The sequence below is a fragment of the Coregonus clupeaformis genome, chromosome 10 (genome assembly GCF_020615455.1).
Source record: "Coregonus clupeaformis isolate EN_2021a chromosome 10, ASM2061545v1, whole genome shotgun sequence".
NCBI lineage: Eukaryota > Metazoa > Chordata > Actinopteri > Salmoniformes > Salmonidae > Coregonus > Coregonus clupeaformis.
The window spans coordinates 25178345-25309816 of NC_059201.1; the positions used below are offsets into that span (position 1 = coordinate 25178345).

At 42.7% G+C, this 131472-nt stretch overlaps 4 protein-coding genes and 2 non-coding genes across 11 annotated transcripts; 5 read left to right on the plus strand and 1 right to left on the minus strand.

Annotated features, from left to right (window-relative positions):
- Positions 1-412: 412 nt before the first annotated feature.
- Positions 413-6355, plus strand: LOC121574936 (guanine nucleotide-binding protein-like 3). Its single transcript, XM_041887632.2, has 15 exons — positions 413-516; positions 720-778; positions 1127-1267; positions 1366-1482; positions 1567-1659; positions 1833-1968; positions 2079-2182; positions 2359-2509; positions 2916-3003; positions 3285-3462; positions 3571-3713; positions 3925-4061; positions 5057-5211; positions 5513-5582; positions 5861-6355. Exons 1-15 carry the CDS (start codon positions 504-506, stop codon positions 5962-5964), a joined length of 1689 nt encoding a protein of 562 aa, XP_041743566.2. The 5' UTR covers positions 413-503; the 3' UTR covers positions 5965-6355.
- Positions 3076-3151, plus strand: LOC121576102. Its single transcript, XR_006002452.1, has one exon. It is a non-coding gene; the product is annotated as a small nucleolar RNA SNORD69 (small nucleolar RNA).
- Positions 5652-5727, plus strand: LOC121576100. The gene has a single exon (XR_006002451.1). It is a non-coding gene; the product is annotated as a small nucleolar RNA SNORD19 (small nucleolar RNA).
- A 17423-nt stretch (positions 6356-23778) lies between the features above and the next one.
- LOC121574937 (serine/threonine-protein kinase Nek4) lies at positions 23779-34054 on the minus strand. 5 transcript variants are annotated; one of them, XM_045222918.1, is made up of 18 exons: positions 33574-34054; positions 32955-33221; positions 32593-32790; positions 32334-32441; positions 32092-32246; positions 31815-31953; positions 30990-31649; positions 30831-30878; positions 30567-30704; positions 30308-30472; positions 30050-30119; positions 29495-29613; positions 29308-29396; positions 28997-29205; positions 28452-28585; positions 28311-28364; positions 24405-24452; positions 23779-23871 (listed from the first exon to the last, which is right to left on the minus strand). In XM_045222918.1, exons 1-18 carry the CDS (start codon positions 33658-33660, stop codon positions 23863-23865), a joined length of 2697 nt encoding a protein of 898 aa, XP_045078853.1. In that variant the 5' UTR covers positions 33661-34054; the 3' UTR covers positions 23779-23862. The 5 variants fall into 5 exon arrangements, with proteins under 5 accessions (XP_045078853.1, XP_045078852.1, XP_045078851.1 ...); XM_045222917.1 differs by having other exon boundaries at positions 29308-29399; positions 30050-30116; positions 33574-34053; XM_045222916.1 differs by having other exon boundaries at positions 29308-29399; positions 33574-34053.
- LOC121574938 (signal peptidase complex subunit 1) lies at positions 25405-26830 on the plus strand. The gene is made up of 4 exons (XM_041887636.2): positions 25405-25532; positions 26136-26195; positions 26288-26374; positions 26611-26830. The coding sequence occupies exons 1-4, from the start codon at positions 25497-25499 to the stop codon at positions 26734-26736; spliced, it is 309 nt and encodes a 102-aa protein (XP_041743570.1). The 5' UTR covers positions 25405-25496; the 3' UTR covers positions 26737-26830.
- An 897-nt stretch (positions 34055-34951) lies between the features above and the next one.
- LOC121574939 (calcium/calmodulin-dependent protein kinase type 1-like) lies at positions 34952-96572 on the plus strand. Of its 2 annotated transcripts, XM_041887637.2 has the most exons (13): positions 34954-35045; positions 36874-36886; positions 45125-45238; positions 83381-83512; positions 90935-91009; positions 92081-92219; positions 92761-92887; positions 93063-93138; positions 93336-93448; positions 94012-94090; positions 94264-94351; positions 94531-94678; positions 95074-96572. In XM_041887637.2, the coding sequence occupies exons 2-13, from the start codon at positions 36876-36878 to the stop codon at positions 95175-95177; spliced, it is 1206 nt and encodes a 401-aa protein (XP_041743571.1). In that variant the 5' UTR covers positions 34954-35045; positions 36874-36875; the 3' UTR covers positions 95178-96572. The 2 variants fall into 2 exon arrangements, with proteins under 2 accessions (XP_041743572.1, XP_041743571.1); XM_041887638.2 differs by lacking the exon at positions 36874-36886 and having other exon boundaries at positions 34952-35045.
- Positions 96573-131472: the final 34900 nt, after the last annotated feature.

Sequence of the window (131472 nt, forward strand, 5' to 3'; positions counted from 1 at the left end):
TAGTTACAGGGAGTGTGAAGTTGGGGTAGAGAAAGCACTGTGTGTCAACTCTGGGGGCACCCATGCAGCTGGGGAGCCGAAGTGCCCTACTGCCCTGTGAGAGAGAGACAGGTTGAGTTCGAGTGGGGCAAAACGTTTCCTAGGCTGAGGCAGTGAAGAGTAAAGGAGAGTCCAAAGGTGAGTGATTTTGACTGGGAGACAGGGCCCCCCAGGGAGTAGGCTTGAAGAGCGAGAGAGAGTTTTAGTAAAGTATGACTTCTTGCGTTTATTGCTATGGTTATTAATTGTATTGCACTGATTGAACTTAAATCCTATGAAATAGATGTGATAGTGGCACCCACCTGGATGAAGTCAAAGTGAGTAAAATACTGCTTTGGCGCCATCTGCTGGGCACAGCTGCAGATGAGTAAAGATGACCAAATCGGAAGCGGAAACATGTAGGATAGCCTTTAGTTCCACGTGCAGCAGAATTTTTGCCACATTGCCATAACCACAGTCCTGCAATGAAGCGCCCAGGTAAGTGTAGCTGAAGTCTTTACATTTGGCTTCTACATTCGTTTTTCTTTATTAATCACAAATAATATTGTCTTCGTTGTGATTCTGTTGAATAAATTTACATTGCCAGTTAGCCTGCCAACACTTAGCTAGTGACCCATGCTGGCTAGCATTAGCTTGCTAGCTAGCCCTAGAATTTCATGCATGTGTTTCATGTTTTTCAGGGTTAAAGAAAGCAAGTAAACGTGTGTCTTGCTCCAAACGTTATAAAATACAGAAAAAGGTATTGTGACTTGCACTCTTTACTTTCAATACTTAACTATATTTAGGCTACTCCTAACGGTAGCTGTTGCTGATGTTGTCATGAAGTAGCTAGCTAACGTTAAGTTGGCTAGCTCATTGGTTTTAAAACCTCTCCTCCAGGGACCTCCAGACGTTTCACAATTGTGTTGTAGCCCTGAACTAGTTCACATGATTTATCTATTCAGGGGTATGATGAATAGTTGACTAACGTTAGTTGAATAAGGTATGCTAGCTAACTCAATATATTGTTCTAATCAGCTATGTACTGTTAACTATAGATATATGCGCAAACAAAGTCTTGTCGTGATTTATGTAATTTGTTTTTTAGGTCCGGGAACACAACAGAAAACTAAAAAAAGAAGCAAAAAAGAAAGGAGTAGGCAAAAAAGTGAAAAAGGATATTGGAGTTCCCAACAAAGCACCCTTCAAAGAGGATATTCTGAGGGAAGCAGAACAGAGGAGGTTAAAGGTAAGTTCATGAACTGTTTTGGGGTCGTGTCTTTCATATTTTAGGGGGCAAAATAATTACGCCTAAAATGAATGCGTTCTCATCTCTCTCCAACTCAGCTTGAAGAAGAAAAAGGGAAAAAGAAGCTTGCCAAGCAACAAGAACGGGCTCAGAAGAGGAAGAAGGAAAATGCTGCCAGTAGTGATGGAGACACCAAAGTGAAGAAAGCTAGAAAGGTAAAGGAAAATTGGAAAAAGGTGAAGGGCATCAAAAATCATGCACTCCATGTAGCTTGACAACTCCACATTTTAACTCCACAGGAGTTACCGTCACAGGAGGACCTTGTGAAACAGATGGTGAAACAGAGTGACCCAAGGAATTCAAAGAAGCACTTTTGTTCAGAATTAAACAAGGTAGCTAAAATGATTCAATCTAAATGTCTCAGTTGGTATTAGGTGCACGGGCAAGGAAAGTATAGCCCTTGTCTGGCAGTTGCTGTGAAAGACAGAAGCTTTAATAACGACATGCTCTACCGGAGTGTCCCTATGGATCGATATTCATTAGGCTACTCACATATTTTTTCCAGGTGATCGATGCCTCTGACGTCATAATTGAAGTCCTAGACGCCAGAGATCCCCTTGGCTGCAGATGTCCACAGCTAGAGGAAGCTGTACTGAAGAGGGGTGGAAACAAGAAGCTACTATTCCTGTTGAACAAAATAGGTAATAACCTTATGGATAAGTCTTTCATGTCAATTATATGTAGATTTTGTGTTATCTTTGTTCAAACGGTAATGCAACTTACCATAAACTAAATTTTCCAAATCCTACAGATCTTGTCCCTAAAGAGAATGTGGAGAAGTGGCTGCAGTGTCTTCAGCTTGAGTTCCCAGCTGTGGTGTTCAAGGCGTCCACACAACTACAGGATAAAACAGTGGTATGGACTATGTACATGCAGTGCCTAAGATTTTAATGGAATTAATTTCACTGACTATGTGGGGGGGAATCCATATTGATGACCAACTTCAGTCACACTTGCAGAATGTAGAATATTGGTAATTACTGTGTAGACTATTTGAATATTGATCATAAATGCTTATGTTTGTTAAACAGCAAGAGAAGAAGGCTAGGTTTGCAACTCTTAACGGAGTAGTAGACCAGACCAAAGGAGTGGCCTGTTATGGCAGCAGCTGTCTTCTCCAGCTCCTGGGAGACTATGCAAATGGAACAGGGAGAGAGGGCTCAGTAAAAGTGGGCTTAGTCGGTAAGGAAGCTACTCCCCTCACCATTATTTAGACATAAACTGCATCTCCTTCCTTAATTAGTATGGCTCTCATGTGGTGGTATTAAAGTGTTGTGGTTAAGAAATTATGATGATTTATGTGAACTACTGATGTCTGTGATGACTAATAATGCAACGCTGATCTCATCCATAGCGATCGCAGTGCCCTGTTGTGTACCCTATGTCATATTTTGTCTGATCCGTCTTATGTTCTTTCAGTTTATTTTATCAAATTATATTATCATACTGTATGCACACATTAGCCTGTCATGCATGTTATGTCTGTTATATGACAACAAGATGATTAATCTTTAAGGGTTTGTCCTGCATAGTATAAATACCTGTTGTCTATTACTTGAATCTCTCATGTCCTCCGCTGTCCCCTCAGGGTTCCCCAATGTGGGGAAGAGCAGTCTGATCAACAGCCTGAAAGGGATGAGGGCCTGTAATGCAGGAGTCCAGAGAGGGATCACCAGGTGAGTGAAGCTGAACCATTCAAGCATTCATGGTAGAGATGGGGTCCATTCTATTCGCAGATGGTAAGGAATTGTATGAAGCATGATGAAGTTGAAGATCTGACAAAACTATGGAGTCTATATTCAATCCAACACTGAGCTTCATACACCTCATCTGGGTCTTGCCAATTAGGGCAGAACAGTCCGAAACCCGTGGCTATGTCTGTTTACCTGAATTTGCTCAATGCATGAGTGCCATTTGTAGCTTACCACCTAACACACCTCATGTCTGACTCTTGCAGGTGCTTTCAAGATGTCCACATCTCTAAAAATGTCAAGATGATTGACAGCCCTGGGGTAGTGGCGGCCCAGTCTAACCCAAAAGCTGCCATGGCGCTGAGGAGTCTCCAGGTGGAGGACAAGCAGGAGACTGTTCTAGAGGCCGTCAGGACCCTGCTCAAACAGTGCAACAAGCAACAGGTGAGACTGGGGAGATCACTGGTGTGTGGAAATGTTACTGCCAAGTTTGAGATCAAGCCCTAGGTCTGCTGAGCCTACTAATAGTTAATCCTGGACTTTGTCTTTCAGGTAATGCTTCAGTACAATGTTCCAGACTTCAGAAACTCTTTGGAGTTTTTATCATTTTTTGCCAAGAAACGAGGATTTCTGCAGAAAGGTGGAGTCCCCAACACAGAGCTGGCTGCCTCTACCTTCCTCAATGATTGGACAGGGTGAGTGTTGTCATCGTCACAATTTGTCACCAATCAAATTAAAGTAGGGTCAGGCTAGCATGGAAATGAGGATAATTAACGCAATTCTTGAGTTAAAGTGAAGACTTCTAATCCAACTCTGATCCCTCTGCTGAGCCAGACTGAGTACTTCGCCTGGAAACTAGAATGAAATGTATTTTTTGTAAATACTTGTTGTTTTTTTTACCTACAGGGCAAAGCTGAGTTACCACTGCAAAGCCCCTGAGAAGCCAAGCCTTCCCACATACCTCTCTGAAGACATTGTAACAGAGATGCAGAAGGGCTGGGACTTGGACAAGCTGAGGAAGAGCAATGAGGAGACTTTAAGAAGTGTGTTAATTTAGTATTTTCTCTAATAGAAGAATTCTCATTATACATTTGTCATTTAGCAGGCGCTCTTATCCATAGCGACTTACCGGAGTAATTAGGCTTAGGTGCCTTGCTGAAGGGCATATTGGCATATTGTTCATGTAGTCGGCTCGAGGATTCAAACCAGCGACCTTACGGTTACTGGCCCAACACTCTTAACCACTAGGCTACCTGCTGCCCAGTAATGAATGAGTCTGTGTTGATGTACACCAGTGTTTCTCAACTCCGGTCCTTGAGTACCTCGTGCAGGACACATTTTTGTTGTAGCCCCGGATAAAAACACCTGATTCAACTTGTCAAGGGCTTGATGATTAGTTGACAAGTAGAATCGGGTGTGCTTGTCCAGGACGTCTGCTAAATGATGTAAATGTACTGTTGGGGGTACTGGAGGACCAGAGTTGGGAAACCCTGATGTACACTGAGTTTACAAAACATTAGGAACACTTAATGTTTCCATGAGACTGATCGGGTGAAAGCTATGATCCCTTATTGATATCACTTGCTAGATCCACTTCAATCATTGTAGATGAAGGGGAGGAGACAGGTTAAAGAAGGATGTTTATGCCTTGAGACAATTGAGACATGGATTGCCATTGAGGGTGAAGGGGCAAGACAAAATATTTAAATGCTTTTGAACGGGGTATGATAGTAGGTGCCAGGTGCACCGATTTGAGTGTTAACTGCAATGCTGCTGGGTTTTTCACGCTCAAGTTTCCCGTGTGTATCAAGAATGGTCCACCACCCAAAGGATATCCAACCAACTTGACACAATGGTGGGAAGCATTGGAGTCAACATGGGCCAGCATCCCTGTGGATCGCTTTCGACACCTTGTAGAGTCCATGCCCTGACAAATTGAAGCTGTTCTGAGGGCAAAGGGATTCAACTCATTATTAGGACGGTGTTCCTAATGTTTTGTGCACTCAGTGTATGTGATGACTGACCTACTCGCCCCTAGGTGTAAAGTTCCCAAACCAGGCCAGCAGCATTGTCCTTCTGTCTAAAGGCCCCACCGCCGGAGTGCTGAGTGACAGTGACGTGGTTGAGGACAAACCTGCTCAAGGGCCCACTGAGGAAGAAGAGGAGATGGAGGGTAGCTGTGCGAACCAAGAGGTAGCTGAAAATCTTTACGCTTCTTATTTATCACCTGATAAATCGGATAAAAGTAGGATCAGTCTGTGCTAGCATGGAAATGAAGACGAATAATGCAAGTCTTGAGTTAAAATGAAAACTTCTAATCCAACTCTGATCCCACTGCTGAGCCGAGTGCCTTGTCTGGAATTTACAATCAAATACACTTTTTTTTATTTTTTTAATAAAATGTCTAAACCACTTGTCTTTTTAGGGCAAATCTGAGCTATTACTCCAAAGAAATAAAGGCCTTTGTAATACAATATCTTCCTCTTAATTTCAGGCTGATGGGGTTGAAGAGGTGTCTGATGCAGATGAAACGGATGAACCACAGATAAAGACACCAGTCACAAGTAAATCACTATTAAAGAGACCAGCTTAATTCCTGTTATGTTCCTAATTAATATATAGGATCAGTCTGTGTGGAGATGAGGACAATAAAGCAAGTCTGAATTTAAGTGAAGACTTCTAATCCAACTCTGATCCCACTGCTGAGCCAGACTGAGAACCTTGCTTGGAATCTAGAATTAAATTGATATATATTTTTTCTTCAGGGAATAGCTTCATTCCTGTTACATTTGCAAACAAGTGTGTTGTCAACATCACTTAACAAATTATTTCTCCTCTGCAGAAGAACCAGCCAAAGTGAGGTTCCAGGTTCCTGTCCCAGTCAACATTGACCTCTCCTCAGTCCAGACAAATGATGCCTATGACTTCAACACAGATTTTAAATGAATGTCTGTCCTTCTGGCTGTCTTTAGACTGGCAGCCCAATTCTGATTTTGTTTTTCACTAATTGGTTTTCTGACCAATCAGATCAGCTCTGAAAAAATTTGATCAGTCAAAAGAACAATTGGTAGAAAAAAATATCAGAATTGGGCTGCCTGTGTAAACGCAGCCTTTGTTTCTCAACTCTCATCACATCTAAACCTTACTAGCTGTACTGACACCATCTGTAGTGACTGTTTTTAAGGCCTGTGTGTGGATGTAACCTGTAAAATGAGTTAACAATGTTTTGCCTTTTGAGTAAATGTCCAGCGGTAAATTGTTTAAGATCTGTCAATGTTCATTGTGAATTATTGTGTATATAGCCTGAACACATAAATTGATCCATATTTTGCCCCAAGTTGTGCTTTTTCATTCCAGTTAAAATGGTGATGAATACAACCGCTCAACCCCATGTAGGATGTTCCATTTTAGTTTGCCATGGTGTTGATATTAGGTTGACAGTGTTAAAGACTCAAGGTGGTTAACTTTGTTTTATTAAGCTTATTTTACAAAAGGATGACAATTTGAATATTAACATTCGTTAGATGAATCCTTTGTACAAAGTAAAGAAAAATGACATGTAACAATTTAACACCATATGAACTGTTATTAGGTGTGTAGTGTGTGATAATACTTCAAATGAAAACCATAGGATTGTGTAAATAAGCTATTTGACAATGTTATCCCATTCATAACCATTTCAGCTATTGCACATGTATTGATACTATAGTGGTTTGTGTGTTTAACATCCATCCTTAACGAAAAGGCATGTCACTGCAAAATGCAATCAAGAGAAAGGATAGTAGGCTATAGGCTTGTCTAACTAATTGTTGTGTGGTAGTGAATCTGATATGCAAAAGAGTTAAAAGTGCAAGACAATCGGCAGTAACAAAACATTGATCCTTGTTCTGACTGCATAATGCATCAAGGTGAAGGTCTAAGGAAAGAGGCGATCTTGGCAAATTGTCACGGGATAGTTCCTGAACACATAGGCACACAGAATGTATTCAGTATGGCACTACTTCATGTTATATATATATAAATTATCTTGTCTCATGTGAAGCTAAGCACAGAACCATTGATGCATCTCAGTCTTAAGTAGCTGCATCTGCATTGATGTGAAAATATAAGACAGAAGGAAGGCCACTTTAGAATTGAGATGAAGCCCAATAATGGACTAACGGAGTTTAACGTTAATCCTTATAGTCCAAGGACCTTACATCTTCTGTTTAGAAGCGAATTGGCTTGGCAGCCAAAACAACCAAATACTCCATCTAAACGTAAATAGGTTATAAATTGCGGTACGGTTATAGAAACATAAAGCCCTCTTTCTGATCAGGTCAAACTAATTTCACAAATGGTTTTAACCGGTTTTAACACAGTTGCAGCCGACAGTATCTTTCAGTGACAGTGTTAACACGTTTGTGGCATCCGTCTTCCGTTTACACAGGTGTTCGGAGACGCACAAAGCTAATTAGCACAGGTAGGTAGTAAAATCTGTCTTCAGTCTGTTTTCCGTAAACGCGCTGTAACATGGATATATGGCCGTGTGGGAACCCTAACCCTATAAAGGTGTGAAGTAATTAAACTTTTTATTTTCTAAAAATGTTTTATCGCTGATATGAAATATGTTCCTTATGTTTCCAAAACCGTACCGCAAGCGATGCGTGTTCAAGTTCAGACCGAGCGTCGGGACTCTTAAGAAAAGTACCCTGGCCAGAAGATACTATCGTCAATAGGTGCTGAAGGTAGCTAGTGTCTATGAATGGGATAATTTAAATGTATCCTATGTATGACATTCATTTCTCTCTGTAACATCCTGTTACATCCTATGGAACATGCCCTGTCTGCCTGAGATAAACAACAGACATATCACTCTGTTTGGAATGGTCTTGCATCAAGTTAGGGTTCCTGGGAAGTCACTGGAGGAGAGGCAGACTAGCTGTCATCTCGTCACATCCCTGCTTTAGTCTACTTGTCCCCTGTATGTTTCTGAACTGGGTGGAATATACCCGTGGGGTCCTGAATATACCACTTGTCCCAGACTTCTGTGAATGAAGAGGTCCTGGACCATGGTTTGGAATGTCCGTTCCAATGGAGGAGTTTGGCAGATTTCACAAACTGAGGAGAGTAGCGGTTTCCAGCACCAGTAGCCCCTGAAAATGGAGCAATACTGAATCTTTCTATGCAAACAAAGACCAACAACAGTTTGCTAGTTTCAAGGACAAACTGTACAGGGCAATGATGATACTCTAACAATAACCTTTATTTTTACTTTTCCATACAACATTACACCACTAAGTGTGCCAAGGCTGTCTGCAGCTCATCGTTAGGGAAACATGGAGACAGACAGACCATAGTAGTACAGTTCTTACCTAGGTGTCTGACGTGCCACATGGGGTCAATGCTGGAGTGGTGTTTGTAGAAGACAATGAGAAGGGGAGGTGTGGAGATACTCTCTGCCAATGTCTTACTGTACAGGTCCTCCCTGATAAAAAAAAAATACAATAAATGGAAATGAAAACTCAAAGGGAATGCTTTTCAATTGTCTACAATCTGTGGTGAGTGTCTATTTGGATTGATTTAATTCATGTACAGTTTAGATGTTTTATTTCAAAATAATCTCTGGAGTGCTGAGGGAATTCTGCCCCCGAGGCTGTCTGGCTCTCCTGGTGATTTACTGTGCGTTGAGCTCCATCCAGTGTTCCAGTTGGCTGGTGATGTTCTGATGCTTCCACTCCATCAGGTTGGCCACTATCATCACGGGGTTAAAGGAACACGTGTTGGCCCGCATGCCCAGCTTCTTGATGGCCTCCTTTTTAAAATCCAGGAAGCCAATATAGTTGTTCTAAAGGAATACATACTTGAGATAATTAAAACATTTACATTATTTGATATGGTACCAAGTACAAATATGAAGGGAAAAAATGCTTTCATACCAATATGTAAAATAAGACCCCCTCTGTTCATTCATTTATTATATGGAAGTTTTATTTCCTTAGTGTGTCTGTGTAGTCTACAGCTTGTGTTGTGTACTTGGTTCCCAGCCCCTCGAACGATGCCCTTTGTGGATGCACAATCAAAGTCATCTGAAAACGCAGCTGCATGCCCTGAAATTAGGCTTGTGTGAAAAAGCTCTTCGATGTCCCCTGCAAATATATCATATGTCTAGTATTCATTAGAATCAAAAGTTTATTGGTTGCATACACAGATTTGCAGGTGTTATAGCAGGTGCAGAGAAATGCTTATGTTACTAGGGCCAACAGTGCAGTAGAATGTCAAGCAAATATAATAGAAATAATTTAAAAAATCAACAGAAGAAAATGTATTCACTTTCAGGAAAGAGATCATCTTACTGTGACAAACATGATCATGTTCTGTAAAGAGCTACCTCGTACAATGATGTCATTATCCAAATAAATGGCCTTTTCTGCATCTGGTATGAATACCGGCATATATACCCTGTAGCTCAGTTGGTAGAGCATGGCGCTTGCAACGCCAGGGTTGTGGGTTTGTTTTCCACGGGGGGCCAGTATAAAAAATGTATGCACTAACTGTAAGTCGCTCTGGATAAGAGCATCTGCTAAATGACTAAAATGTAAATGTAATATAAAATCTGGCAAAGGTCAACTTACACAAACAAGAGTAGTATTAGTATTAATAGTAGTATGTGTACAGTATTTAGGAATATCAACATCTATAACACTGATAATACATGTGGTCTGTCTCACCGGTTTCACAGAGTCTAGCTTCTAGGGATCTTTGGTAATCTTCCCATTGAGAAGCTTGGGCTCAAATATGATGATCTTGTGCTTGACATTGTTAAGCTGAGTCTTACTCATCCACAACCTGGGGATTGACATGGGTGTTGTGTCTGACAACATGTTGCTAATCATGCTGTGGAGGACAAGGAGATCCGCTGACACTGTACTTTGATTATAAAGGTTTATTCATAACAAAGGATTTCAGCGTCGATTTACAGATACCTGCAAGCATCTGGAGAACAGTGGACCCAAAAGAATATGTTGTTCTGACCTCCTTTGTCTTCACCAAGTATTTATAATCTTTACCAAGATAGAGGTGGTTTCCCCTACAGACCAATCCCATCACTCCACACAACAGACTTCCTCTGTTTTAGGGTACTCCTATAGAACTGCTCTCCAGATGTCTCCCTAGGCCAAATCAACATTCTCTAAGCTACCATTTGCAAACACTAACAACGTCATAAATTCCTTAGATACCACACTACCATTTGCAAACGCCCACAAAGTAATACATTCCCCAGATACCACATTACCATTTGCAAAGCTAACAAAGTCATAAATTCCTTAGATACCACATTACCATTTGCAAAGCTAACAAAGTCATAAATTCCTTAGGTACCACATTACCATTTGCAAAGCTAACAAAGTCATAAATTCCTTAGATACCACATTTCCCCCCTTCGAGACTAACTAAGTCTCGAAAACAAAAAGATTAGGATTATGACAAATAACAATTTCTCTTATTGAGTATTTTTAACAATAAACCAAAAATACATTTTTCTATGGAGTGTAAATACATTTCTATGAAATATGAACAAATCTTTATGGAGTGTGAGAGCGAAAAACCTGTCTGGCAGCTTTCTTTCCAAATATCCATCAATCAATCAAGACAGTAAAATTCTCTCACGGCCCCTCTGCCCCAGGCAACCACCTAAGTACTCCAGATCAATTCATAAATCTTTACCAATGCATTTTAAACTATGATGCACTTTGAATACACATGAAAGCCTCAGCAAACAAAATACAAACAAAAATGTCCACATTCAGGCTGGTCAACCCATCGGACCCTCCTGTGGATTCTCTCTATCCCTGCCTAGACCCAATATCCCTAAGCATCCACGAAATAAACAAAAACATCTGAGATCCCCACATGTACCCAATAACAGCAAATATCATTCTACAAAAATTAATACAGAAAGAATATGACACAAATTATGTATTACACATGCAAATATGTCTATATATCATTGCAGACACTGGAATGTAGTCCACTACACTTCATCTCCTCAGCAGTGTCGACTTCCAATGCATCGTTGATGATGGACTCTGAACGTTTCCACACCTTCCTTGTTCCACTTCCTCCAGTCCATTCATATTGTCCTTTCATATTGTCCATGTTTGAGTATTTGAATCCCCTCTACACATTCCCCCATATGCTTCTGGAAGAAAAGAAAATACCAAACAGTATCTTTTGCAAAACAACACATTCAAATTAAAACATCAATATCAACTAAAAATATAAAAATGATATATAAAATGAATCACATACCATTTCCCCACTTTGATTCATAACAAAATACTAAAATCACAATAATATTTAAAAACATTTGAAAAATAATCGGATATTCAAAATGGATATCTATCCATCAATACTCCATCCAGTCCCACTTGTTCATCTTCATCTAGATCAGTAACAGTTAACAACGGCAGCTGAGTGTTTTCTCCAGGCATCACAACTCCAACCCATCTCAATATCATAGCCTTCGCAAAGGTCAATAACAAAGTACAAAAGCAAAACATCACACACAGCGCTATCAGAGCTGCTACTAAAATCTGAACTATCACTGCTCCCACTGGGCCTAACTGATCTTGCAACCAAGCCTTCGCTGACCATCCAGCTCCTTCAGATCTACCAAACGCATCCCTTATATTCTTCAATGCATCTATAACACTAGTGATATTATCGGAACTATCTGGGATCAAAGTATAACAATCATCCCCTGTCAAGTTCATAGCCAAGCATAAGCCACCTTGTTTTGCTAAAATATAGTCAAGAGCCATGTCATGTTTCAACAGCGTCAGTCTGTGACTTCTTTGAGTATTTGACAGAAGGTTAAACCCTCTTATCGTTTCATTTGCAAAACCCTGCAAAGTATAGGTAATATTATCAATGTGATCTGCCAAAAATGTTACACCATACCATGGAAAAAGTCCCAGTCCCCACTTCTCTCCTAGACTTATCCTCCAATGGTAGGCTTCCAGACTATGACATTTCGCCATGTCCCTTTTCACCCTATTTCCAAACCTAGACTCAGATTTATCTGTGTCCGGTACTTCCCCTCTTTTAATGGTAAAAACCTCATATGGAAGCTTCAACGTCGACATGTAACAACATCCTGTCCATCCATAGGGTAAGAATATATATGCTTTATCACCACAAACCCACCAAATATCTCTAAAATTCCCAATAGTCACATTACCAGGCAAAAGCTGATCTTTCACCATCAAAGTCCTGCTCTTCTTACTAACTGGAACATAAAAAGTTACATTATATTTCTCATTACTAACCTTATGTTCATGCTTACCCAAAGTCATCATATAATCATCACAATCTGATATTCCCATAAACATACCCTTTCCATCATATGTTTTATTTGAACAAAAACAGCTTTTAGCCCAAAGCACCTCCAATGCTTCAGGAATCGCTGTTAACTGATTTTCCTTCCCATCTAACAAATTCACATAGGGTAATTCATTTAACCAAGAACACTTAAACCTAGGCCTAAACAAATGTTTCGACAACGACATTATTGTATCTGTTAATGATTGTTGCTGATACAACAGCCATGATAAAGCATAAGATTGACACGTACTTGATAGAGGTTGAGCGACCGTCTCTAAGATGGAACCCCATGTGCCTGGTGCTGGAATTCTCAACAGACATCGACCCTCAAGATTCCTCACTGATCTTACAGAATGAGTTAACTGTTGGAACCAAAGATTCCTACCTGCCCATCCATCTTTAATTTTCAAAACAGAAGAATCAAATCCATATGCCTTCCATTTAGTTTCTCTCTTCCCTAACGAGCGGTATTGATCAGATATATCTTCTTGTCTTCCATTAAAATCAAAGAACTCATCCTGTACCTCCATGATAGTATTCTGCACTATTTCAGATGAATCTGCATCATTCTCTACTACCATCTGCTCTCCTATCTCAACACTATCCTTACTACCATTGACAGCACTCTCCATCCGTATCATAAACTCCTGAGTCACTCTTGCTACATCCTTTAGTTTCAGAAAAGTTGTTGTTGGTGTCTATGTCATATTTCCTAAATTTGTTATTGCCGTCGTACCATTAACCTCTTTCAAAGTTACTATTAAAATCGTTGCGTTAGTTGATGTATTAACACCCTTAACTATTTCCAGTGGGAAAGTTACCGATATCCTCTGTGTATTATTTACTGTTGGAGTGGCTACTTTAATATACTTCTCCTGAACTCCATTGGTGACTGTGGAAGCTTCAACAGACTTCAAATCCTCCATCATAAGCGTCACTTCACGAATTACATAGCCTTTTAACCAATCATTCTTAACCGGAACAAATTTTAATGCTTGCACTAGATAAGTACACATATATTCTCCCTGATCTTTCCATGTAACATTACGCAAAATAAGTGAACAATCACTCATAACCCTCTTCCACTTCATATCGTTGTACAAAATATACGTCCTTTGACTAGGGGGCACTGCTTCTACTTCCGGTCCTGATAACAACACTTCTTCTCCATAATTATCTCTCCATGTGGGAGGAACGTCACCACCCCCACTCCATCTCTCACATCTACAAGGAAGATGAGCTGTACCACCCATCCTAACCCTAATGACAGTCTTTTCCTCTAAAATTGGTGCTGGAGCGATTGGCTCCCTTGTAATCAAATGTGATATATTTATAGCTTTAATAACTGTCAATGTTGAAAGAGTTGAATTGCTTCTCACTGTTGTTATAATAGGCTGAAGTGTTGATGTCATTGTCGTTGTTTCATCTATTTTCCCCAAAGCTTTGAAGTCTTTACTTGTATTTCCATCTATCACCACAAGTGTCACTACATTAACTCTCAGTCCCAACTCTAATCCCTCACTTTCAAACTGTTGATTATAAAAAATACATTTATAATCACCTTGATCTTCCTGCTGGGAATTGTAAATATAGATACTGCAATCACCCTCAATCTTCATTCTTCTCTTATCATTCAGCAACGCATACTTTCTCAATGCAACTGCTCCTAACAGATCTAAACTCCTGCCATATCGATCTTCCCACTGAACTCTAAATTTCCCTTCACCACTGTTCTCTCTCGTGCACTTACATGGGAGCTGAGCTGACTGTCCCAGAGTTACTTCAACCCTAGTTTTCGTAACGTTTTGGTCGGACTTTTCTCCTAACTGGTCTGGGCCTACTTTGTCTAACCGAATCACCAGCTTCTCCTGTAACAGAGTTGCCCTTGGTGATCTCCGCTGCTTCACATTCCACTGAAATATTCCCTGTTGTTTCTGGGACGTATTGAAAATCAATTTCCCCAAATCTCCTTTCCTTTCCCTCCATTGCAGAGTCATCTCTGGCATCATCAGAAGTGTAAACATTATCATCCATGCTATCCATAACATTGACAATCTCTCCTTCTTCCTGTTCTCCCCTATCTCCCTCCTTCTCTCTTGAGCCTTCAACATCCTCTCTCTCTGCGCGTGGCACCTCTTCTCCAGGCGCTTTAACACAATGTGACAAATGATACCACGATGGAGATCCTTTAACCTGGACAGCTGTTCCAGTACTACGAACAACTTAAAACCCTGGGACTCATATGTTGAGCCAGGTCTGTTTCTTGGTGGGTGTTTGTTGGGTGACTCCAAAACACGAATGTCAGCTGTCGGCTGGTTGTTTTTGGAGCCAATTTAATTTCTGTTTGGTTACGTCAGGTTAAATAGTTCACTCGCAACGCTGCGCCTTGGTCTCCCTCATTAGACGATCGTGACACAAATGGTCCTTCACGACGTTCGTTATACCACTTCCTTCTAAATACCTTCACGAACACCTTGTCCCCAGGTTGCACTGTACTCCTTTTTTTCTCATCAAGCTCCTCCTCCACCTCTTATTTTCTTTGCCTGTCAGAAACATATGTGGACAACTTTTTATGAAAATTGGCCATATATGTAACGTACGCTCTCATTTCATCTTCCAAAAGAGCCAAGCTTGGACCCTTTCCACTTGTTCGCAAACAAGGCGTAGGCATCCTTCTTCCTGTTACCAATTCATGGGGTGTCATACGTAGATCACGCAACTCACTTGAGCGACACACCATTAATGCTAAAGGAAGCGCCGCTATCCAGTTTAGACCTGTATGCTGACAAATTTTGACAATGCGATTTTTCAAGACACCGTTAATTTTTTCACAAATCCCCTTGACTTTGTGGGTGATAAACTGCTCCAAGGCGTTGCTTAATTCCCAATTTTTGCAACATCAATTTCACTGATTTATTCACAAATTCCTTCCCATTAGCTGAGGATATTCGATCGGGTAATCCCCACCTGCTTATGACTTCTTTACACAAGAACTTGGCAACCGACTGAGCATCTTTTCGCTTGGTTGGACAGGCCTCCGGCCATCGTGAAAATCTATCTACAACCACCAACATGTATCTTTTCCCGTCAACTGGTTTTATCATATCAACAAAGTCAATAACCAACTCACGCATAGGACCTCTCGGTGTAGGAATGTAACCAGGAAGAACCGTCACACCCCTGCGAACATTATTTTTCAGACAGATTGTGCACCTTCCTATTATATAGTCAATCTGTTCAAGCAAATATGGTGCCCAAAAACCATACTCCTTTGTGATCTTTCTCCTAACCTCCCCCATTGCAACATGAGCTAACCCATGTGCTTCCTGAATCATCAGACCTAAGAGGTCTAGAGGCGCTACTATCAACCCCTCATGGTTTCTCCAAAGACCAGTAGCATCTTTCACTGCCCCTCGGTCTAGCCACAGCTGTTTGTCAATAATAGAAGCAGCTTCCTGCATCAAAATCACATCCTTAAGCGTAATTTTTTCTTCCAAGTCCACTCCATGAGTGACCAGAAAAACTTTTCCCAATTTGTCCGCTCCTGTGACGGCTTTTACAGCTTCATCAGCAGCTTTGTTCCCTTGTGTGACTTTTGACACATCTGTTTTATGAGCTGCACACTTAGCTATCGCTATCTCTTTAGGCTTCATCATAGCATGCAACAGTTTCATTATATGCGCATGATGTTGTATCGGAGAACCATCCATTTTCTTAAACCCTCGACCCTTCCATACTGCCCCAAACAAATGACATACACTATGTGCATATGCTGAATCAGTGTATATCGTCACTCGCTTTCCTTCTGCTAACAAACATGCTTCTGTTAGCCCCACAAGTTCAGCAAGTTGTGCAGACGCAGGCTGTGGTATTACTTCAGCCTTTTCAACAACAAATCCAGTTCCTTTGGCTTTAACTACTGCATAGCCAGCACACAATTTATCTCCCACACGATAACAAGACCCATCAGTCCAATACTCCAGGTCTACCTCACGTAATGGAAAGGCTTGCAAATCTGATCTAAGCCTCGAATATTTCTCTGCTTCTTGGACACAATCATGTGGCTCACCATCCTCTAAAGTTGGCAAATTCTCGGCTGGATTTACCGTATCACACCTCACTAGGGTGACATCTTCCTGCTCTAAGAGCCTATGATAGTCTCTGAGCCTAGGCATAGTCAATGTATATTTCCCATAGTTCAGAAGATTTCTGAGACTATGATGGGTAAGAATTGTTACCGGGTAACCCATCATAACCGATGATGCTTTGTCATACATTGAACATACTCCCACCATTGCTCTATAGCACAGTGGTAACCCTAATTCTACTTCTGAATAAGCAGTAGAGTAGTAGGAAATAGGCTGAGGATTCATCCCTGTGCCTGTCGGCTGACAAAGAACTGCACATGCATATCTACCTCCAATAGAAGTAGACACATATAGCAAAAAGTTCTTAGAGTAATCTGGTAGTGTAAGTGCAGGTGCCTCCTGCAACCTCTGTTTGATCGTTTCAAATGCCACATGGCCTTCCTGTGTCCAGGAAAGATTGCTATGGAGTTGACCACTTCCAGTATCCCTAACCATAGCTCTCAAAGGTGCCATCAAACTAGTAGCCCTCACCCAAGCTGAGGAATAACCAGCAATACCAAGAAATGTCATAATCTCTCTGACAGTTCTAGGCTTCGGAGCCTTACGAATAGCTTCCAATTGACTGTCCGAAATGTCTCTGTGGCCATGCGTTATTTTCTGACCCAAATAAACAACCTTCTCCTGGCAATATTGCAGCTTTTTCTGTGAAACCTTATGCCCCTTTTCTGCCAATACCCGCAGCAATTTAATTGAGTCTCTATGACATGTTTCCTTATTTTGTGAGCAAATAATTATATAATCTACGTACTGAATGACAGTGCTTTGCAATATCTGATCTATCCCTACCAAATCATCCTTCAGTACTTTATTGAAAATATGAGGACTATGCCTGTACCCCTGTGGCAAACGACTGTACTCATAGAATTGTCCCTTATATGTGAACCCAAATAAACCCTGACTTTCTACACTAAGTGGAACACTAAAAAATGCACCACATAAGTCTAACACCGTAAAATGTGTCGCATTAGGAGGAACTTGGGCTAACAAGGTATGCGGGTCTGGCACTTCTGCTGGAAAGTCAGTCACTACCTCATTCACTGCTCTCAAATCATGAACAACACGATAAGTTTCATCTGGTTTTTTCACAGGCCACAAAGGCGTGTTACTCCGAGGGTTTTTTGTTGTCCTTAAAACACCTGCTTTCGAAAGTTCTTCAATTTGTGGTTCAATCCCTTCGATTGCTTCATCTTTCAATGGATACTGATTCTTCCAAGGAGGTCTGGCTCCTGGTCGAAGTTCAACTTTCACAGGTTGGGCTGATTTCACAAGTCCAATATCGGTACTGTGTTGAGACCACAAACCTTCTGGAACTTGTTGCAACATCTCCTCTTTCATAGGGTCTGAATTCATCTGCACACTGCAAATAGATTCATGTGTCATCCTTACAGCTTGTGGCTCTCCTTGTCCTTGAGCCGAAATCATTATTTTGAGAAATCGCTGATCTTCACTCCTCCAAATCGCCAAATTCTCTTTCATCGGTACGAAAACAGCTTTCTCTGCTTCTGTCATAATTTCTCCTATTTGCTTCTGCTCATAGCCTTCCGAAACCAACAAGGTCACATGTGGCACACTCTTCTCAATCTCAAATTCTTTATTCAGATAATCGTCTGTGTTTATCTTCATAGCTGCTCCTTGTGGTCCTAAAATAATGCAACATGAGCTGAGTTGAACTTTCTTTGGTTGATGACTCAACCATTCCCCTGAGTTCGATTGGGCAGCATTATTCTCGCATCCGGCATATTTGCCACAATAAATGTCTCCCATATCTTAGCCTGATTCAAAAAATCTTCACTGAGATTTCCAATACAGAATACTGTAGACAAATCCATCTCTGTCATCATCAACAATTGGTAAACCTTTTCCTTTGGCACTTCTACCAGACAGCCGTCTGGTGTACATCTTATTGTACAGTTCAACTTACACAATGCATCTCTTCCCAACAATGCAATAGGTGTATGTTCTGATACCAGTATGGGTATTGTAATTTTTTGATTTTTATAGCAGAGCTCAATTGGTTCCGTAAGAGGAATCAGCTGTTTTACTCCCTCGAATCCGATTGTCCTAATGAGTTGATTGGACATAGGGAGATGTGTAGCATCTTCAGGTCGAACGCAGGTAAAAGCAGCTCCGCTATCCGCCATCAATTCCAATGGTCGGTTGTTTATTTTTACCTCAATTGTTGGATCTTTTTCCGGTCCTGATGCTACCAGCTGACACCCCCCTTTCGGATCTTCTGGGCACCCCTAGAATCCTTGCTCCGGGCCCCTATAGGGGTTCACCGGTCCTCCAGATGATCTTGACTGACCCCTGTATCTTCCTCTGAAATTCCCTCTGATGTTTCCTCCTGGCCCATTGCACTCACGGGCAAAGTGACCAACCTGTCCACAACTATAACACACTTCTGGAGATTGCTGGAAGTATGGCTTAAATCTTCCTCCTCTTCCTCTTTCTAAGCCTTCTCGTCCTCTTCCTCTCCAATTCTGTGTCTGTCCAGAAACTGGCTGTGGATATGAAACAACTGGTAACGCTATTGGTGGCTGGTACAATTGCGGTTGGAACTGGTCCGGTTGAAGCTGTGGCAGTGATTGTTGATTTGGTGCACACTGATTCTGCATAACCAAAGCTTGTTTCTTCTCCTTCTTATTCTCCACCAGTTGTATTTGATTGAGTTTTCTGAGAGTTTCTTGGTCCTGTTCTTTCTGGTTGTGTTCCTTTTTCCTGTACAGATCCACTTGATGGGCTATATGATCTGTATAAACGCCTTTTGTCATGCTTCCAAGTCCAACCACCTCTGCCAGTTTGCTCCTTACTGGTGAGGGCAGTCCCATCTGCAGTTTAGCTCTCAAAATTGACTGCTCAATTTGACTCACATCTGGATCATTTCCGGTAATATTTCTCCACACTTGATGGACTCTTGACACATAGGCTCTCGGATTTTCTTGTTGTCCTAGTGGATAAATCAGAATGTTGTCAGGATGCACATTTGTTGGAAACGTATCTTTCAGTGCTCTCCACAGACGATTCCTACTTGCAGCCAACAATTCAGGGTCGTTCACTGCAGTCCCCACATATCTATTGAGTCCAGCTCTCTGAAATATTTCTTCCATATCTGGAATCCCAAGGAGATTAGCCAAAAGTATCTTAATGTCTCCTATGGCTGACTGTGTTCCCACCGTAATTTCTTCCAATTTTGAAATCCAAGGATAGGCTCCATCTTGAAGAGTAGGCAGCTTCTCAAGTATATCTGACATATCGGTATTTTGCAAAGGCTTATATTCTAGGTTTTGTCCTCGAATGATCACTGGCATCATCTTCTTACTGGTGCCCTCTTTCCTTGGCCTTAATGTATACTTTTTCTCCAATTCTTGGGGTCCTTTTCTCAGCAGTTTTTTCTTCTGTATCTTCAGCTTCTCGAGTTGTTGTTCCAGTTCTCTTACTTCTTCTAAATTATTCGCTTTATCCAGGCATGATACGCATCGGTCTATATCTCTTTCTATTTCTTCTGTGCTAGTCATTGTAGGATAAAATACTCTTGAATATGAAGCACCTTTAATCTCAGAATCTTTATCGCTGTCTTCATCTTTGCTTTCATCAGAACTGGAATATCTTGTATTCTTCTTCTTCAAACATCCATCACCCCTTCTTTCCGCTCTGGCCAACCTCCGTCTGATCACAGGGTCATATCCACCCATGATCTCTTCTGAATCACTCTGATCATCATCATCATCATCATCTTCAAGTTCCATCCTCCTAAACCTCACTCCACCCTTAGTTTCCAGACATCTCGTTTTTTTCTTACTTTTGGAGTTTGGATTCATTTTTATGGTCGTTTCTGCTTGTCCTCTCTCTATTATTTGTTCATCTTCATCTCTGATGCAATAATCACCCTCCTGAATGATCACTGGAAGCTGAGGATAGACGTCCTTAAACTCTACTTCTTTCTCATAAGGTGGGGGTCTTTTTACTGAATCCGTATGTGAGAAAGGTGTACTGACTTCTGTCATTAGGTTTTCTGTCACCTTCACTGCTTTTACAATTTTCTTTATACCTTTGTTTCTTTTATCGTTGGTATCTTTCATCAGTTTTTGTCCTTCATTTTCAAACAGCTTAAGAACACCCAGCTCTCTTTGTCTCTTTTCTTTACGATGTTCCCTTTTTTTTCCCTTTCTTTTGATCTGCCTTATGAATTGACAGAAGCACTTTCATTATGTTGATGACGTCAGGGTTAAGAGTCCCTTCCACTGGCCATGGTTGTTCAATGTCAGGCCAACGTTTATTCCATTTTCCAGATAACCTTGCAATACCATTAACTAAAGGATTACTATTCAACAGGTGTAATTACTTTCATAGTTTTGATGTCCCTTTTCCCCATTGTAACAACTATTTTATATTCCTTTATTGTGAATTATTTTATAATTTTAGACTATATAGCTTATGGTTTCCTCCCAATTTTTTATATTTTTTTATATTTTTTTTATTAAACAATTAAATAAAAATTAATCAATTAAAAAATGTATAATGAATTAAAAAAACAAAAAAAAGTATTATTTTTATTGATTTTTATTTTACCAAGTTATTAATTAGTGGCAATCTTACCACATCCGATCAGGAAAAGTAAAGGAAAGTAGTCAACTTCAGAGCAATCCAAAAAAGAAAGACCTATAATCCAGCAACACTACAGCACTCACAAACCAATTGCTTAATAAGCACCCAATTACCTTAATTTACAGAATAATGTCAGTACTCGATTTCCAACACAACTCTAATCAAACCAACTTATTCACAAAAATTCCAATATGCAATTACATCAATTGATCAGTCTGTTGCCAAGTCCCTGTCAAATTGTCATAACATCAAATATGCTAGGCACACAAAATATCCTGTATGGGAAGGTAAGTTTTGTAAATAGAACAGTACTGGCCTTAGTTTGACTTGATCCTGTTGCAGCAGACTCTGTCGCGTGATGTACACGTCAGCAATTCCTCTCTGTCTCTCTCGCTCCTCCTTCTTATCGTCTCTCATATGACAGAATAACAAAGAAACAGACAATAATGTAATAGTTTATGCACTCACTGAGTTATTTCAACCATTCAACATTCCTCTAGTCACATTCGCGCTAAGAAATAAGCAAACTTAACTCAGGAATAGTATAAATAGCTCAATAACATTTATTTTTATTTTTTTATTTTTATTTTTAATCCGTCAACATATCTCTCATCTATCAATTCAATGGGTCTCAATCAAATAATTTCATCGTTAAACAGCCGATTTAACAAACAGAAAACTATTAGTGTCTAAATCTCCCCATTCGTCTCCGTCTGCTCTGTCCGCTCTGTCAGCCCTACGCAACTCTAAACTCATAAAATCACACGCATGCATAGTACATTCACCAATACGATTTCAGAGTGGATGGAGCTCTCTCCCAGCTCTCTCCAAGCTAGACAACAGAAAGTAGACAGTCCCGCTGTACTTCCTCTCTTTTACCCCCCATAGACAAACAGTAACACTTAACAGAGCTCACAAACCAACATAAAACATTGAACACAAATCCTACTTAGAAGTTTCTTAACTTCCCTTTATCCTAATCTGCGGATTTATAGTTATTTCCTTATCTATTACAAAACATCTCTATACACTATTAAAACCTCCTCCCTGTAGGCTCATGATATTCTAATAGTTAGTAAACATTCTCTTTTTATAGAGACTCATACGTTTTTTAACCTTAGCGTCCTTCCAGGGGGCTCATATATAGTTAACAACTATTAACGTTCTCACCAACGGAGACTCATAAGATTTTTTTACCTTAACTTACGTATTTCCTTATAAAAACAAAAACCCCTATCCTCAACCAAAACATATATATGTATATATCTCTAACATAAATCTTATCCTAATATGAGTCGACACACAGTTTAAACACAACAGAGACGTCTTTATTTTATTATTTTTCTCTCTCTCTCTCTTTCATACATACACAGTTTTAAGCGGCTTATTCCATTCCTATGGACCCCTAAGGTAGCATGTAGCATGTTACCTCCATTGCGCCGTATTTTCCATTGTTCCTAAATTTAGGCTACCACGAGTTTGCGGCTATTCAATGAGCGGTCACATCAAACATATACTTCGTCAACTATAAGATGAACGGTAACTTGCAATAGAATGTATATACCACAATCCCCAGTCCCCGGGACTGACCTAAACCCACCTAATGTGCTTTTAGGATTTTCGGCCCATCCTAATGATCGCCTCCTTAGAGGGCTTCCATAGATCCGCAATGTCCTAATTTGTATACATTTACCCTGGCCTTATTACTTCATTATATTATTCAATAGTTATCGACACTCCCCCCTGTTTGCGTTGCTTTCAGCGCAAACACATTTGAAATTTAGAACGGACTCCTATCCCACAGCAAAACAGCAAAATGCACACGAGTTTTTTAAACGGTACATCTCTCCAGCGAAACACCCACATAAGCCTACGAATTGACCCAGCGCACAAAATTGTGAGAAATCTCACCTTATGAGCCGGCGTCTTGAGCGGGAGTCACTTTTCTGCTCATGAATGGAACACTGGAGAGACGCAGACCGTCCCAAACGTTCCTCGTCGCCATTTTGTTGTGTCTGAAAACATGTTGCTAATCATGCTGTGGAGGACAAGGAGATCCGCTGACACTGTACTTTGATTATAAAGGTTTATTCATAACAAAGGATTTCAGCGTCGATTTACAGATACCTGCAAGCATCTGGAGAACAGTGGACCCAAAAGAATATGTTGTTCTGACCTCCTTTGTCTTCACCAAGTATTTATAATCTTTACCAAGATAGGGGTGGTTTCCCCTACAGACCAATCCCATCACTCCACACAACAGACTTCCTCTGTTTTAGGGTACTCCTATAGAACTGCTCTCCAGATGTCTCCCTAGGCCAAATCAACATTCTCTAAGCTACCATTTGCAAACACTAACAACGTCATAAATTCCTTAGATACCACATTACCATTTGCAAAGCTAACAAAGTCATTAATTCCTTAGATACCACATGGGCATTAAAAACGCTAAAATAATTCAGCCTCAAACAAACAAGTCTCTATTGTGCTTTTTATTAACACCATGGCAGAGTTAACACGTTAATCATTCACTTGAGGTGATCCACAATGTTGAACACGATGTTGGCTTTGCTGTTCTGGTAGCCACTGTTCATGGCAGCCACCACAGCTTCCAGTATCTCCTCTGCAGCAGTAATGATCACTGGGATCTCCTCTCCAGTTCTCACAGGGTCCGGTATGAGCTCAGGAGAGAACTCAGACTCAAAGGGCAGAATCATACCTGGCACTACTGCATCTGTGAGAAGAACATTCAGTTCAATTCACTTCAGTTTAGATCAGGGCGATCTGTAATGCAGTCACTGGTATAAAACAACACCCAATACAGAATGCAATGCATACAAAACACATTATCCATCAGCACCCTAAATGTTATTTGAAGAAAACAGTGTTGAAGAATAACCCCTCTTCCAGTACATAGGGGAACATTTACCTGAATTCTCTCTTCTAAGTAAGTCATTGAGATTTAATATATTCCATTGCACAATGATCAGAAATGCGACTGCCAGCAGCACAAGGATGACCTCATTTACTGAAAAATACACAGCAGGGAAAATAAATGATGAGAACATCTGAAGAGAAGTGTGGCAGTCGCAAAAAAATAAAATAAAAAGTGTGGCACCTGCAACTCATTCACGGATCCCCTTTCAGCCAACACTGAACATTCCAATTAGAGGACTATATCAACAAAAACAAAACAATAAACTCCTCGAATTGTTTTGAGTTGTAACATTATAAGAACACTGAATGTAACAAAGTAACACCACTGACCTCTCCGTAATGACATCGGGCAGTCATCTGTTGCTCTCCTTTGTTATCCTGCACAGAACGTACGAATGAAGCAAAATGTTATAATGATCCATACAGAAAACGTTTATTTATATAGTGATTTAACCACCGTCCCACAAATAAGCACATTAACAAATCCGATGGTTCCGCTATGATTTCTAAACCAAGCCAAATCGTTTCTTATTAAAACAATATAGACATGCAATCTGGAGTAAAGGAAAACGTGAGTATATGTTCTGTAACGTTAAGCAATGACAAAAAACACGCATGCTTTCTACTCACAGAACACAAAAGCAATTCACATCAAAAGCCAAAGTGCCAACTCAACACTGAAACTGGACAGTCTTATCTCCATCTCTTCATTCAAAAACTAAATCATGGACACTCTTACTGGCAGTTGTGGCTGCTTTGCGTGATGTATTGTTGTCTCTACCTTCTTGTGCTGCTACCATGTTGTTTTCATGTTGGGTTGCTACCTTGCTGTGTTGTCGTGTGTTGCTGCCAGGCTATGTTGTTGTCTTAGGTCTCTCTTTATGTAGTGTTGTCTCTCTTGTCGTGATGTGTGTTTGGTCCCTATATTTATATTACTTTTTTTTTTATCCCAGCCCCCTTCCCCGCAGGAGGCCTTTTGCTAGGCCGTCATTGTAAATAAGAATTTGTTCTTAACTAACTTGCCTAGTTAAATAAAACAAAATAAATAAACATCAACAAGTCTGTCGCCTGTTACCTTGAAGGGCCATAGTTGCCTACATATTTGCCTGTATTTAAATCGTAAAGTCTACCGTAGGATAATAATGAATTCCAATGGAGTTCACTATCACAACATCACTTTAACGTTGAATTCTATAAGTATTTAGATCTTTTTAAGTCGTCGAATGGGTGGGATTACTTGGTAAGAAGTCGAGAAGTAGTAACTGTGTGAACCTGCACAAGCCTCGCGCAGTTCTAATGCGCTTGAATGCATCAACAGTCTGGGGTCCTTCGAAATACTACGTATGCTTTTTGAAACCGGAAGTCTATCCATACAAATTATATGCATTTTTCTTCTTTCATCTGATTATACAACGTAGCAAGATGTTGTCAATATTCAACTCCATTCCAACACACATGGTAAGAGTTTGAATGATTTGTGAACTCGCCGACTGTTACAAATAGCTACCAATTTAAAAACATTAGCTAGCTGCTACAAATATCAAGCTAGACCGATTCAATAATCATATTGAACATGGTTAAGACTAACGTTATGATAATTAGCTAGCTATTCATCACAACCATAAATCCGTTTCATATTAATTGTTTGGATGCTAGTCCCCTGTAACTCAGTTGGTAGAGCATGGCGCTTGCAACGCCAGGGTTGTGGGTTCGTTTCCCACGGGGGGCCAGTATGAAAATGTATGCACTCACTAACTGTAAGTCGCTCTGGATAAGAGCGTCTGCTAAATTACTAAAATGTAAATGATAGCCAGTTAGATGCCCATATGGCACCTCTATGAACCTGTCCTAGTAGTTGTAACCAAATGTATATATGCATCCCCAATCACAAAGCTTAGCTATAATAATATTCACAACCCTCTTTAAGGCACCACTTCGGATGAACCTTCCTGATTTGTTATGATTATTGACACTTCAGATATTAGTTTTCCAGTTGTGATCAATCATCTACCAGTCCTTCCTCAAAAATAAAACTTTGCAAATGGCTTGGTGATGTTATAGGATTATAAAGGACAGAAACTGGCGGAGCAGATCTTTCAAGGAATCATACTTGTCTCAGCGGTGAGTGGCCTGTCAAACATACATAATATAAATTGACTTTTCAGTATGTGTTGAGTTTTTACACTAGGCTAACCCCTTGCATTACCCTCCAGGTGATTGGATTCGCGTATGGCCTCATCATTGAACAGTTTGGGTGGACTGTGTACATAGTGTTAGGAGGTTTCGCTTTGTCTTGTTTGGTGAGTTAAGTTTCATTCCATCCTCCCTGTATATGTGTATTTTACTTTGTTTCAGTTGTGCCAAGCAGAAAATGTTGCACTTGTGCAAAGAGTGCACCCACAAACCCACGTTGACTCCAATCTGCATTTACGGGACCCAAACTTTTAACTCTCTTCTGATTTACATTTTACATCTCCTCACCATCTCTCCCTCATCCTATGTCTCCTCTCCCTCACCACCACCTTCTCGGTCTCAGCTGACCCTGCCCCCCTGGCCCATGTACAGACAGAACCCCCTCTCCTGGCAGCCAGCCCTACCAGAGACTACGGGAGAAACCCAGCAAAAGCCTCAGGAGAGTCTGAAGAAGAAGAAGCACAAGTAGATCATGAATGTTTGTACCAGTTTACCCAAGACACGTTTTGTAACTGAAAGTAACCATAATTGTGTGTCTGTACAATAAATCCCTGTTGAAGGAAGTTTAAAGGGAGCCTTTGTTAACAGTGAATTGTGAATCAGTGGTGGAATGTCTCATGTCAAATAAGCTAATTTCTGCTACTACATTGTTAATGTTGTAAATGGCTATTGTAGCTGGAAATGGCTGATTTTTAATGGAATATCTACATAGGCGAACAGAGGCCCATTATCAGCAACCATCAGTCCTGTGTTCCAATGGCACTTTGTGTTTGCTAATCCAAGTTTATCATTTTAAAAGGCTAATTGATCATTAGAAAACCCTTTTGCAATTATGTTAGCACAGCTGAAAACTGTTGTGCTGATTAAAGAAGCAATAAAACTGGCCTTCTTGAGACTAGTTGAGTATCTGGAGCATCAGCAATTGTGGGTTCGATTACAGGCTCAAAATGGCCAGAAACAAATAACTTTCTTCTGAAACTCGTCAGTCTATTCTTGCTCTGAGAAATGAAGGCTATTCCATGCGAGAAATTGCCAAGAAACTGAAGATCTCGTACAACGCTGTGTATTACTCCCTTCACAGAACAGCGCAAACTGTCTCTAACCAGAATAGAAAGAGGAGTGGGAGGCCCCGGTGCACAACTGAACAAGAGGACAAATACATTAGTGTCTAGTTTGAGAAACAGACGCCTCACAGGTCCTCAACTGGCAGCTTAATTAAATAGTACGCGCAAAACACCAGTCTCAACATCAACAGTGAAGAGGCAACTCCGGGATGCTGACCTAGGCAGAGTTGCAAAGAAAAAGCCATATCTCAGACTGGCCAATAAAAAGAAAAGATTAAGATGGGCAAAAGAAGAGACACTGGACTTTTTCTTTGCAACTCTGCCTAGAAGGTCAGCGTCTCGGAGTCGCCTCTTCACTGTTGACATTGAAACTGATGTTTGCTGATAATGGGCCTCTGTACGCCTATGTAGATATTCCATAAAAAATCTGCCATTTCCAGCTACAATAGCCATTTACAACATTAACAATGTCTACACTGTATTTCTGATCAATTTGATGTTATTTTAATGGACAAAAAATTTGATTTTATTTTCGAAAAAACAAGGACATTTCTAAGTGACCCCAAACTTTTGAACGTAAGTGTATCTACACTACAGTACTTCTACATCCTGCAACTTATATTATACAATCAGCAAATTAAGGATTTCCTATGTAGTATTTATAGGTACACCTCTTGTTGCATTATAAATATTAACTAATTTTATTAGTATTTTACTACAATAATCCACCTATCTGACAGGTAGACACAGTAACAGAAGACTCACATTCATTGCATATTGTAACCTGTATGGAAAATTAGATGATGTGTTTTCTAAATTTGCATTTAAAGTGAGGTATAAAAATAGTCTACATGTACATAGAAATGGAGATATGATTGTCTATACAAAAAGTATTACATTGCTTGTGTGTACATGCATTGTTCATTAGCTGATCCTAACCCTTGAAAGAAACGTCCTCAAAGAATTTTAGCTGCCGCACCATCAAAGCATATGACTGGTACTTGTCCTCTCCCATCTGCTTCCGAAGACACAGCTGTGCGGAGAAAGACAAAAGAAAACAGATTACAGCCATGTCTAGCTAAAAGGACTCTGTATCATGGATGCCATTTTCAATCCTAACCTCTCGTTTGTCCTCATCGTCATCCTCCATTATGTCCAGGACTCTGTTCAACAGCTTCACCCCAAGTCCCTTCACCACATCTGTTTTCAGGTGCTCAATGGCTCTGCGGATCTTTGCCGGTCCAGATGTGGTGCCTTGTAAGAGGTGGATTGAATACAAAAAAAACATACGTTTCACAGATGTTCCATTTAAATCCATTTATTTCTTATGAAATAATAAATGGATTCCTCACTGATAAGCCAGTCACCAGATCATGTCGACAGAGCAATTTTGCATTGAAACATTCAAGTATGTAGACACCAGATAGAATCTGCTAGGGCAGGGTTTCCCAAACTCGGTCCTGGGCCTCCCCCTGGGTGTACGTTTTTCCCTAGCGCTACACATCTGATTTAAATAACCAACTCATCATCAAGCTTTGACTATTTGAATCAGCTGTGTTGTGCTAGGGCAAAAACCTAAATGTGCACCCAGGGGGGGCCCCAGGACCAAGTTTGGGAAACCCTGTGCTAGGGAAGCTCAGAGAGACTGTTTTGGCTAAGACTGACCGGTGGATAATTCACTGAAGTGGAACTCCTGCTCCTCTCTAGCTTTCCCATGCAGCACCAGGGTGTCCCTGTACTTCCTGTTCAGCTTAAACTCAGTCAGCGGAGTAGATCTCACACCATCCAGCTCACTAACAGTATCTTTGCCATCCATTCGCAATGTCTGGGTCATCATCTGAACCAGGTCCTGCATATCACTGGATTCACTCTTTCTGCAATGTAAAAAGAGAAGAAAATAACAATGTGGGGGGTAATGTGCTTCTATGGGTGTGGGGTGGTACTGCTCCCAAAGAGCCAGAATAAATTGGTTTTACCCCTCTTTGCAGTCCCCCTCTGAGTGATCGGTTGAGCTGGTGGAGGAGCTGCATTCGTCCTCGTCTGACAGGCGCCCCAAAAACCTGTCCTGCTACAGGAAAACACACCACTGTTATAGACTGAAGCCATATTTTGAACTTTTAGCTTACTGGAAGAGTAAGACAATGGGGATGAACCTATATTTACCTTGTTGGTTTCCTTGCCCATGTCAGACACAGAGCAAGTGACAGTGGAGTTCTGGAACTCTGGCTGCTTATTATGTAAAGAGGCAACATCATAAGACGCCCTTCTTACTGCATTGACAACTGTGGGAAAGAAGAATACTACAGTGAGCAATACTAAGCAGAACTACCGCTTTATTGTTCAAATAGGCAGACAATAGTAGACAAAATGTCCCTTGCTAATTCCTTCTGGTCCTATGGTCATATGAAATATTGACAACAGAGGTCGGAGGAGTAGCCTGGCGTACAACAGGGGTGTCAGGTAGCCTGGCGGTTAGGAGCATTGGGTCAGTAAACGAAAGGTTGCTGGATCGAATCCCCAAGCCGACAAGGTCGTTCTGCCCTCGAGCAAGGCAATTAACCCTAATTGCTCCAGGATTGACGTCAATAATGGCTGATCCCCTGGCTGTGACCATACTCTCCGAGGGTGTCTCAGGGGGAGTGGGATATGCAAAAAACACATTTCACACCTCACACTTGTGAAACAGGACTATATAAGTGCTCCCTAATTATTATTTACCTGGTTGGCTGGGGTTCTGCTGGGACTGCCTCAGTCTTCTCCTCTCCCTGGCTGACAGAAGGCGCTCCTGCTAGCAGTAGAGATGTTATTAACTTCACCTGCCTATGTAACTACTGTGTAAATACATAGTATTAGGGGCACTTATGAGTGGGACCAACACAATACACTTCTTTGCAATATACATTCCAGAACTCAAGGCGGTTTTTTCTAGCAGTAACACCAATCTACCTTGTTAATTGTTTAATCTATTGAGCTCACCTGTGGCAGTGGAGTGTTGCTGTCCTTGAAGGAGCTAACGGTTGTGGAGGAAGTTGTTATGGTGGCCCTCTTCTCTGTGTTTGTCCTGCTTCTCTTCTTCACCTCCACTACCAGTGCATTAACAGGAGGAGGAGGTAGAGGTCTAGGACCAGCTACTTTATTACACTGTAGAAGAACAAGCAAGGGATGAGGAGCCTTTGGTTCTAAAGTAGAGTTTGACAGCCCAAAGCCATGATAAAGTTCCTGACACTGTCCTCACCTTGTCCTGATCACTCTGTATCCGCACCCTGTCCCTTTGTCTATGTTGGTGAGAGACAGAGGTTTCAGAGGAGGGGGTACACAGAGGGGGCGTGTCCTGCTCTGGGACTGGGGGGAGGGGCTCCACGTGACAGGGTGCCTACATACACCGATAAAACATAAACCAGTGTCAATTACCTCTAAAATTATGTGATATGTCAATAATCTCTGGAGTCTGGTAGAGTAGACTATACATGATCAAACGCAGGCAAAACCATGTTCTTACCACAGGAGGAAGGGGCTCTAATAGCTTTTCTGTGGATTCCAAGCTCTCCTTTAAAGACAATAACGCAGAGGCTTACTTCTACAACTCTCATTCACCAAATGTATACCGTATGTGCAGCACATGATAGTATCATTCCCCATCCACAAGCCAGGCACTTACTCTGACAACGGCAGTATGTTTGTGTGCAGGAACCTCCTTGAGAAGATTCCTTGTGTCATCCTTGTTCTCTATATTTACTACAAAGGTCTGTCCAGTGGATTCCACTTTTAGTTGTCCTGCAGACCTTAACTCAGGCAAGCTGGTAGAAACACCCAGACATATACTACGTTCAGTAGCTGGGCTCTCAATGACCACATCCTTGAGTAGCTCCATTGTGTCATCTTTATCGTCCGTGTTCACAGTTTTCTCTACAGAGGTTCTGACTCTGTCTCTGGGCTTTGGGGCACCCTGCATTACAGGTCCATTGGCGGTCTTCCTCTCCTCTTCCCTGGTACTGACACCTGATAGCAGCCTGCGAGGAGGCAGAGGGGGGGAGGGATCCTGTTTCCCTCCCTTCCGCTCCTCCATGGGCCTCTCACACAGAGCGTCATTATCTGCCCTTGCGTTGGACACGGTCTGGGGAGGATCCCCTCTCTGGGCGTTTGTCTCCTCTTCCTGTGTCTGGAGATCAATGTCAATGTTACTGATGGTTGCCAAGGACGCACCAGTGGTGTTGAGAATGTCTGGTGTAGGGGATTTGGGTGTTAGATGTGTCTGGGGTGGGGTGTCCTCTGTGATTCCATTACGTCCTTTGTGGTCCTGTGTGTTGATCTCTTCCTTCTATGAATGATAACAAAAAATAGAATAAACACACCGCAATTTAAAAAATCAAGACACTTGTGGGACTTGATGAGCATTATTTTTACTTTATGGCTGCTCTCTATAAAAAAAGATATAGATCTTATCCACTGTATTTTAGTACTGTTCTGTTAGCTGTTAACTCACCCTTTTCCCTCTGGTGTTTGGGTCTGGCTGGGGACATTGAGTGGGGCGCTCAGGCCTTGGTTGAGACAAAACCACAGATGCTGCACTATTGGGTCTGCTACTGCCACCAACCACTTTCTTTCTGGACTTGGCAGTTTTCCTGGAGTGAATCAAACAAACAAGACATCCAAGATGAGATCAATCCAACACACTTCATTGACTAACTATTGGTTCAACATACATAGACGAGAGAGAGAGAGGGTATTAGCCAGGTGCTACAACAGATGATGCCACCTACTCTTTGGTGGCCTCTAAAAACATGGCGATTTGTTGTTTGATGTAGGGCTGACGTAGGATGAGTTTGACATCAGGTCTGTCCTCTGGTCTCTTACACAGCATGCTCTTTATCAGAGCTCCCAGCTGAGGGTCGTACTTACAAGGCATCTGAGGTAACTGGAAATACATAGATCCATGAATCTAGTAGCAGACAAATAATCTGTCATCATGACTAATCATTTGGCCAAGATGTAAGGGACTGACCTTTCCTTCTACAATGCGGTAAACGAGTGAGTTCATGTCCTTGGCATTGAAGGCATGTTTCAGGGTGGACATCTCGTACACACAGCAGCCCAGCGCCCACACGTCAGACTGGGAATAAAAGGAGGTTTGAGTTAGCCGAGTGCAAACAAATAGGCCTAGTGCACACAACAGCATCTACCTCAGATTCCTTCTGGCTCAACATAACTGGTGCTTCAACAATGATGATCTCAAGCATGGATCTACTGTATGCACACAGTACCTTGTGGTTGTAGGGTTTGTTGGAGAACAGCTCCGGGCTCATGTAGTACGGTGTTCCTATTAAGGTGCTGGCCATGTCATTCTGATTCTCCAGAACCCTGGCGATGCCAAGGTCTCCTACTTTAATTATGTTAGTCTTGGTCAGGAAGATATTCTGGGTCTTTAGGTCCCGGTGCAAGATACGCTTCTCATGTAGATACTACAATTCAACAGAGAACATGATGTTGTCACTGTAACTCTCCTGTAATTAAGCCTCGGCCTCTGCCAAAGGTAATGGCAGGAGGCAGAGTAGATGTTGCAGCATTTGAATCAATCGGTATACAATATCTCAGCTATGATTTGATTAAATGCACTTTAATGTACCTGGAGGGCCATAGCTATCTGGACGAACCACTCCACCACCTGCCTTTCAGGCAGGAGTTCCCCCTTCTGTTGCTTGAGTCTATGGTAGAGGTCGCCTCCCTCGCAGAAGCCCATGACAATGTAGAGCTGGCAGTCTTCTCCTTCCCACGACTCCCTGTAAGTCACGATGTTTGGGTGTCGTAGTTGCGAGAGAAGCTGAGCCTCTTGTTCCGCGGCTCGCCGCTCACGTTTCGAGGACGTGGTCAAGTTCAACTTCTTTATGACATACTAAGAAAAATAGAAGAAATGGGTTCGACACATGCGCCACATGTTGCACTCTGCGAACGTTCTGTCTAGATGCATTAGTGGCGAACATTCTGTCTTGACAGTTTTGTCACACATGCGTCTAGATAGAATGTTCACAACAAATGCAGCAGTTCTTTATTTCTAAATGGCTAACCTTATTTGTAGTTCCCTTAGAATAGGCACTTTCAAAGTTGGTTGTTTAGCTAGCTAACGTTACTTGCTAACTTGTAATATCTAAGATTCAGGAAAGGGAAGAAATGTATCAGAGTCGCCCAAACAACGCTATTATAACGTTATTGAAACCATGTTTTGAAGTGGATTGTTGTATTCTTACCTGTTTACGGTCTGTTTTGTGTTTCACCAGATTCACCTCTCCATAACTCCCCTTTCCAACAACTCTGATAAACATGTAATTATTCATGACTTCAAATCGTCCAATCTTTGTAAATGTTACCCCAAATTCAAAGGGTATAATCTAGCTACTTAATTGAAGAAAACCTGTGAATATCTCCCATTTTCTGCACATAATCGATCCAGATTTCTAACTTCCTTAGCGCAGGCTAATGTAACAACAAGCCGATTTTCAAAACAGGAAATCATCAGTAGCTTTTTCGTCACTAGGCAACTGGCACATCAACGTAGACGTTTGTTGGACGGGTGTACCGACCCGCAATATCCCCCCCACCCCCCTTATCCGACTAGGGCGAAAAAGAGAAACAACAATTTTCTGAATTCACATGCAAACAGCTGTTTCAGTCACATATGTTTTTACTGTTGTGGTATGGAAGTGTTCCCCGGATATTGCATAACGTTTTTTTGTGTGTGTGCCTTTCACACATCCTTTTAAAGCTCAATGGTGTCTGCCTTTCACACATCACGGATTTCTATTGCAATTGCATCGATATTCAGAAAATGCTTAATTACAAATAGTATTGTTTATAGTCATGCTCCCAACCTGTATTCAATAGCCTACATCGAGTCCCTATAATGTCATTGTTGGATGCATGCATGCAGTCTCATGAATGAATGGGGATTTGTATTTGAAAGAGGGATGGAAAAGAATGAGTCATCTATGAGGTAACGCCACTATCATATCATCCACTAGAGGGCAGTTGATACTAACAAAGTTGGTGGTGCAGTTTGTTTGATTGTCATCTTGCTTTAGTCATTGATAACTTATGTTGTCTATTCTTCTCACTCTGACATTGTGTATAGCCTATGGTGGCAATTCAGATTGGCCTACTGAATAAAATTCCAGTGGGAATGGATGTAGCCTACTTCTACGACATGTCATTATTGCAACACAGTAACACATGCCCCATCTAATGAAATATTAATTTGTTGGATGTCTTTAGTAGGCTTTATATAGCCTGTCTCTATCTATAACCTATTAACACTTTGACCAAACGATTTAGCTAATCATCTGGGACAATTTACCCGTCCAGGTAGCCTGGTGGATTGCTCCGTTCACCATTCTATTTAACTTAACATAATAACAAAAAATTGAATGGTGAAAGTAAAGATGAGTCCTTGGACGGAGAAGACACCTTTCATGGCAGAATGCCCAAAAAATAAAATCAACCAATTATGAAGCAGCATGCTTACCTGTGTGCTACAAACAGGTTGTTGATTGGTTGTTTGACAAGAATAGTCGGCCCCTTGTGTATTAGCCACTCCCTCCGCTCTATGCCCTGACGTCAGGAGAGTGCTGTGGGGTGTCGAATCCAGTTTTTCGGCGAGCGCGGTGAGTCCAAATTGGAGAAGCAGTGAAGAAAGAATCGACCTTTGAGATCGTGCAATTCACAGGTAAGAGTCTCTGTCGTGTTGACAGAGTGTGGACAAAATGAAAATGATTGACATAATCGAGATGTATTCGCAATATGGAAACATGCCTTAAACGCGAGAACAGTTTACTTTTCTGGTCTGTTTCAAATGTTAAACCATAGCCTAAATAGTTTATTATGTTTATAAATATAGTTTCCTAATAGTTGAAATTAATAATGTATGGAAAGTAATAGTTTAACGCAGCTGGTTGACATCCCAGACTGGAGCTAGGGTATAACTCGCCGGAGAGACAGACAGTGCCCCATCATATGGAGCGTTCATTCATAATATGCATGCTAATGTCTAACATTAATATTAATAATGCCCAAATACTGAAGAGTTGTGGGCACATTTGTTTATGGTACTCGAAGTGTATTTCTCAGTGGAGATCAGAGGGACTGATGGAGTGTGTGCAAACCAATATAATGAAGATAAACTGAAAGCAGTGTTTAATTTTCCATCAAAATTATTATTCACATTTGAGAGAGTAGGCCCCCATAATTGTATTATACTTATTGTACATTTTTTTCTCCCGTGTTTAGTGCCTACTGAAATGCTTGAGGTATTTTCTCTCTCTCTCTCTCTCTCTCTCTCTCTCTCTCTCTCTCTCTCTCTCTCTCTCTCTCTCTCTCTCTCTCTCTCTCTCTCTCTCACACATAATATTTTTTATAGAGTCTATGATATGGACACACACACACACACACACACACACACACACACACACACACACACACACCAGACACGACACGCACACATACACACCACACCATCGCTTTCTTTCCACATGCCAGCTCGGAAGGAGAAGGTGGCTTATCAACTAATAAGCTCATTTTGAAAGGGATTTGCTTAGTGTCCTGGACACCGGTGCCCCAGATGAGCTTGTGGTTCAGATCAGGATGTTATCATGACAAGGAGAATGTGATATCTGTGTGTGGACAGTGAGATGTTACTGTAACACAGATACACTAATGTGGCAGCTCTCAATGTGGATTTATCAGTAAGGATAGCCCACATGTTCTTGACTTCTTGTCATAGGGGGTAAAGCTATGTCAATAAACCAAACATATAAAGGTGTGTTAACTACAGTGGATAAAAGGTACTGGGGATACACCATGTATTTGCACAATGCTTGTCTGGAATTACCATGTTAGCCTTGAGCGATTTTGAAAACTAAAAAATAATAATGACTTTTATAATTGACCATGTTTGTAACCTGATTTGTTTTCTTTTCGTTACTGACTGTCGTACTTAGTTACCATTGTTCCTCTGTGCACCTCTGTCCCTGTTATCTGTTGGGGGCCAATGTCATGCAACCTCCTCGGATCCCCCCCCCCCCGCTAGGATAGTCCTGTCCAACTAGCTGTGTGTAATCAGGAAATGATCCCTATCGCTAAGTGAATGATGACATTGTACAATAAAGATAGATAAGCTGGAGGATCTTTATAGACAGATTGTACTCAGTATGAGCTTCAGAGAAATGGCCAGGATGTTTTTCGTTTGCATTGCATGTTACTGAGGGCTTATTAAGCAAGAGGGCTTGCCAATGGGTCTCCTCACTTCCTTTGTGTGTGTGTGTACGTGTGACTGTGTGTGTGTGTGGATGTGCGTGTGGCTGTGCGTGCGTGTGGCTGTCACTGTGTTTGTGTCTGTGTGTGTATGTGTGGTTCGAGCACATCTAAAAGGGGACTCCTTATCTCTTTTGCTGCAAGCCTGTGAGGTCACAGGTTTCAGAAAGTCCCAATTTGTCAAACTGCCTTCTCATACGTCAGCACTTCTCTGTATGTGTGTGTTTCTTCTGTCCACTGCGCAGCAATGGGAAACCAGTGAGTACAGTGTTTCTCTCAATAAGCTTAACAACGGTGAATGCTGCATGTCAAATAGCTCTTAGGAATGTGGTTATGGTTATATATTTCTATCCAAAAAGCCTGCACAATCCTGTTGCCTCCCGCATATATCGCTGGGCGTCTTGACGTTTCCTGATGAACGCAAACAATCTAATCAAACAAAAAAGCTTGTTCCTCTCTGAACCTTTTCGGGAGCTCTACCTGCATGTACTCCTCTTCAACTTCCCTTTATAACTTCTCCTATCTGCTCCTGTCTGCTCTAATGCAAGTCTCAGGCCCTACTGTTTTTATATGAAAGAATCCTTGCTTGTTTTAAGACACTTATCCCTTGCTCGTTTGGAACTTTTGTCTATTGTCTTTTGTCCCTTTGGAGAGCTCAACTTCAGCTTTTTAAGCCTGAGCTTGAATGGGTTAAGATGTACATTGTATTGTGGGTCTTGGTTAAATCTACAATTGTCTGTGTTCATTGGCCTGTCCTGTTCAACTGAGTTGCAGAAGTATCTCAAGCGTTTTGGAGCAATGCATATGCTGATACTGTATACTGTACCATAGCTGCAGGAAGTAGGGGTGCTGTAGGTGCTGCAGCACCCCCTGATTAATTGAAATAATGTTTTCAAAATTATATAATTACTCCTGTCTGAACACTGACTGAATTTGGGCAGCACACACACCAAATATCAAACAGCTTGTTGCCATGAGGCCATAGAAATATAATCCATAGAACCCAGCTAGCACATAACGTTCTGAGAACCATATGTTTCTTAGAGCTGGGTGAGAGCGTGGTTGTCCTATAGTTATTTTGCATACAACCTTCCCATATAGTTTTCTATAGGTTTCCTCATGGTTCTATTTAAGGTAATGTTCTCAAACTGTTCAGAGAACGTTAGGAAACAACGTTCTTCTATGGGAATTTCAGTACTGCATAACGTTTCCTCATGGTTCTATTTAAAGTCATGTTCTCAGAACGTTCAGAGAACGTTGAGAAACAACGTTCTTCTGTGGGAATTCCAGTACTTCATCATAACGTTTTCTGCAGGTTTCCCCATGGTTCAATTTATAGTCCTGTTCTCAGAACATTAAGAAAACGTTCTATAAAAGACATAAGAAAATATTAGTAACGTTCTTGAATGTTATTTAAAAACATATACATTCCGTTCTCAGCATCAACAAAACTCTCCCTATCCTCTATCTTGTTAAGTGTGTTCAGGTGTGTTGGCCGCACCCACTAATTGGCCACACCTGATTTTAATGAGTGCTAGTTTCCTTTGAAATAGGGTCTGTTTGAATAGACTAAAATTAACAGCTTTGTATGAGTACAAAAAACAAAAACATAGCATGCTAGCTCCATCCTGGTGGCGCAGTGGACTAATTCCATGGATAAAGAGCAGAAGATCATATGTTTGAATCTCACTGACGCCATGCCACAATAAAAAAAGAAATGTGTTTTGCATGATTAATGCCTAAGCAAATTAATTTCCATGTGTTCTATCTGTATTCAAAACAGTTAACCCAAACTAGCTAGCAGTGTTATTAAAAGTCTTATTTAAACATGTTCTCATAATGTTATTTAATTACCTGCAACTAACCTATAATTTCTGTTATCAGAATGTTAATAAAATCTCGCAGGAAAACTTTCAAGGAACCATAGAACATTTTTCTCAGAACCTCACTGCAAACTAAAAATTAACATTCCCAAAACAAGCAAAATGTTCACTTCTGTTCTCTGAACGTTTAAAAAAACGTTCAGTCTTCAGGAAACTTATGGCTTCGTTCCCAGAACCAATGGGAAACCAAAAACATACGTTCCCACAACTTCCAAGGAACCAAATATGCTAGCTGGGAAGGGTTTTGGAACCTCACCCTCATAATTTGACTGATAAACTCATGGGTATGCTCCAAATGGCTGTCAGTCCTGACTTGAATGGGCACTTTAGTTCTATAGATTCTATTTCTATGGATTCTATTTCTCTTCGCACTGTCAGTGAATAGCTAAAGGCCTTTTGCAAATTTCTAAATACAATCGCAGGAAATACGTTTGTAAAGCAAATGGCGTACTGCTAAAAAGATAACACTAATTTGTCAGTAGAAGCTACCATTTATTTTGTCAACAACTCGGACGAACAGCTATGTTTTCAAAGTAGCTCAGGCCTATCTTGAGACCATCACCGGTACGGTGAGAAGCCTAGGCTACCTGTATTCATGCTATCGTCATCATTGGGTGAGTCAGTGCCACTGGAAAGTTGATTTAGTAGCCTACTGTTGCCTATAATATTTATATATTTCCTCCTAATATTGTACAATCTGTGCGTCTCCCTTCTTTTTATTGGCCCTGGGTCAGGTCAAGACCAAGGCCCGGTTTGCCAAAAGCACCTTAAGGTTAAGTTAATCTTAGAACCATTGGATCCTATGGTTCTAACAATGAACTTAGCCTAAGATGCTTTTGGAAAACCGGGCCCAGGACGTTTTTATTTATCTGTTTGACTGTGTCAGAGTAGCCACTCATTTTAGTCATTTGTGTAGTATTAAACAATATTCTGATAATGTCTCCTAAATGACGTAGAATTGCCTGAAATGTGTTTATAAAAGGCCACATTTTTCTGGACCCTGCTAAGATTTCTCCCCCAACTCAATACATCTTCCTGAGGCTATGCTGTATACTGTATTGTATAAAACCCATCTATTTTGCCAGTACAGTGGAATAAACATATAATAAATTACATCGACACACTTAGACTTTGACAGTGTTTAAGGAAGAGGTACAGTATAAGAAGACAATACACCCTTTTATAGAAAAATTATATAATCCATGCCATTGCCAACTTTAGCAGCTTTGATCTTTCTGAACAACATTGCCCTTGGCCAGGATCTCTTTGCAGTGCACGTGTCAACTAAGGGCCCATAACACCGACACTCAGAGAGCATATAGGCTAGGGCTGCATCAATACTTTCCTCTCTGTTTACTTTCCTTCATCTGCTCTGATCTATAATAACTGGACAGGTTTTAAGCGAATACCCTTGTACATGTCCACCATGTTGCTCTCAGCTATCCCGTCTTCTCAGCTCAGTGCAGACTAGGGAGAGGAGAAGAGGAGAGCAGAGGAAGCCACTAGACTATTGAGATGCTGCACATGCTACCAGACCAGAAATGCCCAAAATACTTCCTGTGTTACTAATGAGAGTAACTGACATGGCTCTCTCTTTCTCTGTCACACATTTGACTAGACTTCCTCTTACTGCTTCCCTAAGCAGATTGCTTTCAATACTGGTCTATGATGTCTACTTCTAATTTCAGTTCCTTTTATTTGTATAACTTTCAGTAACCACGTTTTTTCCATCCACAGTTTTTATGCGAGTAAAGTAATACCATATAAAACAAAATCACGACAGCTATGATGGAAACAGGTAGTTTTGGTATAATTTTATAAATGCCGACAGATCATTTGTTCATTTGACATGGTGGGATCTTTTTGTATTGGTAAAATTAATTATGCAAGAAATGGTAGTGGAAACACCTTCATGCGCAAATATTGATATAATAATCAATCAATCAATCAAATGTATTTATAAAGCCCTTTTTACATCAGCAGATGTCACAAAGTGCTATACAGAAACCCAGCCTAAAACCAGCAAGCAATGCAGACGCAGGCCCCGTGTAGCTCAGTTGGTAGAGCATGGCACTTGCAAAGCCAGGGTTGTGGGTTCGATTCCCACGGGGGAAAGTATGAAAAACAAAAAAACATGTATGCACTCACTAACTGTAAGTCGCTCTGGATAAGAGCGTCTGCTAAATGACTAAAATGTAAAATGTAGAAGCATCATATCGAATAACCATCATATCAAAGTAAACTTGCAGTCACACAATGATATGGTGTGTGGTCCTCCCACTACGACTCGGGAAACCATGCAGTTTATTAGGCTATAGATTAAATAATTAATGATGAATTTACCAGGGTGATGAAAGTGCATGGTGATCTTGATGCTCCTTTCCAATAAATATCGAGGGTCTTATTCTGATGTTTGACAAATACAAATATTCTTGCTCTTATCCATAATAATCTCATCATGTAGACTAGCCTACCCACACAGCCTACCCCACACTGTATCTGCGAGCTGTTGGCTAGAGCACATGTGCCAAGACCAGAGTAGGCACATTTAATATTTAACGCAACAGTTTTTGTGACAAAACTATCGGTAGAGTTAAAAATGCGATGGAAACACTTAACTTTTGATTTTGATTCAGTTCATGAAAACGTAAGCGAAAAAGTACATTTTGTGTGCATAACGTCATCACGCACTGATCCACTAGTGGGAAAATGCGCATATTTTCTTTCTGCCAATTGGATGGAAACCTAGCTTGTGGCAGGCAAAATTGCAGTAAAGCAAATATAACATAATATCTGCCGATTAATAACCCTTTAAACCTTATTCAAACCACTTAAATTTACTTCTGTTATAAAACGTCTCAAGTTAAGGGGAATATTGATGTCCTTTAGGCAAGGATGTGATACCTTCCTTACTCTCACATCGTCACTTGAAGAATGACACACAGCTCCTCTGTAATCACTGGTCATGGTCTCACAAGTAACCAATAGAATTAGAGGATTACGTTACCAACATGGAGTTGGAATTTACAGTGAGGGAAAAAAGTATTTGATCCCCTGCTGATTTTGTACGTTTGCCCACTGACAAAGACATGATCAGTCTATAATTTTAATGGTAGGTTTATTTGAACAGTGAGAGACAGAATAACAACAAACAAATCCAGAAAAACGCATGTCAAAAATTGTATCAATTGATTTGCATTTTAATGAGGGAAATAAGTATTTGACCACTCTGCAAAACATGACTTAGTACTTGGTGGCAAAACCCTTGTTGGCAATCACAGAGGTCAGACGTTTCTTGTAGTTGGCCACCAGGTTTGCACACATCTCAGGAGGGATTTTGTTCCACTCCTCTTTGCAGATCTTCTCCAAGTCATTAAGGTTTCGAGGCTGACGTTTGGCAACTCGAACCTTCAGCTCCCTCCACAGATTTTCTATGGGATGAAGGTCTGGAGACTGGCTAGGCCACTTCTTCTTCTTGAGCCAGTCCTTTGTTGCCTTGGCCGTGTGTTTTGGGTTATTGTCATGCTGGAATAACCATCCACGACCCATTTTCAATGCCCTGGCTGAGGGAAGGAGGTTCTCACCCAAGATTTGACGGTACATGGCCCCGTCCATCGTCCCTTTGATGCGGTGAAGTTGTCCTGTCCCCTTAGCAGAAAAACACCCCCAAAGCATAATGTTTCCACCTCCATGTTTGACGGTGGGGATGGTGTTCTTGGGGTCATAGGCTGCATTCCTCCTCCTCCAAACACGGCGAGTTGAGTTGATGCCAAAGAGCTCGATTTTAGTCTCATCTGACCACAACACTTTCACCCAGTTCTCCTCTGAATCATTCAGATGTTCATTGGCAAACTTCAGACGGGCCTGTATATGTGCTTTCTTGAGCAGGGGGACCTGGGGGACTGAAGGATTTCAGTCCTTCACGGCGTAGTGTGTTACCAATTGTTTTCTTGGTGACTATGGTCCCAGCTGCCTTGAGATCATTGACAAGATCCTCCTGTGTAGTTCTGGGCTGATTCCTCACCGTTCTCATGATCATTGCAACTCCACAAGGTGAGATCTTGCATGGAGCCCCAGGCCGAGGGAGAGTTATTTTGTGTTTCTTCCATTTGCGAATAATCGCACCAACTGTTGTCACCTTCTCACCAAGCTGCTTGGCGATGGTCTTGTAGCCCATTCCAGCCTTGTGTAGGTCTACAATCTTGTCCCTGACATCCTTGGAGAGCTCTTTGGTCTTGGCCATGGTGGAGAGTTTGGAATCTGATTGATTGATTGCTTCTGTGGACAGGTGTCTTTTATACAGGTAACAAGCTGAGATTAGGAGCACTCCCTTTAAGAGTGTGCTCCTAATCTCAGCTCGTTACCTGTATAAAAGACACCTGGGAGCCAGAAATCTTTCTGATTGAGAGGGGGTCAAATACTACATGCATTTTTCTGGATTTTGTTGTTGTTATTCTGTCTCTCACTGTTCAAATAAACCTACCATTAAAATGATAGACTGATCATTTCTTTGTCAGTGGGCAAACGTACAAAACAGCAGGGGATCAAATACTTTTTTCCCTCACTGTAGGTGACCAGCCATTTCTTAGTGAGACTTTCCTGGCTGTCAGATTGGCCAGAGTTGTGACTAAAGGCTTGGCGCTTATTTGGGCCTATTCCTGTTACACCTCATCACCATCCCTATACCCCTAGGTGTATGTTGATGTGCGCACCTCTATGTGTGTGGGTTCACCACGCATCGACACCACACACCGACACCAATGTGACAGAAGAAAACAGTCTCAGCTGATATTAGCTATTAGCCATGGTGCTATTTGGTTTTGCAGATATCAAAACGCCCCTCTGGGGTTTCCATGGAGACATGCAAGGAGCCAAAGGATGGAAAGGCAGCAAATGGACTTCCGAGGGTGTGTGTGTGTGTGCGCTTATCACTAGCATCATATTGGTGGTGGTCATGGCAAGAAAGAGGAAGACAATACTTTTTTTAAGGGTGTCATGAGGTGGCACTGAAAACACAATGCAAAAGTCACCGTCTGTACCCCATCACATCAACGTGTGTTTAGCACATGCAGTGAGATAACAGCTGTGTTATCTTGCAAGAGCAATCAAATACAGTTCTAAAAACTCCCTCTGCAAAGAGTTAACCACCTGCTTCTTGATGTAACCATATCAGGCTACTGAAATGGCAGAGATACAAACCTAAACAGTGTATTATATCATCCTACATGGCATGCTCAGACTGAGACAGTGCCAACAGAACAGGCTGTAAGCAGGCTGTGGGGTTGCTGGCAGAGGGGTTTATCTGAGAATAGTGGAGTGAGGTCTGATATAAACTGAGCTATTTTAGTCATATAGGCTTGGGCCGGTGGGTTTTGGGATGTGATAACAGTAGCCCAAGTAACATTAGATTAAGTTAACTGAACACAAAATCTGGATTGGATTTAACTTAACATTTTAAGGCAGCAGGGAAACAAACTGTTTTAAGGTGGACTTAACACATTTTCTTTTACAGTGTTTTAGCTAAGTGCTTAATGCACTCTTGGCAATAAATCTGTGGCTAATTTCTTCCATTCGCACAGACCTGGTGGCGTAGCAGGAAATTCAAGTCACTGGCAACTACAAGGTTGTGAGCTCAAATCCCAAATGAGGTTGAGTCCCAAGTGTGCTCACACTGAAGAATTGTACAAAAAATTACTTTGGACTAAAAGTATCACGTTCACTCAACAAGTCATTATATTAAAATGTGTCAGGTTCACTTACTTTACTAAGTTGAAGTAACTTTAGATTAAGTTAACTAAACATGAAATTCAGATTGGACTTGACCTACCATTTTAAGGTAGCAACAAACTTTTTAAAGTTGACTCAACAAATATTGTTTTTACAGTGCACTTGCAGCTTGGAGAAATATTCTGTCTGTGAGGTCTAATTATAAGTAACACAGAAATTGTATAATGTTTGACCTGGTTGTGGTTGTTTTATTGGTTGAATCATAACTACATCTACTGTCCACAGTGTTTCGGTTTAAAAGTGCATTGCTATGGACCTGTAAAACTAGTCTGTTACTTCTCTTTGGGGTTCAGACTGGTAATGAATAGCAACACGAGATGTTGAAGGGAAGCTTAAATTGTGTTGATTCAGGATTATATGAGGGAAAGGAAGAACAGGACTGACAACACTTGTCACCTGAAGCAGTTTGTAGAAGTTTGTCTGTTCTGTGTGAAATTGTAATGGTTTTAAGTGTCTGACTCACTTTATCAAACTTAGTTTCCAGGTAAGTCTAACACAATTGTGTCAAACAAAAGATGTCCAAAAGATGTCCAGTCCAGTGACTTTGTCAGTCATCCCTTATCTCTTTGTCTTTAAAACCTTTTCAGTGTGACCCTGTAAAACAACACATTTTACTGCACCTATCCAGTGTATGTGACAATAAAACATTTTAAATGTTTATTATCTATCTTATCCTCAAACACAAAGAACCCTTATTGTTTCAATTACAACTCATACCTAGACAAATATTTGTGTATGCAACTATCCAGAAAGAGTGTGTCTTGTCTTAACAGTTTTTTCCTGTGGTTTAAACAATGAGTGATTACGTTTATCTTCTCTTCTCCAGTATTGTAGCCGACCGCCAGAAAAGAAAGATGCCTTTGGGTGACGATGGACATTCCTGGAAGAAGAAAACATCAGATGTGAAGGAAAACTATGACTTCAAGGAGATCCTGGGGACGTAAGTGCTGAAATCATAAATCATTTTGTTGTTGAGGATATGGTTCAAGAGTGTCTGAGCCTTTTACTATCTCTCTGCTCGTAATAAGAACACCCTGAAGAGTTCAGCAGTGTTTTTCAGATGGAGGCTACAGAACTATAACTACAGAGGGACATTTGCAAGTGTTTCCTGTACCTGTACTTATTGAATTTGCATGTTTGACATGGACTGACTTGACTTCCTCTTTAGGTAAATGGTCTTGTTTAATGCAGGCCACAGTGGACAGTGTGTGGGTAGAAAGTGGCTGTTAGAGTCTAAGTCGGAGAGATTGGGGGATATCCTCTTCGCTTAAAGCCCTTTGGCTCTGAATGCAGTGAACTCAGATCATGAATCTAGCTTGTTGACATGCCCATGGTTGGTCATTATTAATGCTGAGGTCTACTAGCCTATTGGGAAAATTGCCCATGGTTTTAGATTACATTGTTTATGTGTGAGTGTGTGCACAGGCATCCGTGCATTCGTGTGCGTGCATACATGCGTGCGTCCGTGCGTGGGTGGGTGTGTACGTGTGTGCGTGCACATGTGTGGGAATGTGTGTGTGTATTTTTGTCTGTCTAGGCTCTCATGTCTCTTTTGTACGAGTCTTCTGGTCCAGTTGATTGTCACGCCCTGGCTCTGGGGACTTTTATATGTTGAGCCAGGGTGTTAGTTTCTATGTGTTAGTTTCTGGGTGTTAGGTTCTATGTTTGGTTTTCTATGTTCTTGTTCTAGTTTGTGTTTCTATGTTGGCCGGGGTGGTTCCCAATTAGAGACAGCTGTGGCTCGTTGTCTCTGATTGGGAACCATACTTAGGCAGCCTGTTGTGCACTTGTCTTTTGTGGGATCTTGTTCCGGAGAGGTTTGTGTTTGTTAACCTTTGGGCTTCACGTATCGTTTGTTGTTTTGTTATTGTTATATAAGTACTCAATAAAAGATGTACGCATTTCACGCTGCGCCTTGGTCCACTCATTACGACGATCGTGACAGAAGATCCCACCATAACAGGACCAAGCAGCGTGTCCAGGAGCAGACAGCCTGGACTTGGGAGGAGATCTTGGACGGGCAGGGATCCTGGACTTGGGAGGAAATCCAGGCCGGAATGGATCGCTGTCCGTGGGAGGAGACGGTGGAGGCGCGCCATAGAGAGGAGCAGCGGCGCCAACCGTGCCGACGTCGGACACGCAAGAGGCAACCCCAATACATAATTTTGGGGGGCACACGGCATGGACGACGGGGCTGCTGGAGGCAGCTACAGGGCGAGTTTGTGGATTAGGAGAGGAGGCCACCGGGTTTGGGGGGCTGGAAGGGAGGTTGGCGGAGCCTAGAGGTAGAGCAGAGCCAACTCCCCGTACTCAGGCTAGGCAGCGTGAGACTGGGCAGGTTCCGAGGTATGCGGAGCTGTGTACTGTGCCGCGAGTGGTCCGGCACAGTCCTGTACGTCCTGTGCTAGCACCACGCACGTGTCGTGCTAAGGTGGGCATGCAGCCAGGACGGAGTGTGCCGGCTCAACGCTCGTGGCCTCCAGTACCCCTCCTCGGTCCCGGATATCCTGCGCCAGTGCCACGTGCTGTAGTGCCAGTACGAGTACACAGCCCTGTACGTCCTGTGCTGATGCCTCACACAGAGTGTGTAAAAATAGGGATTCAGCCAGGACGGGTTGTGTCAGCTCTTCGCTCCAGACCTCCAGTCCGTCTCCACAGCCCGGTCCGGCCTGTTCCTGTAACCCGCACCAAGCCTGTGGTGCGCGTCGCCAGCCCGGCCCGGCCTGTTCCTGCTCCCCGCACCAAGCCTGTGGTGTGCGTCGCCAGCCCGGCCCGGCCTGTTCCTGCCCCTCGCACCAAGCCTGTGGTGCGCGTCGCCAGCCCGGCCGGCCTGTTCCTGCCCCTCGCACCAAGCCTGTGGTGCGCGTCACCAGCCCGGCCCGGCCTGTTCCTGCCCCTCGCACCAAGCCTGTGGTGCGCGTCGCCAGCCCGGCCCGGCCTGTTCCTGCTCCCCGCACCAAGCCTGTGGTGCGCGTCGCCAGCCCGGCCCGGCCTGTTCCTGCCCCTCGCACCAAGCCTGTGGTGCGCGTCGCCAGACCGGCCCGGCCTGTTCCTGCTCCCCCGCACCAAGCCTGTAGTGCGCGTCGCCAGCCCGGTCCGGCCCGTTCTGCTCCCCGCACCAAGCCAGTGGTGCGCGTGCCGGTCGGCCCGTTCCTGCTGAGCCAGTGGTGCGCGTCGTCCCGGTCCGGCCCATTCCTGCTCCCCGCCCAAGCCTGTGGTGCGTGTCGTCAGTCCGGCACAGCCCGTTTCTGTTTCACCGGTGCCTGGTCAGGTACCGGTCAGCTGCTCCACACCGGAGCCTAAGCAATCCGCTCCACCGATGTCCAGTCCAGCTCCAGCCAGCGGGACCAGACCAGGGGGGCACACGGCATGGACGACGGGGCTGCTGGAGGCAGCTACAGGGCAAGTTTGTGGATAAGGAGAGGAGGCCACCGGGTTTGGGGGGCTGGAAGGGAGGTTGGCGGAGCCTAGAGGTAGAGCAGAGCCAACTCCCCGTACTCAGGCTAGGCAGCGTGAGACTGGGCAGGTTCCGAGGTATGCGGAGCTGTGTACTGTGCCGCGAGTGGTCCGGCATAGTCCTGTACGTCCTATGCTAGCACCACGCACGTGTCGTGCTAAGGTGGGCATGCAGCCAGGACGGAGTGTGCCGGCTCAACGCTCGTGGCCTCCAGTACCCCTCCTCGGTCCCGGATATCCTGCGCCAGTGCCACGTGCTGTAGTGCCAGTACGAGTACACAGCCCTGTACGTCCTGTGCTGATGCCTCACACAGAGTGTGTAAAAATAGGCATTCAGCCAGGACGGGGTTGTGTCAGCTCTTCGCTCCAGACCTCCAGTCCGTCTCCACAGCCCGGTCCGGCCTGTTCCTGTTCCCCGCACCAAGCCTGTGGTGCGCGTCGCCAGCCCGGCCCGGCCTGTTCCTGCTCCCGCACCAAGCCTGTGGTGCGCGTCGCCAGCCCGGCCCGGCCTGTTCCTGCCCCTCGCACCAAGCCTGTGGTGCGCGTCGCCAGCCCGGCCCGGCCTGTTCCTGCCCCCCGCACCAAGCCTGTGGTGCGCGTCGCCAGCCCGACCCGGCCTGTTCCTGCTCCCCGCACCAAGCCTGTGGTGCGCGTCGCCAGTCCGGTCCGGCCCGTTCCTGCTCCCCGCACCAAGCCAGTGGTGCGCGTCGCCAGCCCGGTCCGGCCCGTTCCTGCTCCCCGCACCAAGCCAGTGGTGCGCGTCGCCAGCCCGGCCCGGCCTGTCCCTCGCACCAAGCCTGTGGTGCGCGTCGCCAGCCCGACCCGGGCTGTTCCTGCTCCCCGCACCAAGCCTGTGGTGCGCGTCGCCAGCCCGACCCGGCCTGTTCCTGCTCCCCGCACCAAGCCTGTGGTGCGCGTCGCCAGTCCGGTCCGGCCCGTTCCTGCTCCCCGCACCAAGCCTGTGGTGCGCGTCATCAGTCCGGCACAGCCCGTGTCTGTTTCACCGGTGCCTGGTCAGGTACCGGTCAGCTGCTCCACACCGGAGCCTAAGCAATCCGCTCCACCGATGTCCAGCTCCAGCCAGCGGGACCAGACCAGGGGCACTACGGGGGGTTAGTTAGAGGGTGGTGGTCACGCCCGGAGCCGGATCCGCCTCTGAGGCGGAATGCCCACCCGGCCCCTCCCCTGTTGGGTTTAGTTGGCGCGGTCGCAGTCCGCGCCTTTGGGGGGGTACTGTCACGCCCTGGCTCTGGGGACTTTTATATGTTGAGCCAGGGTGTTAGTTTCTACATTTTACATTTACATTTTAGTCATTTAGCAGACATATTTTTTTATACTGGCCCCCCGTGGGAATCGAACCCACAACCCTGGCGTTGCAAACGCCATGCTCTATCAACTGAGCTACATCCCTGCCGGCCATTCCCTCCCCTACCCTAGACGACGCTGGGCCAATTGTGCGCCGCCCATGAGTCTCCCGGTCGCGGCCGGCTGCGACAGAGCCTGGATTTGAACCAGGATCTCTAGTGGCACAGTTAGCACTGCGATGCAGTGCCTTAGACCACTGCGCCACTCAGGAGTACACTGCGCCACTCAGGAGTTCTATGTGTTAGTTTCTGGGTGTTAGGTTCTATGTTTGGTTTTCTATGTTCTTGTTCTAGTTTGTGTTTCTATGTTGGCCGGGGTGGTTCCCAATTAGAGACAGCTGTGTCTCGTTGTCTCTGATTGGGACCATACTTAGGCAGCCTGTTGTGCACTTGTCTTTTGTGGGATCTTGTTCCGGAGAGGTTTGTGTTTTGTTAACCTTAAAACTTCACGTATCGTTTGTTGTTTTGTTATTGTTATATAAGTACTCAATAAAAGATGTACGCATTTCACGCTGCGCCTTGGTCCACTCATTACGACGATCGTGACATTGATAATGTATTGTGATGTACATTTTTATGTTTGTGCTTTTCTAATAACCAATTTCTGTGTTCTGTTTGTGCTTTTCTATAAACCAATTTCTGTGACTGATTGAACAAATCCTCACTATCAGTATATGCAATTTGGCAGTACGCCCAGAACCTTGTTTAGAGAAAGGGATATCTCAGTTTCAAGGTCTCAGCTTAGAGAGAAGAAGCCTCGTGGGGTATTGGTCTGTCACTTGCATGGCCCAGAATGATGAATAAGCTAAATCATGCAAATATAACTTGTCAGTATATAAGGGAACTAACGGGACTGACCCGTTAGAGCTCCTGACAGATGTTCACTATGGTGCATCAAGTTTGTTGGAACCTCTCCAGTGCGCTGATAATAAACAATTATTAATTTAATATTGACTTCGAGTGTCCCTGTGTAGTATTTCCACAGCAGTTTTCTAACAGCAGCTCACGGGTATATATGCTGTATAATAGAACATGCCTTGCTCCGAGCAGTGCTTTAATGCGTCACACATCTTTTCACTGAATTATAATGGCCCGGGGTGATTTTACACTTTTTAAATTTAGCTTTTTATGCAGTTTCCAGAGTGCGTTGTGTTTCATGTCTTTATGCGATTTTAGTGGAAATGACGTCAATGGTGTGCTAGATATTCTGGGCCACATCAAGTATGAAAGTGCAAGCTAAAATATCTTGACAGAGATGTAACATTTTTACAGAGCTGACATCAGCTGTTCTATTTTGACATACAGTGCCTTCAGAAAGTATTCACAGCCCTTGACTTTTTCCACATTTAGTTGTGTTACGTCCTGAATTTAAAATTGATTAAATTGAGATTTTGTGTCACTGGCCTACATATAATACCCCATAATTTCAAAGTGGGATTATGTTTTTAGAAATTAATACAAAATGAAAAGTTAACATTTCTTGAGTCAATAAGTATTCAAATCAGTTCAGGAGTAAAAATGTGCTTAACAAGTCACATAATCACTATGTGTGCAATGATAGTGTTTAACATGATTTTTGAATGAATACCTTATCTCTGTACCCCACACATACAATTATCTGTAAGTTGTCTTAGTCAAGCAATGAATTTCAAATACAGATTCAACCACAAAGACCAGGGAGGTTTTCCAATGCCTCGCAATGAAGGGCAGACATTGAATAGCCCTTTGAACATGGTGAAGTTATTCATTACACTTTGGATGGTGCATCAATACACCCAGTCACTACAAAGATGCAGGCCTCCCTCCTAACTCAGTTGCTGGAGAGGAAGGAAACCACTCAGGGATTTCACCATGAGGCCAATGGTGACTTTAAAACAGTTAAAGAGTTTAATGGCTGTGATAGGAGAAAACTGAGGATGGATCAACAACATTGTAGTTACTCCACAATACTAACCTAAATGAAAAGAAGGGAGCCTGTACAGAATAAAAATATTCCAAAACATGCATTCTGTTTGCAATAAGGCATTAAAGTATAACTGCAAAGAAATGTGGCAAAGAAATTAACTTTATGTCCTGAATACAAAGCGTTATGTTTGGGGCAAATTAAACACAACACGTAACTGAGTGCCGCTCTTCATATTTTCAAGCTTGGTGGTGGCTGCATCATGTTATGGGTATGCTTGTCGTCGGCAAGGACTTGGGAGTTTTTCTCTGATAAATCAAAACGGAATAGAGCTAAGCACAGGCAAAATCCTAGAGGAAAACCTGGTTCATTCTGCTTTCCAACAGATAAATTCACCTTTCAGCAGGACAATAACCTAAAACACAAGGCCAAATATACACTGGAGTTGCTTACCAAGACAACATTGAATGTTCCTGAGTGGCCTAGTAACAGTTTTGGCTTAAATTGGCTTGGAAATCTATGGCAAGACTTGAAAATGGCTGTCTAGCAATGATCAACAACCAACTTGACAGAGCTTGAAGAATAAAAAATAAAAATAATAATAATAATAATAATATGCCACTTAGCAGACACTTTTATCCAAAGCGACTTACAGTCACGCGTGCATACATTTTTGTGTATGGGTGGTCCCGGGGATCGAACCCACTACCCTGGCGTTACAAGCGCCGTGCTCTACCAGCTGAGCTACAGAGGACCACCATACTGTACAATCTAGGTGTGCAAAGCTCTTACAGATTTACCCAGAAAGACTCACAGCTGTAATCGCTGCCAAAGGTGATTCTAACATGTATTGACCCAGGGGTGTGAATACTATTTTCAATAAATTAGCAAAAATGTCAAAAAACATATTTTCACTTTGTCATTATGGGGTATTGTGTGTAGAAGAAAAAAACATTTAATCAATTTTGAATTCAGGCTGTAACAAAAAAAGATGGAATAAGTCAAGGGGTATGAATACTTTCTGAAGGCACTATAGTCCCTGGTGGATGAGAACATTCATCCTAATAATAATAGTAATAATAATACAAAAATATAATATACAGTTGAAGTCGGAAGTTTACATACACCTTAGCCAAATACATTTAAACTCAGTTTTTCACAATTCATGACATTTAATCCTAGTAAAAAGTCCCTCTCTTAGGTCAGTTAGGATCACCACTTTATTTTAAGAATGTGAAATGTCAGAATAATAGTAGAGAATTATTTATTTCAGCTTTTATTTCTTTCATCACATTCCCAGTGGGTCAGAAGTTTACATACACTCGATTAGTATTTGGTAGCATTGCCTTTAAATTGTTTAACTTGGGTCAAACGTTTCGGGTAGCCTTCCACAAGCTTCCCACAATAAGTTGGGTGAATTTTGGCCCATTCCTCCTGACAGAGCTGGTGTAACTGTGTCAGGTTTGTAGGCCTCCTTGCTCACACACACTTTTTCAGTTCTGCCCACAAATGTTCTATAGGATTGAGGTCAGGGCTTTGTAATGGCCACTCCAATACCTTGACTTTGTTGTCCTTAAGCCATTTTGCCACAACTTTGGAAGTATGCTTGGGGTCATTGTCCATTTGGAAGACCCATTTGCGATCAAGCTTTAACTTCCTGACTGATGTCTTGAGCTGTTGCTTCAATATATCCACATAATTTTCCTTCCTCATGATGCCATCTATTTTGTGAAGTGCACCAGTCCCTCCTGCAGCAATGCACCCCCATAGCATGATGCTGCCACCCCCGTACTTCACGGTTGGGATGGTGTTCCTCGGCTTGCAAGTGACCCCCTTTTTCCTCCAAACATAACGATGGTCATTATGGCCAAACAGTTCTATTTTTGTTTAATCAGACCAGAGGACATTTCTCCAAAAAGTACGATCTTTGTCCCCATGTGCAGTTGCAAACCGTAGTCTGGCTTTTTTATGGCTGTTTTGGAGCAGTGACTTCTTCCTTGCTGAGCGGACATTCAGGTTATGTCGATATAAGACTCGTTTTACTGTGGATATAGATACTTTTGTACCTGTTTCCTCCAGCATCTTCACAAGGTCCTTTGCTGTTGTTCTGGGATTGATTTGCACTTTTCACACCAAAGTACGTTTATCTCTAGGAGACAGAACGCGTCTCCTTCCTGAGCGGTATGACGGCTGCGTGGTCCCATGGTGTTTATACTTGCATACTATTGTTTGTACAGATGAACGTGGTATCTTCAGGCATTTGGAAATTGCTCCCAAGGATGAACCAGACTTGTGGAGGTCTACAAAATTGGCTTTTTTCTTGGCTGATTTATTTTGATTTTCCCATGATGTCAAGCAAAGTGGAACTGAGTTTGAAGGTAGGCCTTGAAATACATCCACAGGTACACCTCCAATTGACTCAAATTATGTCAATTAGCCTATCAGAAGCTTCTAAAGCCATGACATCATTTTCTGGAATTTTCCAAGCAGTTTAAAGGCACAGTCAACATAGTGTATGTAAACTTCTGACCCACTGGAATTGTGATACAGTGAATTATAAGTGAAATAATCTGTCTGTAAACAATTGTTGGAAAAATTACTTGTGTTATGCACAAAGTAGATGTCCTAACTGACTTGCCAAAACTATAGTTTGTTAACAAGAAATTTGTGGAGTGGTTGAAAAACAAGTTTTAATGACTCCAACCTAAGTGTATATAAACTTCCGACTTCAACTGTAAATATAATTATTTCATTTATTTGTATTTATTTATTTTTTATTCTTCAGTGATGTTTGTTGCCTGCTCAGTGTGTCGATGTGTGCGCTGACCCCTGACCCAGGAAGCAGTTAACAGAGGGGCTCTGGTGCCCTTTCCCTGACAGCATGGGAGAGAGAGACAGCAACCAGAAGTTACAGGAGAGACAATCTATATCCATGCAGGAGCCAGTTCTAGTGAGGAACTTTACATTAAGAAGGCATTGCAGTACAGTGTCAAGTGAGATAAAATGATAAATATTATATCCATATCTTTGTTTAGCTCAGGTCATTGGTAAAGAGTATTGAGAGGTTGAGAGAGACTAAATGTCTAGCATATACAAGAAACAAACAGAGAGAAGAGCCAGGAGTTTGCATGAGATACATGCAAGGGGCCAGCTGTAGCTCCATCAGGGCCGTGCCTGTGTCAGTGCCAGTTGTAGCTGTGTTTAGGTTCGAGGGGGTCTGCCTTCTACACTAAAGCGTTGACTAATCCAGTCGACAGGGCCTTTCAACAGGGTCTACTCTCTTCATTTAGCCCTGAGCAGTGGATAGGTGGCTCTGTTCCCCCCCACAATACCAATGATGAGAATATTGTTCCCAGTGTGCTTGTGTGTGTGTGTGTGTGTGTGTGTGTGTATCTGATGTAAGGAGGGTTTTTTGACCTGTAATGTTTTTTAAAAATCGAATTGACATAAATGAGTGGCTAACAGATACACACTCTAATGGTCAGAATCCGCTGGTTATTTATTTTGCATTTAGGTCAGGTGATTTCACGCTCAATTCCCCAGTAATGGCTTTGTAAGGAACTCTATTGTGATGCTCTTTGGTTCTCAGGTATTTGTCTCTGGCCTAGCCTGTCTTCAGACTGCTGACTACTCTGTGTTCTGATCTCTTCTTTGTGCCTAGATAATGGAATCAGGCTAAACCTATTATCCAGAGGAGGCGTTTAAAAGGTTTTTGTGTACCAAATAGTGCTATTCTCTCATCACCTATCCCAGAAGCCCTTAGGAATGCTCTCAAACTAACGCCTGTCTCCATGTGTCACCATGAATTTGAAGTACATTTACCTGGGATTATGTTGTCTCTATGCTGCTTGTCTCTTTAAATTTTTTACAATTCCTTTACATTCATAGTTTCTGTCAGTTCTGGCTTGAGCCTACTCTAGTTTGTGCGAAGAGTTTCATACTTTTAGTGAATCACAAGGAAACAAGGAGGTTATTAATTATTATGTAATAAAAATATATATATCTTTGCCATGCAGTTTCTATATAAATACCAGGTAAATGTATGTCAAATAAAGTATGTGTGCTCTTGTCTGGTGATAACAACTAATAACAACTAATAACAACAAGATAACTAATGTAAAACATACTGTGTCCATACTACGTATATAGGTTATAGGTTAAGAACTTTTGTGAAAGAGCACAGTTTGAAAGATATGGCATATAGAAGCAAACCGGATGGACATCATGAAAATGATTGGAGAGTTTGAGGGTAGAGGATGTTCAGGAGTAAAAACAAACAAAATATAACTATTGTAAAATTGACTGTGTCCATAAAATGTATATATAGTATGTATAAGCTGGAAGTAGAGGCTTAAGCGTTGTTGTTCACTAGTTTATTCCAATTAGGGGAGGGTGGTAGGGTTAGAAAGTAATAAAGGAAAATATATTTTAAAAAATGATATGTGTATATATATGTATTTATATGTATGTATGTATGTATGTATGTATGTATGTATGTATGTATGTATGTATGTATGTATATATATATATATATACACACAGTGGGGAGAACAAGTATTTGATACACTGCCGATTTTGCAGGTTTTCCTACTTACAAAGCATGTAGAGGTCTGTCATTTTTATCATAGGTACACTTCAACTGTGAGAGACGGAATCCAGAAAATCACATTGTATGATTTTTAAGTAATTAATTTGCATTTTATTGCATGACATAAGTATTTGATACATTATAAAAGCAGAACTTAATATTTGGTACAGAAACCTTTGTTTGCAATTACAGAGATCATATGTTTCCTGTAGGTCTTGACCAGGTTTGCAGACACTGCAGCAGGGATTTTGGCCCACTCCTCCATACAGACCTTCTCCAGGTCCTTCAGGTTTAGGGGCTGTCGCTTGGCAATACGGACTTTCAACTCCCTCCAAAGATTTTCTATTGGGTTCAGGTCTGGAGACTGGCTAGGCCACTCCAGGACCTTGAGATGCTTCTTACGGAGCCACTCCTTAGTTGCCCTGGCTGTGTGTTTCGGGTCATTGTCATACTGGAAGACCCAGCCACGACCCATCATCAATGCTCTTACTGAGGGAAGGAGGTTGTTGGCCAAGATCTCGCGATACATGGCCCATTCCAACCTCCCCTCAATACGGTGCAGTCGTCCTGTCCCCTCTGCAGAAAAGCATCCCCAAATAATGATGTTTCCACCTCCATGCTTCACGGTTGGGATGGTGTTCTTGGGGTTGTACTCATCCTTCTTCTTCCTCCAAACACGGCGAGTGGAGTTTAGTCCAAAAAGCTATATTTTTGTCTCATCAGAGCACATGACCTTCTCCCATTCCTCCTCTGGATCATCCAGATGGTCTTTGGCAAACTTCAGACGGGCCTGGACATGCGCTGGCTTGAGCAGGGGGACCTTGCGTGCGCTGCAGGATTTTAATTAACTAATTAACTTATTCTCTGGAGCAGAGGTAACTCTGGGTCTTCCATTCCTGTGGTGGTCCTCATGAGAGCCAGTTTCATCATAGCGCTTGATGGTTTTTGCGACTGCACTTGAAGAAATTTGAAAAGTTATTGAAATGTTCCGTATTGACTGACCTTCATGTCTTAAAGTAATGATGGACTGTCGTTTCTCTTTGCTTATTTGAGCTGTTCTTGCCATAATATGGACTTGGTCTTTTACCAAATAGTGCTCTCTACCTTGTCACAACACAACTGATTGGCTCAAACTTATTAAGAAGGAAATACATTTCACAAAATAGCTTTTAAGAAGACATACCTGTTAATTGAAATGCATTCCAGGTGACTACCTCATGAAGCTGGTTGAGAGAATGCCAAGAGTGTGTAAAGCTGTCAAGGCAAAGGGTGGCTATTTGTTTAACACTGTTTTGGTTACTACATGATTCCATATGTGTTATTTCATAGTTTTTATGTCTTCACTATTATTCTATAATGTCAAAAATAGTACAAATAAAGAAAAACCCTTGAATGAGTAAGTGTGTCCAAACTTTTGACTGGTAGTGTATATATTTGCAAAATATATATATGGGGGATTGGAAGTGATGCAGACAATTACATTGATAGAAGTTACAATCTATCTGCAATATTAAAGCTGATCTACCCCCTAGAAAAAATAAAATAAATAAAGAAATACAATAAAAACACTTAGCGATTAACTTTATCAATGAAACAGAATGTTTATCTAAGCTGCGCTTACATTAGACACACATACATCATATGAAGTGCCCATTAAGTACACACATGGATTATTGTTAGTGAGGATTTAAATATCATCCTTAACACACTTTACATACTGATACCTTGTGTTCCCCAGGGTCCTGTGTTGGTGCATGTATAAGCCAGTCTGTATTTGATTGTGATAAACCTACAGCAGTGCTTGTCTCATTCCTATCATCGTGATGTTTGTCAAAAATTTTAGGTAAACACCATTGACATGGTAAACCCCCTTTTCTCTCGGCTCCCTTAGGAATGTGATGGGTATGTTTCGTTTCCCCCATATCCCCTGGTCTGCCAGTTGGGTTGTCCACACCTGTTTATGGAAAGATCACCGGCTCACCACATCGCTCAGCTGCAAGTTCACCGTTGGCTGGTTGTCTTGGCAACAAGAGGAGACACTTTCCATATGGACTCTAACAGTCACTATGGAAACAAAGTTTTTATTTGCTATTAATAATCCTGGCCTGTGAATGTGTGAGCATTGTGAGTGGCGATTAAGTCCCCTCATTGTGTACACTGTTGAATGTGGGAGCAGAGGTATATTCCTAGAGCCTCCCTCTCTGACATTCTGTCACGAATAGGTCTTACGAGTGTGTGTGTGTGTGCGTGTGTGTGTGTGTGTGTCTGTTTATGTGTGGAGTTCACCATGTAGTCCCCTGTCCACACAACTACCCTCCACCCCCTCATGCCATCTCTTCGTAGCAGACATTCTCTGATCATAGCCTCAGTTTTTGTCCTCGCATGTGTTTTGATCTTATTCAGCTCTACTCCACAGCACAATAGCTGACCGATCAATCTGCCCCTAACAAGTACATTGAATTTATGTATCCATTATTTTCTCATTCATAGTAATGAAGCACTCTAATGACAAACCATTTCAATAATTGAAATTCTAATTCAGGCCCTTGTCTACCCAATGGTGTATTCTGTCACACAGAGAGAGGCTGATGAGGCATATTGGGGAGAACCTTTTTTCTACTCACTGTCTTGTCCCGTACTGACACAGGACAGATGTGCCTCAATTTGTTAAGGATGTAATGTGTCCCTTTAAGTAAATATTGTTTGACAGACTACAGAATGCACTCCTGGGAATGAATGTGTGACTTCATGTAGATAGTTTTTGAAGGTGACTTTTTCAGAGAGACTTTTAAGAAGACCTTTCCTTGGCTATGTGCCCTATGATAAACAACCCAGACTGTTGCTATCATTATGTGTGTGTCCTGCTGCTGCATGTGTTTCTGTAATTAAAACAGATCAGGATGAATGATGCACACACAGTCAACATCACTGCAATCAACTAATCTCTTCCTCTTTCTTTCATGCTCCTTATTATTTTAACCTTTATGTAACTAGGCAAGTCAGTTAAGATCAAATTCTTATTTACAATGACGGCCTACCCCGGACGACGCTGGGCCAATTGTGCGCCACCCTATGGGACTCCTAATCACAGCCAGATTGTGATACAGCCTGGAATTGAACCAGGGTCTGTAGTGACGCCTCTAGCACTGAGATGCAGTGCCTTAGACCGCTGCGCCATTCGGGAGCCCATTATATTAATAGTTATCTTTGCTGCTGTCTCTTTCTCTGTCCTTCCATCGATGTCTTCTCCTTCCCCAAACACAGCTTTATTTTAGCTCATATCCCTAGCTGCCTCTTAACTATCCTATCTGAAATTCAGTTCCATTTTGGCTCTCTTCTCCCCAAGTGCCTCATAATCAGTAGCTGTTTTCACACTGGAGTTTCTATGCCATTGGGCCCTGGAGTATGTTGTAAAGCTGAAATGGGAGCTCCAGTGTTGCACTGTGCAGGCTGATGGGAGCAGTGAAACATAAAAACATATATTGATCATTTCCATAGCTGACAGGCAGACTGTATGTAGGGTGAAATAGACAAGTAGGATAGACAAGAGTTCAATGGAAACAGAAGCACACTAACACACACACACACATACGCAAGTACACTAAAAATAACTGGGAATGTTTAGAGCCCCCTGGCAATTTTCCAAAGAGGAATATTTGACTAAGCCTTGAGCAAATTTGATTAGTTTATCGCCATTTTAATTTGTTGGCAGAATGTCTTGATTGATTCTTTTTTTGGCATGTGTTGATATTTTAATAGCTGTGTATCTTTCATTGTTTTTATTGCTTTACTGTTTATCAGTCTATTGCTCACACTAGGCCCACTGACTACATAGCAGTTCCTAACCAGCATCGCTCTCCTCACAGAGTGTACTGTGTAGTAGTGGTTCTCTTTAAAAAATCCATAGCTGTGTCCAGGGAACAGGGCAATCCTGGGTGTGTTCCCACACTCTCAGTGACCTCTGGGTAGACTCTGGTGTTTCTCAACAAACTGTTCATACTGTACAACCGCCTTTGCCAGTGCCATTTTGACTTCTAAATGGCCTAGTAATACATTGCAAGGATAGTCCGGGCACCGGCAGTAAGCACAGGCCTCTAGAGAAAAATACTTTACAGCCCTTCAATACAGTTATTATGTGCAATCCCAGAATATGTTGCAAAGCAGGGAAAGGGGGTGTGGGATGAGGAGAGGGGAAAGAGGAGAGGAGAGGGGGAGGTGGGGAAAGCACTGGAATAATCTAAAATCAATAGGACTAATGGATCAGCCTTCCCCAGTGTTGACGTTTAATGGTGGCCCAGTGTGCTCTGTCTCTCACTGGCTGCTATTTCTGGGATTGTTTCTGTGTGTGTGTGTGTATGTGTGTGTGTGTGTGTCTGTGTGTCTGTGTGTGTGTGAGAGAGCAAGGCTCTGAGAAAAGCCTGTAGGCTCTGAGAAAAGCCTGAAAAGCCTGAGAACACCAGCTCAGCATATTGTGCCTGTTATGGACACGGACAGACATGGGGACATTGTTTCCTCAATACCTTCATAATACAGTCTGCATGTTAAATCAATAAAATGTGTTTATTGTTTTGTTGCAGTATTTGATTGAAGTTGAATTAAGTCCATAGCTATTTTTCATTTCAAAATGAGAAATGTTGCCTCGACAGACTCCATTTGGTCCTAGTCAGGGCCAGTGATCTGCCTGTTCTCTTGGACACAGGGCAGCTGTCCCACTGGACCTCTTCAGCAGGCCACTTCAGAGCTCAGAGGCCTCAAAATGATGGATCACCCACCTCTTTGAAATAGGGAAACTCTGGGCTCCTCTCCTCCTCCTGTCTTTCTGAGATGTCCTACATTGTTCTTATCGCTTCATCTTCGGAACACACAACGAGGTGTGCTGTAAAGTATCCTAGCCTTTTCCCAGCTGAAAATCTTTTCAACTCCAGTGGATTTACTACAGGGAGGATGATCTGATATGTCTGACTCATTTTGCCCAATGGGTATCAATGATGGTTACAGTTCAGCGATGTGTAAATATTTTTCAAGGGGGCTCCAGTTTGGGGGAGTGAAGAGGCCCGCTGGTGTTGACCTGTCATAAGCTGTGTTGTGTCCAAGCATGCTTCAACAATACTCCATACTGAGAGGCCTCTTCCCTAGAGTGGACCGCTTTAATGGCTGGACAGACAGACAGACAGACAGACAGACAGACAGACAGACAGACAGACAGACAGACAGACAGACAGACAGACAGACAGACAGACAGAGAACGTGATTTCCTGTGTTTTATATACACTGAGTGTACAAAACATTAAGAACACCTTCCTAATATTGAGTTGCACCCCCCCTTTTGCCCTCAGAACAGCCTCAATTCATCAGGGCATGGACTCTACAAGGTGTCGAAAGCGTTCCACAGTTGTGTCAAGTTGGCTGGATGTCCTTTTGGTGGTGGACCATTCTTGATACACATGGGAAGCTGTTGAGCGTGAAAAAAACAGCAGCGTTGCAGTTCTTGACACAAACCGGTGCACCTACTACCATACCATATTCAAAGGCACTTAAATAGTTTGTCTTGCCCGTTCACCCTCTGAATGGCACACATACACAATCCATGTCTCAAATGTCTCAAGGCTTAAAAATCCCTCTTTAACCTGTCTCCTCCCCTTCATCTACACTGATTGAAGTGGATTTAACAAGTGACATCAATATGGGATCATAGCTTTCACCTGGATTCACCTGGTCAGTCTGTCGTGGAAAGAGCAGGTGTTCATAATGTTTTGTACACTCAGTGTATATATCCACACAATGAGGTTGGAATAATACTGTGAAATTATGAAAATGATTATAGTGCCCTTTTAGTGTAAAAGACTGCCTGAAATTTCAGCCTGTTTTGGTCTGAGGGAGTTTTGACCTTCCATAGTGAGATCACCATGCAGTAAATTAGTTAGCAGATCAATAAGAAAGAGTGAGCCAATAACAGCAAATGTTCCGTTTTCCCCTCCCCACTCAAACCACTCCCAGACAGTCCTAGCAAAATTATTGTTTGAGAAATTGCTTTTTCATTTAAAACAATCACAGTAGGGTACTTAATTGTTACCCAGATAAAAATGGCTGCATTGGAGTTTTAATATTAAGTCAACATACTTTTTTAACCTTAAAACTATCCTATTTACTATAGACCTTTCATAGGTACAGTAGTTGTAGTCTTTCTCCCTGGAGATAGTCTAGGCGAGTCTGGAGAGGCAAGGGAGCAGCTGTCTCTCCCAGCATGGGGAAAACACAGGGAGGTGTCCCACTCCATCAATTATTCAGCCTCCCCCTCGCTCCCCTCTACCCCGCCATACTCACTCCCTTAGCCTCCCTCCACAGATCTCCCCTGCATACCCCTCCATACTCAACCCCACAGTCCACCCACCCCCCATATTTCCATCTCTGCTTGGGAAAAAGTTCAATTTCCCACAATGAAAGTCACAGTACACTGGCCCTCTTTTGAGTGTGCCTATGTAGGCCCCTACCCATCTGTAGGTGTGTGCCCATTCTTTGTGACCACATTAGTCTTTCCCCTCTCCAGAGACACTCTCCAGAGGACAAACACAGACAAGCATGAGAGTCCATCTCCCTGTTCACGGCACCATGTCCTTAGCCCTCACTCTGTTCCACCACTCCACTGTCCCTCAGCTCTGCCCCATACATTTCTTCCATCTGTCCAGCTCTTTATCCCACCAGCTCCCCCATCTGTCTGACTCTCTGTTCTACCATATCCTGACTGATCTCTCATCCCTCCATCCCCCAGGTCTCCATGACTGTGTTCCCTCTGTCCTCTGTCCTCCATAGCTCAGGCTGTGGGTTCAGTGTGCTGACACGGCTCTCTGTGCTGCATGCCTGAGTTACTGGCCCAGCCAGGAGAACATAACCCCTATCTATCCTGAGCCAGCTCAGACAGCACTGTGATTTACTGTACCGGACCCTCCAGAGAGCTGGCCCAGCTCCTCTATCCTCTCTCCCTGCTCTCTCTGTCTTTTTCTCATTCCTCTTATCTTGTCTCTTCTCTCTCTTCTGCTCACTTTCTTAAACACACACACACACACACACACACACATGCATGTACGCATTCAAATGGAGTGTGACAGAAACAGAGGGAGAGAAACAGAAAGGGTGATAGAAATAGTAACTTGTGCACGTGAGAGAGGGATGTGCTAGAAAGTAGGAGAGAGTTGGATGAGTGAGAGAGAAGGAGAAAGGATGAGTGCAGATACCTTGGTTGTTTACTGTGGCCCTAGGCAGCTCCTCCTGTTAACAAAATGTTTTGGTAATACGAGGATTCTGAGGGAGAAACCTGCACATGCACACTGTAGTGACTGTATGGGCCCTGTTGTGGCTTCAGAGAATTACTAATGACACCATTGCATGCAAGCAGTGGGTCATGTTTAGGTTAAATAAAGAGGTCAAGTCAAGCACTCATCTGTCCTGTGAGAGGAAACTAGTAAACCCTATCTATCCTGAGCCAGCTCAGACAGCACTGTCATTTACTGTACCGGACCCTCCATAGTGCTGGCCCAGCTCCTCTATCCTCTCTCCCTGCTCTCTCTCTCTCCTTGTCTTCTCTTTCTGCTCTCACGCACACACACGTTTTGAAAAACCTGCTGTATGGGCCCTGTTGTTGTGGTTTGTGGCTTCAGAGAATCACTAATGATATAATTATTTATCTCAGCTAGCTCAATGCCATTTTTATTTGTTGTTGGAGGTTATACAGTGGGGAGAACAAGTATTTGATACACTGCCGATTTTGCAGGTTTTCCTACTTACAAAGCATGTAGAGGTCTGTAATTTTTATCATAGGTACACTTCAACTGTGCGAGACGGAATCTAAAACAAAAATCCAGAAAATCACATTGTATGATTTTTAAGTAATTAATTTGCATTTTATTGCATGACATAAGTATTTGATCACCTACCAACCAGTAAGAATTCCGGCTCTCACAGACCTGTTAGTTTTTCTTTAAGAAGCCCTCCTGTTCTCCACTCATTACCTGTATTAACTGCACCTGTTTGAACTTGTTACCTGTATAAAAGACACCTGTCCACAAACTCAATCAAACAGACTCCAACCTCTCCACAATGGCCAAGACCAGAGAGCTGTGTAAAGACATCAGGGATAAAATTGTAGACCTGCACAAGGCTGGGATGGGCTACAGGACAATAGGCAAGCAGCTTGGTGAGAAGGCAACAACTGTTGGCGCAATTATTAGAAAATGGAAGAAGTTCAAGATGACGGTCAATCACCCTCGGTCTGGGGCTCCATGCAAGATCTCACCTCGTGGGGCATCAATGATCATGAGGAAGGTGAGGGATCAACCCAGAACTACACGGCAGGACCTGGTCAATGACCTGAAGAGAGCTGGGACCACAGTTTCAAAGAAAACCATTAGTAACACACTATGCCGTCATGGATTAAAATCCTGCAGCGCACGCAAGGTCCCCCTGCTCAAGCCAGCGCATGTCCAGGCCCGTCTGAAGTTTGCCAATGACCATCTGGATGATCCAGAGGAGGAATGGGAGAAGGTCATGTGGTCTGATGAGACAAAAATAGAGCTTTTTGGTCTAAACTCCACTTGCCGTGTTTGGAGGAAGAAGAAGGATGAGTACAACCCCAAGAACCCCATCCCAACCGTGAAGCATGGAGGTGGAAACATCATTCTTTGGGGATGCTTTTCTGCAAAGGGGACAGGACGACTGCACCGTATTGAGGGGAGGATGGAATGGGCCATGTATCGCGAGATCTTGGCCAACAACCTCCTTCCCTCAGTAAGAGCATTGAAGATGGGTCGTGGCTGGGTCTTCCAGCATGACAACGACCCAAAACACACAGCCAGGGCAACTAAGGAGTGGCTCCGTAAGAAGCATCTCAAGGTCCTGGAGTGGCCTAGCCAGTCTCCAGACCTGAACCCAATAGAAAATCTTTGGAGGGAGCGGAAAGTCTGTATTGCCCAGCGACAGCCCCGAAACCTGAAGGATCTGGAGAAGGTCTGTATGGAGGAGTGGGCCAAAATACCTGCTGCAGTGTGTGCAAACCTGGTCAAGACCTACAGGAAACGTATGATCTCTGTAATTGCAAACAAAGGTTTCTGTACCAAATATTAAGTTGTGCTTTTCTGATGTATCAAATACTTATGTCATGCAATAAAATGCAAATGGATTACTTAAAAATCATACAATGTGATTTTCTGGATTTTTGTTTTAGATTCCGTCTCTCGCAGTTGAAGTGTACCTATGATAAAAATGACAGACCTCTACATGCTTTGTAAGTAGGAAAACCTGCAAAATCGGCAGTGTATCAAATACTTGTTCAAAAACCTGTACCTGTAGGCTGCCACTCAAAATAAAAATAATAATTAAGAAATACATACAAACTTGAATAATATTCAGTATAAACAACAAAAGAAAACAAAAAAGAAGTGGGCCTCCACCCCCAACCTCCTATCGCATTCCCCCAACATGTCTCCATCCAACACCCCCACCCCCAGAAACCATGTTTCCCACCCCCCCTAGAAACTAGGGTTGCTCGTCAGTCACCCACCTGAGGCCCATTGCTGTGCCGTTCATCCGCTGCCATCACCTCATGTTTCAGCGTGATAATGCACAGCCCCATGTCGCAAGGATCTGTACACAGTTGCTGGAAGTTGAAAATATCCCAGTTCTTCCATGGCCTGCATACTCACCAGTCACCCATTGAGCATGTTTGGGATGCTCTGGATCGACGTGTACAACAGCTTGTTCCAGTTCTCGCCAATATCCATCAACTTCGCACATCCATTGAAGAGGAGTGGGACAACATTCCACAGGCCACAACCAACAGCCTGATCAACTCTATGTGAAGGAAATGTATCGCACTGCATGAGGCAAATGGTGGTCACACCAGATACTGTAACGTAGACGCAGGGAGTCAGGAAGCAAGTGCAGTTAGTGAGTTTAATGACGAAGAACATTGACCAATACAAAACAAGAAAAGCGTCTAAATGTTGAAACATAAACAATATTGCCTGGTGGGTGATAACAACGGAGTGCTATATAAAGGGGAAGTAATTAGGGAGGTGATGAAGTCCAGGTGTTCCTACTGAGGTGTAGGTGTGCGTAATGAAGGTTGCCAGGTGTGCATAAGGATGGGTTGCCAGGACCGGTGGTTAGTAGACCAGCGACGTCGAGCGCCGGAGAGGGGGAGCGGGAGTGGACATGACAGATACGGACTGTTTTTCTGATCCATGCGCCTACCTTTTTTTTAAGGTATCTGTGAGCAATCCATAGATTAGGGCCTAATGAATATATGAACTGTAACTCGGTAAAATCTTTGAAATTGTTGCATGTTGAGTGCTATGATACATTTTTTATGTCACTTGTTAAATCCACTTCAATCAGGAGGAGACTGGTTAAAGAAGGATTTTAAAGTGGAACTGACAGCGTTTTAACTACTTTGCAGATATGAAGCAAACAGACAATCATAATATCAGTAAAAAATATCAAATTCCCAGTTTATGCTTCAAAACCAACTTTATAAGAGGTTTTAAAAATAGGTTATATTTGACTCAAAATTCCATGACGTACAGTAAGGCATTGTTTGCAGAATAGATGAATGCAGTTCAATGCATAATTAATATAATTCACAAATACATTTCTTGGTAGTCCAAAAAATATTACTGTCAGGTTGTAAATCACAGCTGGCCTGGTACATTGTTTGCTGCCGCCACCCATTCGGGATGCACCGTTTCAGTTTTAATGACTCAATATTTTGAACAAAAACAGATGACTGTAACTAAGACTGGGAATGTCAATACAATCAAACTAGCAAGGGCTTCATCACAAGTCAGTCATAATGTGACTAATAGACTAGCGCACTTGTGTTAAACACAAGGCCCGTGGGCCGAAAAGGACACACATGCGAGTATAAATGAGTCAACAGTTGAGTCATCTACTTTATGAAATTACAGCCTGATGTGCTTGCATCTGTGAATTCAACTTCAATTGCACTGCTTTCTTGTGCTCCGTTTACAGCGCGCAGCGGAGAGAAAGTGTACAGACAGATGCCACAGTCCTAGCTAGGCTACTAAAATGTTGCAGTCTGGCTGCTTTGGTTTTTAAAGCTGGACAATGAATAACCAAAAAACTAAAACTGCAACAAAACACCATGCAAAGGAGAAACATGTAGGCCTATTACAGCAACATTTAAGCAGTAGGCTAGTTGGCTACTCAACTACAATACATTTAGAGTGCACCATACAGCAATGCTGCATTCAGCTGCACCAGTGATACATTCAGTGCAAATAGTGCAAACATGTTTTTAGTTTAAATGTTACAACAACCTATAGCTTCGTTTTTGTTATTTGGAGTTATTAAATACTTTTTGATTAGGTCGCAGCATAGCAGTAAAGGCTAGACAAATATTATATATCTCTTCTTTTGTTTTAATATGTTAAAATTCTATATACAGCATCCTATCTATGTACATAAGTGGACATTTGAAAGGGCCATATTTTTTCAAATAAAACAATGGCAAGTTTGGGTCGCAGTTGCACGATTTTTTGTGAAAACAAATTGGCTATGTCTGGCCCTTGCGCTGATTGAGTTTGACACCCCTGGGCTAGCATATCTATTTATGTAAATATCTATTTATTTAGCAAGCTAAAAACACGGAGCCTAGCATTAGCTAGCTAGTCTGGGAGAATGTCATTGGAGGAGTGGGGGAGTGACCAACTTTTTCCCCTCATATAATTTTTCATTGGTTACAGCTATAGATGCTGCAGGTGTCATTTAGTTAGCTAGCAAGGAATGTGAATCACTTTGCTAGCTAGCTAGCTATGCTGAACTTGAAAGACTGTTATCAACAGTTAGCATATCTCTTAGTTGTCAATCAAATGTATTTGGCATCAATCAAATTGGCGGGCAAGCAGGCAAGTTCCAATTGAGTTGTCAAGCCGTGGGTTGGAACAAGCATGCATTGGCAGGCAAGCTGCAGGAGAACGAGCAGGCTACTATTCCCCATCATTTATTAGTGCAATTTTGACGGCCAACTAGCTGAAAAAGTTTCAGGGTTTATCTAATGTTCCCTTGTTAGATTTTAGCTCATCTCGCTCTGGCTAGCATTAATTGTTGATCTTGTTGTTGTTGATGTGCATAGGCAACTGAGGGAAAGATGTAAGAGGACTCCCGTGGTATTTACATACAGTACCAGTCAAACGTTTGGACACACCTACTCATTCCAGGGTTTTTCTTTATTTTTACTATTTTCTACATTGTAGAATAATAGTGAATACATCAAAACTATGAAATAACACATATGGAATCATGTAGTAACCAAAAAAGTGTTAAACAAATCAATATATATTTTATATTTGAGATTCTTCAAATAGCCACCCTTTGCCTTGATGACAGCTTTGCACACTCTTGGCATTCTCTCAACCAGCTTCACCTGGAATGCTTTTCCAACAGTCTTGAAGGAGTTCCCCCATATACTGAGCACTTGTTGGTTACTTCACTCTGCTGTCTGACTCATCCCAAACCATCTCAATTGGGTTGAGGTCAGGGGATTGTGGAGGCCGGGTCATCTGATGCAGCACTCCATCACTCTCCTTCTTGGTAAAATAGCCCTTACACAGCCTGGAGGAGTGTTGGGTCATTGTCCTGTTGAAAAACAAATGATTGTCCCACTAAGCCCAAACCTGATGGGATGGTGTATCGCTGCAGAATGCTGTGGTAGCCATGCTGGTTAAGTGTGCCTTGAATTCTAAATAAATGACAGACAGTGTCACCAGCAAAGCACCCCCACACCATAACACCTCCTCCTCCATGCTTTACGGTGGGAACTACACATGCGGAGATCATCTGTTCACCCACACCACGTCTCACAAAGACACGGCGGTTGGAACCATGAAGGCCTGATTCACACAGTCCCATCTGAACAGTTGATGTTGAGATGTGTCTGTGACTTGAACTCTGTGAAGCATTTATTTGGGCTGCAATTTCTGAGGCTGGTAACTCTAATGAACTTATCCTCTGCATCAGAAGTAACTCTGGGAGTTCCATTCCTGTGGCAGTCCTCATGAGAGCCAGTTTCATCATAGAGCTTGATGGTTTTTGCGACTGCACTTGAAACTTTCAAAGAGCTTGACATTTTCCATTTTGACTGACCTTCATGTCTTAAAGTAATGATGGACTGTCATTTCTCTTTGCTTATTTGAGCTGTTCTTGCCATAATATGGACTTGGTCTTTTACCAAATAGAGCTATCTTCTGTATACCACCCCTACCTTGTCACAACACAACTGATTGACTCAAACGCATTAAGAAGGAATGAAATTCCACAAATTAACTTTTAAGAAGGCACACCTGTTAATTGACATGCATTACAGGTGACTACCTCATGAAGCTGGTTGAGAGAATGCCAAGAGTGTGCAAAGCTGTCATCAAGGCAAAGGGTGGCTATTTGAAGAATCTCAAATATAAAATATATTTTGATTTGTTTAACACTTTTTGGCTTACTACATGATTCCATATGTGTTATTTCATAGATTTGATGTCTTCACTATTATTCCTATTATTCTACAATGTAAAAAATAGTAAAAATAAAGAAAAACCCTGGAATGAGTATGTGTGTCCAAACTTTTGACTGGTAGTGTATTTGCAGAAATCCATTCAGGCGTATTTTGTGGCTTTTGACAAATGCGCTCTAATGATCTAAAGTGCCTGTAAACACACAGTCCAGTTCAAAGTGCATTTGGCAAATGGCTTATTTGCATATAGGCCTACTGTAGCTCTGATTGGCTATGGCGCACCGCTCTGCGTAGACAGGACAGATGTTTTTATTCAGGTTTTTTTACTGCAGTGTCTATTAATTGTCCAAATGCACGGCCGCTTTCCCACTCTATATTGCTATAGAATTTTCCAAAATGGCTTAGTATACGGCATTCGCAAACATACTATGAATTTATGAAAACTTGAAAATGACCATATCTAAGTGCTCGCTTGTCAGAAAATGTAAAATAAAAGGTGTCATATTCTTCCTGGGGATGTATATGAACAGATGTTAATAGGATTTAATGTTGCTAAAATGCTGTCAGTTCCACTTTAAACCTTGAGACAATTGAGACATGGATTGTGTATGTGTGCCATTCATAGGGTGAATGGGCAAGACAAAAGATTTAAGAGCCTTTGAACAGGGTATGGTAGTAGGTGCCAGGTGCACCGGTTTGTGTCAAGAACTGCAACGCTTCTGGGTTTTTCACACTCAACAGTTTCCTGTGTATATCAAGAATGGTCCACCACCCTAAAGACATCCAGCCAACTTGACACAACTGTGGGAAGCATTGAAGTCAACATTGGCCAGCATCCCTGTGGAATGCTTTTGGCACCTTGTAGAGTCCATGCTCTGACAAATTGAGGTTGTTCTGAGGGCAAAAGGGGGGAAGGGGTGCAACTCCATATAAGGAAGGTGTTCCTAATGTTTGGTATACTTAGTGTAAGTCTTGAAACCTCACTATGGATTTTATCCCAATAGACAGAAGGGGGAGACAAGTGAAGCTCAATGTCATTTTGTCTCATTTCTTGATTTATGTATTACGCTTTCATGTCATTTTAATGTGCCTGTTTAAATACTACAGCTGGGGAATTCAATTCATAGTGCCTTTTAAGCCTTTGAACTTGATTCTCTGACACTGGTCCCCTAACACCATGCTAACAACTCCCAGGATGTAGTCTTTCTGTGGGCACATCAGTGGGCACATCAGTCGCTAATGGGCCTACCACCACCACCATAGATCTCTCTTTACTTTGATGTCCACTAGCGATAGCATGGGAAGGATCAGTCAGGAGAACACTTGAGGAATGCTTTGTGAGTTCTGACTAACTGCCCCCTGATACTCTTCATGCTAGCGGGAGGAAAGTGCTTTTTGGTATCAATTTACTCACAGGTTGTATGTCACTATTTACAAGAACGGTGATAAGCATGAATACTGTAACATGCAAAGCTTTTACAGATATCAGTTTTTGGATGTATCAGTTTGGACATATCAGTGTACTTCACATCTATGAAGGTTTTATAAAAAGCTGTAAAGTGCAACCCAAAGTAGAATGTCTCTCAGTGTTGTTGTGTCAGGAGAACAAATGGCTCACTAGAGACATGGACAGCAGTTCAGCAGCGTACATTAACCACCGGCAGCTCTGTCCTGACCCACTTCTATTAGTACCAACCCTGCATAATAGCAGTACAGCACAGCACAGGATAGCCCGCAGTGTCTGGGCCACACACACCTGGTGTTTGTCCCTCTTACATAATACCATCTGCTTTCAACCACTACTGCGACAGGGGTTCATGACTAATGGCCAAATATGCCAGAAACTCACTAACACACAAGGCACTTTGGACAGCTACTATAGGAAAGATGCTAACTGAGGGTTTATCAGACATTTTGTCAAATAGTCTGTTTAGGTTTCACCTGTATGTTGAACCTTTTGGGGGCTTGGTGGTAGTCTGGGACATGCACTATTCTACTAGGTTCTTACTCTCTCAGTGATACGGCTCCCTGGCTTTCAGTTGGGTCATGATGGTACTTTGGTTTTTCTACAGATTAGGATGACTCATGCTAAATAAATGGACATGAGGATGATTTTCCCACTTGCCAAAGAGGAAAAAAATAAATCCTCTGTATTTAGCTCAGTAAGAGTTAGTGAAAGTCTGCTTTATCACTTATCAGCACTAATTCCTTTGGCTGAACCTTTCTGTTCCAGTAGCTTCCACACTATATGTGACTACCTCTCCCAGCTGTGTTTGTGTGCTTGTCAGATCGTAGCAGATTCTTCTTCACAGAGCTTTTGAGGAAAAGTATCCTGCTTCTGAAGAAGGCTCATGCCTAAACTTGGTCAGCCTTTTCTCTAACCACACGTCTTTATTTTTAGCTCAGTTTCCTGTATGAAACCACTCAAGGCTGGCACAAATGTAAGAATTTCTGTCAGCCTGGGTTTACTTTCATCTTTGTTAAAGTGTTAAGTAGTCAAGCACATAAAATGTGAGTTTCCCATTCCTCTCCATTCCTCTGCCACCCTAGGCGTCCACCCCCTTATTATTTTGTCCTACTCTCTCCTCTGTCTCAGAGAACTAGTGGTGACTCCATCACAGCCTAGGCCCTAGAGCCACACAGCCTAAGCCAATCACACACAAGATGCACTGGGAATTGTGAAAAACACAAGCAGAACAAATTATTTGCTTTAGTCTCCCTTTGACATCAAGTCATGAATTACATGGACGTTCCAGTTACAGTGGGGAAAAAAAGTATTTAGTCAGCCACCAATTGTGCAAGTTCTCCCACTTAAAAAGATGAGAGAGGCCTGTAATTTTCATCATAGGTACACGTCAACTATGACAGACAAATTGAGAAGAAAAAAAATCCAGAAAATCACATTGTAGGATTTTTAATGAATTTATTTGCCAAAATATGGTGGAAAATAAGTATTTGGTCACCTACAAACAAGCAAGATTTCTGGCTCTCACAGACCTGTAACTTCTTCTTTAAGAGGCTCCTCTGTCCTCCACTCGTTACCTGTATTAATGGCACCTGTTTGAACTTGTTATCAGTATAAAAGACACCTGTCCACAACCTCAAACAGTCACACTCCAAACTCCACTATGGCCAAGACCAAAGAGCTGTCAAAGGACACCAGAAACAAAATTGTAGACCTGCACCAGGCTGGGAAGACTGAATCTGCAATAGGTAAGCAGCTTGGTTTGAAGAAATCAACTGTGGGAGCAATTATTAGGAAATGGAAGACATACAAGACCACTGATAATCTCCCTCGATCTGGGGCTCCACGCAAGATCTCACCCCGTGGGGTCAAAATGATCACAAGAACGGTGAGCAAAAATCCCAGAACCACAGGGGGGGACCTAGTGAATGACCTGCAGAGAGCTGGGACCAAAGTAACAAAGCCTACCATCAGTAACACACTGCGCCGCCAGGGACTCAAATCCTGCAGTGCCAGACGTGTCCCCTGCTTAAGCCAGTACATGTCCAGGCCCGTCTGAAGTTTGCTAGAGTGCATTTGGATGATCCAGAAGAGGATTGGGAGAATGTCATATGGTCAGATGAAACCAAAATAGAACTTTTTTGGTAAAAACTCAACTCGTCGTGTTTGGTGGACAAAGAATGCTGAGTTGCATCCAAAGAACACCATACCTACTGTGAAGCATGGGGGTGGAAACATCATGCTTTGGGGCTGTTTTTCTGCAAAGGGACCAGGACGACTGATCCGTGTAAAGGAAAGAATGAATGGGGCCATGTATCGTGAGATTTTGAGTGAAAACCTCCTTCCATCAGCAAGGGCATTGAAGATGAAACGTGGCTGGGTCTTTCAGCATGACAATGATCCCAAACACACCGCCCGGGCAACGAAGGAGTGGCCTCGTAAGAAGCATTTCAAGGTCCTGGAGTGGCCTAGCCAGTCTCCAGATCTCAACCCCATAGAAAATCTTTGGAGGGAGTTGAAAGTCTGTGTTGCCCAGCGACAGCCCCAAAACATCACTGCTCTAGAGGAGATCTGCATGGAGGAATGGGCCAAAATACCAGCAACAGTGTGTGAAAACCTTGTGAAGACTTACAGAAAACGTTTGACCTGTGTCATTGCCAACAAAGGGTATATAACAAGTATGATAAAACTTTTGTTATTGACCAAATACTTATTTTCCACCATAATTTGCAAATAAATTCATAAAAATCCTACAATGTGATTTTCTGGATTTTTTTTCTCATTTTGTCTGTCATAGTTGACGTGTACCTATGATGAAAATTACAGGCCTCTCTCATCTTTTTAAGTGGGAGAACTTGCACAATTGGTGGCTGACTAAATACTTTTTTCCCCCACTGTAAGTGTGCTTATTGGCTCTTATTGTCCTCATATTACTGTGTGCACTACCCAGTGTGTCCTGAGAGGAGTATGAGAGAAGTAATAGTAGGAAAGAGGGGAGAGGGGAATAGTAGTGGACATGGAAACACTATCATAAGGGGATAGGGAATAAAAATTGAGAATGAGGGGTGGAGGGGGATTCAGAGAAAAGAAGCGAGGGATATGAGGGGTCATCCTCCCATCTCTTCTGGCCAGGCCTGCTGTTGTCACAGTAATACCCGTCTGTAATCAGGCATCATAGATGATGCTGGCCCAATGGAGAAAAGGAGGAGGATAGGATGGAGGGAAGAAAAAATTGTGAAAATGAATGTGAGAGCGAAAGAGAGGGAAGAAAGAGATCAGGAGAGAGAAAGAAGATTGAGATGTCAAGGGGAGAGAGAGTGTGAGAGAGAGCAGGGGAGGAGAAGCAGCCCCTTTGATCAGTCTGGCAGAGGGGTGGAGGATAGGATTGAGGGATGAGAGGATCAGAGGGAGGAGAGAAAGCAGGGGAATGAGAGTGGTCTCTTTAATGAGCTCACCGGGGCCATTGTTTCCATCAGGCAGGTTTGCATGTTATCGAATGGTGCTGAGGGAAGTTCCACCTCAGTAGGGCTATAGCAGGGGTGCCAGACAGTGGGTTCCTGCTCTGTCGTCACTGGCTTATGTAGGAATAGACTGGCTCCCCGGGCTAGCTGAGAGCCATCTGAGTGACCCTGAGGGGGATTAGCACTACACAGAGAAAACTATCATTCACACTATATGCTGTTACTCATACTGTTAAACACAGCTCTATCAGGGTTCTCTTATAGAAGCTTTTGTAGTCACGGCTGTCATTTTGCATGCAAATGGTCCAACATTTTTCCAGTGTGCTCTTTGAGTTGTTTTTTGACACATGCGGGCTTTTAGGCAACATCTCAAACTGTCATATCATAGCATTGTTAAGGGTGTTGAAAAGAGGAATAAAGGATTTCATCACTCGTTTTCTTCAAAGTAGAGCTGACTACAGCTGAATTATGTGGGGATTTTTTAAAGTTAAAAACGATTGCTGAATGGCACAGAGGAGAGGGTGTGGTCAGCCAGGTGGTGTTGTCTTGGACATGGAGGTCCTGAGTGGTCCACTCCCTGTGTGGTACCTCTGGACCAGATGGCTCTCTGTGGGCCTGGCTGACCTTTCCTTCGCCTTGCTTCATTTGGCTCATATGTTCTTGTTTCCTACCTGCTTGACCAATAGTCTTAGTGGTAGAGATGGCTCAGTTGTTGCATGGTCCAGAAAACACCAGGCCCATGTTCAGCAGGCAGGAAATAAGAGCAAATGCCCAAGATGGTGTATTCCTATCCCAGTTGCCCTCACTATGGGGGAGCTCTGTGTTTGCTTCCCAGAATCTTACACACCAGCAGAGTTTGCTTTCATTTTAGCCTGGTACTGCTTCATATGACCTTTATTTCTGCCACACGACAACACTCATTAGAATGTGTGTGGATGGGTGTTTGCCTGTGTGTGTGTGTGTTTTGTATGAGTGTGTACACCTTTTTTGTGTGCTTGTGTGTGGGAGAGTGTGTTAAGCTTTGAATTCCTTTGATGCACAGCAAAGTCATTAAACTCTGAGGCAGAGAGAGAGAGCAAATCACACTCACAGGGGGTTGCTATTAGCAACGGAAGCTTAGCAATACCAAGTCTTTATTTTAAGCGCTATTAGCAGATGGGGAAAATGTTCTAACAAGATTCCACTGCCAGCCACATAGAGATTCAATTGCTCGATTATTCCAATGTTTGTTTTTTGTTTCATATAGAGCAGATATCCTTTGCTTGTCTGCGTTAATGTGTCGTAAGATCAGATAGGACAAGTGTTTGAACTTCCCCGGTTTGGCAGTGACAAAGCTCTGTGCACTTTCTGGCCAGTACATAGTGTTTTAGTGTATGTCTGCTTGATTGACCTTGTTTTATTGGTGCATAATAAAGTTGTATTGGTGCATAATAAAGTTTTATTGGTGGATAATAAGGTCTTGTATGACATTATGACTGTGTGATGACTTGTGAACAACATACTCTGCAACTCTCTGATAACACTTGTTAGTCCTCCTGAACCTGTAGTTTGCATACAGACTATAGCCTTTACACACAGTAGGCTACAGTTTGCATGTAGCTTATATACAGTTTGCATAAGGACTGTAAAGCGATTCATTATACATGCACTGTACCATGGCTGTATATGGTAGGCTACACTGTGTCCATTAGAGCTGGTGGCGTGTATGTGGTGTAGACCTATGTGTGGATAGGTGCTAGCTCCATTCATTATCCCCCTTCTGATAACCAGGTGGCGAATCGCATCTCTGCATGTCTGGCAGACATATCAGTATGGATGACGGATCACCACCTCAAGCTGAACCTCGGCAAGACGGAGCTGCTCTTCCTCCCGGGGAAGGACTGCCCGTTCCATGATCTCGCCATCACGGTTGACAACTCCGTTGTGTCCTCCTCCCAGAGTGCGAAGAGCCTTGGCGTGACCCTGGACAACACCCTGTCGTTCTCACGCTAACATCAAGGCGGTGACCCGATCCTGTAGGTTCATGCTCTACAACATTCGGAGAGTACGACCCTGCCTTACACAGGAAGCGGCACAGGTCCTAATCCAGGCACTTGTCATCTCCCGTCTGGATTACTGCAACTCGCTGTTGGCTGGGCTCCCTGCCTGTGCCATTAAACCCCTACAACTCATCCAGAATGCCGCAGCCCGTCTGGTGTTCAACCTTCCCAAGTTCTCTCACGTCACCCCGCTCCTCCGCACACTCCACTGGCTTCCAGTTGAAGCTCGCATCTGCTACAAGACCATGGTGCTTGCCTACGGAGCTGTGAGGGGAACGGCACCTCCGTACCTTCAGGCTCTGATCAGTCCCTACACCCAAACGAGGGCACTGCGTTCATCCACCTCTGGCCTGCTGGCTCCCCTATCTCTGTGGAAGCATAGTTCCCGCTCAGCCCAGTCAAAACTGTTCGCTGCTCTGGCACCCCAATGGTGGAACAAGCTCCCTCACGACGCCAGTACAGCGGAGTCACTCACCACCTTCCGGAGACATTTGAAACCCCACCTCTTTAAGGAATACCTGGGATAGGATAAAGTAATCCTTCTACATAGGGTGCTAGCCCTATGCATACAGCAGGATGTATGTCAGTGTCCTGTGGCTACCCTCATCCAGGTCTGCCAGCCCGGTGTAGTTGGAGAGCTGATTGGATTTCTACTGTAATTGTGTCTCTGAGGTGCCTGAACAGCGAGGCCTGAAGCATGAGGCAGCAGTATGGTCACTGTGGCTGCAGCTAGCCTACATGATGTTCTCTGGAAGTCATATCCTGGGTGCTGCCTGCCTGGGACTAATGTATACAGTAACTACTCTCCAGGTCTATGCGTTAGATTTAGTATGCTTAGATTTATAGAGAAAAGCTTGAACTTTGTCCTCTGTGTCTACGAGACAAAGACGATCAACCTGTATTGAGTCAACTTGTTTTAGAGGAAATCCAATTGTAAAAGTTATTTGTAATCCAATTGTAAAAGTTTCAGAGGACAATCATACACACTTTTCACTGGGACTAAAGCTTCAGTAAAACTGGCCCTTAGTGTATTTTTAACTCTCTCCCTCAGGGACCCTGCCTGGCTACAGAATGAATTCGGCATTGCTTATGAAAGCCTTTGATTCAAACAGTGAGGATCTTAAGGATCCGTTGGGACACTAGACTGTCAGCATAGTGACAGACTGTCTTAAGAAGCTCTGAAGCAAAATGTTGATTTTAGAGATGTACTGTTTAGGGACAGTTGGCTGTTAAAATATATTTATTCTAGGATGCTTGACTATGTGAACAGTTGGCTGTTTTAACTGTTGATTGACTTAAATACTAAACTTTTTGGTATTATTATTAGTATAGTTGACTGTTTGGACTACACTCTTAGAAAAAAGGGTTCCAAAAGGGTTATTCGGCTGTCCCCATACGAGAACCATTTCTGGTTCCAGGTAGAACCATTTTTGGTTCCAGGTAGAATTATTTTGGGTTCCATGTAGAACCCTCTGTGGAAAGGGTTTTACATGGAACCCAAAAGGGTTCTACCTGGAACCAAAAACGGTTCTTCAAAGGGTTCTCCTATGGGTTCTCCTACACAAGAGTGTAGTATCGTAGTCTGTATAGAAGAGCACAAAGTTGTGTACTGTTGCGATAGGTGTGTGTTTGGATAGTGTCTAAGCTGTGTACTGTTGCGATAGGTGTGTGTTTGGATAGTGTCTAAGCTGTGTACTGTTGCGATAGGTGTGTGTTTGAAAAAAGTATTAAAATAAATAAATGTATGCACTCACTAACTGTAAGTTGCTCTGGATAAGAGCGTCTGCTAAATGACTAAAATGTAAATGTAAATGTTTGGATAGTGTCTAAGCTGTGTACTGTTGCGATAGGTGTGTGTTTGGATAGTGTGTATGTGAGTGTATCTTAGAGGATGCTCTGTCTGCTGATATTAGTAGTATGTTGGGACTGTTTGGTGTTGGATAGCGTCAGGGCCAGGCGTCTTCTCGGACCTGTGTCTCTTGGTGATGATAAGAACATCCTGTTAGGATCAGCTCAGTAAACACCCCCACACCCTCCTGCTCTGCTCCATCTCAGCCAAAACCCACAGCATGTCACTGAACCAAAACCACTCGCCCTGTTCCTAATAAATGTTAATAAAACTGCATAGTATATTTTCTTAACATCCCACAAGATGTCAAGGGGATTTTTTTCAGCATTAGTCAGAAGGATCGATGTTGTTATGAAAAAAACCTGTAGGTGATTAAAGGCTCCGAGATGTTTTATAAGGCATCATTATCAGTCATACTGTCTAGAGCATGTTTACTGTCTGTTATTATGTATATTCTGTGTAAATACAGTAGGTCTGTGAAAACAGGACACATTGGCACGTGAGAGGATGTGGCACTATCATGTTTGATTATACCCTGACAATAGAGCAAGCTAATCCTGAAACAGACTTGCAAGATCACAAGATCATCATTATCTCCATCATCATCATCATCATCATCATTATCATCATCCATCATTGTCATTGTCATGGGTCTTTTTTGGGAGAATGATTGCACTCTCTGCCATTTCTAGTCTGGTCTTTCTGGAGGCGGCTTCAGAGTTCAGAATTGCAATTGCTCCAGATTCTAGTGTGGAATTTGAACTGGTGACCTCCCCACCACCTGCTCCAGGGCTGGATTTGGGCCCAGAGTCAAAATGACCAGTATAGAGCCATGCTTCCTAATGGTGGAATGTGGCCAGCTGTGGCGTGTATTCATGGATGCCAAGGGAAGCCAGGGTTCCCCAAAAAATGTATCAAGAAAAAAAAGTAAATAATAATTTCTTTTGTCTCTCTGTGTTTCACAATTGTCCTTTAATTCTCAAGAGGCTGAATGTATCTCACCAGAGAAAGCATCCAAGCGAAACAGTGCCCCTCTGTCTCAGAATGTGTAGGCCATCTATCTGATGCTGTCTGGTCAAAAAGAGTATGACATTGTTGCTGCTCGTAGCGTTGAATGCAAGGGAAGCCAGCAAGCATTTGGCTTCCTTTGATAATAATCAAAAGAATAATAGCCAATCAGTGTTGAGCTAAACTGAGTGAGCTCAACTGTGAATGGTCCTGGCGCACCAAAAACAAAGTGTCAAGGGAAGCCAGTTTGGATTTGGCTTCACACCAATCACAAGCCAAACGTCATTTACAGAAAAAACTTGAATTGTAGCATCTCACTGTGTCGTTGTCCTCCGGTGGCTAGCTAGCTAGCTAAAATCATCCCTTTCCTAAATTAGCCATGGATGGAGATAGGGAATTGGACTTGTGGTTTTATTTAATTCTACTTACTGGCCAATGATTACAACGGTGATTCTGATCTAACCATAAATTCATACACTGTGCCCCTGACCTGAGAGGATGGAAGTTCAATATGTAGCTAAATGTGGTATGATAATGTTTACTAGCTGGCCAGGTGCATCGTTGCCCCATGAAAGGAAGTTAGGCTAGTGAGCAAGCATTTTAGCCTGGTAGCCTAGGACAACAAAAACTTAAAGTGTGTATTGTATGACAGAGTCATGAAAGAGAGGAGGATGGCATTGGTGTTTCTGGGTGAGACAACTTTTTTTTTACTTGCACACACACACACACACACACACACACACACACACACACACACACACACACACACACACACACACACACACACACAGAGAGATCAGTACCATGGAAAGCCATATCATATTTAGCTTACGTTGATTAGTCTAAATTGTTTTTGGTATCTTAGTTCTCACTGTATTAGACTAAGCATAGGTGATTTTATTATGTTGAATAATTGAAGTTGAATTGGTGCTGGAATAGTGAAGGCAGCTCCTGTTTTCTTTGCGACTTGCGGTAAGTCTCTGTGGTTCTAAATCAATAGTTTAGTAGTCTGAAAATGTCGGAAACATTAACTTGCTTGACCATGCTGTAGGTCAGGGTTACCCAACTGGCGGCCGAATTTGGCCCGCGGGTGGTCTCATTTGGCCCCCCAAGTTTTCTGACCAAAAATAAATAAATAATAATAGCAATTTATTTGTATTTTTTTTTATTGTTTGACATAAAAGACTGTAAAAACAACAGGAAATCAGCTCCAAGTGATTTAATTTAAGAAATCTGTCCCCAAGTATTCCCACACATAATAGAGAGACACGTGATCGTATACAAATGTAAGCAAGGTTTGAAATTATTACGTTTTAGTCAAGCATTATATCTGTTTGGGCTTTTTGCGGTCAATTTGCAGTCTACAAATTATTTGTAATTATATTCCGGCCACCCGACCATCCACTCAACAAAAAATCAGCCTGCGGCTGAATCTATATGTTTGATGATCCCTGCTCTAGGTCATGTAACTGTTTGTTTATGTGGACTTCACCGGACAGATGTTGCTCTTCAGTTTTGTGATGAAACAAAGGTGTGGTTGAATTTATTCTGCCACTGTGTCGTCTTATTGTCTCAGCCTTAGGCCTATATATGACGCTGGCAAGGGATATTAAGTAACAGGTTATAGCGCAAACAACGCAATTATCACAACACATAGGTTGTAATATGGCTTTTTTTCCTGGCTTCCTCAGTGATTTTACCCAGACACCGCTATTGGTGGCCAGTCCCCTTGGGTCGTGGCTGGGTTGAGACAATATAATAACAATAATAATAATAATAATAATATGCCATTTAGCAGACGCTTTTATCCAAAGCGACTTACAGTCATGCGTGCATAAATATTTTGTGTATGGGTGGTCCCGGGGATCAAACCCAGTACCTTGGCGTTACAAGTGCTATGCTCTACCAGCTGAGCTACAGAGGACCAATAAACATGGTTTTGAGTCTTGTGAGTCACAAGAATACTAAAACGTTCCGTTTCCACAGTGATTTAGATTAGATCAAATGTTTACACTGTGTCTTAGCAAGAGCATGAAGAACACTCAACAACAACAACCATATGCCCGATTCAAGACTCTGTACGACATTGAGGAAAGACCAGTTTCGTCCAATTGACAATTTATAGAAGAGTTGTCTCTTGTTCTCCTCCTTGTTGTTGGTGTGTTTCTACTGAAATAACCCAGTGAGCACAATCATTCCCATTGTGGCTTAAGGTCAGTGATTGTGTGATGAGGTGATTTTGAAGAAGTCAGGCGCAGGAGGGTAAATCACAGAATAACAGGATTTATTCTCAACCACATAGTTACGCAGTAATGCATAAAAACACTCCAGTGTGCAAAACAGGCGCTCTGGAAAATACAAGGCACACGGGGAATATTCCCGGCGATACAAAATACACGGAGCTCCACCAAGCTTCTCTCTCCTCCACAATAAACAATCACACACAAAGACAAGGTGGCAGAGGGAACACTTATACAGGTACTGATGAGGGGATATGAACCAGGTGTGTGTAATAAACAAGACAGAACAAATGGAATGATGAGATGAGGAGCGGCAGTGGCTAGAAGGCCGGTGACGACGAACGTCGAAGCCTGCCCGAACAAGGAGAGGAGGTAGCTTCGGAGGAAGTCGTGACAGATTGGCTTGACTCCTGAATGTTAAGCGTTTGATGCTGTTTTGCAGGGTTATAAATAGCATACCAAACGGTTTGTTTTCTGTCCCTTCAAATGAAGGAACCAGTCCTGAGGGTCAAAACACAAATGAAACACATCCTTTGTTGTCGTTACGTGTAACACCTGTGCCCATGTGTACCAAACACACAAACAATAACACGTGTTGTCCAAAAGCCATTATGTCCTACTTGAATTCCAGGAAGTTAGAATCAGTTGGAGCAGGCTGACCACAATAACCCCTCAGTTCCATCTCAGGTGTGCCTGAGAGCATGCATCATCATTATCCACAGCCAAACATAAGGCTGGCCTTTAGGATTTGATCACCTGTATTGGAAAAGTCAAATTTCATGTCATTTTTGTAAGACATTTATATTCTCTGACTGTGTATTGCACCTACGGTTTGCCATTAGTGAAGCAGAGGCTTCCACCATTTTATTGCGTAGCGTCTTCTCTGAGACCCTGGCATGGTGCCATCGTGCCATACATTGTCTTACTGTAGATTATGTTTGTATAAAACCTGCCCTCTGAGGCTTAAGGCTCAGCCATGTCCATGTCCTGCACACAGCTATCAGCAGCCTAGAGAGAGATAAGACTGAGAGAGGCTGGGGACTGTTACCACTGCATAACACACACATATATACACACACACACACAAACCACGCACATGCACACACACGTCCTCAGACATGTACGCAAGTTACAACACTTGAGGAAATAAGAGGGTGTCCATCGGTGCAGACTTCCCCATAACAATGCATCAGCATTTTTAAAAAGATAACAGAACTATTTCTCTCTCTCTCTCTCTCTCTCTCTCTCTCTCTCTCTCTCTCTCTCTCTCGCTCTCTTCTCTTCTCTTCTTCTCTTCTCTTCTCTTCTCTTCTCTTCTCTTCTCTTCTCTTCTCTTCTCTTCTCTTCTCTTCTCTTCTCTTCTCTTCTCTTCTCTGATAAAACAACACCTCACGGCAGAACACGGACTGTGAACACACACACATTGTAATATTGTACTATTATTTTGCCAATTTGTAATGGTGGAGCAGTGTGAATTTGAATAGTGCACAATGTCTTGTGTGATGTATTGTTTAATTTATTATGTAGATTATTGTTTTGTTTTGTTCCTGTTTGGACTCCAGGAAGAGTAGCGGCTGCCTTGGTAGCAGCTAATGGGGATCCTAATAAAATACTAAATACTAAACCTATGGTGTTTCCCAGATGATGCATCATCACCCGCTGTTAGGTAATGGCAAAAGCCTCCTGGGTCACGGCCAACTGTGGGATTGGGATTTGGCCAGAAATATCGTCTTGTTTATCTAGTGAGAAAATTGTTTTATGTTGGTCAAAATACAAAAAAGGTTTGGGAACCATTTCCTTCTAGGAACCTGTGTGTTGCTTTAGCATGACATGTTGAGACATGTTGATAGAGGTTTGATAGATCTTGCTCCACTGGCTTCTGACTGGGTACTGGATCCCTGATAATATGCTAATGCCAACCCATATCCTCCCAGTCCAAAGTCCAGTTTCCTCAGTATTCGTTCAGAGGAGAAATAAAGAGAACTAAAAGTGAAACTTGTTTGATGTAGGCCACTCATCAAACAAGTTCTGGTTCATAAACTTTAATAAGCAGTTTTTCCTTGCCATTGTTACTGTACCTCTGCTTGCTCTTTTGGTGTTTGGCCTGGGTTACTAATAAAAATGGTTGCAGAAGAAAATACGTGATTGGCAGTCTGTGTTGTCTTTGGCTGACCTATCTTGTTTTTGTTTCAGGGGGGCTTTCTCCGAGGTGGTCCTAGCAGAAGAGAAGAGGACCCAGAAACTGGTGGCCATCAAATGCATCCCTAAGAAAGCCCTGGAGGGCAAAGAGAACAGCATCGAGAACGAGATTGCTGTCCTACACAAGTGAGTGACACAACACACACACATTGCTCATTGATTTTAGCAGAGGAGGAGATTTAACTCTGAGACAGATAGTGACTACAATTACAGTAATGACAGTCTGGTTAAAATACCTCCCTTTAAAACAGTGGAATTACGTACCAAGCCGGAAACAACGGAACTAGAGGGGCCTAAGCTATTTATAGTGCTCTTGTTGCCTGGGTTACAGGAGACACATAGGCCTAGTGAATTTACAGGGGATCCTTCTAGAGGTGAGGATGGGGGTGCGAGAGAGAGAGAGAGAGAGAAAGAGAGAGACAGAAAGAGAAAGAAAGAGACCGTAGTTTAATCTACTAAAAGTAAAAATAAGCCAACATTTCTTTGAGTAGTGATTATATCAGTCTGTACCTCAGGTCAGGGTCCTTAGCTAGGAGACAAGGAGGAAAAAAAGGGAGAAGAAACTGTAGAAAACGCCATAGCAGCCTCTCTCAAACCAGGTGGCCCAGAGAAACCTGGATTGAGACGCTGAACTCTGTCTGTCTGTTTATCCAATTACTCAAGGCAAGATGGCTGCCTCTTAATGACAGCGTAAAACATCTGTTAGAGGATGTCACTACTGCACCCATTAAACAGTCCCCCAGGGCTGCTTAGTCACCCAGAATTGCATCAGATAGGAAGAAGGTAGTTAGAAGACATCATCAGTGATCAAGATTGTGGATGTAGTTAACATCATTGTAGAAGTCTAACTGTGCCACTAGAGATCCACTAGAGATCCTGGTTCGAATCCAGGCTCTGTCGCAGCGGGAGAGATCATGGGCGACAATTGCCCAGCGTGTCTAGGGTAGGAGAGAGAAGGGAGGGATGTAGCTCAGTTGATAGAGCAGCGTTTGCAACGCCAGGGTTGTGGCGATTCCCACGGGAGCCAGTATAAAAAAATATGTAATCACTAACTGTAAGTCGCTCGGATAGAGAGCGTCTGCTAGAGACTAAAAAAATTAGATAGAGAAATTAAAAAATTAAAATTTAACACAGAGAGAGTCAGCGAGTAGTACAGTGTGAAGGGTTGTGGATACAGTTATCTGTTAACAGTCTGATATGAAACCTCTTCATGGTCCCTCGTAGATCTGAAACCATCACGTAGAGAGAGAGAGAGAGAGAGAGAGAAGGATAACCCTTTATAGCTGTTAAAGGGGCTGTGCCACTAACCGTCCTTACTGTACTGTAGCCTACTGTACTGTATTGTACTGTACTGTATCCCCCAGAGCAATTCATTACCTCCGCTCACTCTCTCCACTCAATAAAACACACTTTACTGAGACCATAATGAAATCAAAGGGCTTTTATAATCTCCCTCTTGTCTCAGTTGGATCACTGCCAATGACAAAGTGTTGTGTTTTCCCCCAGGCAACAGTGTTTCAGACAGGGCATAGGAACACATGTGATACTAGATTGATACTGCGGTGCGGTTCCATGTTTGATCTGGCCTCTCTCTGAGCAGTGTCAGTGTGACAAGTGTCTGTCATCAATGGGGTGCTGTTTGTCTCTATGATTGTCTGGCTATCTGTTGGTCAGTCTCAATATGACTCCTATTCACTGAGTATACATAACATTAGGAATCAGTGTAGATGAAGGGGAGGAGGCAGGTTAAAGAAATATTTTTAAGCCTTGAGACATTTGAGACATGAATTGTGTATGTGTGCCATTCAGAGGGTGAATGGGCAAGACAAAATATTTAAGTGCCTTTGAGCAGGGTATGGTAGTAGATACCAAATGTAACGGTTTGTGTCAAGAACTGCCATGCTGCTGGGTTTATCACGCTCCACAACTCAATATTAGTAAGGTGTTCACGGAACAGTAGTTACCCGTCTGCTTAAATTCCATGGGAAGAATGTTGGCTCTCCCTATGAGTGTCAGTTGCTGCTATACTGAAGACTTGGGCCACTTCACCTAATATCATTCTTTATGGGCAGGTCTTCTCAAAATGTAGTGACACAGATGGATGAATTATCAGTAGTTGAAGGGGAAAGCCATGTATTCTACCTGTGCTGTGCCATGATACTTTGGTGTAGAGAGAGAGAGACACCTAGAGATAGAGTATGAGCTACTCTGTTGCAGTCATAGGAGGACTCAGCCTTGTGTTAGAGCATTGTTAGCTTTCTACCCAATGAATGGTTCCTACACTCTTGCAGAGCTAAAACCAAAGATAGAAAAATGGCAGTAAAGAAGAGTGTCAGTGTTCTGTAAGGTGAGGAGTGTCTAAGAGAGATCGAGTGTGTGTGTGTTTTTGTGTGTGTTTGTAGGCGAGCATGGGGCTGATGGTAGAAAACCGCCTCCAGAGCAGTGGATCACCTGCTCAGTGTTCTGTGCTGCTGCCACGCCAACGACTCTCAGGGGCGTCGGAATACACTGCTCATCCAATTACAGAGCTGTGTGCCACCACACAGAGTCTGACCACTGTAGATAAAACTCTAGCTCCAGATAAAACTAATATTACCTTTTTAATATATACTTTTATATTTTTTCATATAGTGCTCCCTATGAAGTTAATTTAGATACAAAAATTATCTGAATGATCTAAGAGAAAATCACACAATGCTATTTTTAACAATCACACTTTGTCAAGAAAAAGACTGTTCCGTATTTCTCATGGTAACGTACACTGAGTATACAAAACATTAGGAACACCTTTGTCACATTCATTCATTGACAGGACGGACCAAGGCGCAGCGTGATATGCGTACATGTTTATTATAATGAATAAACAACCGACAAAACAATAAACAAACAAAACGTGATGTCCAAGGTAGAACAGAAAACATACCTACACGGAACAAGATCCCACATCCCACTAGTGCCAATAGGCTGCCTAAGTATGGTCCCCAATCAGAGACAACGAGCGACAGCTGCCTCTGATTGGGAACCACACCGGCCAACAGAGATCTAGAACATACTAGATCCAAACATAGAAAATACAACATAGAAAATCACACCCTGACTCAACAAATAAGAGTCCCCAGAGTCAGGGCGTGACAGTACCCCCCCCCCAAAGGTGCGCACAACATAAACATAACAGGGTAGGGGACGGGTGGGCATTCCGCCTCGGAGGCGGATCCGGCTCAGGGCGTGACGACCTCTCACTCTTCGCCTCCCTGTTGCGCCCCTGGTCTGGTCTAGACCTCGGCGCGTTGCTTCCCCTCTCCTTCCTCCCACTATACTCCAAGCCCTGTCTGGACCCTGGTGTGGGAGACCCCGAACCTGGAGAGGGGCTGACGTCTGGGTCTGGACTGAAGCCGCTGACCGGAGCTGGACCGGGCACCGGTGGAGCGGACTGCTCAGGCTCCGGACTGGAGCCACTGACCGGAGCTGGACTAGGCACCGGTGGAGCGGACTGCTCTGGCGACGCGCACCACTGGCTTGGTGCGAGGGGCAGGAACAGGCCGGACTGGGCTGGCGACGTGCACCACTGGCTTGGTGCAAGGAGCAGGAACAGGCCGGACCGGGCTGGCGACGCGCACCACTGGCTTGGTGCGAGGAGCAGGAACAGGCCGGGCCGGGCTGGCGACGCGCACCACTGGCTTGGTGCGAGGGGCAGGAACTGGCCGGGCTGGCGACGCGCACCACTGGCTGGGTGCGAGGGGCTGGAACAGGCCGGACCGGGTTGGCGACGCGCACCACTGGCTTGGTGCGAGGGACAGGAACAGGCCGGACCGGGCTGGCGACGCGCACCACTGGCTTGGTGCGAGGAGCAGGAACAGGCCGGGCCGGGCTGGCGACGCGCACCACTGGCTTGGTGCGAGGGGCAGGAACAGGCCGGGCTGGCGACGCGCACCACTGGCTTGGTGCGAGGGACAGGAACAGGCCGGGCCGGGCTGGCGACGCGCACCACTGCCTTGGTGCGAGGGGCAGGAACAGGCCGGACCGGGCTGGCGACGCGCACCACTGGCTTGGTGCGAGGGACAGGAACGGGTCGGGCCGTACTGGGAACACGCACCACTGGCTTAGTGCGGAAAGCAGGAACGGGCCGGACCGGACTGGCGACATGCACCACTTGCTTGGTGCGAGGAGCGGGACTGGGTTCCTTTATTAACCCCCGCTCCTTCTGCTGCCTAACCAGCTCCTCTCGCCGTGCCTCTACACTTTCCTTCTCCCTTTTAGCCTCCTGTAGCACCTCCCTCTGACCGAATAACTCCTGCTCCCTCTGAACCAATAGCCCCCGTAACATGGTGGTCCAAGGTAGAACACAAAACATACCTACACGGAACAAGATCCCACATCCCACTAGTGCCAATAGGCTGCCTAAGTATGGTCCCCAATCAGAGACAACGAGCGACAGCTGCCTCTGATTGGGAACCACACCGGCCAACATAGATCTAGAACATACTAGATCCAAACATAGAAAATACAACATAGAAAATCACACCCTGACTCAACAAATAAGAGTCCCCAGAGTCAGGGCGTGACAACCTTCCTAATATTGAGTTGCACCGCCCACTTTTGCCCTCAGAACCACCTCAATTTGTCGGGGCATGGACTCTACAAGGTGTCGAAAGCGTTCCACAGGGATGCTGGCCCATGTCAATTCCAATTCTTCCCACAGTTTTGTCAAGTTGGTTGGATGTCCTTTGGGTGGCGGACCTAGGGCTGTTGCGGTGACCGTATTACCGCCACACCGGCCACCACGAGTCATGAAGGTAGTCAAATTCCACGTGACCGTTTAGTCACGGTAATTAGGCTTCTCCAAGCTCTGATGATGCTGCTGCTCATTAGTAGCCTACCAAACTTGCTAACTGCCTGGTACTCAGCAATCTATTGTCCCTCTAATCACTCTGACATCAATGCAAATGTCTTCGAAAATCTAATCAAACACTTAATGAGAGCCCATGAGCTCATGTTGCGCAACATTTCTATAGGCTATGCAATTGTGCGAGAAAACAGAGTGATGGCCTCTACTAAAAAGAGGAGGATCCCATCAGCTTTCTATAGACTAGGCCTACTATATTTATTTCTCAACTAATATTAAGCACATTGTTTATCTTTAGAACAGGAGTGGCCTCCTGTAGCTCAGTTGGTAGAGCATGGCGCTTGCAACGCCAGGGTTGTGGGTTCGTTTTCCACGGGGGGCCAGTATGAAAAATGTATGCACTCACTAACTGTAAGTCGCTCTGGATAAGAGCGTCTGCTAAATGACTAAAATGTAAATGTAAAATGAGAATAGCCTACCTGGCTGGCGTGAAAATGAACCACAGGAAATGTGTCCTCCATTCACTATTTAAGTGCATAGATGACATGTATTTTTTTCCCGCTGCCCCTGTTTCGATACAGGTGCATGATAATGGTCCATTCTAAATCAAAACAAATGTCACACATATATTATTTAGTATATGTAAAGACAAGATTAAATCAAGAATAGTCTGATGGGTGACAATATTAGCCTATCGCTTGTGAATTATATATATTTCACTTGTGAATGATGCCCAGCATAAGAAACAGCCTTTTTTTTGCGACTTTTTCGAATCATATATGGCCTATATGTTTTGATAAGGTTTGTATCACAACTAAAGTGGCCAAAAAACTTCTTAAAATTAAGCACATTAATCCGCTTTACAATGGGTTTGGAGCCTAACTGGCATACATAAGCAGCGCGTGAGTTTCAAGTTTGGGGAAGATAATGTTCACCTTAAAAATGCACCTTTATAATAAAAGCATTACATGCATAATCGCATTTGCAGTCACTTTTGATAAAGGTGTTTTCCCGCTAATGGAACATTTGCACTTATAGCCTACTGCCATGTGCGCATTGCTGCGCTTATAATGTGAAGAAATAGCCCAATAGTTTATCAACATTTTAAGCTAAACGTTCTGATCTGTTGCGTCAGTCACATTGTGTAAAAAATGTTTTTTTGATGCTAGTGGTTGTATTAATTTGGGATCTATTGCACCCCCAACTGTCCCAGACTATGTTTGGAATATTTATTTATTGCACAGAATAGAATAGGTTGACTTTTGTACTATGGGGATAGTAGATTGACATAGGCTAGTGCTTTTGCTGTTCGTTAGGCCTACTCATCTTGTTGGCTGACGAAAAGTAAATGTGGACAGTTCTTCCAATATCTTCAATATGCACCTCAGAATTGGATAAGGACACTCGCAGTTGCGTCCCCGATGTGTCTGTCTTCACCTGTAGCCTGTGAGAAAGACCTGATCATGTGATGGAGAGCCATGTGAGTAAGATGCGCTTCGGATTGCACAGCACTCAGGGAGAAGGGCACAATGCAGCACTCCAGGCCGCAAAAGGCATGGATTTTTTTAGGGTGCGTTACGGCCACAAAGGGGATGCCGCTGTGAAATTTGAGGCTTGTCAAATTGTGAATGAGAGACTATTGAAGTGTGTACAGCCTGCACAAAAAACTAAGTAAAGCTCATACCTTTCAAGCAACTTTTTTTTAATCATCATTAGTCTCATCATGCAGCCTTACAATGTATTAAAAATGAATATATATAGCCCAACGTTTGTAGAACAAATAAAGTTACATTAAAACTCTAAATTAAGTATATAGGAGTACCTATTTCTTTGTTAACCGCTCAACACAGAAGAGCTGCATGTGCGCACTCCCTCAAATCGTTTGGAGAAAATATTTCTATTTAATTCAGCTTTGTTCAATTGTATTCTTCATACTATAAAATTATATAAAATAATGTCACGGAATTCTAAGAAAATCTTGTCTGCTAAGTGAACTAGTGTAGCCCACAGCCATTTGGCATAGCCTCATCAGGACCTAACATAAGGACAACACAGAGTATGCTATTCTTTTTTTCTTTAGACCTGTCTAAATTAAATAATGGATTTATTGTGAAGGTGTAGGCTATATTACATGGATTTGTTAGACCTTTTAAAATGTAGATGTTCCAAAGGTCTGCATCAGTGGCTTGTAGGCTATGTGTGTAAGCCAGGAGATGCTAAATATGTTTGTGTTAATTAACGGTCAATTACCGTGAGACCGACAGTTATTTGCTTGACAATCACTGGCTGACGAGATTTCGTGACCGCCACAGCCCTAGGTGGACCATTCTTGATACGCACGGGAAACTGTTGAGCGTGAAAAACCCAGCAGCGTTCTTGACACAAACCGGCACCTACAACCATACCACGTTCAAATGAACTTAAATCTTTTGTCACACTCTGAATGGCACACATACACAATCCATGTCTCAATTGTCTCAAGGCTTAAAAATCCTTATTTAACCTGTCTCCTCCCCTTCATCTACACTGATTGAAGTGGATTTAACAAGTGACATCAATAAGGGATCATAGCTTTCACCTGGATTCACCTGGTCAGTCTATGTCATGGTAAGAACAGGTGTTCTTAATGTTTTGTATACTCAGTGTACAATGTTTGTGACTCTGACTCTAAAGTTCTCTCCCTCTCTCTCTCCCTCTCTCTCTAGGTTAAAACATGCCAACATTGTCTCCCTTGAGGACATCTTTGAGAGTAAAACCCACCTCTACTTGATTATGCAGCTGTGAGTGATCATCCTGTCTTTATTCTGTCCCTCTATCTGCTATCTCTCTCTATTCTCCACTTCTACCCACGTAAACACTTTATGTCCCAATATCAACTCACTCTCTGCAGCCTTCAGTTTAAAAACGTTCATGATTATGCCTCTGCAATGTGTGTGTTTCAGACTCCCTGCCTGCGCTGTCTCCCACGCACAGTGTCATTCTCCATGAATTACTCTCTGAGCTCAGGGGCCTTTCTGTTGACTGATCTCTGTCTCTAACTCGCCCCACACACACACATACAGACATACAGTCGCAGCATCGTGCCTGCTGACAACCACTGGGGAATATGCCCTCACACCGGTAACCTTGCTGCCTACCACCCATCTCTCCTCCTGAAATGTCAGAAGGTGTGGAGTGAGTTAGAGACAGAGAGAAAGGGGGGAGTGAGGGAGAAAGAGAGAGTTTTTTTTGCTGTTGAAAACAGTGGGTGGTGAGATGACGGAGGGGTGTCGTGTTCACTTTAGCAACACTGCCGTAAGGGGTTTGCACACATAAAAATCCCCTCTATCTCTCTCTAACTCTTTCTCCCTCTCTCTCTGGGAGGAAGCTTGACAGGGCTTTAGCTTGTTGTTAGCGCTGAATCACAGAGCGCAGTGGTGGGTACATCTAGGAAGAAGCAATGCCTCCACCTAGTGGTGATGTAGGCTTATAGCAGGTTGAAGTTAGAATATATATATATATATATATATTTTTTTACCTTTATTTAACTAGGCAAGTCAGTTAAGAACAAATTCTTATTTACAATGACGGCCTAGACCAGCCAACGCTGGGCCAATTGTGCGCTGCCCTATGGGACTCCCAATCACAGCCGGTTGTGATACAGCCTGGAATCGAACCAGGGGGTCTGTAGTGACGCCTCAAGCACTGAGATGCAGTGCCTTAGACCGCTGCACCACTCAGGAGCGATTACCATATGTAGCAGTTAGATGGCCATATGTAGCAGTTAGATGGCCATATCTAGCAGTTAGCTGGCCATATGTAGCAGTTAGATGGCCATATGTACATCACAATCGTTCCTCTTTTCTGTCCAGGGTGTCTGGTGGGGAGCTGTTTGACAGGATTGTGGAGAAGGGCTTCTACACAGAGAAAGATGCCAGCAAGCTCATTCAGCAGATCCTGGATGCTGTCAAATACCTCCATGACATGGGCATCGTACACCGCGACCTGAAGGTGAGCCTGGGTCAAGGGTCAGGTGGTGAGGACGACATTTAGGTTGGCATTGTAAGGGAAGGTCAAATGGCATGAAAGAGGAGATTTCAGAGTCTTTAACAATGGAGTCCTTTACCTTCTCGTTTCTGTTCAATGACTGAATAGTCACAAGACTGGATGAGTGATAGGTATCCCCACTATGAAAACTGCAACGTTGAATTTTCACAATTTTACCTTTTAGCAATTAGTATATTACTAATTACGAGAGGTTATGTCGCTCTGGATAAGAGCGTCTGCTAAATGACTAAAATGTAATGTAAAATGTTAAAGGGTGACCTTGTAGTATGGAAAATGTTTGTTGCCTACGCTAGTATTTGTCCCAAGCAAATGAGATTATTTGCTTTTACTCCTCTAATGAGCTAATTTGTTTACAGGCAGTTCAGCAGAGTGTAAACTGATTGATCATTAGTTTGGATAACTAATTATTTCCCCAGTGTGTGTGTGTGTGTGTTAAATGTTTGTTGACAATAAAGTTGATTGAATTCTGTGTCTTCTTGCCCAGCCGGAGAACCTTCTGTACGACAGTATGGAGGAGGACTCTAAGATCATGATCAGTGACTTTGGTCTGTCCAAGATCGAGGGATCTGGAAGTGTCATGTCCACAGCCTGCGGAACACCAGGATACGTGGGTAAGGAGGACTGGCACTGATCAGTGCATGCCTGTGTGTGTCTGTCTTTATCTATGTGTCAAGAGCATGTGTTTTCTATGATTTAGTCTGTTTTGAGAGCAAGCACACACCCAGTGATCATGTCAGGCTACATGTGTAATGATGCTGATGAAAACACTGCTCTGATATCTTGCAGCCCCTGAAGTGTTGGCCCAGAAACCCTACAGCAAGGCGGTGGACTGCTGGTCTATCGGTGTCATCGCCTACATCCTGTGAGTCATGCGCTTGGACTTACTTTTTCACTTTAGTCTTTAGTCTTAAAACAGAATTGCTGTGTTACATTTCTTTCCACTACATTGTTTTTAACAATCAACTCATACCAGATCATGGATGTATTTTCAAGTATAAAAGCATTACAACAGGTCCCCTAACTCTCCCGTGATGCCTTTACACTCTTATTCTGACACAGTTTGTGTGGATACCCTCCGTTCTATGACGAGAATGACGCCAAGCTCTTTGAGCAGATCCTGAAGGCTGAATATGAGTTTGACTCTCCGTACTGGGACGATATCTCTGATTCAGGTACAGTATACCTCTCCTCTCTTTTCTCTGCTGCCTGGAGAGAGAAACTAAACCTGGACACTACAGCATAGTGCAATACAGTATGTATAACATTATGGTGCCATTATTAGTTCCCCTTGTCAGCAGTTTCATATTAATGGAAATTACTCCCTAGGTCTAGGGTTTGTTATGCTTTGAGTGTCTGCCAAGCTTTCAGTGTCTACCAAGTCGTCAGTGTGTATGGGATTAACCATAATACACTCACTGGCCATAGAACAATCACTGAGGCCCTGTGAGATCACAATTTCTTAGAGCCCCCACATTTCTTAGTCCTGTAGGGAGTTTCTGAAGTCAGGTCAAAGGCATGTGGACATTTTGTTTTTTACTGTCAGTCTGGACAGTGTTTCTGCTGCAGTGAAGCCTATTTTACTGTAGTAGCCGGGGAGCTAGTCTATTTCTACTTCAGCTACCTTTTTGTCATCTGTAAGTAGCATTATTAGATACTGTAAATTAAGAAAAAAGGCATTGTCTTTGGGTGAAATATGTGAGTTGTAAATGTGTGTCTGTTCATGTGTTGTTTTCAGCCAAAGACTTCATAGTTCACTTGATGGAGAAGGACCCCAGGATACGCTACACATGTAACCAGGCTCTGCAGCACCCCTGGTAGTGTACACCATATTCTCCTTCACAATACACACACACACACACAGGCATGCACATAACACAACTTTATTATGTCGAGCATCATCTACTCAATTTGTGCTTTTGCCAAGTTTTCACCTGTTCTTGTGACAACCAGCTGAACTTGTCCCCTCATGTCTTTCTCTGTCCCTCAGGATCGCTGGTGACACAGCTCTAGATAAGAACATCCATGAGTCTGTCAGTGCCCAGATCAAGAAGAACTTTGCCAAGAGCAAGTGGAGGGTGAGTTGCCTTTTCTGTGAATCTGGCCCTCTTCAAAATGCAAAGACATTTTTGCTGTGTTTAGTATATAAGTAGAATCCTGCAGCATTCAGCTGTCTTTCATTGTCAGTACAGTTATCTTTTGCATTTATTATGTATCACTATTAAACATTCTGATTTGAATGTGTTCCCTCCTGCAGCAAGCGTTTAATGCAACGGCAGTGGTGCGCCACATGAGGCGTCTGCAGCTGGGCACCAGTCAGGAGGGCCCTAGCCAGACCACCTTGCCCTGCCCCCACCGAGCCCACCTGCTGCTGCCCGAGGCCACAGAGACAGAGCACACCACCGGTCAGTGGGGCAAAGCACCGCCACACCACACAAGTTGGGACTAATTGTAGCAAAACGTAATTGAATAATTGGAGACACGACATGATATTGTGAATGCCACCCATCCCCCCCCAAAAAAAGACTTAATTTAGCTGTTTTGTTCAACCCCAGTGGGTCTTGTTGCTATGTACAGTATGTTGTCAGTACCTTTCACGGTGTATTAGGCTCAGTCTTACGTACACAATCAGTCACACTGTCTCACTCAGTAACACTTTGATATGTAATCCTTGTCTAATGCCCAATAGGGGACTGTTTGAAATAAGCTAATATGAGGCAGATTTATAGTGTAGATAGAAGCATCTTGAGTTTTCAGATCTCTGTGTGGTGATCATCCACTCTCTCTCTATGTGTTCCAGAGTCTCATTGCGAGGGGTGCTGCTCACAGAGTGCTGATGGGGGGGCTGAGCGCGACCCCCTCTCCAACTGCACCTACCGCTGCCATCCAACCAGTCGGGTCTGATCCCTGCCCACCAATGGCTTTCCCATTTACCTCTGGAGACCAGAGAACTCCCCAGTCTGGCCAGGAATACAGAGTTGTTCCAGTGCCCTGCCACCAGGGGGGGCAGGCGGGTTATGAATTCCAGGGTGGGGAGGAGGGAGGAGGGACTCGATGCCAACAGAGGAGGTCATTTGAACAGATTGGGGGAGAGGAAAGGAGAGGAGGAGAACAAAGAGGAGGAGAGGTGTGGTGCCCAGAGTAATCCTGGGTATTATTTTTTTTGGGGTGCTGGACAAACTGTTTTCTCATCCTTTTAAAATGTGTGTCTGCTTTTTGCATTTATGTACATGCTGTTTTCTATCTTAATTATCCTTCCCCTTTGACAACTTCTAGAAAGCAAATCCACTAATGATATCTGCATGGTCAGAAGACAGGTCCCCTGCCTATTGGCAACATGTGTTTTATAGCATGAAGAGTCTATTGCACAATCATGTATGGTGGTAACCATTGTGTTATAGTTCCTGTTCTTCAGATACACATCTTTATGATGATAATAAGTTTAGCCCCTCAGAATTAAATTTGTATGGCATAAAGCCATACAATGCACAGATTCATTCACCTAATACCACTTCTGGAGAATCCATGTGAGAATACTCCATCCATTGGAGTATATATTTTTTCTTCTTTTTTTTCTCAGCATGGTTGTGTTTCACAACTGTAAGTTTGTGGTTGTGCTCCCCAGGCTTGTAACAGAATAAGGCTTTCTGATTTGAAATAATTCAGCACAGGGACCTCTTCTCTATGGTGCCTTTAGGACAATGTCAAAGGTTTCTTTTTTGGTAGCTTTTACAAATCGAAAGATATATCTCTGTACAGTTAATGCAACATTAGAGGTTATTTCATTTCTATCATTGTATTTTTTTATATATTTCATTGTGGTAATTTAATCATTAAAATACAGACTTACTTCTGTCTAGATCTCTTTCCCAGTTGAGAAGTGTAATACCTCATGGGAGATAGACTTACATACACAGCCATTCCTCTTAGTACTAAGAATAGGTCTCAGTTAACCCACAGTTTTTACTCCTTGATGTTTCTTAAAAGCCACACTCTTCCCCTTGGGGGGAATATGATCCCGTTGATAACGCTGCTCAAGACTTAATCCATTAAAGATATTACTGTAAGACCATGGAGAATGAAATGAGGTCCGCCCTTTCCTCAACCCAAAGCAGGGTGTGGATGATTTTAACTGAAGACACATTTGTAAGTGTAGATACTTCTCTCACCATGTAGATACTACTAACGTTCCCACTTTGACTACTCTTCCATGGCTCTTACCTCCATTCATATGTTGGTTGTTTTCCGAGCCATTGTATCTGTACAGAGAGAATTTGAATTAAAGAATGTAAATATACATCTCATTGTCTCACCTCATCATTTCTTCGATCTCACTCATCTTAAGGTCATTTAGAACAGATACTTTTGGTTACCTAAAAGAGAAAGACAGATTTCTTTTATTAGAGGACTTTACTCTACTAATTTGTTCATGTTCCTTTTTTTTCCACAGTTCAGTTCACGTTCTTTCCATCATCTTCATACATTTACTGTACACAGCACTAGCTGACGATAGAACAGATTTGTGCCATATTATACTCACACTTTGATTAATGAACACATACTCACTTAATTTAATTATCTGATTAGAAGGGTACAATGTGTTTCCATCACCAGGACAGTCCAGTCCAGTGGGTTGTAGCTCATACGTAAGTACGATTTAGGGCTTTCTTACTTTTGTTTCAATAGCCAAGTGAACAAGACTTGGAAGTGTGGCAACGCGAGACTAGAGGGAAGAGGGACATGATCTCCTGATCCTATCCTCTCTGTCTCAGAAGAGGCTAGTGGGAGGAGCTATAGGAGGACTGGCACATTGTACTGGCTGGAATGGAATAAATGGAATGGTATCAAACATGGAAACACATGTTTGACTTCATTCAATTAATTCCATTCCAGCCCTTACAATGAGCCTGTCCTCCTATAGCTCCTCCTACCAGCCTCCTATGCGTCCTTACTCCCTCTAGCTAGTCCCACGCACAGGTATTGACTCTACAGACCTTCTTGCCATAGCCTGCATTGCATTTAAAGCTAATTGATTGACAAAGATTTGCCTTGGCGTTTCCTGTTTCAGTGGGTTTTGTGTACTGTGCTGGTGTAAATGCTGATCATTGATTGTGCTGTTCTGCTTATTGATATTGAGCTGTGATTGATTGTTTCTTACAGTCAAAATATAGACCTTTTGATTCAGTGTTTCTGTCAATGTTGTGTATTCAGCGGTCTACTCTACACAATTCCCATCGGTTATCTTTCAAAGAGCCATTCATTAAACTGAGAGTAGAGCCATTTTCATAACCAAGGAATGACTTCAAATCAAATGAGTACGGTGTTAGCGGCTTATCACTAAAAAGGAGGCAACGTTTGGTTTCCTGAGATTTTCAATGCTGTAAGTCAATGAGATAGACTACATGTTGAGGTCTTCCAGATAAAGTGGAGGTGAACCAGGACAGGGACTAATGACTGCGTCTCTTTCTGCTCAGTGATGATATAGTATGTGTAAATTAAAAGAGGCTAACTCTTCTCCAACCCTGGCTTTCCCCCTGAATGTATCTTTTGATTCTGTTGTACATTTATTTTTCCTTTCTTAAACTACAGTAGTAGTGAGTGGCACATATGGGGGATTGGAAGTGATGCAGACAATTACATTGATGGAAGCTACGATCTATCTGCAATATTAAAGCTGATCTACCCCCTACATTTTTTTTATAACAAAAAGTAAAAAAAAAAAAAAATAGTGAGTGGCATTTGTGAAAGACATTTAACATGTTTAAGTGTAGCCTGTCCAATGATTGCATGGTGTGATTCAAAATGTGTGAGAGAGGATGACACATGTATTGTATAAACACAGCACTAATTGTAAGCTACACACAGAAAATATCAGACTCCTTTATTCTGTCATCTTCATACCAACAGTTTTATTTTAGGTAAGTTATATTCACCAAATCAGACACTTGACATGTGGACAGGGACAAGGGCAGCGCAAGTTGTCATATCTGTTCAAGTCTGAGTAACAGTAACAATTGATTATTGGCTTTATCTTGTATCTGATTTCCACTCATCTGTTTGGATAGTGAAGTAGTTTATGATGCAGTGAAAATGTCCCTAGATTGTGTGAACATAGAGTGTCCAAACAAGGGTGGGCAGGTTGGAGCTGGCAGGTAACCCTGTATGTCCCCGGCCCAGGGCTTTAACCCATTCATTCTGATTAGATAGTAAGAAAGAGAGAGATGAGAAGGAGGGATAGAGAGAGAGGAAGTAATAGAAGCACAGGCAGTTCTAGACGATAGCTTTAGGCACGGTTTAGTAGTTTCGTGTAGCTGAACAGTAGATGAACACTAGTGATCTTTTAGAGAGGATTCTATCTACATATCATAAGAAGACATCCCACCTTACCTCAAGTGGTAAACATTCTATATGCAAAATGTATGTGAAGTGCTTACACTGTATCTGAAAAGCTGATGATTGTTTGATAGCTGATGGATTTTGATGAGCTTACACATTGACGTTTGCTTACTCCAATTTAACAATCTGAACAAATCATTTGATAAGAAAAGTAGATTCAGTTGTATTTTCTGTTCTTTATGGTTTTTGTTGAAGTAAATTGTATAAATGAATATTTGTATGCATATACACTACCGGTCAAAAGTTTTAGAACACCTACTTATTCAAGAGTTTTTCTTTATTTTTACTATTTTCTACATTAAATAATAGTGAAGACATCAAAACTATAAAATAACACACAAGGACTCATGTAGTAACCAGAATAGTGTTAAACCAATCAAAATATATTTGATACTTGATATTCTTCAAATAGCCACCCTTTGCCTTGATGACAGCATTGCACACTCTTGGCATTCTCTCAACCAGCTTCACCTGGAATGCTTTTCCAACTGTCTTGAAGGAGTTCCCACATATGCTGAGCACTTTTGGCTGCTTTTCCTTCACTCTGCGGTCTGACTCATCCCAAACCATCTCAATTTGGTTGAGGTCGGGGGATTGTGGAGGCCAGGTCATCTGATGTAGCACTCCATCACTCTCCTTCTTGGTAAAATAGCCCTTACTCAGGCTGGAGGTGTGTTGGGTCATTGCCCTGTTGAAAAACAAATGATAGTCCCACTAAGCCCAACCAAATGGGATGGCATATCGCTGCAGAATGCTGTGGTAGCCATGCTGGTTAACTGTGCCTTGAATTCTAAATAAATCACAGACAGTGTCACCAGCAAATCACCCCCCACACCATAACACCTCCTCCTCCATGCTTCACGGTGGGAACCACACATGCGGAGATCATCCATTCACCTACACCGCGTCTCACAAAGACACGGCAGTTGCAACCAAAAATCTCCAATTTGGACTCCAGACCAAAGGACAAATTTCCACCAGTCTAATGTCCATTGCTCGTGTTTCTTGGCCCAATCAGGTCTCTTCTTCTTATTGGTGTCCTTTAGTAGTGGTTTCTTTGCAGCAATTCGACCATGAAGGCCTGATTCACACAGTCTCCTCTGAACAGTTGATGTTGAGATGTGTCTGTTACTGTTTTTGCGACTGCACTTGAAGAAATGTTCAAAGTTCTTGAAATGTTCCCTATTGACTGACCTTCATGTCTTAAAGTAATGATGGACTGTCGTTTCTCTTTGCTTATTTGAGCTGTTCTTGCCATAATATGGACTTGATCTTTTACCAAATAGGGCTATCTTCTGTATACCCCCCCACACCCACCTTGTCACAACACAGCTGATTGGTTCAAACGCATTAAGAAGGAAATACATTCCACAAATTAACTTTTAAGAAGGTACACCTGTTAATTGAAATGCATTCCAGGTGACTACCTCATGAAGCTGGTTGAGAGAATGCCAAGAGTGTGCAAAGCTGTCATCAAGGCAAAGGGTGGCTATTTGAAGAATCTCAAATATAAAATATATTTTGATTGGTTTAACAATTTTTTGGTTACTGCATGATTCCATATGTGTTATTTCATAGTTCTGATGTCTTCACTATTATTCTACAATGTAGAAAATTGTAAAAATAAAGAAAAACCCTTGAATGAGTAGGTGTTCTGAAACTTTTGACCGTTGGTGTGTATATATTTTTTGCAATATAACCGGTAGTGTACAAAGCTACAGTACTAATGTATGGATGCAATGCATCATGAGTTATTGAGTATTAACTATGGAGTATTGTTAAGTATCAAAGCCAATGATTTGTACTTTGAACACATTTATAAATTGATGGTATATTAAAACTTCTCTGTCTATGCATTATGTGTCTGACTGTCTTGCCTTATAGCCTCTTGAGCCCTTCAAGCCCAGCTTGAAACTCACACTGTCCTAAGAGTCTGATATGATGCTTTCGTTGCAGGCAAACTACACCAGGATACTGAATTCATACATGAAAACATGAAAAGTTCCACTCACTCTGGTGATGAGTAGGGCTTAGTGGTTTGGATGTCTGGATTTCCTGCATAACCAGCCATGTAACTTTCCCTAAGATGTTAGTGGTTTATACCCCACTAACCCCAGCCTTCTGAAACTCGTCTCTCCTCCCTTTAGAAGGGATGGAGAGACTTAGTGGTTTGGATGAAAACCCTAGATAAATGTCAGCAATGTGATAAGTGTCTGGGGCCGGGCTGGGAAGCTGAGTCAGAAGGACAGAGGGATGACGCGAGTAAGGAGAGAAGAAGGAAGGAAAGTGAGAGGCAATGAGGTGTGGTAACTAAAAAGCAAAATCAAATGACCATTCAACAAATCAATTTCAGATAATGCAAAGTGCTCAATGGCAACCCTGCAAAGATAAACTTTGGATAGAACCAAAAAGTGGGACCCCATCCTCTTCTGGCCCATCCACTTTCTGTGTGGTCTCACACTAACCATCCAGCTCTGCCTACCATAATTCCTTCTCTGCATCTTTCCACACTCTCTCCTTCATCATCCACATAGTCCCTCTCTATATTTTCAATCAGTCTAATTTTCCTGGTAATACCACATAATTCCTACCCTGTGTGTTCTCTCCTGAGTGAGGGAGACCGCTAGACTCCTGCTTTCTATCTGCAGTAGTTTCCCCCTGCCTCAGTTCACCACAGCCTCATTTACCCAGCATTCCTCTTGTCTGGGGGAGAGAGATTGACATTGAGAGAGACTGAGAGGAAGAGAAAAAACAGAGGCCACCCACCCAATAGTATGCAGCTGCAGCCCTGCAGCAGCCTGTGACTAAAACTAGCCTGTCACTAAAACCAATACTATCGCCATCTACTGGCTGTGGTTAATCCTACCACATACAGTGAGGGAAAAAAGTATTTGATCCCCTGCTGATTTTGTACGTTTGCCCACTGACAAAGAAATGATCAGTCTATAATTTAGGTTTATTTGAACAGTGAGAGACAGAATAACAACAACAAAAATCCAGAAAAACGCATGTCAAAAATGTTATAAATTGACTTGCATTTTAATGAGGGAAATAAGTATTTGACCCCCTCTCAATCAGAAAGATTTCTGGCTCCCAGGTGTCTTTTATACAGGTAACGAGCTGAGATTAGGAGCACACTCATAAAGGGAGTGCTCCTAATCTCAGCTCGTTACCTGTATAAAAGACACCTGTCCACAGAAGCAATCAATCAATCAGATTCCAAATTCTCCACCATGGCCAAGACCAAAGAGCTCTCCAAGGATGTCAAGGACAAGATTGTAGACCTACACAAGGCTGGAATGGGCTACAAGACCATCGCCAAGCAGCTTGGTGAGAAGGTGACAACAGTTGGTGCGATTATTCGCAAATGGAAGAAACACAAAAGAACTGTCAATCTCCCTCGGCCTGGGGCTCCATGCAAGATCTCACCTCGTGGAGTTGCAATGATCATGAAAACAGTGAGGAATCAGCCCAGAACTACACGGGAGGATCTTGTCAATGATCTCAAGGCAGCTGGGACCATACTCACCAAGAAAACAATTGGTAACACACTACGCTGTGAAGGACTGAAATCCGCAAGGTCCCCCTGCTCAAGAAAGCACATATACAGGCCCGTCTGAAGTTTGCCAATGAACATCTGAATGATTCAGAGGAGAACTGGGTGAAAGTGTTGTGGTCAGATGAGACCAAAATCGAGCTCTTTGGCATCAACTCAACTCGCTGTGTTTGGAGGCGGATGAATGCTGCCTATGACCCCAAGAACACCATCCCCACCGCCAAACATGGAGGTGGAAACATTATGCTTTGGGGGTGTTTTTCTGCTAAGGGGACAGGACAACTTCACCGCATCAAAGGGACGATGGACGGGGCCATGTACCTTCAAATCTTGGGTTTTGAAGGTACAAATCTTGGGTTTTGAAGGGTGAGAACCTCCTTCCCTCAGCCAGGGCATTGAAAATGGGTCGTGGATGGGTATTCCAGCATGACAATGACCCAAAACACATGGCCAAGGCAACAAAGGAGTGGCTCAAGAAGCAGCACATTAAGGTCCTGGAGTGGCCTAGCCAGTCTCCAGACCTTAATCCCATAGAAAATCTGTGGAGGGAGCTGAAGGTTCTAGTTGCCAAACGTCAGCCTTGAAACCTTAATGACTTGGAGAAGATCTGCAAAGAGGAGTGGGACAAAATCCCTCCTGAGATGTGTGCAAACCTGGTGGCCAACTACAAGAAACGTCTGACCTCTGTGATTGCCAACAAGGGTTTTGCCACCAAGTAGTAAGTCATGTTTTGCAGTGGGGTCAAATACTTATTTCCCTCATTAAAATGCAAATCAATTTATAACATTTTTGACATGCGCTTTTCTGGATTTTTTTGTTTTTATTCTGTCTCTCACTGTTCAAATAAACCTACCATTAAAATTATAGACTGTCAGTGGGCAAACGTACAAAATCAGCAGGGGATCAAATACTTTTTTCCTCACTGTACATGTGAACTTTTCCTTTTCTTTCCCAGATTCCTTTCTTTGCTTCCTTTCCTTTCCTCCTTTCCTAGCGTCCTTAACTTTCCTCATTTTTTAGATCCCTTTCCTAGCTTCCTTTCCTTCTTCCTTTCCTTTCCACTCTACTATCCATGGTTCTTTCCCTACCACATACATGTGAACTCTTCCTTTTCTTTCCTAGGTTCCTTTCCACCTTTCCTCTCCCCCGTTTCCTTCCTCCTTTCCTAGATCCCTTTATTTTCCTCCTTTCCTAGCTTCCTTTCCTCCTTTCTTAGCTCCCTTTTTCTAGCTTCCTTTCCTTCTACATTTCCTTTCCTCATTTTATTTCCTAGATTCCTTTCCTCATTTCCTCACTCCTTTTTCTTTCCTCCTTTCTCCTTTCCTAGCACCTTCTCTTTTCCTCTTTTCCTTTCCTAGCTTCCTTTCCTCCTTTCCTTGCTTCCTTTCCTTCTTCCTTTCATTCCTCCTTTTCTTTCCTTGATTCCTTTCTTTTCCTGCTTCCTTTCCTCCTTTCCTTTCTTCTTTCCCTTCTTCCTTTCATTTCCTTCTTTTCTTTCCTAGATTCCTTTCTTTTCCTCCTTTCTTAGCTCACTTTTCCTAGATTCCTCTCCTTATCTCCTTCCCTTCCCAAAGGCAGATTTTGGGCTGAGTAAAACCTCTCCCTTCGCCTCTTGGACAACTGGAAACGGAGGGCCAAGCACACCCCCATTTACATAGACAGGGCTGTAGTGGAGCGGGTCGAGAGCTTCAAGTTCCTCGGCATCTTCTTCTACCCCCAAGCCATCACTGGCTCCTAATGGGAAATCCACAAACATGGAACTGTGCCTAGTATTGTTTTCATCGCGCACAGAATCAAGCATTAACTTGCACAGGAAACCCTGCTCTTTGCTGGCTCTTTCACACACACACACACACACACACACACACACACACACGCGCGCACACACGCACGCACGCATAGACACACTTTCACACTCTTTCACAATCTTTACATACACTGCTGCTACTCTGTTTATTATCTATCCTGATTGCCTAGTCACTTTTACCCCTCTGTAAATATTACCTCACTTACCTCAACTATGTCGTACCCTGCACATTGACTTGGTACCGCTACTCCTTGTACATAGTCTCGTTATTGTTATTTTATTGTGTTACTATCTGATATTTTTTTGGGTGCAATTTTTTTCTTACTTTTTAACTGCATTGTTGGGAAAAAGATCATAAGTAAGCATTTCACAGTAAAGTCTACACCTGTTGTATTCGGTGCATGTGACAAATCCAATTTGATTTACTTTGAACTATGTTAGAGCTATCAAATCCACAAGTGTCTCCCGGCATTATACCTAAAGTAGACATTAAGAGAAATCCCATGCAGCCTTGTTTACAAGTTCGAGCACTGGAATTTGAGATGTAATTTACACCTCGATTAGGTTGATAGAAATCCTCATTATTTCATTTGAGTGTCATTATTATAAAAATAAAAATAAATACAAATTATTTCCTAGCCTACACTTTCTCGTTCTGAACTTCTAATGCGAGTGGGACGGGTGTGGCAGCTGCTCATCGATTTTACAGCTACAATGCAGTTCCACCTCAGACACTGCCAAAACATCAGCTATGCAGGTGTCGGCTGTTGGCTATCGCCAGTTAACGCTTGATCTGATTGAATCTAGGCCTAAGACTCTCTGATCTCTCAATTTTTCTTTAATACATTGTACAGCAGTAACCCTAGCTGTAAGTAACCCTAACCCTAGCTTCATGTCCACATCCCGGTTCAACCCTAACCCTAGCCTCAACTCTGACCCCCCAAGTATGGCTCCCCCACCTCTGAATTCCCAATTTAACCTGTGGATATCCAGTTATGACTTCCTCTTGAATCTTCTTCTCTCCAGACAGAAACTTGAGGTTGGGGTTTTGGAGTGACAGGATCAATTTTTAATGCCCTCAGCTCCCTCTCTTGGTCTTTGGTTAGTAGAGTCCTAGGACCTCGTCTAACAGGGAAGGCTTTATCACCTGTGTGTGAGCCAAGTCCTCCGGGAAAGTTGACTTTAATAGCTTGTTTGGTTTCAACTGCTGACCTGATGGACTGAGGATTTGACACTTGGACTCTCCAACATCTGTAAGTCTGATATAAACTCTGACCAATGACTCAACACTCAAGCACAAGGTCCTGGGGATATGAGTATGTATTACAAGGTCATTTTAGTGGATTTGGAACATTATATTATGTGGGGAAATGAGCCTAGGTACCAGTCTCAAAACAACCCTTATCTATTACTTGCCTCATTCAAATTTTATAATTAAAAACTGTTACTGTTCAATATCTAAGGTTATCTTGCTCAGTGTACATATGTCAAAGTGCTGAGTCTGGAGTGTATTGGACTAAATTAAATATTTGGTGCAAACACACACACACACACATATACACACACACTCTGTCATTCTCACGTCCCATACGGCTGTCATCAGGACCACATTGTGTCCGTGTCTGTCAACGTTGCCGGGAGTTACTTGTGCACGCTGTGTCCATCAGCACCTTCCCCATTCTGTTTCTTTTCACTTGTTCTACCTCTACGACTACCATATTAACTGACCTTAACTGTAACTGTAAATTACCCTAAATACCCAAATGTGTTGTTACTTCACTGACCCACCAATCAAATATATTATGTTTATTTTCAATAGAAAGGTTATAAAGACACATAGCAGAAGTCACAGGGTTAGAGCTGTGTCATCGTGCAGTCATGTCACCTCAGATCCCCAGGTACTATAAGTCACCACGAAGTCCAATGTGTGTTCACAGGGGTGTCGAACTGGACAGGGTCATGTTTTGGCTTAATTTGTAAATCACTAACACACACATTCAGATATCTGAGCCTAGGTCTTTCACAATAAGATCACACACAATAAGATCACTGACGTGAGACCACTGACTCAAAGACATGCCTACTCATCTCAGAAATCCTAATAGTTTCTATTTTGATGAGGTTGTTGAGGTTGACTCCATAGAGATTGATGGTTTATTATTTTCTATGCTTGAAATGTTAGACCACAGAGTTTAAAACCTTGTTATATTAGCTTTGTTATATTAGCAAACACTGAAGCAGGTGCAATCAGTTTGGTTTCACTATATTGTGCTCTACACTCACAAAAGCTCATGTTTAACAAGGTCTAGAAATGTAATGTTCAAACCATGTATTATCAATGATCCTGACCAGGGCCCGGTTTCCCGATAGCATTTAGAATATAGGCCTACAAGTGTTTTAACGATGCATCGTTCCTACAACGGTCAAAGATGTAACATGAGTTTCCCAAAACACCACGCAGAAAGATTTGTTTAAGTGTGTCATTAGACCATGTGTCGATACTGATAGGATCGAAAGAAAGTCAGCTCTGCTCTCGGATCAGCTTTCTCCATTGAAATCTTACCTTAACATTAGAGTTATACCACAATGCTGACGACGGATCAGCTCCTAGAGAGATATTACCACCTACGGCTGCAAATATTGAGGCGGCTTATTCTAATGCTTACTCAATAAATATACATAATTGCGCACATGTTAAGCTACACATTATGAAATATATTGCAACAAATTACAGACAGTAGCCTACAAGTATCAAAATAGAACTCGATTGAACATGAAATGTATTTCAAAATGATTGAAATAGGCCTATAGCCTAGGCTTACTGTATTTATATTGTAATACAGTCATCTCGGTTTTCATTTTAAGCATTTTATTATACGTTGCTTGTTTGTATCAATTGCAAAGACATTGGCAACTTTGTATTTGTAGTCAACTTTGTTCTGAAGTTATCAGTGGTCACAAAGAGACAGATAAACCATGTGATTATATGTAAAGTGACGCGGGAGGGCAAAAAAGCATCTAACGACACCCTTAGCTGTTCTACGAGTGGTCTGAAGCAGGCGTTAGATTACAAGCTTTTTGAAGTGCAATGTTAATAACGATTGTTTGTAGAAACAGTTCAGAGATTTAACGATGCCCCTACGAAGGTTCTAACAATGAACTTAGCCTTAAGATGCATTTGGGAAACCGGCCCAGACCCTTACACTAGAGAAACAGTGTATGAAGAGCATGCCATGCTGTAATAATGATTATAGTAGTAGAGCTGAATGAAGTCTTCTCGTTACACTCCAGGTCCCCTCACCTCCACGGGGCATCTGATTCCAGATTGTCACACCCTGACCTATGGAACTCTTGTTTGTTGAGTCAGGGTGTAAATGTCTATTTCTATGTTGCAGATCTAGGTTGTATTTCTATGTTTGGCCGGGTGTGATTCCCAATCAGAGACAGCTGTCGCTCGTTGTCTCTGATTGGGGATCATACTTAGGTAGCCATGTTGCCTAACTTAGTTGTGGGATCTTGTTCAGTTTAGGCGTGTATGTGTATAGCCTGAGGACTTCACGTTACGTTGTTTCTTGTTTTGTTGTATGTTTATTGAGTAAATAAACATGTACGCTTTTCACGCTGCACCTTAGTCTGACCCGTCTCTCAACGATCGTGACAGAAGATCCCACCACAAACGGACCAAGCAGCATGCCGAGGAGGAGCGAATAGCTTTGTCACAGGTGGGCAAATGGTGGTCATAGGAGGAGATATTCGCTGGGAAAGGACCCTGGGCGAAGGTACAAGCCCGGGTAGGAGAGGATCAACGACGACGCCAACGGGACCAACCGCTGAGGAAGCCCGAGAGGCAACCCCAAGATTTTGTTTTGGCGGGGCTAGAAGGGTGGTCGGGGATCGAGAGAGAAGAGCCCCGATCACTGCACCCGGTGGGGTTCCAGTTGGAGTCCCTACGACCATGGGAACATGAATGGGAACAGTTTTACACGGAGGAGTCGGAGGATGACGACGACGATGAGGTTCTGTTCCCTAACTTGTGGGGGCTCCCGGAGTAGTCCACACTGGAGGAGGATTGGCGAGAGAGAGAGAGAGAAGGACTGAAGCAGTCTGAGAGAGGAGGCCACCACGTTTCGGGGGCTGTTAGCTCAGAGGGAGCAGGAGTTATCCGTTCAGAGGGAGGTGCTACAGGCGGCTAAAAGGGAGAAGGAAGTAGTGGAGGCATGGAGAGAGGAGCTGGTCAGGCAACAGAAGGAGCGTGTGTTCATTGAGGAACCTAGGTATGCAGAGATACGCACTGTGTCGCCAGTGCGCATTCACAGCCCAGTGCGTCCTGTGCCAGCGCCCCGCACGTGTCGTGCGAAAGTGGGCATCCAGCCAGGACGGGTTGTGCCAGCTCAACGCTCCTGGTCTCCAGCAGTCCGCTCCACCGGGGTCGGGGCCTCCCACACCAGGGTCCAGACAGGGCTTGGTGCATCGCGGGAGGATTGCCGATCCAGGCCCAGACGTCAGCCCCTCTCCAGGTTCGGGGTCTCCCACACCAGGGTCCAGACAGGGCTTGGTGCATCGTGGGAGGAAGGAGAGGGGAAGCATCGCGCCGAGGTCCAGACCAGACCAGGGGCGCAACGGGGAGGCAGCGAGGGAGAGGTCGTCACGCCCGGAGCCGGATCCGCCTCCGAGGCTGAAAGCCCACCTGGACCCTCCCCTGTTAGGTCAGGTTTGTACGGCCGAAGTCTGCACCTTTGGGGTTGGGGTACTGTCACGCCCTGACCTATGGAACTCTTGTTTGTTGAGTCAGAGTGTGAATGTCTATTTGAGATCTATTTGAGATCTATGTTAGTCTATTTCTAGGTTGTATTTCTATGTTTGGCCGGGTGTGATTCCCAATCAGAGACAGCTGTCGCTCGTTGTCTCTGATTGGGGATCATACTTAGGTAGCCATGTTGCCTACCTTAGTTGTGGGCTCTTGTTCTGTTTAGGCGTGTATGTGTATAGCCTGAGGACTTCACGTTACGTTGTTTCGTTGTATGTTTATTGAGTAAATAAACATGTACGCTTTTCACGCTGCACCTTGGTCTGACCCGTCTCTCAACGATCGTGACACAGATCTTGTAATGAAGGGTGTTTGAGTTCCTGGTCCGAAACCTGGAATGTTGTGCTCCTCAAGGTGCCAGAGGAACAGTGAACGGAAAATCTTGCTCATTAATAAATGTGCCTCCAGACAAAAAAACGTTTGGCCTAGATGTTCTCAGACGTCCAATGTTGGATCGAAAAATACATCCAGAACTTTTACAAGTGGGTTTCTAAAATGAGAATAGTAGGGGAAATGTGTGAACAGCCTGTCTGCTTGCCTGCATGTCTGTATGTCTGTCTGCCTGCATGTCTGTCTGCCTGTCTGCCTGCCTGCCTGCCTGTCTGCCTGCCTGTCTGCATGTCTGTCTGCCTGCCTGTCTGCCTGTCTGCCTGTCTGTCTGCCTGTCTGCCTGTCTGCTTGTCTGTTATGATGAGTATGTCTGTCTCTCAGTCTACACATTTCACTTTCAGCCTGCTTGCATTCTAGTCTGTCTGCCTGTCTGTCTGTCTGTCTGTCTGCAGGCTGTTTGTTTGTAAATCTAACAGCAACCATCTATCAGTTTACCTGTTGCTTTCGAAATATATGGATGTGACACTGGTGGGAGAGAGAGAGAGACTGTGAGAAGTGAGACAGCACAGGATAATGGGTTATTTTTCCATTTTCAGGGGTCTGTGTCCCATCAGAGTGGATCAAACCCTGCCAGACACTTGACATACATGCTATTTGTATTACCGACAGGTTTGATACCATACTCTTTATGAAAACCGTTAGGAATTATTACAAAACTCTCCCATACACAGGCAGGCAGACAGCCCAGAGCGCCCAAGTGAGTCTGTCAGAAATGGAGGGAAAAAAGAGAGGTTATGAAGAGAGCATGGAAAGAGAGTGATAGAAAGAGAATTATGAATGAGTGGTTTTTCCACACCCGTAGTCTTGCCTCTTTAGAATGTGATTCTTCTCAGAATGCTTCCACCGAAACAATGGATCAAAGGGCCAGAGAGAGAGAATGGAATTTCAGGGCCATGGGTTGTTGGAGTTCATCAGGGCACTGTGTACACAACAGGGACACCTCCTCATTGACTGGACAAGTTGGGTTATACACACTGTATACAGTACCCACACATGCAAACACAAACACATTTAGCTATCACAAATATAATTACTTATAACACTTTAGTCTTGACATTATATTTTATCTGAGACCAACACACTCAAACACATTAACAAACAGTCTGTCGTTTACAGTCACATCCATCTTCATTTACGATATCTGTGTTTAAATAACCCTAGCCCAAACAGAATCCTTCCTTTACCTTGTCTTCACATTGTTCTGTATCTATAGGCCATTCAGACCTTTTTCATGGGGAGCTTTTACTGGTGATGTAGAGAGGGGAAAGGGAGAGTTTCCCAGACCCTAACCGATCAGCATTCACAAAGGCAGGTGAGACAGACGTCCCGCTGTTTGTGAGAGTGTGTATGTGTGTGTGCGTGAGTGTGTGTGTGAGGTGCTCTGGGTTTTATGTTGGGATGGGAAAAGAGAGGTGCTGCTGCCAACCATCCTGTGAAAGAGCATTTATGTGGCGTTCAGGACTCATTAATGCCGAGAAATTCTGGGAGAGCTACAGAGGAGCTGCATAAAAGAGCACATTGTGTGTGTGTGTGTGTGTGTTTGTGTGTGTGTGTGTCTGGGTTCATGTTTGTGTGTGTGTTTAGAATATGCAGTAGGTTTCTCAATGTTTCTCTAGGACATTTCCACATTATGTAATCAAAATAGATCAGTGATGAAGTGGTTGTTTCCTGTTGTCTAATGTGCCAGTTGACCAGGTCTTTATAAAAAATTACAAACCTGTTATTGACAATGGTCTGAAGAAAAAGTTGAATAGGCATTGTTGATTAATATATTTAATTGATGGACCAATACAAACTTGAATGAATAAATAAGGCAGAATATCCCTGAGCAGGGCGGACGAGGTTCCTATAGCTCAGACTGGACATGACAACATTGGACAGATGCTGATGTCAATGTACCCTGCCCAAACTCTGGGGTGTGCCCCACCCAGAATCCTGAATTCCGCTCCACTTATCCCACTTTTCCGGGGTCCCATCCAGAATGACTCATGCTTATCCCAATAGCAACAGGGCGATAACACATTTGTGTGTACACATTGATGCTTCATGGCAGACAACAAGGCCGCTTTAAAGGATTGCTTCCTCTCCTTGTCCGGACAGTTACAAGAAGAATGGGACATCAAACCAAAACAAGATTCCAGTTCTGGAAATGTCTGGTCCTCCCAAAAGTCTGTCCAGAGAGCAGTGTGTCAAATATACTGGCCATCTCTTCCTGGCATCCATGATATACTGCTATGGTTTCACTCTGAGAGAGAAGGAAGGAGGGAGGTTGGAGGAAGGGGAGCGAGGGAGGGTTGGGAAAGAGCACATGGTCAGGAGTTCAGTGTGTCCGGTCAGAGTCCCATGTCTCCTCTCTGGCTCTCTGGATGAAGCTCTGCTCTGGCCTTCCGGGTCCACAGTCCAGCAGACAGGGAGATCTGATTGCCATTACCTCACCAGCCTGGCCAGGGTGAATGACAGTTGGCTGACATTGGTCTGAGAAACAGAGATCAACATGTGAACCCTTCACCCTTCCACCTCCCCACAGATGTGTTTGAAGCCCTGCATGAATGATATTATCACGAAAGAGGCCGATCATTTTCCCCCTATGCAGCGATATTCCAACAGCAGTTGGGGAATGGAAACTATAAATAGCCACATTCTGAATTTGACCCTCGGATTCCAAGGAAGTGTGGCCTCATCGAAGGTCATTTGAGAATGTGGCGTAGAGACATCAGAGCAATGCTACTCACTGCTAATCCTTACTTAAGCATTTCACTGTAAGGTCTACACCTGTTGTATTTGGCGCATGTGGCAAATAAAATGTGATTTGATTTGATTCTAATCTTTCATGTCACAGCCATGATGGAATAATCAAAGTTATGACTGAAGCTGAAATTGTGGACCCATGAGCAATCGTAGCCTGGATAGATTACCTGACTGTTTCTGCATTTAACTACTTAATTGCCTTGGCAAGACAGCGCCAAACATAATGGCACCCACAACTACAATCATGGTAACATTAAGAATTCTCCACTTTGTTATTATTTTGCCACCAGGCGTGATACGCAACTCTAAACATTATTGAGGGATAAGAGCATGTAGGACTTGAACTTCTGTTCTGTTTGATTACGCTCTTGATCAGGCATAGAGTCCTCTGCACATTGTGTGATGATTGGTAAGATACTGTAACAGCAACAGTGAGTTTGTTTTGATTTTTGTTGCTGGCATTCACACCAGGCCTGAGATATATACGCCATTAGTGGTTGATGAGGTGTCGAGGAAGGCCAACAGGAAAAGAAGGATTGGGCATCGAGTTGAACATTAATAATCAGGAATGACACTGTCCAAAATCCATCAACGAAGGCTTTCTGGTCTGTGCTGTGAAAACATTAGCAGCACAATCTCTCACGAGCTCTATTAACAACTAGGGCGGATGATATGGGAACGTAAACATAATTTGTCCCTAGTCAGGGAATAGATTTAAAACACAATTATGCACTGTTAATAACAAACACATGAAGTCATGTTTCTCTGCCAGTGGCCCAGATGAGAATAGAAAACAGAAGAGAGCAGTAAAAGCGAGGGAGGGAGGGAGGGTGGGAGGGAGGGTGGGAGGGAGGGAGGGGGCTGGATGGAAGGTGGTCAATGAAGTGTTGGGAGTTAATCATGGGACTGTTCGAAAATTGGCCAAATGGTCGAAATCAGAGACTGAAAAGGGGTAACTTCTGCACTCTCACAGTACACTAACTCTTACACATAGATGAATGTGTACACATGTAAACAAAACAGTACATAACTATATTTGAAGCAATTGCTACAATACAGACTATGCTTTAGAAGTAAGTACTATCTCTATCAAAGCCTTAACCCATCGCAATCGAGTTCTCTCCATCATTGTACATAAACTACTCCACAGCAGCCAGTAGCTTTGTTTGGATATCTCCCACAGACAACACTCCTCATCATGAGGGATGGCTGCTGCGGAACAGAGAACCTCTTGTGTAATCTTCTGCGTCAGTTTAAGAGTTTAAACGGAGATCCAACAAAAGGAAAATGGATGACCTCTGCAAAATCTTATGGCTCAAGTTACTGTTAGGGATCCTTTTGAGCAAGTGACCAATACTAACAAAAAAAACAATACCAAAAACTAACTTGAATTTAAAGTACAGAGAAAGAGAGAGAGACAGAGAGAGATAGGGAGAGGGAGAGAAAGAGAGAGAGACAAGATGGCGTATTGCATAGAAAGCGGTACAAACCACCCCAAGATAAAAACATATTGTTCAAAATCAGTAAGTTAGACTAAATATTAGCATTTCATATATTCGCAGTAAATAAAATTCAATCTGGATAATAACACAAAACAAATCATAAGGCTAGAGAAATATATCGACAAATATTACAACAACACGCAACACCCAAACATGGCGGAAGATAAACGAGGAGAACCAATCCCCAAGAGAAAACGCGACTCGTCGACTGATACAGATGATATATGCTTTTCACCACTGGGTCTGGTAAGTGTGGAAAGCGACCTGTTGAAGTCGATAAATGACAAATTGGGCATACTAGAATTGGTCAGTAAGGACGTAAAAGAGTTGAAAGCGAGTCTTGAAATGAGTGACGAAAAAGCAGCGATAATGGAAACATAAACCAAAAAATTAAAAGTGACAGTAACTAAGATGGAAACGGACGTTAGGGAACTTTAAAAGGAGAACAACCTTCTGAGAGAAGCCTTACTAGATATCCAAACTAGATTGATGTGAGAAAATCTAGTACTTACGGGTATTCAGGAAAAGGAGGGAGAAATAACCGAGAATATTATGAAGGATTTCCTGCATACAGCGCTTCAGATCCCACTCGAGGCTGTCGATAAAATCCAACTCGAATGTGTACACCGTTTCGGACAAAGAGGACAGAAATATGATCGCCCAATCGTTGCCAAATTTGCATATTTTAAGGATAAAGCAATGGTTCAAAGACTAGGAAAAATACTTGCTGTCATGAAAATAGGCATGAATGATCAGTTCCTGAGAGAGATTGCAGAAAGGCGCAAAGTTCTGTATCCAATCTTCAAGGAAAATAGATTAAAAGGGAAACGTGTGGCACTTGTGGTCGATAAACTATATATTGACAACCAATGATAGGGATTGGAATATTAAATAACATTTATAGTAAGTATTGTATTTAAAAAAGGATAAAACGATAATACATCTTCAAATACAACTAATTAGAACATGGCTTTTTTGGCGGGCAGTTGTTGTTTTGGCGGACGGTTGTTGGGGTTGGTCCTGTGTTCTCAATGGCGTCCTTTCCCCCTTGCGGCAGGTGTGGGATGTGGATGCGATTGCACGCTCGGCCCATTTCCTCCGCAGTAAACCATGTGGTGTGCATTCTTGTGTTTGGAAAGGTGCAGTGTTAATTGAGTGAGAGGGGAAATGGTTGCATATCCTAGAGCCGACGGGTGTCTATGAGCAGGGGTAGTGAGAGAGAGCTTTCAATTTTGTGTAGATGAGGGATATACATTTTTAAATATAGTATACATCTAATCTAATTTTTTATTGTCCTATCATGATGGAAAGATCCCCAACCCTATATCCTGGACACCCACCTGAGTGACCCATACACCAAAGAGAAGTTCCCATCTCTTTTATGGACCTGCTGTGAGTATGCAGCCTAAACAGAGAAATAAATGCGGTCAGAGACCTACTTGAGCAGCACTGCCCCCTCAAGATTCTGAGCCTGCCTGCCTGGCAGGGTTGGTCCTACAAAGCCAGAGCCCCCTGATGGGAGAGCATTATATACAAGGAAATTCTCAAAGCTGCTAATGAGAACCTTTACAACCTTTTACCTAGCCGGTGGGGATTCCGGTGGGGTACCCCCACCCAGGTAGTGGCAGTGCTGGCAACACTGGCTGCAGTAACCCATGGGGAGGGGGTCACACTCGGACAATCAGAGAGGGGGTTTATCATTGTGGCCCAGGTTGCACAAAATAATCAAAGGTCTGACTGCACGGAGATGCTTGAGAAAAATGGTTACAACGGGGGACCAGAGTGTTTGTGTCTCAGGTGAAGAGGGTGGATCTGATCTCCATCACCTAGGACTTGACATAGATTAAATAGATTAATTAAATCTCACATTGTTGTCAATTTCTGCTCAATCTTGCATGCTTTCTCAATCAGCTGTAACTGTATGTGCACTCGTAAATCAGGTCCTTTCTTGAGTTGGGCTCTGGGATATAAAGACCGTTGAGTATCTGATTTTATGGTGGATTGTGGAGGAGGGGGGTTGAGTGTGATGGAGTATGTGAGTATGTGCGTGTGTGTTTGTCCGGCATCTGTTGTGGGGGGGGTTATATAGAGGTGACAGCATTGGAAATGCTTTTGGCGGTTAATCTGCTTCTGTTTTGTGCGTGGCACTGTGAGCTGTTTTCGATGGATGGGTCCTGGCCTCTCAGGGCCTTAGGGATCCGGAGGGATGTGGGTGGGATGCCGATCACTGGGATGACGGCTCAACTTGGGATGGGGTTTAGCGGGGTAATTAGTGGAGAACAATTTAAGGGATACTTAGTAGCAATGCAAATATCATGGTACAGCTATATGGACACTCAATCATTACGGTATTTTTTATTGGTAAATTTACAAACATATATAATGATAAATAGACTTGAAACTTGTATCTCATTATGGTGTATGGTGAAATAAGTATAGCCAGTTATAATTGTAATGGCTTAGCTGATAATAACAAAAGAAGAACAATATTTACATGGCTCAAAGAGAAGGAATATAATATCTATTGTTTTACAGGAAACTCATTCAACAATTCTAGATGAAGTTGCGTGGAAAAAGGAATTGGGGGGCGAAATATACTTTTCCCATGGGCAAAGAAATTCAAAAGGGGTGATGATATTAATTAATAGTAAATTGTCCAAATAGATACGCAAGGTAGATGGATTATTTTAAATATGTTATTGGACAATAAACAGATATTGCTCATTAACATTTACGGACCAAATAATGATGATCCACACTTCTTTGACAATATGTATAATACATTATCAACCCTGCAAGCAATTCAAGACAATATTATTATGGTGGGGGATTATAATACTGTTTTAAATAGCTCAATGGACCGTAAAGGAAATCACACCACAAACAATCACCCACATGCTCTTAAGGAAATCGTGAATGTCATGGATACATTAGAACTAGTAGATATATGGAGGCTTAAATATCCTGATTTAGTGAGATATACATGGCGGAGACTCAATCAAGCTAGTCGTCTTGACTTCTTTCTTATCTCATTCTCGTTGGCACCTAAAGTTAAAAAAGTGTTGATAGGGGACAGAATGCGGTCGGACCATCATATAATTGGCATATACATTACTCTTACTGAATTTCCACGTGGGCGAGGATATTGGAAATTTAATCAAAGCCTATTGGATGATAATACATTTTTTACTAGGACAAAGGAATTTATAACTGACTTTTTCCGACATAACATAGGTACAGCAAATCCCCTTATTGTATGGGACACCTTTAAATGTGCCTTTAGAGGCCATGCAATTCAGTACTCATCTCGGAAACAAAAGCAATTTAGGTCAAAAGAGTTTATACTAACAAAGGAAATAGAAAGTCTAACAGAACAGATAGATGGCAATAAAAACTGTCACATAGAGGCTCAGAATAAATTAGAGGAAAAGCAAAAAGAAATGGAGAAACTCATTCAAGAAAGATCAAGTGTAATATATTATAAAAAATAAAGCAAACTGGATGGAATAAGGGGAAAAATGCACCAAATTCTTTTTTCATCTTCAACATAGGAATGCTACCAAAAATAATTTAATGAAACTGGTTACAATTGACGGAGTAACCCATGATTCACCAAATTATATTTTGAAGGAGGAAACAAGGTACTTTAAGCATATTTTTTCGTTTCAGTCGCCTCCATCTCCTCTAAATGAAGCTAATTGTAGAGATTTTTTTTCTATTGATAATGTAAAATTAACAGCCAAACAGAAAGACTCATGTGAAGGTGAAATTACAGAGGAGGAACTTCTGAATGCAATTAAAGACTTTAAGTCTGGGAAAACTCCAGGGTTGGATGGCATACCAGTCGAAATATACCAAACCTTTTTTGATATACTAAGAGGACCGTTATTACCATGTTTTAACCACTCCTATGTAAATGGTAGATTATCTGACATTCAAGAAGAAGGTCTGATCTCATTATTACTTAAACAGGATACAAGTGGAAAATATAAAGATCCAGTCCATTTAAAAAAATGGAGGCCCCTTACACTTCAGTGTTGTGATGCAAAAATTCTAGCAAAATGTATAGCGCATAGAATTAAAAAGGTATTGTCGGATATTAATCATTCTAATCAGACAGGTTTTTTACATGGAAGATACATTGGAGATAATATAAGGCAAGTATTGGAAACAATAGAACATTATAGAAAATCTGAGAAACCAGGCCTGCTATTCATAGCAGACTTCGAAAAGGCATTTGATAAAGTACGACTGGGGTTTATATATAAATGCCTGGAGCATTTCAATTTTGGTGAATCTCTTATAAAATGGGTCAAAATCATGTATAGTAACCCTAGGTGTATTTCTCAGAAAGTTTTAAACTGTCAAGAGGAGTGAAACAAGGTTGTCCACTATCGGCATATCTATTTATTGTGGCCATCGAGATGTTAGCTATTAAAATCAGATCCAACAATAATATCAGGGGATTAGAAATCCAGGGCTTAAAAACAAAGGTGTCATTGTACGCTGATGATTCATGTTTTCTTTTAAATCCACAACTAGAATCACTCCACAGCCTCATAGAGGATCTAGATACATTTTCTAACCTCTCTGGATTACAACCAAATTATGACAAATGTACTATATTACGTATTAGATTAATAAAAAATGTACATTGCCATGTAGTTTACCAATAAAATGGTCTGATGGTGATGTGGATACACTCGGAATACATATCCCAAAGGAAATAAATGATCTCACTTCAATAAATTATAATAGAAAGTTAGCAAAAATAGATAAGATCTTGCTACCATGGAAAGGTGGGTGCCTGTCAATTTGTGGACAAATCCCCCTGATTAACTCTTTAGTATTATCCCAGATTACCTATTTGCTTATGGTCTTGCCTACGCCTAGCGAACAGTTTTTTAAATTATATGAGAAAAAAATATTCCATTTTATTTGGAACGGCAAGCCAGACAAAATTAAACAGGCCTATTTATATAATGAATATGAATGCGGAGGACAGAAATGATTAAATATTAAAGCATTAGACCTATCACTAAAAGCTTCAGTCATACAAAAGTTATACTTAAATCCGAACTGGTTCTCTAGCAAATTAGTAAGATTGTCTCACCAAATGTTCAAGAATGGCCTTTTTCCCTTTATTCAGATTACAAGCACTCACTTTCAGTTATTTGAAAAGGAAATCATCTCCCAGACATCACTATTTCTAAAACAAGCCATAGAAAGTTGGTTGCAATTTCAATTTAATCCTCCAGAAATGACAGAACAAATAATGCAACCAATATTGTGGTTAAACTCAAATATACTAATTGACAAAAAACCTTTTTTTTTTGACAAAATGTTTAAAAAATGTATAATCTTTGTAAATTATATCATCGGTAGGACTAGTGGAGTTATGTCGCACATGCAGCTAACAAAAACATATGGAAATGTCTGCTCTACCCAAAATTACAACCAAATAATTGCAGCCTAACCACAAAAATGGAAGAGGAAAGTGGAAGGAGGAAAAAGTAAGGAACTTGTCTGTCGGCCTTGCATTAAAGAACATAATTGGTTAAAGAAAACTGTGATAAATAAAAAAGTATATCATTTTCATTTAAGGACCAAAGGATTGACAGCCGTCCCATATAGATTGCAAAATAGTTGGGAAGAGATTTTTGACGTACTGGTGCACAAAATCAAATACTAAGGAAGTCTCGAGGTTTTGCTCGCCTGAGGTAGAATATCTTATGATAAGCTGTAGACCACACTATTTACCAAGAGAGTTTTCATCTATATTTTTCATAGCTGTCTATTTACCACCACAAACCAATGCTGGCATTAAGATTGCACTGAATGAGCTGTATAAGGCCATAAGTCAACAGGAAAACGCTCATCCAGATGCAGCGCTCCTAGTGGCCGGGGACTTTAATGCAGGGAAACTTAAATCCATTCTCCCTAATTTCTACCAGCATGTTAAATGTGCAACCAGAGGAAAAAAAACTCTAGACCACCTTGACTCCACACACAGAGACGCATACAAAGCTCTCCCACGCCCTCCATTTGGCAAATCTGACCATAACTCTATCCTCCTGATTCCTGCTTATAAGCAAAAACTAAAGCAGTAAGCACCAGTGACTCGGTTAATAAAAAAGTGGTCAGATGACGCAGATGCTAAGCTACAGGACTGTTTTGCTAGCACAGACTGGAACATGTTCTGGGATTCTTCAGATAGCATTGAGGAGTACACTACATCATTCACTGGCTTCATCAATAAGTGCATCGATGTTGTCGTCCCCACAGTGACCGTACGTACATACCCCAACCAGAAGCCATGGATTACAGGAAACATCCGCACTGAGCTAAAGGGTAGAGCTGCCGCTTTCAAGGAGCGGCAACTCTTATAAGAAATCCAGCTATGCCCTCCGACGAACCATCAAACAGGCAAATAGTCAATACAGGACTAAGATTGCATCGTACTACACTGGCTCTGACGCTCGTCGGATGTGGCAGGGCTTGAAAACTATTACAGACTACAAAGGGAAGCACAGCTGCGAGCTGCCCAGTGACACAATACTTCCAGACGAGCTAAACCACTTCTATGCTTGCTTCGAGGCAAGCAACACTGAAGCATGCATGAGAGCACCAGCTGTTCCGGATGACTATGTGATCACGCTCTCCGTAGCCGATGTGAGTAAGACTTTTAAGCAGGTCAACATTCACAAGGCCCCAGGGCCAGACGGATTACCAGGACAAGTACTCCGAGCATGTGCTGACCAACTGGTAAGTGTCTTCACTGACATTTTCAACATGTCCCTGACTGAGTCTGTAATACCAACATGTTTCAAGCAGACCACCATAGTCCCCGTGCCCAAGGACTCTAAGATAACCTGCCTAAATGACTACTGACCCGTAGCACTGACGTCTGTAGCCATGAAGTGCTTTGAAAGGCTGGTCATGGCTCACATCAAAAGCATTATCCCAGAAACCCTAGACCCACTACAATTTGCATACCGCCCCAACAGATCCACAGATGATGCAATCTCTATTGCACTCCACACTGCCCTTTCCCACCTGGACAAGAGGAACACCTACGTGAGAATGCTATTCATTGACTACAGCTCAGCATTCAACACCATAGTGCCCTCAAAGCTCATCACTAAGCTAAGGATCCTGGGACTAAACACCTCCCTCTGCAACTGGATCCTGGACTTCCTGACGGGCCGCCCCCAGGTGGTAAGGGTAGGTAACAACACATCTGCCACACTGATCCTCAACACGGGGGCCCCTCAGGGGTGCGTGCTCAGTCCCCTCCTGTACTCCCTGTTCACCCATGACTGCATGGCCAGGCACGACTCCAACACCATCGTTAAGTTAGCCGACGACACAACAGTGGTCTGCCTGATCACCGACAATGATGAGACAGCCTATAGGGAGGAGGTCAGAGACCTGGCCGTGTGGTCATAGGATAACAACCTCTCCCTCAACGTCACCAAGACAAAGGAGATGATTGTGGACTACAGGAAAAAAAGAGGACTGAGCACGCCCCCATTCTCATCGACGGGCTGTAGTGGAACAGGTTGAGAGCTTCAAGTTCCTTGGTGTCCACATCACCAACGAACTATCATGGTCCAAACACACCAAGACAGTCGTGAAGAGGGCACGACAAAGCCTATTCCCCCTCAGGAGACTGAAAAGATTTGGCATGGGTCCTCAGATCCTAAAAAAATTCTACAGCTGCACCATCGAGAGCATCCTGACTGGTTGTATCACCGACTGGTGTGGCAACTGCTTGGCCTCTGACCGCAAGGCACTACAGAGGGTAGTGCGTACGGCCCAGTACATCACTGGGGCCAAGCTTCCTGCCATCCAGGGACCTCTATACCAGGCGGTGTCAGAGGAAGGCCCTCAAAATTGTCAAAGACTCCAGCCACCCTAGTCATAGACTGTCTCTCTCTGCTACCGCACGGCAAGCTGGTACCGGAGTGCCAAGTCTAGGTCCAAAAGACTTCTCAACAGCTTCTACCCCCAAGCCATAAGACTCCTGAACAGCTAATCATGGCTACCCGGACTATTTGCACTAACCCCCCACCCCATCCTTTTACGCTGCTGCTACTCTGTTAATTATTTATGCATAGTCACTTTAACTCTACCCACATGTACATATTACTTCAACTACCTCAACTAACCGGTGCCCCCGCACATTGACTCTGCACCGGTACCCCCCTGTATATATACCCTCCCTACATTTATTTTATTTTACTTCTGCTCTTTTTTTCTCAACACGTACTTTTTTGTTAAAAATAAATGCACTGTTGGTTAAGGGCTGTAAGTAAGCATTTCACTGTAATGTCTGCACCTGTTGTATTCGGTGCATGTGGCCAATAAAATTTGATTTGATGAACTGATACGCAAAACGACACCGGATTCAAAACTTAGAATCTTTCAATTTAAATTATTATATACAATTCCTCCTACCAATAGAATGTTATTTATATGGGGGATACAATCTTCCCAGCTCTGCAGATTTTGCTGCGAAGAGACAGAATCATTAGATCATTTGTTTTGGTACTGTCCATTTGTAGCTTGTTTTTGGACACAGGTCCAGGAATGGCTAAAGGATTGCAATATTTACCTGGAGCTAACCCTGCAGATAGCACTACTGGGTGATCTGAATAGTCATAGTCAATCGATCAATAACATAATGATAAAAATGTTTATTTTCAATCCACAATCTGTAGAAACAATGAGAATAGAAAGGTTCAGAACTTTTGTAAGACATCACAGTACAGTTGAAATATATATGGCAAATAGAAATCCTATATGGATGGTGTTAAAAGATAGATGGGAGGTGTTGAATGGAATTGAAGGATGGGACTAATATCAACTAACAACAAACAATAACAAGATAACTAATAATGTAGGCACGCTGTGTCCATAATAAGTGTATGGGTTGTAGGTTGGGAGCTTTTGTGAAGGCGCACAGTTAGAAAGATATGGCATATAGAAGCAAACCGGATGGATATCATGAAAATGATCGGAGAGGTTGAGATTAGAAGATATATATATATATATATATATACAGTGAGGAAAAAAAGTATTTAGTCAGCCACCAATTGTGCAAGTTCTCCCACTTAAAAAGATGAGAGAGGCCTGCAATTTTCATCATAGGTACACGTCAACTATGACAGACAAAATGAGCAAAAAAAATCCAGAAAATCACATTGTAGGATTTTTTATGAATTTATTTGCAAATTATGGTGGAAAATAAGTATTTGGTCAATAACAAAAGTTTCTCAATACTTTGTTATATACCCTTTGTTGGCAATGACACAGGTCAAACGTTTTCTGTAAGTCTTCACAAGGTTTTCACACACTGTTGCTGGTATTTTGGCCCATTCCTCCATGCAGATCTCCTCTAGAGCAGTGATGTTTTGGGGCTGTCGCTGGGCAACACAGACTTTCTCCCTCCAAAGATTTTCTATGGGGTTGAGATCTGGAGACTGGCTAGGCCACTCCAGGACCTTGAAATGCTTCTTACGAAGCCACTCCTTCGTTGCCCGGGCGTTGTGTTTGGGATCATTGTCATGCTGAAAGACCCAGCCACGTTTCATCTTCAATGCCCTTGCTGATGGAAGGAGGTTTTCACTCAAAATCTCACGATACATGGCCCCATTCATTCTTTCCTTTACACGGATCAGTCGTCCTGGTCCCTTTGCAGAAAAACAGCCCCAAAGCATGATGTTTCCACCCCCATGCTTCACAGTAGGTATGTTGTTCTTTGGATGCAACTCAGCATTCTTTGTCCTCCAAACACGACGAGTTGAGTTTTTACCAAAAAGTTCTATTTTGGTTTCATCTGACCATATGACATTCTCCCAATCCTCTTCTGGATCATCCAAATGCACTCTAGCAAACTTCAGACGGGCCTGGACATGTACTGGCTTAAGCAGGGGGACACGTCTGGCACTGCAGGATTTGAGTCCCTGGCGGCGTAGTGTGTTACTGATGGTAGGCTTTGTTACTTTGGTCCCAGCTCTCTGCAGGTCATTCACTAGGTCCCCCGTGTGGTTCTGGGATTTTTGCTCACCGTTCTTGTGATCATTTTGACCCCACGGGGTGAGATCTTGCGTGGAGCCCCAGATCGAGGGAGATTATCAGTGGTCTTGTATGTCTTCCATTTCCTAATAATTGCTCCCACAGTTGATTTCTTCAAACCAAGCTGCTTACCTATTGCAGATTCAGTCTTCCCAGCCTGGTGCAGGTCTACAATTTTGTTTCTGGTGTCCTTTGACAGCTCTTTGGTCTTGGCCATAGTGGAGTTTGGAGTGTGACTGTTTGAGGTTGTGGACAGGTGTCTTTTATACTGATAACAAGTTCAAACAGGTGCCATTAATACAGGTAACGAGTGGAGGACAGAGGAGCCTCTTAAAGAAGAAGTTACAGGTCTGTGAGAGCCAGATATCTTGCTTGTTTGTAGGTGACCAAATCCTTATTTTCCACCATAATTTGCAAATAAATTCATAAAAAATCCTACAATGTGATTTTCGGGATTATTTTTTCTCAATTTGTCTGTCATAGTTGACGTGTACCTATGATGAAAATTACAGGCCTCTCTCATCTTTTTAAGTGGGAGAACTTGCACAATTGGTGGCTGACTAAATACTTTTTTCCCCCACTGTATATAAAAACATGGGGGATTGGAAGTGATGCAGACAATTACATTGATGGAAGTTACAATCTATCTGCAATATTAAGCTGATCTACCCCCAAAATAAAAAATAAAAAAATAAATAAATGCACCCGACCAATACCTCTCAATATTTTCAACATCCAATAATGTGCTGAGATGTGAAACAACATTCACATCACAGACCAGTCATCTGTATAAAAGACATGACTCTCTCTCTCTCCTCCTCCTGACAGAAGGCTGTTGTGGCCTGGCACTGGACCATCCCTTCATTAGGACCTTCATTAGTAGAGTGTGTTGTCCTTAACTCTGCCTGCAGCTCACCATTTAACATGCAGCCAGCTTAGCTTTCCTTGGGAGTGCACTGTTTTTATTGTCTATAGGAGAGAGGACTGGTAGCCTGAAGGTGTACTGTTTAGTCAAAGTCCAAAGAACACACACATATTTTTACATTTTACGTTTTAGTCCTTGAGAGTTAGTTAAGATACTCTTCAAAGAGATAGGGTTTCAGACGTTTTTGAAAGATGGGCATGGACTTTGCTGTCCTGACTTTAGGGGGAAGCTTGTTCCACCATTGGGGTGCCAGGACAAAGAAGTGCTTTGACTGGGCTGAGCGGGAGCTGACCTCCCCCTAGGGGTGGGAGGGCCAAGAGACCACATGTGGCTCGGGTTGGGTTGTAGGGTTTGAGCATAGCCTGAAGGTAAGGAGGTGCAGTTCCTCTTGCTGCTCCGTAGACAAGCACCAGGGCTTTGAAGATGATATGAGCTTCGACTGGAAGCCAGTGGAGTGTGCGGAGGCGCGGTGTGACATGGGAGAATTTAGGATGGTTGAACACCAGGCGGGCTGCGGCATTCTAGATAAATTGCAGGGGTTTGGTAGCACAGCCAATAGAGAGTTGGTTTATTCTAGACGGGAGATGACAAGTGCCTGGATTAGGACCTGCGCTGCTTCCTGTGTGAGGAAAGGTCGTACTCTACAGATGTTGTAGAGCATGAACCTGCAGGAGCGAGTCACTGCTTTGATGTTTGCAGAGAATGACAGGGTGTTGTCCAGGGTCATGCCAAGGTTCTTTGCACTCTGGGAGGGGGACACCGTGGAGTTGTCAACCGTGATGAAGAAGTCTTGGAGCGGGCAAGCCTTTCCCGGGAGGAAGAGCAGCTCCGTTTTGTCGAGGTTGAGCTTGAGGTGGTGGGCCGACATCCATGTTGAGATGTCTGGCAGGCATGCAAAGATACGTGTCACCACCTGGGTGTCAGAAGGGGGAGAAGGAGAAGAGTAGTTGAGTGTCATCCACATAGCAATGATAGAAGAGACCATGTGAGGATATGACAGAGCTGAGTGACTTTGTGTAAAGAGAAAAGAGGAGAGAGCCTAGAACCGTGCCCTGGGGACACCAGTAGTGAGAGCATGTGGTACAGACGCAGATCCTGTCCACGCCACCTAATAGAAGCGACCTGCCAGGTAGGATGAAATCAGGAGTGTGCAGAGATGCCCATCCCTGAGAGGGTGGAGAGGAGGAAATGATGGTTCACGGTGTTGAAGACAGACACATACATACACACACACACATGCACTCATGCACATATGGTGGACAAAAGCCTCACACGTGCATCATAACCTCCCATTTGTTATATCCTGTTTCTGAACAACTACACTGAACAAAAATATAAATGCAACATGTAAAGTGTTGGTCTCATGTTTCATGAGCTGAAATAAAAGATCCCGGAAATGTCCATACACACAAAAAGCTTATTTCTCTCAAGTTTTTTGCACAAATGTCTTGTTAGTGAGCATTTCTCCTTTGCCAAGATAATCCATCCACCTGACAGGTGTGGCATATCAAAAAGCTGATTAAACAGCATGATCATTACACAGGTGCACCTTGTGCTGGGGACAATAAAAGGCCACTCTAAAATGTGCAGTTTTGTCACACAGCACAATGCCACAGATTTGAAGGAGCGTGCAATTGGCATGCTGACTGCAGGAATGTCCACCAGAGCTGTTGCCAGAGATTTTAATGCTAATTTCTTTACCATAAGCTGCCTCCAATGTTGTTTTAGATAATTTTGCAGTACGTCCAAACAGCCTCACAACCGCAGACCACATGTAACCACGCCAACCCAGGACCTCCACATCTGGTTTCTTCACCTGCGGGATCGTCTGAGACCAGCCACCCGGACAGCTGATGAAACTGAGGAGTATTTCTGTCTTTAATAAAAATAAATAAAAACTCATTCTGATTGGCTGGGCCTGGATCCCCAGTAGGTCCCAGGCCCACCCATGGCTGCGCCCCTGCCCAGTCATGTGAAATCCATAGATTAGGGCCTAATTTATTTCAATTTACTGATTTCCTTATAAGAACTGTAACTTGGTAAAATTGTTGAAATTGTTGCATGTTGTGTTTATATTTTTGTTCAGTATAGCTACATTGCTCAGTAGAGCATCCACTGAATGTAACGCTGAAGTCTGCTTCTTGTCTCTTTGTCTGGTAAAAATGCCCATGAATCCCTCTGTTTATACAGCTTGATGTCAGAGCCAATGAAAATATTGCACTCATAGCTCCAATTGTGGTGCCCCTCAGTAGTTTAGCATACATTAATTACAGCTGTTCTCGATTGCTTGAGCACATTTGTCCAAACACAATAAACTTTTTCAAAACAATTAACAAGCAGCCCCAAACTGAAACACGTTGGCCAAAATGACACATTTAATTTGAAAAATGCATTAATACTCTCAAAACATTAAATACATGACACAAAATCAACTACCTCCATCAAAACAGAAAACTTGTTATCTAATGAAAAGTTTTTTCAATCAATCATTACAAAATGGCCCAATAAATACTAACTACAACTATCAATATACCCTAACATGGTTAACCCTCTTTTATATGTCTGTGCCGTTTGTTGATACTATAATTATAGTATGCACCATAAAAGGCAAGTAAACATATTATCACAGCATGGGCTGTATAATTTTTTCCTAAAACGATTTTACCAAAGATGACCAATGCAGAAAGAATGTCACTCAAGAGCATGAATATTCAGAAACAAAAGGTTTTATTTGACCTTTTTCCAGTTTAACAGAGCTGAACTACAGTATCTTCCTCTAGAGACCTCTCCTTTGTCCTTTCCCTCAGCCTCTTACTTGGTCCATTCTTGCAAACAACAACTAAGAGGTGACCTCTTTTATGCATGAATAAGGACTGATTTCTGATTGAACAATTGTGCAAATAAGTTTTGCACATGCGCAGAAGAGGTTCACATTCATGGGAGTAATTTGTATCAGCTGTGACCAAATGTTTTAATTTGGTGTGTCATGATTTACTCAACTGAGTTTTGCGTCTTTTGTAGAGAGTTGTGTTTAATGTTTTGCAAAAATGTGCTTAGCATTTACATGGTGTGTGAAAGCAATGAGAAATGACTTGCAGTTTTGCAAAAAAAGAACCTACTGTGCTCAGTAGGTTATGGTGGAGATCAAGTGGACCCCAGTTTTATTAAAAGTGTCTTAGCAATTGAGAAAAACTATAACTCTTAACAGCTTTAATTGTAGAGCCTTGGAAAGCAAGGAAAGCAAAGGAAAGCAAGGGAATTTTTACATGTGCTGTACATAGACCTTCACAATACAGAACAACACACACAAAGACAATATACAATATAAGCGGAATATGATCTATAGTGAAAACATTCCTGATGCTGAGTGTACTGTATATAGGTATTTTGGGTAGTAATCTGACAGGTGTTATATAAAACAGGAAGGGATGAGTGCTGAAAAAACAACCGCCATGAGTCATTTTCCATTGCAGAACTGAGCTGATCTGTGCTGCTCCCTCCCTCCATGTCAATAACTATCACACAAGTTCACAGTGTATTTTACTGCTATGTGCTGAGCATACCAACACCAATGTGTTTGGGTCTGTGTGTGTGAGACTGGTGTGTACTTTGAGGGTGTGTACTGTGTTAGAGTTCTCAATGACTGTCCAAGATGTGAGCGTGTGTGTTTCTCTATGAGTGTGTGATATTCTCACGAAAAGGCACTGTAACTGTCTTCACTGTCTGACTCGTATTGTCATGAGAGAGCACCTGTATCCTACTCTGTAAAGAGAGATACAGCTCAGCTCAGAGCAGCTTTTGGCTCGGCCTGATGGGTATTGTTGTTCTTTCCTTTTTGGGGGACTCTGCATATGACACAAGTGTGAGGAGGCCTGGTATTGTAATCATCGTCAGACAGAGAACTAGAGGAACGACAGCAGCCTCAGAGGAAAAAGACACACTTCCCTGCTCCTTATTGAAACAGACATAGACAAGCAATGATGGAAATCACCTAGTCCTCTCTGAAATGCACACAGCTGGAGAAGTACTGAGATACAGATAAAGCCATGCATGCACTTCAAATCTGAGCTGACCTTGTTAGGGTTAGGGTTACCATAATACACATTTGAGTAGATTCAAAACAATGATGCTTTATTGGCATGTCTGTATATAACATCTGACACCACCAAACTGCACTGTTGCCAAAGAGATTCATAGAATATATTCAGGAGGTGATGTATCACAGGTTCAACCATTAAACAATGAAACATTTATTATACAACTTTGGAGCTGTACAAGCTGCTTGCCAGTGCTCCTTAAGGCATGTAGGAAAATCACACTGGAATGCCAGAGACTGACACCAAGTGCATATCTTCTGGGTTTTCATTGTAGGGTGAGAGATTAAACACATAAAGGAGATGGGATTCCTGTGCATAAAAGGAAGTATTGGCTCATATGGGACATATTTGAGTAATGACCAACAGAAGCAGATGTGACCCAGACCAGAGACTGTTCATGTTCACATGGTAGATCTCGCTTAGGTTGGATGAATACAGTAATTGTTATAATGAGTTAATATACTTTATACTGTATGACATACCCAGTAAATACGATAAAAAAATAAATAGACAAATCATTGTAGATATGGATGCCTGTTGGAGTTCACCACTTTTTTCAGTTATTTGTTTTTCTCAACACTCTAATAAACCAAGGTAGAGTAGAAATAGAGACAGATGACAGGATGAAACAAGAGAGAGAGAGAAAGAGAGAGAGAGAGAGAGAGAGAGAGAGAGAGAGAGAGTCTTAGACAGAGATTACCACATTGAAAGATATACATAGAAGTGATAAAATGATGTTTTGAGAACCTAATGAGGTTCTAATGAACTGTATGTGTATGGAATTGTACAGTTGAAGTCAGACGTTTACATACACTTAGGTTGGAGTCATTAAAACTCGTTGTTCAACCACTCCACAAATTTCTTGTTAACAAACTATAGTTTTGGCAAGTCGGTTAGGACATCTACTTTGTGCATGACACAAGTAATTTTTCCAACAATTGTTTACAGACAGAGTATTTCACTTCTAATTCACTGTATCACAATTCCAGTGGGTCAGAAGTTTACATAAACTAAGTTAACTGTGCCTTTAAACAGCTTGGAAAATTCCAGAAAATAATGTCATGGCTTTAGAAGCTTCTGATAGGCTAATTGACATCATTTGAGTCAATTGGAGGTGTACCTGTGGATGTATTTCAAGGCCTACCTTCAAACTCAGTGCCTCTTTGCTTGACATCATGGGAAAATCAAAATAAATCAGCCAAGACCTCAGAAAAAAGATTGTAGACCTCCACAAGTCTGGTTCATCCTTGGAAGCAATTTCCAAACGCCTGAAGGTACCATGTTCATCTGTACAAACAATAGTACGCAAGTATAAACACTATGGGACCACGCAGCTGTCATACCGCTCAGGAAGGAGATGCGTTCTGTCTCCTAGAGATGAACGTACTTTGGTGCGAAAAGTGCAAATCAATCCCAGAACAACAGCAAAGGACCTTGTGAAGATGCTTGAGGAAACAGGTACATAAAGTATCTATATCCACAGTAAAACAAGTCCTATATCGACATAACCTGAAAAGCTGCTCAGCAAGGAAGAAGCCACTGCTCCAAAACCGCCATAAAAAAGCCAGACTACGGTTTGCAACTGCACATGGGGACAAAGATCGACTTTTTTGAGAAATGTCCTCTGGTCTGATGAAACAAAAATAGAACAGTTTGGCCATAATGACCATCGTTATGTTTGGAGGAAAAAGAGGGTCGCTTGCAAGCCGAAGAACACCATCCCAACTGTGAAGCACGGGGGTGGCAGCATCATGCTGTGGGGGTGCTTTGCTGCAGGAGGGACTGGTGCACTTCACAAAATGGATGGCATCATGAGGAAGGAAAATTATGTTGATATATTCAAGCAACATCTCAAGACATCAGTCAGGAAGTTAAAGCTTGGTCACAAATGGGTCTTCCAAATGGACAATGACCCCAAGCATACTTCCAAAGTTGTGGCAAAATGGCATAAGGACAATGAAGTCAAGGTATTGTTGGAGTGGCCATCACAAAGCCCTGACCTTAATCCTAAAGAAAATTTGTGGGCAGAACTGAAAAAGCGTGTGCGAGCAAGGAGGCCTACAAACCTGACTCAGTTACACCAGCTCTGTCAGGAGGAATGGGCCAAAATTCACCCAATTTATTGTGGGAAGCTTGTGGAAGGCTCTTCGAAACGTTTGACCCAAGTTAAACAATTTAAAGGAAATGCTAGCAAATACTAATTGAGTGTATGTAAACTTCTGACCTACTGGGAATGTGAAGAAAGAAATAAAAGCTGAAATAAATCATTCTCTCTAATATTATTCTGACATTTCACATTCTTAAAATAAAGTGGTGATCCTAACTGACCTAAAACAGGGAATTTTTACTAGGATTAAATGTCAGGAATTGTGAAAAACTGATTTTAAATGTATTTGGCTAAGGTGTATGTAAACTTCCGACTTCAATTGTATATTGCATGAAATTAGGCCGGGATTCAATCGAATCACGGGATATAGGCATTGCAGGTTTTAAAGGCAATTTCCGATTGAGCCAACATATGCAGTGTTTACCACGAACGTGGGAACATTGCCTTTAAAAACTGCAACGCCTATAACCCCTACAGTGTATATCCCGGCCTTACTACTTTACATAGATAATTAATGCTATATTTTCAAGGGAAAACTGACAGTTGAATATTCCTAAAATCCCTTTACCATTTATTATCTCAGCAATTAGAATACTCCAACATTTAAATTATATGAAAACAACAACATTCAATAAAACATAAATAAAATAAGACCAAGTCTATAATTAGGCTGAATGCACCAGGGAGGACCACCACAAATGTGGCCATATTGTCTGACATCTGTTTTGCAGCTTGTCGGTGCGCACAGGGTTTATGTTGAGAAGGCAGTGTGAGTATATCATCT

What these genes read in the sequence shown, in the direction of transcription:
- LOC121574939 (XM_041887637.2), top strand. An exon ending in CTCTACTTGATTATGCAGCT is followed by an intron (nt 91,010 to 92,080) that starts GTGAGTGATCAT and finishes TTTTCTGTCCAG; the next exon opens with GGTGTCTGGTGGGGAGCTGT. An exon ending in AGAGACAGAGCACACCACCG is followed by an intron (nt 94,679 to 95,073) that starts GTCAGTGGGGCA and finishes TATGTGTTCCAG; the next exon opens with AGTCTCATTGCGAGGGGTGC.
- LOC121574937 (XM_045222916.1), bottom strand. Translation starts at nt 33,660, where the DNA reads ATGAATAATTACATGTTTATCAGAGTTGTTGGAAAGGGGAGTTATGGA. An exon ending in TTTTTAGAGGCCACCAAAGA is followed by an intron (nt 31,954 to 32,091) that starts GTAGGTGGCATC and finishes GATTCACTCCAG; the next exon opens with GAAAACTGCCAAGTCCAGAA. An exon ending in CAAACACCAGAGGGAAAAGG is followed by an intron (nt 31,650 to 31,814) that starts GTGAGTTAACAG and finishes TATCATTCATAG; the next exon opens with AAGGAAGAGATCAACACACA.
- LOC121574938 (XM_041887636.2), top strand. Translation starts at nt 25,497, where the DNA reads ATGTTGTCAATATTCAACTCCATTCCAACACACATG. An exon ending in ACTCCATTCCAACACACATG is followed by an intron (nt 25,533 to 26,135) that starts GTAAGAGTTTGA and finishes GTGATGTTATAG; the next exon opens with GATTATAAAGGACAGAAACT. An exon ending in GTTTCGCTTTGTCTTGTTTG is followed by an intron (nt 26,375 to 26,610) that starts GTGAGTTAAGTT and finishes TCTCGGTCTCAG; the next exon opens with CTGACCCTGCCCCCCTGGCC.
- LOC121574936 (XM_041887632.2), top strand. An exon ending in AAGTGAAGAAAGCTAGAAAG is followed by an intron (nt 1,483 to 1,566) that starts GTAAAGGAAAAT and finishes TTAACTCCACAG; the next exon opens with GAGTTACCGTCACAGGAGGA. An exon ending in AACAGTGCAACAAGCAACAG is followed by an intron (nt 3,463 to 3,570) that starts GTGAGACTGGGG and finishes TTTGTCTTTCAG; the next exon opens with GTAATGCTTCAGTACAATGT.